We start from the raw sequence: 110,641 nt of genomic DNA, 5'->3' as shown, positions 1-110,641 counted from the left end.
CGTAAACCTGTGTAAAATTACATAAATATCTAATCTTATTTATATAATTAGCCCAAACAAATATAATTTATTAAGTACTGAATTAAAATATTCATCATTCCTCAAGTGGGTTAAAAATGTCTAATAATTTTATTATTATACAGTAGCTGTGCCCACGACTTTGTCTGCCTTGAATAGTGATATTGGCCAAATAAGGAAAATATATTTAGATAGATTATAACCCAAAACAGTTTCACCGTTCTATTTATAAAATGACAATACTTTCATACAACCTTTGATCTTTGATCTTTGATTTGATTTCAATCCCTTACAACTTTTTTTTCGCACTTAAAAGTAGACTATGCAATTTCTCAGGGTCTAGTCTATTTGTGTAACAAATTAAATTTAAATCTGTTCAGTAGTTTTGACGTAAAACCGCGACAGAGAGACAATCAGAATTATTTTTGCATTTATAACATTACTATAGTAAGGATTTGTATAAATATCTAACATCCTCGGGTACTGTTATATATATTTATAACTTATCAGATAAAACGATTTGCCCCTCTTCAGAATACGTTAATTCGCCAAATTTTAACAATAAATCAGAAATTTCATGTACTTGGTCCAAGCAAATGTAATTTAAGTACTGAAATAAATCATTCATCATTCCTCAAGTGAATTAATAATATCAAATAATTTTATTCATTTATATTGGACAGTATTGTAATACATGTCTATATGTACCTGAGTGTTTACATATTAACCACTGCCAATTTTTAACAATAAATAAGAAAATTCATGTACTTGTATTTTCTGTAATTGGTCCAAACAAATGTAATTTAAGTACTGAAATAAAACATTCATCATTCCTCAGGTGAATTAAAAATAATAATTTTATTCGTTTATATTGGACAGTATTGTAATACATTTCTATACGTACCTGAGTGTCTACATATTAACCACTGCCAATTTTTAACAATAAATAAGAAAATTCATGTAATTGTATTTCCTGTAATTGGTCCAAACAAATGTAATTTAAGTACTGAAATAAAACATTCATCATTCCTCGAGTGAATTAAAAATGTCAAATAATTTTATTCGTTTATATTGGACAGTATTGTAATACATTTCTATACGTACCTGAGTGTCTACATTTTAACCACTTAAACGTTAACTACATACATATGTAAATATCCTTTCAATTTTCACGGCGGAACCAATACACGTCTGTGGAATATTTTTACATTATATCTTACTAATATTATAAACGCGGAAGTTTGTGAGTACCGATGCATTGTTACTCTTTCACGCAATAACTACTCAACGGATTTTGATGAAACTTCACAGTAATATAGTTTATTTATAAGAATAACACATAGGCTATAATTTAATAGATAGATTATATAAATTCGACGAAATTTATATAATCTATACATATAAATAAAATTGGAGTGTCAGTTTGTAACATTGAAATAAAAGTTTTTTACTAGAAGCATATTAATAACGAAATAAATATAAAAAGCATAGTAAATACGGAACATACACCAAAATAATTTTTTTTACAATCTGTCTGTCTGTCTGTTTGTTCCGGCTAATCTCTGAAATAGCTGGTCCGATTTTGACGGGACTTTTATTGGCAGGTAGCTGATGTAATAAGGAGTAAGTTAGGCTACTTTTATTTTAGAAAAATAAAGTTAAATTCCACGCGGACGAAATCGCGGATGCAGCTAGTATTATATATATATATATATATGTCAGGAAACTGTGATGCAGACGACGCTGCACGGGACAGCTAGATCAGTTATTGTTTTGCCAAATGGAACAAATTGTCAAATTGACGTTATTTCTTTTACGTGATATCTCCGCTAAGTGATTATTAATATGATTCTTTTTGACGTTTCTCTTCTTTTATCCATGGTTAACCCATATTGTTAAGAGTCCCATTCTGTACTAAGGTAGACTTTATGAGAAATCATCTATTAGCTTTAACACAGTGTCACCAATTAACTAAGCTACTAAGACACAAGCCTGCGCGTTCACCGCGAAGAAAACTCCTTTTGCTGTGGCTCCTCAATTTCAGAACACGTCCGTTACCATCTCTAAGAGTATTGGGATTCTCGTTGTCGACATCTCTAGTACTGTTGAGTTCCGCAGTCATCTGGAAGAAAAGGTAAAGCTGGCGTCCAAGAAGCTCGGTGTGCTCAATAGAGCGAGCCGGTACTTCACTGCGGACCAGAGACTTCTCTTATATAAGTCACAGGTTCCGCCGCACATGGAGTACTGCTCTCATCTTTGGGCGGGAGCACCTGGATACCAACTCGGTCCTTTTGACTCGGTTCAGAGACGTGCTATGAAAATTGTCGATGATCCCAATCTCTCTGGCGGTATCGAGCCACTTAGCTTGAGGCGAGACCTCGCCTCGCTTTGTGTGTTCTACCGATTATACAACGGACTGTGTTCTGAGGAATTTTTCGACATGATGCCAACAGCCACCTTTTACCACCGCACCGCTCGCCATCGACAGGGAGTTCATTCCCACTCACTGGAACCAAGTAGTCCCGAACAGTGCGGTTTCAGAGGAGTTTCCTCCCGCGTACACTTAGATTGTGGAATGAACTTCCTGCCGAGGTTATCCCACGAGACTACAGCATGGGGTTTTTCAAGAAGGGTATATTAAGGTTTCTTAAGGGTCGGCAACGCGAAAGTGATACCCTGGTGTTTCAGGCGTTCATAGGCTACGGTAACCATTTACCATCAGATGGGCCGTATGCTTGATTGCCACTACCGTAGTATAAAAAAAAATTCAGTCAAGCAATCTGCTTTGTAGGCTGTGTTTATAGACAAGGGCATATTAAATTGATTTATGAGTAATAGTAAAGGAAGGGGATTTTTAGTTATGGGGACTGATGACCGACCGATCGCGGTACCAATTTAAGTTGACCTCTACGCGGTTCCCTCTGGAAATTATCGTCGTTAATTTCTCACAATAAAATAAATACCTGACCGGCTAAATGACCTAACCTCACACTTATCTTATCATCCTCCAAAGGTGTCCCGTCAGCGTATATCCTTAGCGCTGACGGGTGCACCATTCCATTATCATCTATTAAAAAAATCTCTTACTAGTTTCCAACGCTGACGAGCTTGTTTCCCACCTACTCAATACGCTCACAGGATTTCATGAGAATCGGTCAAGCCGTTTCGGAGGAGCATGGGAACGAAAACTGTGACACGAGAATTTTATATATAAGATAAGACTATCAATTTTAAAAAAAATTGTATTAGTTGTTAAGTATCCATAACACGCTTTGCTTAGATTGAGACTAAATGAAGTTGTGTGAATTATCCTGAAATATTATTATTATTATTTTGACTCGACTGCTTTTCTGTACATCTTCTATTTAATACTATTAGTATAGTACTATTAGATCCCAGGTCTCCAGTGTAATCTTCAATAATTAAAAAAAAATCCTATATCTATATATATATACATTTATCTCTTCTATAGTTCTCATATCCACGGTACGGGAAGTCCTTTCTTTCACATTGTAGGTACGTCAGTTTGAATTTGATCCGTATGATGTCACAATAATACAATTTATGTACGTACAGTCGATTGCATATTTAATTACCTTATGTAGCACTTTTATATTTAATGCTACTTTTTTCTGTTGTGATTTCGATTCCCACACAATATATTTGTATTCATGAGTAGGTATGTGTGTGTCTAGGTATTCTCATAGAGAGGAAAGTGTTAGTGAAGTACTGGATGCCTTATCAGTCAAATCGGAATTAACAAACTTTGACCATTTTATAACATTGTCAATAAATATCGATGACCTCGGTGGTCTAGCAGTTTAGCACACCACCATTCTACCAAGGTTCGATTCTTCACACGGTAAAATTCAAATTGTTTAAGAGTTTAAGCTGTACATTCCCACAACAGACATCAAAATAGAAGTACCTATTATTTTTGAATACATTTATTATTCAACTATATAACTATGTAGCTGACTGTACAACATCAATCATAGATACAGGACGGGTTGGTACCTAATACGACGTCAATAGTATGACAAGTCAATTTATCACATACATCTTCAGACTTCGGTCCTATTGTGTTCCAATATACACATTACGAAACAGACCCGCTAAGATTGGCTCAATTTTTATCAAATCAAAATATATTTATTCATGTAGCTCTATTACAGACTCTTAGAATATGTCTAATTTACCACCAGTTGGGAGTGCTTTCGAGCTAAGAAGAACTGACAAGAAACTCAGCTCATATTAAATTATAATATATTATTAATAAATTTATAATAAGTTTCTCTAATATTAAACATTGATAAGTTTGTCAATAGGAAAAATCTATACCTCATAATAAAAGTCAAAATTGTAATTAAGTCCATGCATTGTAGTCATTCAAACAGTATATTACTTAATAAGCTTTTTCGTAGTGTCTTTTCCACATGTACCTAATTTAAATTTCCCTTCATTTAAATTAAAAATCTGTGCAATAAAGATTATTTATTTATTGCACAGATAATACTTGTTACATACATTACACAATACAGAGCAATATTGCACAACATTCTGCATTCAAATATTTATACACGGCCTTATTACTAGACCTTATAACTTTTTATTTTTAAAACAATCAGAAAATAAAATTATATGTGAAGTAATAAATGAAAATTGTACCCAAATGTAACAACCACTGTTTTGGGTTCTATTAATTTATATATAACTAACTGTGCCCGCTTTATATTTTTAGCCTTTGTGTTAATCTGATGTACAAGTTATATTACTGTAAAGTATTAAAAAATCCATTCAGTACTTTATGCGTGAAAGAGTAACAAATACCCATCTATACTCACAAACTATCGCGTTTATAACATTAGCACAGAAATAGAAATAGAATAGAAAATAGAAACATAATATTACATATATTAGCTTACCCGCAACTTAGCCCGCGTTGAAAAGGGACCTTGGCCAAATAAAGCCAATGAAAAAATTTCATCGATCTAGCTTCAAAAATGATGAATTGCCATACAAAATTTCATCCCTTACTTTATTTTACCCACTTAAGAGTACAATTTTTAGTTTACTTGCTTTATTTAATCAACAGCCTACAAAATAAATTTCAAGCTTCTAGCTTAAAAATGACGATATACTATTTTCGATTTCCAACTTTTGATTTACCCTTTCAACCCCTTACAATCCCCATTTCGCATTAAAAAGTATTCTATGTCGTTTCTCAAGTTACTATTTGTGTACCAAATTTCGTGTAGTTTTGGCGTGAAAGCGCAACAGACAGTTAATTCGCATTTATAATATTAGTAAGGTATATTAAGATAGGTATCAAATAAAATAAAATAAAATACGAAGTTTAACAATTGTGTGCCAGATACACGTATGGATTTCAGAACATTTCGCTTTTATGTCCGCGCAATAAAATAAATCTCGTATCAGAATTACAACTTTTGCATCTGTTTCCATCAAAATAAATTCGCTATTACAGTTTTAAGCGTTTTATATAATGCATATATGGATGAATGGATGTGGCATATCGAATTTATTGCATTATTTTTAATTTATTATCCATAAAGTTCATGGGTTACAGCTTAATGACATTTTATCTCGTATACTTACATAGTTAGGATTTTACAGTAACTACCAAAACGCATTGATAACTTATTCAGTGAGTACAGTCTCAATTTTGTTTTTATTAATAACTAACTGTGCCACAATTTGTATCAGTCTGGGTGTTCTCTATGTATATTATATATGTATTTACAAAAAAAGAGTCTATGTATTTATATCAGTTGTCTAGTAACCATAACAAAAGCTTTAGCTAGCTTAACTTGTGTCTAGATGGCGTTGTGTGAATTGTCCAGATATTATTATTATTATGACAAGAAGCGTCTGGGAATTGTCTAGAGATATTATTGTACAATTACAGATAAGATAATATTACGTGTCGACTAACTACTACTTAAATAACTATGTACAGTATGATACTTAAGTATTTTCTTCATCATGCAGGAGGTCGTACTGGTCACATTATTAGATTAACGCTTCCTTTACGTGATGAGTAGTGATGATATCAGATACATTATCACATCACACCTTTATGCCCTAGGGATTCAGTTACCTACACTATAATTTAAAAATTAACGCTTCGGATGGACAAATCCTCTCATAAATGATACTTGTGATACTGTATTGTGTTTGGGGAGAAGATTTTTATTCATAGAATTCATGAAATAATTTAATATGCTATTGTCGTTGATCTTTTATTGTATAAATTTTATTCTACATATTAAAAAAGGACACTTGCAAAGCGCCTACTAAAAACTGCACACAATAATCTGCGCTGAATGTAGTCACGTATGGGCACAGTAGAATTTTTTTACACACAGATTTTTTCTATTGATATATCTAGGACTTTTTTGGATGATAATGTAATGATGTCCCAGTATAACGGTATAAGCAGGAGGAGCACCAGCTGCGGAGGATAAGATGAGCTTAAGGTCAAGTTAGTTAGCCCATTGTGACAAATTGCAGGATGGTTTCCAGGAAGAAAATCTGTGAAGGTCAACCTGACATGGTACATTGCTAGTAATGGGGTCATCAGTCCACATTACTAAAAATACCCTTCTCCCCAGAATTCAGGACTATGGCAGGTGATTGTCATCGAATAGCTTACCAAAAGGACCTTCTGCCCTCATACCGCGATTAAATTTTTAAATTTGTATGGTATATGGAAACAGGAAGAAAATAATAAAATTTGATGACACGAGGTTGAGATGAGATAATAATTGTCTCATCTACTACAATGAACAGCATTATAATGAGTCAGAAACACCAGACCCTTAGGTCACTTTAGAAGATTGCTATAAGTAATAACGGCGCCATATTGTATTTATACAAGTGTGACTTTATAAAATGGTCATGTTTTTTCTTTCTTATAAATTAAGTATTGTTCCATGTATTTATATATCAACTAAGATAGCAGTTGCCGCTATCTTAGTATTGATATATAAATACATATTAGTCACTAGATCTTTCTTTGACTTTTTCGGCTATAAAATCGGTAATCCAAATTTTTTAATACACGTACCCATATTACTACACTTATCGATAAATAATGAGATTGTTATATAATAAATAATACAAAATCTATTTTAATTAATTACTAATTTTCATACATAATTAAATTGTATTAAAACACTATTTTTTAATTTTTTAATTAATATTTTTTCCTTGCGGTCAGTTAAAATTAAAACGAAGTGATTAATTGCTTACTATGACTATCATATTGGACACATAGATAAGTTGGTTTTCTTTTGACAATCATCAAATAACGGCCTAAAGAAAACTAAGTGATTAACTTGAGTCACAACCATTTATTGAAACAGATGAACATTTCAGATAATTAAATGTAACTACAATACAAATACTAAGTAGGTAGATATTGTAGAAACGAAATAAACAATAATGCAGGTGTCTTTACTTACAACGTGCCTTTTCAATTGACAAGGTTGTGTAGCGTCGCTACAAGAAATTTTGTTATTAAAATTACATGAAATAGTGTTGGTGTGTTATTACCGCCATAGATTCATTTCGCGCCAACTGAACTCGACGCTTCTGTTTATTTTTATTTCTTTTTTTTTATAAAGTATTAGTATCGTGCATAAAAAATTAAATCTCATGTTAAAATACTAGTGGTTTTAAACAGTGTTTGTGGTTTTTTTATTGTTTCAAATTTGGAATCGTTTTGCTCAAGTGACGGTAAGTACTGTATTTATATGATTTCTTTATTTTGGATTAATAGATTTATAAAAAAATATTTGTTGAATGTCAATAGTATAAGATTGTGCTAATAAAATTATTATTTTTGTACCTTTGTTCAAAATAATGAATTAATGGCATTGAAAATATATTTATGTAAAAATATAACTATTATGTGTATCTACGTAAAGTACCCGCCTATTAATAGGTGATTCAATTTATATTCGTCATTTATTGTATGCAGATAATGAAGATAGGTAAGTACCGCCGTGTACCAATGCCTGGACATATTATTTTAGTTGCACAAATAATTATTTTAAATATACTTCAATTGTTATAAAAAATATAATCCGTCCGAAAGAAATTCTGCTTAGTTTCTTGCCAGTTCTTTTTAAATCTGTATACTAAACTGGACGGTAGGGAATAAATATTAATACACCAAATTTGACGTTCATAAGCTGCTAAAATGAATACATGTTTTTTTATTTGATTAGTGTCGACTTTGCATTATAGGGTGAAAATCTGTGGACCCATTTCAAATTTAGAATCAATATTTTGGGAATCAAAAATACCCTACACATATATATACATATATTTATAATATGAATGTAAATTTATACGCAAGTAGGTAAGCATTATAAAAAATATAACGAAATAAGATTCAATTTACAGTAATGTACAACTACATATTGACGCATCAGCAGTTTTACAATAAAATCTACCATATTACATTAGTATCAGTTCACACAAAGTAATGGCGCATCGCAACCGCTTATTTACCTGCCATCAGCATTAATAATTATTAAACATACACACTGTTCTCACAACCATTATACCATATGGGTGCCTATCCCATATGGTATAAATTGTTTTTGAGAACAGAGTGTGGGATAAGTAGAAGCTTTGACAATTATTAACTTTGCAGTGAAAGAAAGAGACAAACTTCTTATCATTCCATGGATGCACCGTTTCTTTTTCGGACTACTCTAATGCTGTTGGCCGCAGCTCGCCTTTACAGCTGCACTCCAAACTCACGGAAGTGAGTCCTTACGTGAGTTCCGTGGAGCGACTGAAGATTAACTCCTGCCTGATAAACAGGACTTTAATCTGAGGACACCGCTAGGAGTTCGAACCTCAACTCAGGCCGTCGTAATTTCGATCCCCGTTTGAATTGGACGGGGGATCGAAATTACGACGGCCTAAGTTGAGGTTCGAACTCCTAGCGGTGCCCTTTTAGGATTAAGGTTTAGGTTTAGTTAAGGTTTCTTTTTCGGACTACTCTAATGCTGTTGGCCGCAGCTGGCCTTTACAGCTGCACTCCAAACTCACGGAAGTGAGTCCTACCGTGAGTTCCGTAGAGCGGCTGAAGGCTAACTCCTGATAGACACAGCTTTAATCTGAGGGCACCGCTAGGAGTTCGAACCTCAATTAAGGCCGTCGTAATTTCGATCCCCGTTTGAATTGGACGGGAGATCGATCATGAGAATTATTAGCAATAGAAATAGATAATAAAGCGCAATAATTGTGTTGACATAACTGGCCTTCTTTTGGCTTCTTAACTTCCTATTTTAATTCAAATCAGTTCGACTATTTTATAACCAAGCAGCTTACTTTGTAAGTTGTTTCGGTTGAAGGGTTAGAATATAGCAATGAAATTTCAGGATACAGAAGCATAGTATCTTAGTTGCTTTGCCTTCATCACTATAATTACATAATGATGTGAGGTCTGTGGTACTATTCATGTGATTTAGCGGTTTAGTACATACGCATTACTCCCGATGTTCGGGGGTTCGATTCCTCGCATACAAATATTTGTATTCATCAGTATGGTTGTTAGTGTCTATCTAGGTGTTTCCTATCTATAGTATGTAAGTATTTACAAAAAAATGTATATATGTATTTGTATAAATTGACTACCACCCATAACACAATCTCTGCTTAGCTTGGGACTAGATGGAGCTGAGCATATTGTCCACGCATATTATTATCATATATTTACTAGATATGTGTGTGTTTTACTACAGCGATTATCTTTGGAAGCCCTCAAATATGAATAATTTTCCCCGTTTTTGAAACATTTTTCACCGACGATTCGCTTCTATTAGCCGTAGCGTAATGTTATATAACTTAAAGCCTTCCTCGACAAATGGACTATCCAAAAAGAATTTTTCAATTCGACCCAGTAGTTCCTGAGAATACCGCGTTCAAACAAACTCTTCAGCTTTATAATATTACCAGCTACTCGCCCTGGCTTCGCCCGCGTGTACATGTATTATACATATAAACCTTCCTTCTGAATCTATCTATTAAAAAACCGCTTCAAAATCCGTTGCGTAGATTTAAGCATACATATCAGTGACAGCGACTTTGTTTGATATAATGATATTAAGTATAGCTTATATTATATAGTTGCCATTAACCTTCAAATAAGCCATCAGATTATTTGACATGTATGACAAAAAATATGAGCAAGGCCCTGAAATGCCATCATTATCATCCCATACTTATAGCACAGGCAATATAATATTACATACTTATAGGATGTTAACGAATTGTTATTCAGGTACTGGTGATATTTAACTATGACTGATTTAATCTTATTGTGTACTAGGTGTACACGTGACTTCGTCCGCATGAAATTAACTTTATTTTTCTAAAATAAAAGTAGCCTAGTTACGCATTATTACATCAGCTACCTGCCAAAAAAAGTCCCCTCAAAATCGGTCCAGCCATTTCAGAGATTAGCCGGAACAAACAGACAGACATACAAAAATTGTAAAAAAATGATATTTTGGTGTATGTATTTATATGTACCGTATTTATATTCATATGAATGTTGTAAAAAACGATTATTTTAATATTACAAACAGACACTCCAATTTTATTTAAATGTATAGATTTATATTTGATCCTAATAAATTAGTGCTAGTTGGAAGTTTGTATTCACACGTTTCGACTTGAAAGTGTAAACTTGCAACGATTATTTAAAAGAGCAACACACAAGTTTCATGCTCATTCTTCTTGTCATGAGATAACATTCCGAAAGAGCGGTAGATTAAAAAAAATATGATGTCTATTCAAAAGTGCTTAAATTAAATTTTATTTATAACGTTTATTCAAATAAAGTTATTTGAATAAACGATTTTCTATTCTAATCTATTCTTAATCTCATTTCCATGCATTCTCGTAATTCTAAATCATCTCAATCAATCACAATATATGAAAATTGTGTTAGTTCATACGGAATAATGTTTCTTATCGCGTTCAAGCGCACGCGTGTTGGTCACGGTAGGTGGTAACGATAACATTAGGCCGCCGGCGATTTAACGACAATCACGAAATTCTCGTACGACATATTTTAAGATTCTATAGTCATATATTTTTCTCGTGAACGGATCCTACTTTTAGGTAATCGTCTGCCCTAATAACTGTGACTGATTTATTTTGTTACACACGTGACTATTTTTATTCATATCGAAGAATTAAGTTGTTCAGAATTATATTTTTGTGTGAATTTAAACTGCTATATAGCAAATATGGCAGTTTGTGTTCACACAAAATTCTCAAAAACATCATTCTGAACAACTTTATTTTTTTCTTAAAAATATAATTGGACCATAATTAATTTAGATTATAAGTTTGAACATTATTTGGTTCTATTGTCAAAGACTATACTTTTATGCGTCTGTGTCAGATACATGGTAGTATGCGTAACGTTATATGTCCTAGTTTATACAGAGGGAGGGAGGGACCTCCCTCTGTATAAACTATAAGCACAGATAACATAATATTACATCTATAAGTGTGCGAAATTTCATTCTGTTCCATTCGCGCAATTTTCAGAAAAAAGGTTTTTGCTTCATTGTATTAATATATTGATTATATGTCTTACAACATGTTATTATACATTAACTTTTGATAAAATGTATATATTCTTCTTCTATTAAGTATCTTCGGACCTCTAGAGCTATCAAAACCACGCAAGTAACAACTATGTAAAGTAAAGAATAAAATTCTAAAATAGTCGTTGGTTTTTTTTTTCGAACTAAATGCTGTTGGCCGCAACTTTACAGCTTCACAGCTTCACCGGACGATTTCGTTAGACTGCGTTCACCCTTATTCATAGTTTTAAATCAAGTGTAGCCGCGAGACGCAGTATATCGATTTCGTTCTACCATACCATAAAAGTAGCGTGAGCGTATCAATTGATCGATTGCCTTACAGGATATCTCGACATCTGTTAGTTATAGTTATATTATAATAATGTACCACAATAATATCATAATAATACATCGTCATCATCATTTCTTTTATAGTTGTTATTGTTTGGTGATTTTCATCCTCAATGACTAATATATATTTATATAAAGAACAATAATAATAATCTATAATCACAGGAGAATACACAGAGCGCCATCAGACCCAAGTTAAGCTAGCTAAAGCTTCTGTTATAGGTACTAGATAACTGATAGAAATACATTGATGTATTTTTTTTTCGTAAATACATACATATTATACATAGAAAACACCCAGATCGATATAAACAATCATGCGCATAAATATAAATATTTGTGCCGTGCGAGGAATCGATCCCGCGACCATCGGAAGTAACCACTAGAACACCGAGGCCGTCAAAAATATAAAATAAAAAATGCAAAACTTAAAAATAGGTATAAATATAATCTGAATAAAAAATATTATTATTACCTACTTCCCAAAATAATTCTTCACAAGCATTTCATTAATTATTTATACATACATATTATTATTTCACTTTTATATATTCTAACTAACCCGCACAACTTCGCAAAATTTACATACTATAAGTTTTTTTTATGTAATTGGAATGAGAAACAATCTGGGTATCAGAAAATAAAATTGCTACCGCATAGTACTTATGTCGCCATTCTCAAGGACTATGTCATTCCGGTACGCTGCCTGCAATAATGAATGGGACAAATCTTTAAATACCTATCATCTACTCCTCTTCAACGTCTTATTTATTATTACTTTTTAATGAATGATTTCATTAATGGACGATAATGAAACGGTGTTACCTCCTGCGCTAGCGATATACGCAGCCGGGGCACCAGTGGAGGGTGACAATATGAGCATAATTTTAGGTTATAGTTAGCCCATCGTGACAAATTCACAAGCAATTTATCACGATGGTTTTTGGGGGGAATGTTTACGAAAATACGAAATTTTCGTTAAAATTACAAAGTTTGCTTCACGAATTATCACGTACGTAATATAATATATAAACAAAAAAGACGAGTTGAAAACTGTCTGTTTATCTGTTTGTATGTTAAGATTTAACGTAAAAGTACGACAAAATTTTCATGGAATATATTGTTTATCTTGGTCAACATATTTACTTTTTAACTTATAGCAGGATTAACTTAAAAATTTCAAATTTTTAAAATTACGTTTTAAAACGCATACTTTAGAGTTGGTTTTCCAAAGATTATAAAATTGGAGTTAATCCAATTTTATACTAGGTGCGCAATATATGTTAAAGAAAGATGAATAACAGCCCCCAAATGGGCAATAATAAATTTTGTGAAAATGTTCAATATGCCATCTACAATTTTATTTTATTTATTAAATTAATACATTATAAACTTCAGCTAACTACAAACATGTTTATAAAGACATGTACCTACCTACATTCAAATTTTATTTTTTAGAGAAAGCAAGGCTTCTGATGTTAACATCATAACTTAGATATACTTATCATATGGAACCTTCAATTGTGCATACATTCCAAAGATATTTTTATTAATTAACTTAGAATTACTTATCACTTATGCTGTGAATACTATAAATGACGTAATGGAGTAACTTGAAGCAGTCATGCTCACTATAAGGTTCAAACTTGTGACTGCGTAATGATGTTTTTATCTTTTACCATCTCCAAAAATAAGACTTGAAGCTCTCAATGCGATAGTGTGTTTTTGATGGCATATTTTACGCTCTGTAAATTCAAATAGACTGCTGACTTCCTACAAAACTACTTACATAAAGTTTACGTCAAATAATTTACAATTCATAAAAACAGTGTTACATACATTGTATTCTTATTGTTGTACAACGTAATAAACACATACAAATAAACATTTAAATATACGTTTAAATACTAGGTAATGACCGCGCAGGTAGGTGAATCATTTTGAAGCAATACAATTACGTGACTAGTTGTCCATAGTATATAGTATTAGTAACGTGACCAGACGTCCCGTTTTGAACGGGACTGTCCCTTTTTATAAATACAAGTCCCCGTGTCCCCGGAAAGAACTTTGGGACGCAAATTGTACCGTTTTCGAAAACCGCGCGAATAGGTAGTCCTGACCTAGCGAATAGTTGTCTAGGACCATTTGGAAATTGATAACGTAATATAAAAAAATGTGTGAAGAGTTTCATTCTTATTAAAATCTTCACCAGTAGGTAGTATGAAAGCAAATTTGTTAAAACTTTATCTGAATAACTTTGAAAAAGCGTTTTTTATTGACTTATTGTTAATTGACCTAAATAAATCAATGTCCCGTTTTGAGACAGAATAAATGGTCACGTAGTAAGTATTAGTGACGTTTATCAGGATATAAAATAAATAATACACGTGTGAGAGTGACGTTGGGGAAAATACTGTGATAAGGAAGTCCAAGAGGTAAACTGCAATCAATGGCTTGATCCTGCTTCGTGTTCGAAGAAGTGATGACGAACAAACATATTGAATTTTTTTGTATACCTATCATAAAAGCGTGTTAACAATCAACTATTATAAGTCAATATATGTTTAAAGTTCAACTAACTTATCGACCTCATTTTTATTTTATACTAGCTGTTCCCGCGACTTCGACTGCATGGAATTTAACTTTATTTTTCTATAATAAAAGTAACCTAAGTTACTCCTTATTGCATCAGCTAGCTGCCAAAAAGGTCCTGTCAAAATCGGTCCAGCCATTTCAGAGATTAGTCGAAACAAACCGACAAACAGACAATTTGTAAAAAATTGTAAAAAATGTTATTTTACTGGATGTACCGTATATAAATACGCCAACAATTATTTAAAATAACAGTTTTTTACTACATGCATATGTATGCATGTAGTAAAAAACTGTTAATTCAATATTACGAACAGACACTCCAATTTTATTTATATGTATAGATAGATACATATATTTTTTAATTGTTTATTTTATTTTTGTCTTTTCTTACCTTTATGATTTGAATTTCTGTGACACACACACCACTTCCTGTATCACGCTGTTTTGGGTTGACTACAAGACTCCTTTTAAAGATAACATTTGAGAACAAATGTTCTAACATGTATTTGAAATGTTATTCTTGTATTAAAAAGCACAATAATGAATATATTTTACCTATACTACGAGGAAGGGAATTATTAATGATGTGGATTAATGACCCTATTGCTAGTAATTACCAAGTCAGGTTGACTTCCATGCGGTATCCCCTGGAAACCTGTTTAATTCTTAGCGAACCTGCCACGATGGACTAACTAACCTCATGTTCGTTCTATCGTCTTCCACCGTGGCCTACCAGTGTAAATCGTTAGCGCAGACTGGTGCGCCATTCCATAATCATCCATTAAAAAAAATACCCAGGCACAGTAAGGTTGACCATACTATATTAATGAAGATATACTGTAATAATGTAATAAAAATAAACAGACTTCAAAATATATATACATTCATCATAAGTACTGGAGACGTATTTATTTTAAATAAATAAGTAAATACAATTGACTGAATAATTTACGAGGAAATTTACATACATACCTACATTCTATTATTCAATAACAACATAGCAATACTATTTTAAGCATGCATATATGACTAGTCACACCTACATATTTAAGATTCTATGGCTTTGTTTATGTAAGTTGAAATTACAGAATAAGAGATTTTCTCGTATGATATCTCGGTCCTCCAGAATAGCAACTCTTGAGTGGTAATACCACCGTATTACCACTCAAGCGTTGCTATTCTAAATATATATGACTCAAAGGTATAGTGAAAAAATATTTCTGTATTTAACAATCTAAATATATATATCTTAAAGGTGACTGACGTAGTAATTTATCAACGCACAGCCCAAACCACTGGACGGATCGGGCTGAAAATTGGCATGCAGGTAGATGGTATGACGTCGGCATCCCCTAAAAAGGATTTTGATAAATTTCACCCCTAAGGGGATAAATAAACGCGAGCGAAGCCGCGGGCAAAAGCTAGTATAAAATAAAACTACAATAATAATTCACTAAAACCGTAAGTTCTGTATTTATAACACAAGTTGTGGTCAATATAATCAATACACCGGTTTTACTATTGACGCAAAGTGTCTGACACACATACTACGTTATTACAATAATATTGTTAACTTTATATGCTCTGCTCTCATTCTTTCAGTGTTTAAGTGAATTTAGAGAATATTACACATTAATATAAATACATTTATACTATATAAAATAGCTATTTATTGAGTCAATATTGAATTTAATATAATGATAAATTAGTTACATTATTTAAAAACACTCTTTTATATTGTGGTAAGATTTTTTAATATTTATAGCTATTATACGCTTTGTTCTCGTTCAACCACTTGCTGTTTATTGCTGTTAACACTCGATTTGCTGTAATGAACTGATCGATCCCCCCGTCCAATATAAAACGGGGATCGAAATTAAGACAGCCTGAGCCGGGGTTCGAACACCTAACGGTGCCCACAGACTAAGGTCGTATCCGTCAGGCAGAAGTTAGCCCTCAGCCGCTCCATAAGTCCTTCCGCGGGGTTTTGGAGTGCCATCTGCACTCGCCCTCTATCGGCGGTGAAGCTGATACGGCGGCCGTTAGAGATAGTGCAATTTGAATATTTTGAAAAAAAAAATATTCGATAGTTCTATGTTAAATATTCGATCATTACTGTTCTCATAAAATCAATATAAATTGTTTAAAAAATATAGGTATGCAATTACTTATTACCCACGGCTTCGTCCGTTATTTTAGAAAAGATAACTTTAATAAGATTAGTTTTTTATCGTGAGCAGATATTAAATAGACTGACAAACAGATAAATTTTAGAATATTTGACTATATAGGTATAGTATGGCTGTCAGTAAAACCACAGTATACCTAATGCTACTAGTGAAACCGCAAAGATTTTTTACAATACTCAATAATACAATTTGCGGTTTCTATAATAGTGTTATTATTTAATTTTGTTTTTTTTATTATAATAGTGCTATTATTTAATTTTGTTTTTTTTTATTATAAAGTGGTGGATTTGTCATGAAACCGAGAATAAGACCTAATTCTGGCTTCGAGCAAAATACCTTTAAGTAACCAAGCGCAATCTAGTCAAGTAAGCAGACCTTGTGTTATCTGTACTAGACAACTGATATAAATACTTAGATATTTTTTTATAAATACATACATAAAACAACCGACCGATACAAACAATCACACTTATGAATACAAATGTTTGCACCGTATGCGGAATCGTACCCGCGACCATCGGAAGTAAAGCGGTGTGCTATACTACTAGACCGCCGAGACCGTCAAACCTTTAGTAGCATTATCAAGATCTATTTATTTAAAACAACATTTATTTAAAAAAGCAGCAAGCTTATTTTTCTTTCATTTTTTTGTTATGAGAAAATGGTACATTATTTTTAAGTATATATACAACTATATCCAACCTTTCACTATTTAAGTAAGCTGTCATAAGGCCCAAAGAAATCGGCTTAAACCTTCATCAAAGCAACATCAAAGAATTGATTGTGGAAACACGGACACAAAAACCACGTATTTTTATAACAAACAACTCCCAATATATGTCAGAGGACGCAGGCTTTCACAATGGTACCTGTGTGAATAGATTTCATACATCTTCATCATTCTTTCACCACTGTGTGGAGTCTACGTCTACCTGATTTATGATGAATCTCAGTCATTTTGATTTGTATACTCGCGTGAACGTTGGTGATAACGAGTGCAACAAAACGAGCTTCAACAACCGTTATCAAGTTCTTTAAATTAGAAATAGAAATTATTTATTCAAATAAACTAAATATAAGCGCTTTTGAATAGTTCTATTTTCATAATTCTACCGCTAATACGGAACGCAGAATGAATCACAAAATGAATGAGTAAGAAACTTGCGTGTTGCTCTTTTAAATAAATGTTGTTAAGAATTACATTTTTAAGAATAATGTATGAAAACAATCTGCTAAGTAACAAAGTTGATATAAATAAATAAATAATTGTATAACTAAATAAATCATAGTTATCAGAGCAGACCAGAAGCACCTTTATTTAGGTTTATTTAATTCTACGCAGACTCAACACAAGAAGAATGAGATAGAAACTTGCGTGTTGCTCTTTTAAATAAATATTGTTCAGAATTACATTTTTAAGAATTTTGTGTGATAACAATCAGCAAAGTAACAAAATTGAAATAAATAAATAGTTATTTAACTAATCAGTCAGTCATAATTATTTGAAGTGTACCTGAATACAAAAATAAAGAGTGTAGCTATGATTTTGCCCTTATTCTTTTATTTCAAATATGGTTTTTTTTTTCAACTAACATACCTATTTTGTAGTTCTTCTCCACTGGGGCCCCACCATCTTAATCCGATAACGCAGGCGGCTGCCCATGCATCCATTAAAAAAACGGTTACTAAAGTCCAGCCGCTCAGGTCGCTTTGGTCACATCACTACAAAAACAAACAGTTGACATAACCTTGAAACAGCGCAGTTTGATGTGATTTTAAAAATGTCAAATTACATCAAACTGTTTATATTTGTTAAGTAGGTAATAATTCGAGCCCAAAATTAATACGTTTCTTGTAAGTTGTAACAATTATTAAATTTTTAACGTTATCACTCGTTAATAAACCAAATAGAAGATATTTCAAATTTTACCGAAAATTGTACGTCAGTTCAAAGTTACATCACCCATTCGATCCCGATGAAACGACAGACGAAAGTCTAATTTACAATACTTATAGGTATATCTATTATTATTGCTCATTCCCTGAACTCTAAACTGTGAGTAACGTGATGCAGTACACTGCTCACTTTGCTCATTCCCTGAAGTTTGAGCTATCGGTGACGTGTTTACTTAATCCAACCGTCCTCCGTGACCACTACACCGTATAGTGGATTATATTCATGTACGGCCAGCAACATACGAAATTTACAGTTTTTTTTCTTGAAGCAATATTCTTGTTCCAGCCCTTTATGTATGGGAGTTAACTATTTTTTTTATTTAATAACAACCAAAAAACATACGACTTCTGGACTACAACAATATACATATTAAACTTTACATATTTATTATAAGGAGGGAGAAATACTTTATTATTTGTTTGTATTGAATAGGCTTCGAAACTATAAGACCGATTTGAAAAATTCTTTTTTTACCAATACGTACATTATCATATAACTTAATGAATATAATGATAAAAAAAATCATTAAAATAATAATATCTGAACTTTCTTCATAATCGTTTTACTGAACCCGACGCAAAAAAAGGTGTATATTATGAGTGTGTCATAAAATTTATAAAAGTACATTTTTTTTTATTTAAACATAAATAGGTAAATATTTGAGAAATATGGACTGTAGATAATACTATCGCATTATTATTTACTAGCTGTGCTTGCGGTTTCACTCGCGTGAAATTTATAGCCTATGTGTTATTCTGTAGTTTTTGCGTAAAAGAGTAACAAACATCCATCCACACTCACAAACTTCCGCAATTATAATAGTTTTAAGATGTAACACAAAATAACTTGTCACTTCAAATAAAAAGCTGTAATAGAATAACAAAACGACAACAATTCTCAAATGCAGCAGATTAATCAATTTAACAGATGAAAGATTCAAACCATTACCCACCTATTAACCCAAAGTAATAACTCAACTACGACGGCCACTACGGCTATGTAGCCATTTTGTAAGTAATATTTGACGACCTGGATGGTCTAGCGGATTAATACACCGCTTTACGTCCGATGGTCGCGGGTTCGATTCTTAGCACAAACAATTGTATTCATGAACATTGTTGTTTGTATCGGTCTGGGTGTTTTTTATCTATAATATGTATGTATAATATTTGCAAAAAAAATCTGTGTATTTGTATCAGTTGTCTAGTGCCCATAACACAAGTTTTAGCTAGCTTAACATGGGCCTAGATGGCGCTGTTTGAATTGTCCCGAGATTACTATTATCCTTATAATATCATTAAAGTCTATATCTAATATTATTAAGCCACAAAAAGACTTACATCCAGAGCCGTAATACACCACTGGCCTCTGGAAACCGCTTGTTTAATTTCGGGTCAATTCGACTTTCGCGCAAGCGGGAGCAACATTTCATCATCAATAATATAATAAATACTAGAACTTAGACAGATAATATTATCGTTATCAAAGAAATCGCTTGTTCCACGTCTATTCTTCGTGGTAGTAACATTGCTGTCAATGTACCACTTCAGGTTGAACTCCACTGTCTTCCCGGAAACCTTCGTGATTAATGCCTGAAGAAAAATTGGTCATAATAGACTAACTGGTCTGACCTCGTGTATATGTTATTCTTTACTGGTGCCCCGCCAACGTATATCATTATCCAAGGCGGGTACACCATACAATCCTTACTAATATTATAAAAGCTAAAATAACCCTGTCTATCTGTCTGTCTGTCTCGCTTTAACGCCAAAACTACTGAGCCGATTTAAATGAAATTTGGTAGGTACACAAATAGTCTCGACCCTGAGAAATACTAAGTAATACTAATATAAGGACATAAGCTATTTTTAATACGAAAAAAGGGTTGAAAATGATATGCAACCTTGATAATTCTTCCATACGGAAGAATCATCATTTTTAAAGTTAATTAAATATAAATAAATATCACATTCAAAGTCTATAAAAACTTTACCCTCAGGGAGTAAAATAAAATAGGGGATGAAAGTATGGCAAATTGGCATTCGTCGTCTATTCAACGCGGACGAAGTCGCGGGCACAGATCAAATCAATAAAAAAAAATACTGCAGCTTAATAAATCGTTTTAAATACTGACATAACTTTTTTTTACAGAATGATATGCCAAGATGACGCTGTCCAACAGCCGTCAGCAATTCTTGGCGTACGAGTCGCACGGCGCTGATGACATCCAATATGGAAGAAAGGGCGGAATGTTCGTTTCTACATGCGTATGCGTCAGTTTGGTGATCTTATCAGTCATCGTAGCTGCCCTAGTTGGCGTTTTAGTATACTTCATAACTTATTTTAAGGTTGGTAAATGTATAATTAAGTATCGTATATACTTCTGCTTACCGAATGAGTGGTAGAATAAAAAAATATGACTATTCAAAAGTTTTTATATTGAGTTTATTTGAATAAAGCCGAATGAGCAATAAAATAAAATATATGACTGATCAAAAAATTGCTTGTATTGAATTTATTAGAAAAAAAACTATTTCTGTCTATCTACCTACTTACATAATTATCTAGTGTATATATATATATATATATATATATATATATATATATATATATTCTTTAAAGGATGAATATAAGTTAAAGTTTTTTATACTAGTGACAAGATGCCTATCAGACCTGAATGATACGAGCGTGAGTTGGAGACGACTTCAGACTTGTTGCTCGCAAATAAATTCACACATATTACTACTATTACAATGTAATTAATTTTTCTGCGACCAAATAATATCTAATTTTTCCTCTAATGGGTAACTAGACGCCTAACTATTGGGATAATACTTAGGTGTCTACAATAACAAGGGAGATAGGAGGGCTTACTCACTTATTAAATGGATACTCGGGTGATCATTGGTCATATTTGATATTTTATTAAAATATATATCTATAGGTATTCCAATTTTCATATATTCTGCTTAATGTTAACGTAGGTAATAGTGAAATTGCAAATCTTTTTTGTTCAATTAATAATTCTTTTTTCTGTTATATTATAAAAATAACGTAATAGCGTCAATATTATAAAAATAATGTATATAATAGCAATTTAACTGTATACAGAATAGGTACCGGAATGACCAATAGGTACCGCTAGTCGCATAGAGAGCACTTATGGCCCAAAAGTCTTTCATAAAATGAGTCATAGTGTTTTTGCAAACGTTAGTAGACATTAAATATCTCAGCACGTAGCAATGATCACCATTATTTTATAGAACTTTGCGAAGTCGGTGACGTACGGTTAAATATCATCGCTTAATTTTAGTATTATTAAACAAAACGATATCTAGTGACCTAAAAGTCAAGATCAATTTCATTGAAATAGACAATCATACATAAAAAACGAATTTAAAACCGCCTATCTGTATCATAGTGCCCTTTTATCTCTACGTTCAGGGACGGAAGTAACGAAATATCAAATTCACGAGACCCGTCTCAAGCGATCTTTTGACTTTTGCTATTTAAAAAAAGTAAAACGTCAAAATGACAACCCATTGCTAAAGAAAACGCTGAATTTTAATTCGATATAAATAATGAAATAATATGAATATTGTGTAATAAACGCAATTATTACCAAAATGTGAGATAGAATTATTAATTTAAAATATTTCTGTGACAAGTTTCATTCATTACCTGTGATATTTTCGTTGTTATAATTTGAAGATGTGTGTGAGATTATTTATCGCTTTAATTATATTTAATTCGACGATTGTTAATGGTATTAATAAAACTGTAAGTAATAATAATAATAGATAATGTTTTCTCTCTAATACATTTAGAATTATGATATTAATTTCATTAATTATCTATAAATAACTATCCTAAACTTTTAGCCGTTATTGCGCTGAAATATTTGTATTCAAGTTTTCACATCAAGAAATATATACGTAATAATATATACTCGGTACAAAAATATATTTTATATGCTTTATCTAATATACAATTTATAATTAATCTATTTTATACAGATAATTTCTGTCATAAATTATTTATTTACTCTATCGAAAAATTGTATGATACAAAAATTAATTTATTATCTGAAATTATTAAAGTTCCCTATATTATGTCTCGTTTATCAGGTACCTATAATATTTGTACAACCAATAATCAGTGCAAACTAGTCAGTTTAAAATGTAATAAAATTTGAACTTAATCTATAATATTATACACTTTTCAGATCTCTCATGGCCAAACAACAGAATTCTGGGATGAAACAGAGCCCTTTGGCCTGGCGAACTCACCATCTCCAGACCTTAGGCTCCCTTCCAGTGTGGTACCGAGTTTCTATAGATTAAAACTTACCACAGACTTGGAGAATTCAAATTTCTCGGGTGAAGTGTATATAACGATCAGGGCCAATCAGAGAGTTAAGGAGATAATATTGCACTCCAAAAACCTCAGTATTAATGCAGACGCTAAACTCACAGAGCAAATATATGAGAAATTTGATGTATTACTTGGTAGATCAAAACGAGATATCAGTGAGAATATTACTGTTCCATTAGTAGATAATGTTACTAGTACAGTTGTAGAGAATATTACAGAATCTAGTACGAGAAATGAAACTACTGAAAATGGAACAATTGTTACTGAAACACCTATATCTATAGAGCCTGACACTACTCATGTAACAGAGACAACTCCAATGACACCTATAGACACCCAAATAACTCATAGTACGGTCCGGAATATTAAAATCCTGTCAATAACAGAAAGTACTGGAGACAGGCTAATTCTGACATTAGCTTCATCTCTCACACCTAATGTGGATTATACACTGCAGTTATCATTTAAAGGAGATATTTCGAATTCATTAACTGGTTTCTACAAAAGCACATACACAAACAGTCAACAGGAAGTCAAGTATGTATTTAAATTAATGTTTCCTTTAATTAGTATTTAATCCAATCAATTATATTATTAAAGGTGTTGGAATTTATTGTTACCATGCTGAATATTAAACATTTCCATTGACATCAGAGGATATTTAGTCATAAACAATCTTGAGTAATGTAAAATAAAATCACATTTGTTGACTGAAATATAATTTAAATTCATGTTTTGTGTAGCAAATGTATTCTTAAATAAACTAATTCTTAATACTAACTACAAATTGTTTCAGAATACTGAAAGGAATAATTTTCATTGTGTCATTTTTTCTGTATTCTTATAACAACTAAATATATTTAAAACATTTAATTATTAAAATATTAAATTTATTTAATCCACTACTAGTCTATAAATTACTATTTTAATTTCTGTCTTTCTGTCTGGCAATAGTAAACACTGGTAACAAATCTAATTTGAAAATCAATGAAAGAATTATTCTCTGTCTGTTGAGTTACTGATATATATTTTCAGAGAAATGTGGAAAAATTGATTGTTTAATTCACCATAACAGTAACTTTAAAAACAAATAAAAACAAAATTACTACATATGTATGTCTAAAATGAGAGTAAGGGCATTTGTTATCTATACATATAAATAAAATTAGAATGTCTGTTTGTAATATTGAAATAACAGTTTTTTACTACATGCATATGAATATAAATATGGTACATACACCAAAATAACATATTTTACGATTTTTGTCTGTCTGTTTGTTCTGGATCTCTGAAATGGCTGGACCGAATTTAACGGGACTCTTTTTGGCAGATAGTTGATGTAATAAGGAGTAACTTAAGCTACTTTCATTTTAGAAAAATAAAGTTAAATTTCACGCGGACGAAGTCGCGGGTACAGCTTGTTATTAATAAAAACAATATCATAATGCCTCTTTCCTATTCTTGTGATATTGAAACCACAGGTTCTAATAATAGGGACTAGTATTGAAATTGCGAGTTCTGACATGTTTTTCTTATCATCTTCCACTGGTGCCCGCCAGCTTAAACTGTTAGCGCAGACAGGTGCACCATTCCATTATGACCCATTAAAAAATCATGTGATTTGTTAAAATATTTCAATGATGTTTTAAAAAATATTATTCTATGTGCAAGGTAGAGGCGCCATATCGTATGATCTGCCGCAACTCGTGTCTTGCATCATTCTCTCTTAATCATTTTGCTTGTGATGAGTCAGCACTCTGAATGAGACATAGAATAAACAAAATATGATTATTCAGTGCTATTAGTGTATTAAGTTTATTCAAATTCAAATTATCTTTATTCGTGTAGGTCTATTACAGTTTCTTATGATATGTCAAATCTACTTTCAGTTCGGAATGATATCGAGATGAGAAGAAACTCAGCTCGTATTTCTTTCAAATAATAGTGGAACATGTTTATAATAATACCCAGTCATTAAAATTCAAAATTGGGAGAATAGAGTGACCACCAGCACATGCTATCGCAAAGAACAAAAAATTTAATCAGTGTTCGCAACCTGAACAGACCAGTTCCCCACATGCCACACCCGTTCACGAGTATGACGGACGAGCCAGCCATCTTTGCACTTAACCATAGTTGAGGGGAACCTTATTTGAATAAAGATTATTACTATTTCAGAAAATTAGGTGCTACCCAGTTTGAACCAACTTCAGCCAGAGCTGCGTTCCCATGTTTCGACGAGCCGGCATTCAAAGCGAAATTCGAAATAAGCATTGCACATCCAACAAATATTACAGCTCTGTCCAACATGAAAGTTATCAATGAAGAACCAATGTAAGTCACATTTTTACTTAATTATAATAATAATAATATCCCTGGACAATACACACAGCGCCATCTAGTCTCAAGCTAAGCAGAGCATCACTGATAGGGACTAGAAAACTTATATATATATATACCTTTTTTTATGGAAAATACATACATAATATTAGTGAAACAATGTTTGTACCATGCGAGGAATCGAACCCGCGACCATCGAAAATAATGCGGCATCAATTAGCGAGCTAATTACTAATTCAATTTACAAATTTTGATATCAGTAAAAAAATATTATTATCTTATTTTGTCCAGGAATATTACCGTAAGAATTTTTTTATCATATGGAAAAATTTTCAAAAGGTCGCCCGCCCGCTTGAAGGCGACAGGCGGGTGTATGGGATGTGCTTGTTTGATTATAATTACATATTTTTTCATTATCATAATGTATGGTTGGTTGAAATACAATGATTCTTTATGTTCCTTCTTCTTTTACGCAATCTTCTTGCTCATTCTTCCCGTGATGAGTGGGTTCCGAATGCTGGTAAAATAATGCTATTTAAAAATGCACTTATTAAATTTATTCGTATAAATATTATCTCAATTACTTTCCAATTATTTCTTATTCTTCTTCACACATTTACAGTATTTGCGTTCCGAATGAGTGGTAGAATAAAATAATATAACTATAGTGTTTATTTTAAGTTTATTAGAATAAATATTATTTCTATTTCTTTCCAATTGATTCTTATTCTTCTTCACACATTCACTGCACTGAGAGACCAGAATGGTAATGAACACAATTTGTGTTCCGAATGAATGGTAGACTAAAATAATATGTCTATGAAGTGTTTATTTTAAGTTTATTAGAATAAATATTATTTCTATTTCTATTACTATTTCTTTACATTTAATTCTTATTCTTTCTTCACACATTTACAGCACTGAGAGACCAGGGTGGCAATGGACACACTTCGACAGGTCCGTCAACATGTCCACATACCTTGTTGCTTACATATTATCAGACTTCAAATCACTGAATACCACTTACCTAAGTAAAGACAACATAACCAAACCAATCAGGGTATGGACCAGACCAGAACTGATAGATAAAGCTAAATACGCTATTAGCATTACGCCCAAACTGTTGGATTATTATGAAGACCTCTTCGGAGTTCCATATGCATTAGATAAGCTAGATCTAATAGCGATACCGGATTTCTCGAGTGGTGCCATGGAAAATTGGGGCCTAATCACTTTTAGGTAAGTACAATTTTATTTGACACGTAAAATTGGTAATATCTGGTTTTCTACCGATATGATTAAAAGTCGCTAAAGAGATCATAGAGTAATGCTTTAAAATTAGTTACATTTAATTACTTTGGATTAAGTAAAGAACACAAGGCAAATAAAATTTCATAAGGTTGTATTATTATTGTAAAAGCATTTATGCTTTGAAAGTCCGCAAGTACAAAGGCCCTAACAAGAGGCCTATTGTTAAAGATCAGTTACCATCGAATGGGGATATCAGCTTCTTTGTAATTTCTGTAATCTATCTTTTTCTAATCAAATCAAACATAATTTTTTCTTTATTTAATTCTTTAATTAATATTTATAATTCTTTATTTACATTGTATGCACGCTTGTTGGTTAGCAAGTAATAAGCTTTGCTCAAGAAATATAATTTTTACAGATAAATTTATATAAAGGTAATTCCAGTATATACTTAGGAATTGTATTGTAATATTTTATACCTATTCCCATAGAAGACCCGTAGACTTTTTCTAAACGATACTTAGCAGCATCAGAGAGACAAGTCTCCTCTTAGCTGTTATAAATGGATGAACAGTTACTTTCCATCAGATAATTCTTCACGTCATTCACTTGGTCATCAGCTTATTTGTAATTTCTATAACAATTATCATCCTTTTCTTACATCAGGGAAACAACACTCCTCTTCGACGAGAAGGAAGGTGTACCTCGCGACAAGCAGAATGTGGCCATTGATATCGCCCATGAACTGGCTCACCAGTGGTTCGGAAATCTGGTCACCATGCGGTGGTGGACCGATCTGTGGCTCAACGAGGGCTTCGCCACATATGTGGAGTACGTCGGGGTTGATCGCGTGAGTTTTATGTATATACTACAATATATATATATATATATATATGTATGTATATATATATATCTCTTATTCTTTTTTACACTAAATACAAATGTCTTTACTTTGCCTAAAAAGTAGTTTATAAGATGGAATAAATTGTGATTTATGAATCACACTCTTCATCAGAATTTGGCATGCATAATTAAGTTTTTTTTTTGGACGTTAATGTTGTTGGCCAGCGAGTGCAGATGGCACTCCAAACCAAAGAAGGACTTATGGAGCGGCTGAAGGCCAACTCCTGCCTGACGGATACGACTTTAGTCTAAGGGCACCACTAGAGGTTCGAACCTCGGCTCAGGCCGTCGTAATTGCGATCCCCGTTTGAATTGGACGGGGGATCGATTGGAGTGGACTGCATAATTAAGTGTCCACACTACGTACTATCCCACTTTATATGTGATCAGCATATCCATTTATAAAATTATATTGAAATCTTATAAATATTATATATTTTTATTGATGATAATGGAATGGCGCTCACGCAAGCACTAACGGTTTAGGCTGTTGGGGCACCAGTGGATGATAAAAAGAACAGCATGAGGTCAGGTCAATTACCCATTGTGGCATTGACTAAGAATTTATCACGATGTTTTCCAGGAGGACCATTGCTTTAAACTGTGGAAGTAAACTTGACATGGTTTGCTTACCACATTACTAACAATCCCACTCCTCCCAAATTGTATATATTATCCGATTGCAAACGCCAACTGTTTGTACAATATATATAACTACTATTCTTTGACTTACTCATGAATATCATACTTATAAATACAAATATTTGAGGAAATTCTGTGAGGAATCGAACCTGCGACCATCGGAACTAAACCACTAGACCACCGAGGTCGTCAAATATAACAGAAATTAAATTAAAATTAATATTTCATCGGAATTACAGATTGAACCAAGTTGGAATATGCTAGAGTCATTGACTCGAGACAAAATGGACCTGCTAAGGTCTGACGCACTGAAGAACACATCACCTGTATCCAGGAAAGTCATTGATGCATCGGAAATATCGCAGAAGTTCGACGAGATATCGTACACTAAAGGGAGCAACTTGATTCGTATGCTGAACCACACAATCACCGAAGACCTGTTCCATAAAGGACTAGTTATTTACCTTAATGATTGGTAAGTTTTATTTGTCCCTACCTTAGTAGGGTTGTCATCTCTGAAATTTTAAAACTAAGATGTGAAAACCCCGGTGTATAGACTCCAGAACTCAGACATGACAACAGGTTTTTTTAAACATAGTCCGTGTAATAAAATACAGTTGAAAATGTCAGAAATCATCATTTTAAATGTATCTTAACAAAACAGAATCTTATTACAGTTTGTTACAAATTATTTTAATAATCAGTTTTTATTGATATACTATTTATTAAATTAATTACTATTATATTAAATCTAAAATAATTACATTACCCTGAACGCTCCCCATATGCCCTCAACTAGGACAAATACTGGGATACCCTACTCTAACACCCAGTCCTGGCTTCACACGGATGCATTATTTGAATTTCTCAACTTATTCTATACTATAACAAGCAAGTATTATACATATAAACTCTTGAATTCCTCTTGAATCACTCTGTCTATTATTGAATACTACATTACAATTAATTTTTAATCCCATTAATGTGAACCCAGGAAATACACGAACGCCGAAGAAAATGACCTATGGGCCGCTATGTCAAAAGCTACCGCCGCCCTCCCGGATTTCAAGGAGTTGTCTCTGGTAAAGTTCATGAACAGCTGGACTCGCCAAGCCGGGTATCCGGTCGTCAACGTCATACGGAACTACGAGACTGGGGAAGTGGAATTTCAACAGGTCAGTAATATCTGTTGTAGGCGGTACACTCCACGAGTATACCGGAATGGCAGCCAGGAAGGAGGAATGGCGAGCTGTCATGAGGCGGATAACATCTGCCTCTCATTCCACTTCTTCTTTTTTTTTTTATAATACTATGCTGGCAAATAAGCAAACCTACTATGGTGGCAAAAAACCACTACATAATGTCCACGTCCGATCTATCAAGAGCGAATCAAATGAGAAGAATAAGAAGTAAGATCCTGTTAATGCCGATGTTTTCTTTTTATATGTATACAATGTTGTCTGTTTAGAGTGTTAAACCTCAGATTTACAGCAAAAATTATTTATCACTAACTAGCGACTTTGTACGCCGAATTTAACATTTTTTTTATTAATATGTATAAATTTTCTAAAATTAGAGCTACTCTAATTTTCGAAAATTTATTAATTTTTTTATTATTTAAATTTATTTAAGTAGTAACTTAGCCTACGCTAAGTTACTACTTAAAATATTAACAATCTGCGAGTCACAGTCCCGTTGAAATCGGTCCAGACGTATCATATATTAGCAAGACAGAATTTTTTATATGCATTTAGTGTAAAACTGTTGATTTGAAATTACAAACAGACGCTTCAATTATATTTATTTGTATACATTGACGTTTTTATATAGTCTTTTTTTTGTTAGACCTACAATGAGAATCACTGTCACAATTGTATATTCATTTGTCCATATTTAAAATATGTGATTTTTTTATACAATAGTTTTATATACACTTCTGTCACTCCACTCTATAATAAACGTCTATAAGCATATTTCTTTATTTTCACTAATTATATCTGGTTATGGGACCAGTTTTTTACCTAACAAACTTTATATTTATGTTAGACTTCTCAGCAATTATCTTCAGATATTCTTTTCAGAGGCTATTCACAAGTACCAAAGAACCGTACCAAAACATGGTGGATCAGTTATGGCATATCCCCATCAGCTATACCGCGCTCACTACAGCTGCTCGCAATGAATGGAGCGCCCAGCCCAAGTTATGGCTCAGCGAGCGTGCTAAAACTGTCATCCTACCTGTTAACCAAAGTCAAGCTTTATATATCAACGTAGACGCTGTTGGTTAGTATCATTACTAGTATAAAACAAAGTCGCAGTCGCTGTCTGTATTGAAAAAACCGCTTCAAAATCCGTTTAATAGATAAGAGTGATTTTTTAATAGATATAGTGATTCAAGAGAAAGGTTTATATGTATAATACATGTACACCCGTGCGAAGCCGGGGCGAGTAGCTAGTTATAATAATAACCGGAGGGAAGAGGATTGTCAATAATGTGAACTGATGACTCATTGTTAGCCATGTATACATGTCAAGTTGACCTCCACGCAGTTCCTCCTGGAAGCCGTCGTGATAAATCCCGGTCAATTTTATGATGGACTAACTGAAGATGAATAGTCAGTATTCATCTTATCATCCTCCCCTGGTGCCCCGTTAGCGTAAACCGTTAGTGCAAGCGGGTGCACTAACGGTTACTAGCTCTGTCCGTATCATCCGCGTTAGATTTATAACTTTATTACCTATACATCAGTATAGGTTATAAAAACTATATTACTGTAAAGTTTCATCAATATTCGTTCAGTAGTTTTTGCGTGAAAGAGTAAAAAGCATACATAGATCCATCCACACTCACAAACTTCCACGTTTATACTGCTAAGACAATGATGATAAAGATGATGTAGTAATTGTTGCGTGAAAGAGTAACAACCATTCATTTTTCCCTCCATACTGACAAACTTACACGTTTATACTATTAGTACAAGATATTGATGATGAAGATGATGATGGTGATGTAGTAGTTGTTACGTGAAAGAGTAACAAACATCCATCCATACTCACAAACGTTCGTATTAATAATTTATTTTTAAATAAAGGGTAAATTCTGCCGCTTCCTTTATGTCGACATTCTTTTGGCCTATTTTTTTTTTATTACTCTGTACACGTATTCCTAAGATTTTCGTGTTTATAACTTTAGTAAGATTACGTTCTTTAACAGGTTATTACCGTGTGAATTACGACAAAAAGAATTGGGAGTTACTCAGCAAAGCGCTGAAGTCTGGGCACGTGAACTCGCCGATAACAAAGGCACAACTCATTGATGATGCCTTCAATTTGGCTAAAGCCGCTCAACTGAACTATAGCTACGCGTTGGGTCTCACCACCTGTGTCATAGATGGAGAGGATGCCAAGATTGTTTGGGACCTACTCTTGAATAATATGGGATTTTTGAGACACAACTTGAAGGCCACTTCAGGATTTATTTACTTTCAGGTATGTATGTAGTAAAATTGTACTTTACAGTCTGTTCCCAGTTAGAAGAGGATAGTATGAGAAATCTATATCTATAGGTAAATAATAATAATAATCTCAAGACATTTCACAGAGCGCCATCTAGTCCCAAGTTAAGATAGCTAAAACTTATATGGTTACTAAATAACGAATACAAATACATAGATATATTTTCTTTTCGTAAATACATACATATTATATATAGAAAACACCCAGACCGATACAAACGATCATACTCAAGAATACAAATGTAGTTTAATCTAGAATCATTTCAAGTTTCTACCATAATAGCACATTGTGGAAAGGGCACAGATTAAAGAGAGTTTTTTTATAAATTAGGCTACATTACATTACATAATATTATTATTATATCACCCTTTAACCTGTTAACCGAGCCGGACGTATAAATACGTCAAACGTCAAACTTTTGTGCACGTGTAGGACCTATGTATACATATTAGAAGTTTTCGTATTAAAATTTCTTCCATATCTAACATGACCGTTGAGAATGCTCACGGATAATACGTTATGACCATATCAAAAATAATTTTACTTTAGACTCGATTCGTTAAATTGTAATATTCTAAGTACATGATGTATTTCGGTCAGAGGTAAATTCTGCTCTAGCGGTTTTTGCTTGAGTAAGAACATCGGATACGCGACCCTGACATCCCCAACTGCTGCAATTATTTGTTTAAATACTGTGGAATTGAAACATATAACTGCAGTATCCCTCGTTCGTCTCTTCCTTCGCCTTTCACCCCATAAACTTCCCGCTATTCTCTCGTCTCTCTCGACCATCCCACACACCTCATAAACTTCCCACATTTTTTAAATTTCTGCTGCGCCCTAGAACCCGGAGCGGGTGGAATATTTCATATCAAAAATATATACATAACATTATATTGTGCAGACGTACTGACACGTTCTTGTGAGAGACAGCGCCCGTTATACGCTGCGTAATTATAAAAGGAATTCCTCGGTTAACATATGTTATACTAATAATAATAAATTCATTGACATAGATGTTTTACAAAATTTTTACATATCAACAATCACATATTCTTATTTCTTATTTCTATGTATATGTTATATATGAGTTAACATTTATTTCTATACTGGTTACAGGATTACATGAGGCTAATATTGAAGACTCAGCTAGAAAGACTAAATTATGGACTAGAGAAACCAAAGAACGATAATGAGGCATTCCTTATTGAGAATTTGGTGATGTGGGAGTGCTTCGTCGAATCACCTAGGTGTTTGCGGTGGGCGAGGGATGAGTTTAATAAATGGGCAAATCAAACAGACATTAATAATAATCCGTAAGTTTTAGTACAATAATATGTAACTATTCACACAGCGCCATCTAGTTCCAGTGTGGTATAGATACTAGACAACTGATATAATTACTTAGATAATTTTCTTTTTGTAAATACATATATAATAATAGCTACTCGCTACATGTATTATGCATATAAACCTTCATCTTGAATCACTCTATCTTCAAAATCCGTAGTTTTAAAGATTTAAGCATACATAGGACAGACAGAGAGACAGCGACTTTATTATATACTATGTAATGATTAAGACAACCGCATTAAATTACAACAGTAATTTTAATTATAAATTATGCCCACAGTATACCAAGCTACCTTCGTTCGCTAGTGTACAACATTGTACTAAAACATGGTGGTCGCGAGGAGTTCGAATTCCTCTGGAACGTGTTCCTGAACTCCACCGATCCCACTGTCAAGAGTATCGTCATCAACAACCTGCCGAGTACCAGCAGGGAGGGGCTCATCACTATGTAAGTAACGCTGTCATAGTACAAATTAGGGGGAAAGGGATTGTTAGAAATGTGGACTAATAACCCTATTATGTATTATATTGGCTTCACATCCTTGCAGTTCCCCTAAGAAACTATCGTCGTCATCATCAAATCATTAATCATCATCATCTAACCATTCACCATTATCTATTCATTCATCATCATTAAATAATTAATCATCACCAAATCATTCATCGTCATCAAATCATTCTTGACTATCAAATCATTCATCATAATAAATCATTAATCATCATCATCTAACCATTCACCATTATCTATTCATTCATCATCATTAAATAATTAATCATCACCAAATCATTAATCATAATAGAATCATAAATCATCATCATCTAATCATTCATCATCATTAAATCCTTCATCATCATCAAATCAATAATCATCAAACCATCAACCAAATTTCATGGTAATTTATCACTAAATGCTAACTGGCATACCTCATTTTCATCTTATCATCCTCCACTGGTGGGGCACTAGCTTAAACCGTTGTCGCATGCCAAAAGAACAGCTTAGTTTTACTGGTATTTTTTATTAATTAAAAATAATAATTAAAAGCATTGTCAGTAAATTCTGAAGGTTTGTTCTATGAGATAATGAAAAAAATGTACCAGTTTCTATCCATTTCTCGTTATCTCAAGTAGCTATCGGCTAGCGACAATAGATGCATAGACATATATATGTAGATATGTGTGGCTAGGAAAATATGTGTATCATATGAATAAATTACCTTTCGCGCCAACTAAAGTTTTTGTAGTATATATCTTACTAAAAATACATAGGGCAATCATAAATTATCTGATTGCACAAAAATTATGTACGTAGCGGTTTCTATGTTTATTGTCGCACGCCTAATCCTTGTTATTGTATATTTACTTAGAATAGCATTTATACAAAAGAGCAACACGCAAGTATCTTGCTTATTCTTCTTGTGATGAGTCTGCGTTCCGAATGAGTGGTAAAATAAAAATATGTCTATTCAAAAGAGCTTATATTAAGGATATTTTAATAGAAATTAATTCTATTTCTATTATTATTATTGATATTCTATAATTCCACAATATATAGTTGTTAATTTTATAGTGATGACTAGGACAGACATATCAACAAGTTGCTTGTTTTCACAATTGTATTTTATTATTTCATTTTCACAGCTCGTTGGTAGTTTTTTAATATTATTATTAATTCTTGTCCATCAGGTTGCTGGAGAAGAGTATAACGGAGATCCCGAAGCAGTACGCCATCGCGGCGTGGACCGTAGAAGCTCCACTGGGTACCAGACTGGCGCAGGACTTCCTCATCAACAACTTCCGGCGCGTCTACGACAGATTCACAGCAATGGATCCCTTCATGTTCCCCACGGTGCTCAGCGGAGCCTTCGGGTTCATATCCAATATTGATGAACTCAATAAGGTAACAAAACTTTAGTATACAAGTGTATAAAAAAAACTTAATATCAAAGGAATCTTGGTTCTTGTTAATTTATTTTGTGATAAGGAAGAGTGTGATAAATCAAACTTGTGACCTCTTCTCATGAAGCGTTTATAGCAACAACTTTTTTTTTATAGGGTTGTTTGGGCTATTGTCAGATACCTGCACCTGTAGCACTGAGACCTACATAGATCTATTGTGCCCGCCCGCTCAAAGTTCGCTACCTATACCTTGCAACAACTTAAAACAAATAAAAATTACATAGGGATGGAGTATCCACGTTTTGATTGGTGCTCACATATATCGCGTAATGAGCGGAGCTTCCTACTGGTTATTGGTGTGATGCCGTCATCATCGCGACGTTTTACCTCAACCAGTGGTTGTTGCGGATGGCGCCTGTGATATTCACCATTATACTGCTCACAGCAGATTTGCTATTACTGTTTTAACAGTTCTTGATTACTTAATATAAAAAGTCGTGCACTCAATGAACTGCAGACTTGCATCGTCATTTACTAATAGGATTATACTATAATCGCATTAGGTCATATATACTAATACTTACTGATTGTAGATATACAAAGAACAAAAAATCAAAGGAAGAGAGAGAATTTTTAATAATAGTAGACCAGTACAATCAGTTATAATAAAAGTATCAAATGTATTTATTTCGAGATATAGAATAAGGTTATGTATAGTCTGTTTTTTAATCCCGAACACTAAATTGACAGATGTAAATGTCAAATTTTCAAATAATGTTGCCAGCTGTAGCGAGATCCGCTGGACCGACGAGGCCGTTATTTACTAACCTTAATTAATTGCAGTATCTTACCTATACATATCAAGACAGCCGCCAACTTGTTTTCCATTCAATTTTTTTTTTTATTTTAGCTGAAATCATTCGCAATGCAACACAAAGAAGAGTTGTTGCCGATGTCGCAGACCTTACAGAAGTTGATCGACGCGGCGACGCTACGCATTGAGTGGATCAAGCGCTACTCCGCTGACATCAATCGCTGGTTCCAAGATTATGTTACTAGTAAGTATAATAATAAATGATAATAATATTATGATATATTTTTGTTGACAATTCACACAGCGTCAAATTTAGTCCCAAGTTAAATGCAGAGCTTGTGTTATAGGTTCTCACTTAGACAACTGATATAAAATACGTTGCGATACATATTTTTTTAATTTTAAATATACATAGAAAACACCCCTGACCGATACAAACAATCATACTCATGAATACCACTGCTTGCACCGTGCGAGGAATCGAACACGTGATCAACGGAAGTTATGCAGTGTGCTAACACGCTGGATCACCAAACCCATAATAGATGTGTTAATTTCAATGATCAATTTAGGTTACTTTTTTATGTGACTGGCCTAGTCTCTACCTACTCTGAATACATTCCAACAATACTCGTGAAGTTGTATCAATATGGAACGCTTATCAAGGAAACTTACACTTTATAACTAGATAACAATAAGGACAAATTTGCTTCGCAGGCAAATCATCACCAGTCCCCGTTACAAACGTCACAACGCCAGTTCCATACAGTCCTAACAACGCAACAGGAGGGTTGAACATCACAGAAGTAATCACCACGAATATTCCAGAAGATACGCCTCAAAATACTACTAGTCTATAATTAAAATCTTTCCAGTATGGTCAACAGCGAAAATCGTATCCCAGTGAACCGTATCACCATGTAATAAGGTTCGTATGTCGACCGCGCATCATTCGTTTAACTCGCTGCTGACTGTACGTATCTTTCGTTACTTGTACAAGACAAAACTTAGTGAAATGTGTAAATGATTCTACTTATTTTTTTAAATTTTGAATAATTGTAAATAATATTTGTTGTAATTTTGTATAATGGAAATTCGTTGTGTTCTATTAATAATGTATAAAAGTCTATGTGTAATCGGTGTCGCGAATTTTCGACGTACGATTTTTTACGCGCGTTTTTTTAATCAGGCATTTCATTTGATTTCTACGTATCGAATCGTACGATCAAAATTGGCAACGCTAGTACATTAAAAATTAAAAAGACCATAGACAACTTTGGTATAATATTAATCAGTGTTGCCAGATATACTGATTTTGTTACTACATCACAATATGTTAAAATATTTACGTATTTACACAGTAATCTGGCCATTGCAATAATCAAGCAATAATTCTAATTCCGTTCTATGTACAGTCACCACCAAAATATTATTAACACACACAAATTAACAAATTGTTTATACACTGTTACAGATGTAAATCGTTGACCAAATTGAACTAATTTTGATACATTGATCTCATACAATGTTCTTTCAATAGAAATAGAAATAGAAATAGAAATAATCTTTATTCAAATAAACTCATTACAAGCACTTTTGAATAGTCATATTTTGATTCTACCACTCATTCGGAATGCAGATTCATCACAAGAAGAATGAGCAAGAAACTTGTGTGTTGCTCTTTTTAATAGATGTTTTTTTTATATAAATAATTACAGTGTAACAAGTAAGAGGCATGCGACAACCAACATAGAAATCGCTACGCACTCATTATTAGTGTAATCAGATAATATTGTCAGTGCTATGTATTTAAAATTTTTCTACAAAAACATTATTATCGTTAACGAATTCTTCAATTTTATAGTAAGCTTTTTTTAAAGGAACTGTTTTATTTGACATTTAAATCTTTTTTCTGGCAGATTTATAACAGACTCTGGTATTTTATTGTGAAACCTTACGCAATTGCCATAAAACGAATTACTAACTTTAGCCAAACAACATTAGGTAAAATCAGTTTTTTCAATTGTGTTAGTAATTTATATCTTATTAATGTAATAAATGCGAAAATTTCTAAGTATAGATGTTTGTTACTCTTTCACGGAAAAACTACTGAACGGCTTTTGATGAAACTACATTAATATAGCTTATGCATCAGAATAACACAGGCTATTTTTTTTATTGAAATTTAAGGCGGGCGAAACCGCGGGCACAGCTAGTATTTTATAAACTGTATGGTGCTTTATAAATTTGAAAATATGTTAATTTACTTTTGGTGCTAACCGTACATTGCCATTGTTATTGAAGTGGCTGTTTAAGTCAAATTCTCATATTGTTGATATTATTTATTACTACATGGTAAGAAGAGAGACAATATGGTTGATATTTGACTTGCAAATGAAGTTTTACACTGTCAATGAGTTTTTAGTGTAATATCTCTTATTCTTCGTTACCTAGAGCTTAATTTATTAATATTAGGTTCCGATCTTCTCTATAAACATTATATGTATAGTATACAGTATTCATTATTAGTGTTTCAGATGTTATAAAGAAGAAAATTAGACCTTATGTAACTGTAATTTTTGATTCATAGTACAAAAAATCTCTATATAAGAGTGTAGTTTTAAGAAAAATAATTATGATTGGTGTTTTGCTAAGATTTTTTTCTTTTTAAGTGAAATATATAATTTTAGTAGATTTTTTAAAATTTCTAATACAACAAATACCGTTTACATATTTTCAATAATTGAGTTTTTATGTCACCAGTGCTTAACACCAAGTCAAATAAAACCAAAATATATGTGTAATGCAGGGTGCTTAAGAATAATGAGTTTTATTTTATTAGATAATAAAGTCTTAAATGATATGTATTGTAAAGTAATCAAAATATTTTCTACAATGGTCGATATTGATCCAAAAGAATTGGACTAATAAGAAATATTGTTACAATAACTTATAAGATTTCAATGAATAGTAAATAAGCAAAGTTTCTAAACAAAACCAAAACATTAAAATTTTGTTTATGGTACCAAAAACTTTATCTACACTATCTGGTCTGGAGTTACATACTTTTTTTTATTTGCCAATTGAGGATAGGTAAAGCGAATATCAGACTACAGTTTTGAGACGATGTAGAATTCTAGAGTCTAAAATAATCAGTAGCTATACTTCAATGAGCAATATGTTACATTAGTCTTCTTTAGTTATGCTAATGCCACTCTGGTTGCCCACCAGAGTGGCCAATTATAAAAGATCATACTCAAATGAAGAAGTCAAAAATCTTTTATATATAATGGCTTAATTGAACTCTCTAGTCTTGTATATGTAATCTCTTATTTAGATCGATATGCTTATAAACTTGTACGAGGATGAAGATGTTTTTGTACTGAAGACCAAAAACTTCGTTCCTGCATGAAGGTCCTCATACGGTTGGCAACCCTGCTAGCAACAGTGAATTTGTGCTAGCAACAGAGTATTTATTTACTGCTAATATGACAAATTAGTGGCCTAAGATCAGAAAATCATGACATTTTTGTTTGCTTTGGAAAACCAAAAAATTCGTTCCAGTACAAAATTCATCGTACGATTGGCAACCCTGATAGCAACAGTGAAATTGTCATTTATTAACTGCTGATATGACAAATTAGTATCCTAAGATCTGAAAATAATGACATTTTTCAATTGCTTTGTTAAGTTACATTTTTAATAATAAATAATTCCAACATCAATAAACAATTTTATATAACAGGGTTCTCTATTCTGTAACTTATAATAATTATGGTAACTTTTATACTAAATTTATAGGCGAGAAGACTAGTCATCAGGCACTCACCAGCCACTACTATTCTAAATTGCACCTAATATTCAAGTTCATACGTCTTTAAATTCTCCAGCTACCTAAACCAGGCAACCGGGACCTAGAGAGCCCATATAGTGTGATGTACAAAATTCTGTAATTATATTCTTTGTAACTTTGTATGTGATTCCAATTTTAAAAAGGAAGTTCCTAGTTATTTTAACAAAAACGAATCTGCAGATTCGTCTTTATTAATATACTATGTTGATTTATTTGCATGTGATTACAATAAGAAAGATTTTTAAATAAAAAGTATTTCCAAAGACAGTGGTTTTTAATTCTGCTACTATAGCTTAGCATATATTAAGAATAAATAAAATAACCTGTTTTAAAATGGACGGACTATGGACACCTCAGGCACCAGGGGTGTCACGTGCGTAAAGAAATAAATTTACTATATATGAAATAAATTTTAAATACATCCTCCATATTATACTTTCTATATTAATCGCTCAGTCTGTTTTCTTTTTATTTTTACTTTACAAGAGAGGTTTATAAGTTTGACGTGTCTGCATCTAGTAGCTTGACAGCTAGCTGCTTAGTAGCAGACAAAAATTGTAAAAAATGTTATTTTGATTATGTACCATATTTATTTATTTAAAGTAAAGTAAGAAACGAAGAAGTACTACACAGGGTAAAAGAAAAAAGGCATATATTGAACACAATAGAAAATAGACGAGGAAAAATGTTAGGACACTTGATACGGCACGATGATTTCATGAAAATTATTATTGAGGGGAAAATAGAAGGAAAGAGGGGGAGGGGAAGACCAAGGAATAGCTACATCAAACAAATTGAGGACAAAATGGGAGCCGTGTCGTATCAAGAATTATCATGATGGAAGATCGCGGAAAGTGGCGAGAGCTCCACCGACAAGAGCGTAGCTCTTAAATTATGAATGAAATGAACCATATTTATATTCATTTTATATTCGTATGCATGTAGTAATAAACGGTTATTTCAATATTACAAACAGACACTCCAATTTTATATTAATGTACCTATAGACACTATAGATTATCACTATAATCTATTATGATAATACATAATAATAACACAACAATATTACATGATAAGTACCCAGAATACCTACATGATAACTATTGTGCTTAGCTACTTTAAGTAATACTTATAGTCGCTAAGCACAATAGTTGAGAATAAAAAATGTGATTAGCGTAAATATAGCACCTTAGAAGTAGGTTATTATAGATAAATACAATTAGAACATTCTCTTAAGAGAGAGAAAATATACGTATATTACGAATACTTGGAGTAAAATTAAAATTTATTCGACACCAATCTTCAAATCGTAATTTAAATTATTTGATTTCATACGCTACCCATAATAAAAGAAACTACACTACTTATTTTACCAACTGGCAACTCATTTTGGCCTACCTTTTCGCTGTATTGTGCTCTCACTTATTCGATTTATAAATTCAGTAAGTGTGAAAGAGAAATTTGACTGCGACTCTTTCGTCTCACTGAGCAATAATCTTTCAAAATGGCGTATGGATGGCGCGAAAAACAAAAATACAAACATTTATTACTGTAATTTGTCATTCGCTAACATAATATTTGATTAATATGATGTATTAATATATTTAGAAGTATACATTTTTATTATTCAAGTATTTTAACGAGTTTCTATGACATTCGCTGACTATATTTTCTACTCGATAACCCTCAAAGTTTTGCCTCGCACTAAAATCAATAATCCACTTGTAAACAAGCCCTCCATGTGGGGCAAACAATTCCTATAACAAAATCTTTATTTATACACAATAATTAAGGTTTTGTGTGTTTATTTCGTAGTATTATATTTTTCGTTGTTGTTTTAAATATTAGTGGTATAAATACGAGGCACAGGGAACCATGGAATCTGCCAATGTAGGATATTCGTATCATTTGCCGTCTGGCGGGTGGAATTATAAGATTCGCAACACATTGTCGCAGTTTAGTGATCTGTTTAGCGAATTTAATAAATACATCGCGCCAGCATATCACCACGACCGATGTGAACGGTATATTTTAAATTAATAAATATGTTTTACTATGTGCGTAATTTCTTAAAATATTGGTGCCAAGTGAATACTTACTATATTATTATTATTATTTATATTTCTTTCTTTTTGCTGGAATTCTGTTGGGAAAACTCAACAGTACCGTGAGTGTCAGCGTATAATATTCATATTTTTCAGGTCAGTCCAAATGAGAATATATTCGATGCACAAAGGGGAGTTTGTGATGGTTTTTATAGCATTTTTTGCTTGCTTCGGGTTAGGTGTGTTCATAGGATTAGCAGGTAAGATATTTTTTTATATTTACCTATTAAAAATATTAGCTAGAACCCATGTCGCAGTTAGACTATGAACAGGTGTTTAAAGGGTTTATTACATTATCAAATATAACCATTAGCGCTTTAAATATGCATAATATCTTCAGTGCGCAACATTAATGAAAATTAGTAAAGTATGGAGATTAATTTTTATTGGATATCTTATACTAGTATATGGTACACTCATAGTAGAATAATTATCTTAGCTTTAACGTGTAATTTATGCAAGTACTTCAATCTCTGACATTTTTTTTAAATTCCCCAGCCGTAGGGCTAACCCTTACCCTAACCTACGTCCTAACGTGTCATACAGGTGGGAAAGAGGATTGTTAGTAATGTGGACTCAACCCTATTACTAGCAATATACCATTTGTCCAGGTTGACCTCCACGCGGTTCCCCTTGGTAACCGTCGTGAGAAATTCCTGGTGAATTTGTCACGATGTGCTAATTGACCTGACCTCATGTTCATCTTATCATCCTCCACTGGTGCCTCGCCAGCGTAAACCGTTAGCGCAGGCGGGTGCGCTACTCCATTATCATCCATAAAAACATCTCATACATTCACATAGCACTATATTATACCAAGTGGTTTTATTAAACATATAATTAGGTAAATATTCTGCGCTTCTCCTGTGGTTCTTCCCAATAAGTGATATTTGATTGGCACTATTAACAAAATCTTCCACAAATATCAGTGTCTCGTCGAATAGAGAGGATGGGATGCCTAATGTCCCTCCCTCCTAAAACCTATCTTAGCTACGTCTTGCCAAATTGAACACAGCAGGCTGACTGATCAAATTTCATATCCCCTGGTGCCCGCCAGCGAATGCATTTAGAGCAGATGGATTACTGTTCCATCATCATTTATACCCTTTAGATTACAACAACTTACCTTAACAAGAAATACACAACACTCTCAGTAAGTATGTGCCTAAAATTGGCTCCCCCTCCGATCGATCCCCTGTCCCCTTCGATTCATCACCCGTCCAATTCAAACGGGGATTGAAATTACGACGCCCTAACGGAGTTGCCTCAGATTTGAGTCGTATCCGTCATGAGGTGACCTTTAGCAACTCCATAAGTTCTTCCGTGGGTTTGGAGTGCCATCTGCACTTGCCCCTTATTGTTTGGTGAAGCTGTAAAGGCCATCTGCGGCCTGCATTACAATAGTTCGAAAAAATAACCTAAAATTAAACCAGGAAACCAAGGTTAGAGGTGCGAACTTCACATTGACCTTGACAATGGTGAATAAGTTTTGGATCTAATAGAGAAGGCACATACATATTAGAAAACCAAATATATATCGTATATATAAAATTCTCGCACAATTTTAGTTACCAGACTCCTCCTCTCCTCCGAAACGGCTCGACCGATTTTTATGAAATTTTAGTATGCATATTCAGTACATCTGAGAATCGGCTACTATCTATTTTTCATATCCCTAGTATCCAAAGGCTTGTCCACCCCTGATATATACATATATATTTTAATTTTGATGTTGTCATGATTTAGCTTTGAAAAATACATACACTCCTTCACTCTTCCACCACTAATCCCCATTTTTAATAGCGATATTAATATATAAGGCAATACAACGTTTCTTGGGTCAGCCAGTTAATATTATAAAGACAGAGAGCGGATATTATTTTTAAAAGATTCTGTGGAACTCTAGATTGGCATCACCAAATTCAGAAATTCAATGTTTGAATTGTACATAATTATTCTTGCCAAAACACGCAAAGTTATGAGCACCGGGGCGGGGCAGTTGTTGGCAACTGTATGTGGAGCAAAAGTTTTCAAGTACCAATTTCTTTGCGTGCGACCTTGAATATTTGTTCTAATTAGTTTTGTGAGTATAATAAGACTTGCTCCCAAGGTCGACCCTAAAATACTAGAACTAATTAATATTCAAAGGTATAAACTCATTTCTAATTTAGTCATAAAGATTATAAAAAAGAAAGTTTAAAAATTTTTGACGATTGTTTAACAGAGCAATACGCCAGTTTCATGTTCATTCTTCTTGTGATGAGACAGTTTTCCGAATGAAGAAGGATAACTGTGACCACAGATAAGATTATATTACATACTGTGACAATTCAAAAGTGCTTAAATTAAGTTCAATTGTATAAAGGATTTTCTATTCTTAATATGTATACAATACTTCACATAGATTTTTTTTTAAATAACATCTTCATTTCTGTTCTTAAAAAGTTCCTGGTCTTTTGGAGAAACAATTTAAAAAAAATACGCGCCTTTAATTATGATTATTTTTAATTTATATTTAATACAATGATAGGCTATTCGCAACAACGTCATTAAACGAGTCTCGACATAGAGTAATAATCTTATTTTTAACTATCTGCACCCGCGACTTGTTTGCGTGGAATTTAACTTTATTTTTTTTAAATAAAAGAATTTTTACATCAGCTACCCGCCAATAAAAGTCCCGTCAAAATCGGTCCAGCCATTTCAAAGATTAGCCGGAACAAATAGAGAGACGGGCAAAAATTGTAAAAACTCTTATTTTGGTGTATGTACCTTACTTATATTCATATGCATGTAGTAAAAAACTGTTACTTCAATATTACAAACAGACACTCCAATTTTATTTATACGTATAGATTCACAATAATAGATGTGAGTGTGTCAAAACTGACATTGACACTAGAGTGTAAATGTGTTTTTTATATTCCAGGGCCGTTTCAATAAAGGATTTTCCATTCTTTCTATTCTTAATATGTACATACTATACTTTATATCTATATTTTTTTTATTACATCTTCATATCAATGTTCTGTTATTTAAATTCCAGGGCCGTCACCAACGTCCACCACGTCGGTAGCCGCTTCCACGCTACTGACAAACGCCAGCAATATACACCAGGGCCCGTTCCATTTGCACAGTCCCGCGCTTGGCACGCGCGTGCAGCAACTGTGGCTGTTGGCAGAAATACTAACCAATAACAATGACGGTACGTTCCATTTTTAAAATTATAAAAGCCCTTGACAAGATCCAATAACATCTGTAGTGTGTAAGGTCGCTACTGCTATTGCGTTGAAGATACGAGAAATGGAATACACGAGAGTAAATTAATTAGTTTTAAATTCTCTTTCACAGTCATTATATAAATAATGGCAAAAGAAACCACCAATTTCGAATAATACTTTTTAACCAATAGATACGAATTAAAAAAAACATAATCGTTTAAAAATATTACAGTTGCTGGTTCGATTCCTCAACGGTGCAAACATTTGTATTTATAAGTATGATTGTTTCTATCGGTCTGGGCGTTTTCTATATATTTACAAAAAATATATATACCTAAGTATTTAATATCAGTTGTCTAGTACCCATAACACAAGCTCTGCGCTACCTTGGGATTAGATGGCCCAGTGTTAATTGTCCTGGGTTATTTATTTATACAAATCCATTAAGTAATAAAACGCTTTTAGATTCACTTTGATGAATTATTTTATACTGAACTTAATATTTTAAATATTAAAGTATTATAGGTAATTTTGTTTTCAGAGGAGATATTTGATAAGAGTTTTCAAATAAGTATATCAATAGATGGAATACTAAGTGATCATACAGCCGTTAATCTCATACCAGAGAGTTCCGCAACAAATCGGTAAGTCACTAAGAAATAAAAGAAAACATTGAAAGTCACAAAATAATTGGATTTTTCTGACTTTCATTGTTTTCATATTATATTATTATTATTGTATATTAATATGATTATTACTTTGACGACCTCAGTGGACTATTGGTCTACCACGCTCACCTTCCGATGTTTCCGGATTCGATTCCCGCACAATTATTTCATGTTGTACTGAGAGTTCTGTAGGTACGTAGGGTAATAACAGAAATAGAAATAACCTTTATGCAAATAAACTTAATACTTTTGAATAGTTATATTTTTTTATTCTACCACTCATTCGGAACCTAGTCTCATTACAAGAAGAATGTGTAAGAATCTTGCGTGTTGCTCTTTGATAGAGTTGTTCAGAATTACAGTGTATATAGACAACCAAAAAGCAAAGTTCACATAAATAAATTACTAGTAAAATAAATTAACAATTAACAAAAAATATATAGCTATCGAAAGGTAACAAAATGCATTTATAAAAATTAATACTGGAAATACGATTTAAAGTTAAAATTTAACGCCGATTTTGCTGGTTTGCATCAAGAATACGCTAAAAAACAAATTATAAATAAGTCAGTATTTAGCAAGACGCGATAAATATTAACAGAACCTCTTCTATTACTATTGGTCGAAATCCGACCATAAATAATTTAAATTATAAGGAACATTATTAAAGTTCTGTTATCAAAGACAATACTTCTATAATTATAGGCACTAGGCATAGACAATAAAGAAAAGAGAAGGTAATAGATAAATGTTAACAGCATCGTTTTCTATTACAGAACTCAACACCTAAAGTGTAAAGAGCAAGTGTGCGACGAAGTGATGATCCTGCACTTAGGTTCCCTCGTGTATACACACTACGTACTGAATATAAGATTTTATGGACTCAAGGAGTTCCACAAACGATATTATATAAAAGAAATTATATTCTATGTTAGTATTTATATCTCTTTTTTATATAAATGAAACAAACAAGCTAATATAGATGAACAGCACCACAGACATTTATTTTATACTACGATGGCGGTAAACAAGCATACGGCCCATCTGATTGTAAATAGTTACCGTAGCCTATGGACGCCGTACGTACCGTAGCCCCTGGTGTTTCTACCAGGGGTGTCACGTGCGCGTTGCTGACCCTTAAGAAACCTTAATATACCTAACCCTTCTTGAAAAACCCCATGATGTAGTCTTTCAAGAACTCGGCAGGTAGTGCATTCCACAATGTAACTGTACGCGGGAGAAAGTTCCTCTGAAACCACACTGGCCGAGACCACTTAGGTTCCAGCTTCTGGGGATGAATTTCTTGTTGATGGCGCACATCCGTGATATCTCTCTGGCGTTACCATTCTAGAAGACTAAGATTTTATCCTGATGCCGGCCTCGGTGGTCTAGAGGTTTAAAAATCATTTATTCATGCATTTTACCGTTTATTATAATTTTATTTTTTCCCTACCGTATTTATATAGATCCAATAAAACTTTGTATTTTTTTTTTTTAAAGTCAGTTTATTTTTATATAACATTATAATCCAGGTTTCACACAAATGGAAACTTGGTTCAGATTTATTTTTCTACTGACGACCTTCACAATTGCTGTATTTTAGTAATATAACATACATTAATATCACACAAATGGAAACATTACTCTGGGGCTGTAAGGAATACATTTACCCATTTGTATGGGGCGAGGGAAAGTTAGTTAAGTGACCTCATGACCCCATTTTTTAAATGGATTATGGAATTGTGCATCTGCCTACGCTAATGGGTTTCGCTGACGGAGCTCCAGCGGAGGATGATAAGATGAGCATAAGGTCAGGTCAGTTAGGTAATCGTGGTAAATACATCAGGAATTTTCACGATGGTTTCCGGGAGAACTGCGGGGAGTTCAATCTCACATGGTATATTCGTGGCAAATTGTTAGCAATGTGGACTGTTGACCCTATTGATAGCAATCTACCATGTCAGGTTGACCTCCACGCAGTTCGCCCTGTAAACCATCGTGATAAATTCTTGGTGAAGTTGTCACTGTGGGCCAAATGACCTGACCTCATGCTCTTCCTATCAAACTCCACAGGTGCCCCGCCAGCGTATACAAGTCCACCATTCCATTATCAACCAATAAAAAAAAATTGTTTGCCATTCTAAGAACTTTACAGCCTCAAATGGTAGGCACTTACTATTTTTTTTTGTTGCAGTGTTGGTTCGCACATTCATTAAGAAAATACTCTACCCACGACTGGGCGATAGAACAAAAGTGGCTTTCTATATTGTTGCCGCTACTTTTATTATATAACGGTGAGTCATTTTAATGATAAATAAGTAATGGTCGAAATTAGACCTTAATGTAATGTAGGTTGAACACCATTTTCCGCAATCAGTCCCTCATCAGGGCCGATGTAGGTGTAGAACCGAGAGTACTAATGGCTACTTTAGACCCTTAGGCCAAGTTCCTCCCAAAAGCTCAGAAGTCTCCTAGTGTCTTCACAGACTTCGCGAGCAACTTCACCGTTCCGAGGATTTGTTTACGTTGTGTGGCCACTACTATGCACCATAGCCATATAGACGCGTATAGACCATAATTAATTTCTATTATAGATTTCAACATTATTTTATTTTATTTATTAAATTCAGGCTACTAATGGTCCATGTTATAAATACCTTGCAGACTAACATACCTATGAATGATATAATTATTAGAAAAAATAAATATAAATTGTCTGTGTGGTCACGGCACTGAATAAGGCAGTCTGTCAAAGTAGCGCCAATACACCACACCCTTCAGTCAATAGTCCTCTTTCACTAAGGTGGGCAGCATCTTGGTGAGAACTCAGGCCACAAACGCTTTGAAATGCTGGAAAAACTCTTACTGGGCCCAACTTTCTGTTACGTGCTACACCGACCATGGTTATATACATACCTGTCTCGCCTACACTACACCACCACGAAGCAGGCCATTGTCGACTACATAAGCACCAAAAGTAACCTGACTTTGAGGATGATGCAGGTGGGGTTAGTTCACAAAGCCAGTTTCAAAGCGTTTGTGGCTCGGGTCCCCACCAACATGCTGACAAGGTAGTCAGGATGTTGGTGGGGACTTAAAGGACATAAAGGAGGACTACTAGCCGAAGGGTGTGGTGTATCGGCGCTTCCATTGACGTCATTAGTGCCGTGACCAGACGTTTTATATTTATATATAATTACGATTTTATATGAATGTTAGTCTATAAGATATTTGCAAAATGGCATGTAGCCTGAATGAAATAAATAAAAATTGAGGTTCTAGTTTAAAAAATATATAATTATCTTTTTTTTTTGACTACTCTAATGCTGTTGGCCGCAGCCGATCTTTACAGCTTCACCGGACGATAGGAGAGTGTAGATGGCACTCCAAACCCGCGGCAGGACTTATGGAGCGGATGAAAGCCAACTCCGTCCTGACGGATACGATTTTAGTCTGAGGGCACCGTTAGGGGTTCGAACCTCGGCTCAGGGCATCATAATTTCGATCCCTGTCTGAATTGGATTTTCAGAAAGGCGGAAAAAAAAACTATATGAATCTGTATCTAACAGAGAATTACATAATCCTGCGTCCGCGCAATTTTCATAAAAGCAAAGTTTTTTCTAATAATAATAATAAAAACTCTTTATTAAACTCGCGCATAATAAAAACAAATAATTACAAAAATAAAGAAAGAACAAAAGGCGGCCTTATCGCTCAAAGCGATCTCTTACAACAACCTGGGAGATAAAAGTATTGGGTGAGGGAAAGGTAGGTGGCGCACTACAAAAGAGAGTTAAATATTATATGAATTCTAAATACATATACGATGTATGACGAAACAAATCTAAATCGAAGATATCGTATAGATAATCGTGATTATTTTCTGATGAACACGACTATTACTCTGGGCTACTCACCATACCTGATTTCACCGACATTCATAATCCTGTTAATACAAATAAACTTGAAATTGTATTTACAGATCCTATATTTCCTTTACGGCTGGTTTCCGGGAGCTGCTTCGCACCACTCATGGACACTGTCTTCCAGACTCTGTTCTTGGCGTGCGTGATGCTGTCTTGGCTGGCACAGTACCATGGTCTGAGACAGGTATATTGATGTCTTTTTGTTGTACTCTTAATTAGTAGGTACCCAGCGCACTTATCAATGATTAAATTATATCAAGGCAAGATAATATTGTAGGTTTACAGAAATACACTTTCAGATACAACGAACTGGTTTTACCTAAATGCCGTTTAACTTATTTTTCTAATTCGTTTTATGGGTTTTGCGTAAGGTTTTACAACAAACTGCCAGGACTAGAAAAAGGATTCAAATGTCTTATAAAACACTTCCTTTGTAAAAAAAAAGGTTACTATAAAATTTAAGAGCTTATGAATAATGTTCTTGTAGAAAAATATAACTTAAAATTTACAGAGCTGACAATGTTATCAGACTGCAGAAAGATTGAGTGCATAGTGGTTTCTATGTTGATTGAAGCATGCCTATTCCTTGTTAATGCGTATTTACTTAAAACAACATTTATGTAAAAGAGCAAGTTTCTTCTTGTTCATTCTTGTGATTAGTCTGCGTGTCGAATGAGTAGAATATAAAAATTGGACTATTCAAAAGCGCTTATATTAAGTTTATTTGAATAATGATTATATCTATTTTTAAACTTTTCCGGGGTTTTTTTCGGACTACTCTAATACTGTAGGCCGTAGCTGGCCTTTACAGCTTCACTGGACGGTAGGGGGCGAGTGCAAATGGCACTCCAAATCAAAAGCTCCCGCCTGACGGATATGACTTTAGTTTGGGGGTACCGCTAGGGGTTCGAAACTCGGCTCAGGCCGTCCTAATTTCAACCCCCGTTTGAATTGGACGGGGAATCGCTCGGAGGGAGACTTTTCCGGTGCGACAACAGGGCTTATTTATCACTTAGGTTAAAAAATAATATCTTCTAGCTATTGTTTTTAACCTATTTTTTTTATACTACTATGGTGGCAAACAAGCATACGGCCCATCTGATGATAAATGGTTACCGTAGCCTATGGACGACTGAAGCACCAGGGGTGCCACGTGCGCGTTGCCGACCCTTAAGAAACCTTAATATACCCTTCTTGAAAAACCCCATGCTGTAGTCTCGTGAGAAAACCTCGGCAGGAAGTTCATTCCACAATCTAAGTGTACGTTGGAAGAAGCTCCTCTGAAACCGCACTGTCCGAGACCACTTAGGTTCCAGCGTGTGGGAATGAATTCCCTGTCGATGGCGAGCGGTGCGATGGTGAAAGGTGGCCGTAGGCATCATGTGGAACAATTCCTCAGAATACAGACTATTTGCCTGAAATGTGAAGCGGCGTCCCACTATTAATTTAACATTGTTTTATTTCAGAATGAAAGAGGTTTTCTATCGTTTTATTTATCAAAACTAATAGTCGTTGGCATGGTGTGGATGCCCGCCATGGTTGTCACAGTATGGCAAAAGTATTACGCATTCGATGACCCAACGTTCAACTACAACATGAATCCCAACTATCCTGTGAGTTATATAATCTTAATCATTACATAGTATAAAACAAAGTCGCTGTTGCTGTCTGTCCGTCCCTATGTATGCTTAAATCTTTAAAACTACGCAACGGATTTTGAAGCGGTTTTTTTAAAGAGGAAGGTTTATATGTATAATGTAATACATGTACACCCGTGCGAAGACGGAGTAGGTAGCTAGTTATATTATAAACGCGAAAGTTTCTGAGTATAGGTATAGATGAATGATGTTTGTTACTCTTTCACGCAAAAACTACCGAACGGACTTTGATGAAACTTTATATTAATACTGCTATCAGAACGATACATAGGCTATAAATTACACTCTGGAAACCGCGGGCGCAGCTAGTATTATAATATCTCAGGGCAATTCACATAGCACCATCTAGTTCCAAGCTAAGCAGAGCTTGCGTTGTGGGTACTAGACAACTGGTATACCTAAGTGTATACATTTTTTTATTGAATAAATGCATATGCTTAGGAAAAACGTCCAAATTGATACAAACAATCATACCTATGAATAAAAATGTTTGTACCGTGAGAGAAATCGAAGCCGCGACTATCGGAAGTATAGCTGTGTGCTAAACCGCTAGACCACAGACGCTGTCAATATAAACTAAGTACATGTCATGTCAGATGTTTTTTTAATGGATAACAATGGAATGGTGCTCCCGCTTCTAACGGTATGCGTAAGATGAGCATGAGGTCAGGTCAAGTCAGCCCATCGTGACAAATTCAACAGGAATGAACCAAAATGTCTTCCATGGGACCTGGAGACAGTGGCGTAACTACCTAGGGGTTAGGCGGGGCAGTGCCCCAGGACGCTCAAGCTCAGGAGGCCTTCGAACCCTTACCAGAAAACCTCGATCGAACTGAACTTCTCAAGATTAATACCATTTTCAAAAACATATGACAGGTTGCAACCCGATTTTAATCATGCCACTCAGTTGAGAGAAATTCGAAAGTTATACCTTCGGAATTCCCCTAAATTCTTTCTGTGGGTTGGCAGTGTTCTCAATCTAACGGATAGTGATATGTGCGTTTTAATAAACCTGTAATATAGGGCCCCACTGGTGAGAAGAGGGCCCCATTTTTTTATTTGCCCCAAGGCCCTTGGTTACCTAACTACGCCACTGCCTGGAGTACGTCCTCCTAGTCCCCATTGCTAACAATCCTCTTGCGCTTTTCTTTTAATATATAGATAATTAAAGTAAGATAATGTATATACATCTCAATGCCAAGTATTGTTTAATATTATAAAATAGATTGGATTGTTTTCGGCATAATAAATCAGCTAACAGCGTTCGTTAATGATACACTTAGATAATTCCTTTGTTTTTAAAAGATAAGAATTCGTTTGTTCTCACTTGCCAACGAGCAGTCGTAAAGTTAGTTTTAGACGTAAATTTAGATTATAGATAGATAGAATAGACTTCATTCCTAAGATACAGTAAAAACACAAATAATTTAAAGAACACATGTATAGTTACAATAAGGCGATCTTATTGCTGAAAGCAATCTTTTCAAGGTAACTTTAGGGGAAACAGATTTAAATATCGAAAAGATAGGTCATATGCGAACAGGAGAAAAGTAAAAAATAATAAACATTTAATGATGAAGGAAAATAAAATTATAAAATGGAGTTTTATTAAAGGTGGATGAAGAAGCACAACATTAACACATCCATTTCATTAACACAGGGCCATCTAGTGCGACGGAGTCGCTCCAGAAGTCCTTCCCTTGATTTGGAGTGCCATCTGCACCCGACTCTGTCGCCCGGTGAAACTGTATAAAATGAATATAAGGAGGTCAACACGAAATGTTAACTATTCAAATGTGCCCAACTATGAGGGGTATCCGAAATAGCTGCTTTAAAATTGATATAAGCAATCGGCCTTACAATGTCCCCCCACCTGAAGACACTGATTCAGTCGCGTAACTTGCGTTCTTTTATAATACAAAATGTTGTAACATTAAAATTTATGTATATGCATTAGCATATCAATTATAATTTAATTATTTCAATGGATATGTTGCAAATAATCTGGTATTAATAAAAAGTGATAATCATCACCTATTGGCCTAATAATCACATCACTTCATTTCAACATCAGGCTTTCGATCGAAACAGGTTGGAAACCAAGCTGTGTTAGCTAGCAGAACTACCTCTAATTTTGGGAATAACTTTTGCAATTTTAATATGTCCATCTACCTCAATCAGGGGCGAACTAAGGCCTAGCCAACTCTAGGGCCCACAATTTTTAAAACTATAAAGTATGTGTTTTTAATGAAAAATAGGCCCGGAATTACAATGTAGCTTAAAGGCCCGCTTTAGCCTTAATCCAACACTGGTATCATTAAATGTAGTTTTCAAAGGTAGCCCGTTAACTTTGATGCCATATATTCAGAGAAAAGGATTGTTAGACCTCCAAGTAGTTCTCGTGGAAAGCACAATTATTAATTCCTACTGAATCCGGCACGATGGACCAACTGACTCCATCATTATTTCATCCTTCACTGATGCCCTTGCTGCGTATACCATTATGCGCAGGATATCACCATTTCAGGAGAAACAAAAATGTATAAATTCTCATTTCGTTTCAGTTTGTGAAAATCATGTTCTTCAGTGCAATTACGCTTTACTTTTTATATTTATTGATCCTCATTATCAAAGCCTACAGTGACTTGAGGAATATGCCGTTTTTTGGTAAGTCTACATTTCTATCTTAATTGTCTCTGATAATTTGTGTAATCTCTCCTAATTTAATAAGTATAAAAATATGGTCAAACCCTAATTAACTACCTACAGTAGTAATAATATTAAAAGGATCATTCATTCAGCGCCATCTGGTGCCAAATCAAAGAGATTGTGGAAACACTTCATACATTTATTTGTAAATACATACATAATGTATATAGAAACGGACAGACCTAAACAAACGATCATACAGATGAATACAAACTTTTGTATCATGCGATGATGACTGATTGATGTTATCACTTTTGTATCATGAGAATCGAACTCGTGACTATCGGAATAGAAGCGGCAGGATAAACATCTCGGAGGCGGTCACTTTAACTCATATTACGAAACTAAAATTTATTATACATACTCACTGATATACTGTAACACTGTATGTTACAGTTTAAAAAACAAAACAAAAAAAAATACAAGTTAATCCATATATTTATGTAAAATTACGATTATAATTTAAATTTCATGTAACATGAAAATATTTAAGATATGAGAAAAATGATACAGTCTTAACAGCCAGTCTTAAATATAAAATATTTTATACTAAGAAATATGTAATACTGTTACAAAACTAAAATATTGATAAATAATAATAAGACTACAATAGCCAACCATAGGAGTCCAAACAAATGAGCAAGTAGTATATATTCTTTTTTCAAAACGCTTTATTTCTGCACCTTTACAAGATGGATACAGAGTTACTGGCAGACAATAAAATTATCTGGCCTAGAGATCATGAGGTATTTAAAAATATTTTGCGTTGTAAAAAATATTTTATTTCTCTAAAGATTTATAAAAGATACGCTTTTGCCATTTGTCTAGACCCTAAAGTTAAAATAAAAAGTATAACAATTTCATCCAATATGGCATTTAAATGTTATAACATTTTATAATGATAGTTTATGCATAATCAATTCGTTTTCTCTAAGATGTCCACATTGTAATATCCCAAATAAGATCATCCCCATCCAAGTTTATTTGTTGCCGTAATAAAACGTCATATTTATTAATTAAATGTGCTTTAAAATTCATAAGAAAATGAAAGATCCGTTGGATATTACAGAAATATCAACTGCCATATAAATTAACATTTACAACATTTAGCTGTTAAAAAAGAGTTGGTAGAAGGGGGAATGCCAAATCATAACAATAAGAAATATTTTCCAAAACATTTTTAATAATATTTAGGAGTGGCCCTTATCATTGAAGGGTATTAAAAATAGATGTTGGCCAATTCTGAAACCTACCCGATATGCACACAATATTTCATAAAAATAGTAAAGCCGTTCGGAGGAGTTTCGTGACACGAGAATTTTATATCTTAAGATAATATAAATTAGAACTTCAATAACAGAATTGTATAAGAAAAATAATGTTTTGTTTTGTTAATAGATATAAGACTTCGCTGTCTATCGATCGTAGTGGGCACTGTTACGCTTATAACGATGCTATTGGCCATACAAGGCTGGGGTCCCGCAGCGCTACAGGACCACTGGGCTTCGCAACCAAAGGTCCACTACGACACGTCCGCTCCGTTCATGGCCCTTTATGGCCTGTTCAACTTTAAGATGTACATACTGGCCTATCTATTCTCTCCTGGCGGGGGTTCTATACATGGTAAGAATTTACACCTCCAGTTCATTAGCTTTAAAAATATTTCTGTATATAAGGTACGTGTAGATAATGTTTCAATAAAAACAGTCGATAATCGGTGAAAATATAACAAATTTTCCGAGATTTGGAGAAAACGTATATTATTACTACATTTAAAGAACACAATATATGAGGAACACCTTAACAGTTGCATTACCTACTAAAGTTCTAAGAATGAAAAAGAACGAAACAATGAAGACCCAATGTAAAATAATCTCTGATGCGACGAATTCGATCTGCACCGATCGTTCTCCCATTACACTAGTGGCGGACTGAGTAATTCGTCCGTATCATCTACACCGTATTTGATACGAGTCGCTCGTTGGAATTCATGGCCGATTAATCTAGAAATCTTCCGATCTTTTCCGGCAATACGCTCAGTTCAACGCAGATTATTGAGTTCAAACTTAATATTAAAGATACCATAAATTACCAAATTTACTTTAAAAACCTCCTTTTAAAAAATTTATCCTTTTTTTGTATCATTCATTAAACAACTATTGCGACTATTTTCTGTCAAATATCTATTACAACCATGATGATATAATAGCATCTGTAGCCCCTATATAAGAAATAGTTTATTGAATAAGCCATATGTTTCCTTCTAATTTCAGAAACAGCCATAACCAAAGACAATCCCGCGTTTTCCATGATCAATGATTCGGATGAGGAAGTTATTTATGGTTCCGATGAGGAAAGTCGCCGCCCCCTCAACTCTCACCACAGAATGAACAATGAAGACATATGATTCACTTGGCATACTTATATTTTCAGTCATTGTATGTTTTTTCTTATTACGAAATTATAAAAGTAATTAAGATAATAATTGTTTCATTATAAATAAATCACAGAACAATGACGTCGCCTCTATTAGTAAGCCATTTAGTGTTATTTACTGACTCATGTTCTAACTAATGTTTCTATTACCAATAATATGCATAGCATTTTCATTAATAATCATTGTGTATTCTCAAAATGGCGCCTGCGAATTTCACACAGCTTTCGTTGTAAATATAATAAACCTAGAGGATTAAAATACGTTGCACTCTACATAAGTGTATAGGTGATTATGTAGAGTTTTGATATTAAATTGCCATTGTATTTTAATGTAAGACATATTCCGTTTTCAAATCATTAGTGGTTGACCCTATGAACAATAAACAAAATGGTGGCTTGGCCAAATAACGATACCATAATTAGAACCCAATAAAGGCGATATTATTCAGAATCGAAGCCCGTGTTAATATTATTTTACAAATATGAGTTAAAGATAATGTTTCTTGGGGCAATTACTAGATAAACTAAAGAAATGATTTACTGTATTACAAATAATACTAGCAATTATATTGAATATCTCAGTGACGGCAAGCGAGAACTTTCTGAACTCAAGGCGCCATTTTGTCGTGCCAATGCTCATGGCGCGATATAAATACACAATAGAGCAACAAAAATAGGTACCATACCTCATTGTCCTATAAGTAATATTATAAACAATAAAATATACAACAAGGGAAAAGAAAATATATCTAGTCTAGCAATAATATAAAATACATCATAGATATTTTTTTTCATAGATTTAGAAGAATCATCTAAAAGTACCGTGTAGCAACTTATTCTACCTCCCCGTATACGTCTATCGGCTTCAGCGATATTTTTAAATTATTCACTTTCATGGTACGACGCACTCGTCACAAGCAGCTCGATCGAACAATCGAGAAGTTCAGCGGCGAGCCGAACTAGTCGAAGATCAAAGCGGAAAACGTAACATCGAAACTAAACGAACACTAACATAACGGAGCGTACGCCTGAAATGAAAGATGTCCGATGAACATTAATTCTTTTATTGATGAAGGATAATAAATAATGGATAACTCACTAAAGTCAAGTCAATACATGGAATCAATCTAGGGAAATAGTCTGTAGGTTGGTGAGCGTGTGCGCGATGAGGATGACGGGGTGCGGGCGCGGCGGGTGCGGGTGTTGGTGTTGGTGTTGGTGTTGGTGTTGGTGGGGGCGCGGGTGCAGCACGGCGGGCGGCAGCGGGCGCTGGCGGGCGCCGCAGGGCTGCGCGGGCTGCGCCGTGGCGAGCGGCGTGGCGGCCGTGCGCCGCAGCACCGCGCCGCCGCGCATCACGCACGCCACGCCCGCCACGCCCGTCACGCCCGTCACGCCCGTCACGCTCGTCACGCGCGCCACGCTCGCCACGCTCGTCACCGCCGCGCGCGGATCGCAGTTCTCGTTGGCGGCCGGACCCTCGTCGTCGGAGCACAGATCTATCACTTCGCAGTCGCCGTCGGGCCTCTTGAGCGGGTCCGTGGTCCGCATCTCTACGTCGGCGGTCTCGCACTCGAGTCTGTCCACGAATATTATGTCCTCGTCTCGGGCGTACCGGGCCTCCGCCTCCCTCTTCAAGTTTTCTATATATTCATTTATTTTCCTCATCGACATTCTCTCCACGTCGACCCTGACAGGCTTGCACTTCAACAGCAACAGTTGACCGTTCAAGTCTAGTATTTTCTTATTTCTCTGATTTGGAAATATATGTTTGCGTTGCCAGTAATCGATGGGCCGCCTGTATCTGATCGGATACTGTTGTGTTCTACTTTTACTACCTACATTTTTACTAATCACTGCTGGACCGCAGCAGTACCGTTCTATTCTTTCACGAGAATAGGTCATATCCCTCTGTGTGTTTGATTTTACATTACGCAAATATGCTAACGATGAAAAGGGATATGGAGGCCCTCTATCAATGTTTGATGTGCTCCTACCATTTCTTGAACGTGATTCATTGACATTAACCTTAATATGTACATTGTCTATTTTTTGTCCGACCGGGTGCAACTTAAGGGCGGACAAAAACTCTGGCATACCACCACTGCATGTGCTTGTTGGCAAAATTTCATTATTACACAGCCTTTCATGTGCTCTCAGTACATCTAAATTATCAAAATGACTGTCACAATTGTCACAAAGATATATGTCTGCCGATTTCAGCTGGGGTATGTCTAGTTCTTTTGGTGCATGTTTGTCATAGAATAGATTCTCATTTCTAAATGTTACTAAAAGTCGGTCATTCGGCCTGTAATAGAGAGACGTGGTGTGATCACGGTTGTCGACATACCTGAGCCTCTTGCGCGGGTATCGAGACAGCTGAGCGGAGAATACCAGCAGGAACGTGCTCTTGTGGTAATCATAGCATTTTCTCACTAAATTCTTCAGTCGCGCTTCCCAATCTGCAGGCACATCGTACGGCCTGACAAAAGGATACGTGAACGCGACATCTTTAGGCCACCACGGCGGCTGTCGGATGTCTTTGACAGTGTCGTGACCCCAGGAACAGGTCACCATGAAAGTTATGAACTTCTCAAGCTCTGCAGCTGTGATCTTGCTCAGGGCCGTTGGATTGCCGTTGGCTAAAAGAAGCGGTAAATTTGCGATCATGGTTCCCGCTGTCACTTATGGTCATCGAAGTCGGAAGGCAGTCAGTGCTTGCGATGTCGACCCGCGTATTATTACCATAACGGTTAATAGCGTAGAGTCCATTGTAACAGCCGTAAATGAAAACATTTGGTACACATATGGGTAAACACTTTAAGTTCAAACTGATTAGAGAGATACAACTCAAAATAATGCTTCGCAGACAAATTTACAATATCTACGAAGTAACAACGATCGTTTAGTAAAAAGAGAAAGATCCATAGATCCACAGAGTACAATAATTCTCGACTCTTTGTTACGCAGCTCTAGGAACGTAGATACAGTACTAATAGGGTGTGCGCATACAGATAAAAATAAATTTGCTCTGAGTTGTGGTGGCGCTGTAATCGCGCTTACGTTAGACATATCAGACGGACGGAGCAATTTGAAACTTGTTAAAATTCTTAATATTTTAATAGTAAGAGTGTTTTTTAATATTATTATAATTAAAATAATTAGTTTGTTCATTTAATCTTTAGAATTTATAATTTTAGATTGCAATTGAGAAACATCTGTCTGACAGATTATTCCGTTAGAGGACAATCTTGTATTATAATCCTTAAAAATTTCATCGCATGCTATATAAATGTTAAAAGTAAAAAAAAATATAAATACATATAGTTATTTGATAACGACTAGTTATTTTTCAAAAAAAGATAAAAACTATAAAATATATGTACTTTAGTAAGAACAAGCTGCTGATAATATTGTTTTTAGATCTTGCACTAAGAACAATATTTGTTCTTGGCTCTGTATAATCTGAATGACATTTTTTGATATTGAACAGAATAGAGATTATCCAAATTATCCAATTACTTAATACGGTACTCTGTGACTTTATTTAAAAACAATATTTGTCTCATTTTATTTATAAAGAATTAAACATTTTCATATTCAGACGAGTTATAAATATTGAAGTAAATTATTGTTATGAATTTTTTTAGCGCATGTGAGAAGTGGTTTAATTGAATTCGTAGAAAATTAGAAATGCACATATTATATCCTAATTATCCTATAATATGGTAAGAAAATTAGGTTGTAATTACTACATTTGTTTGTCTGCTTTGTAGCATTTATAATAGTTTTTTTAATAACAGGAACAGAATAATATTGACTGCTCGCCGACCTCTCCAACAATAGATAGAATAGAAATTACAGAATATGAGTGAGTACCACAAAGCCTTTTGTTTATACTCATAGAAACTTCAATAAAATATTCGTAATACCGTACAGATATAATAAAAATATAACTGATTACTATCTGTACATAAAAGCTGTATGAGAAACAATTATTAGGATACTATATAAAAATTGATAACATAATAGTGTCTCTTAAACTTAGACACTATTATGTTATCAATTTTTACACACTAATTTAGCTTAACTAATTTATTTGCAATTTTTACAAATATAATGGAATAACCTCTTCTTAAAATTTTATATTTTTTTACGATTGACTGTACATACATTGTGCTGGTAAATATAATTATAGAAAGACAGTTTTTAGGATGGTATTGTATAGTTGTGAATATCTAAAGTAAAATGGATACTAGAAGGATTGTTATGTCAATATAACATTTTTCTGTATCTAATAATAGACAAAAATTAAATAATATATGAAGAGATGTATCATGCAGTTTTATTTCAGTAAGTTTACAAACAAAAATCATTTGCACTAATATTGTTTATACAGTATTTGGTTATTAAGCAGTGGACTCATTTAATAATCTTATATATATAGTATAATAAATGTGAAAATTTGTTAATATGGATGGATGTCTGTTACTCTTTCATGCAAAAACTACTGAACAGAATCTGATGAAACTTTACAGTAATGTAGCTTATACATCAAAAGAACATACAGGCTATAATGTTCATGCGGGTGAAACCGTGCTCATAGCTAGTATAATATTAATAAACTTTCTATTTTAATAAACTTTCATTAGTATTAAAATAGTATTAAATACCTATTTAGGTGGTAAAATATTAATCTCATGTATGCCACTTATTATGCAAGGTCTAAATTTTTACTATTAGAAAGTGAGGAAGTGATAAATTGCTTCATGACCAAGGTTGTTACATAATTGAATATAACGTAGTTATTTTAAACAATTCGACTTAAAGAAAAATTAAGATATATTTCAAATAATGGGGAGTTTCAATGACAAATATTAAATACTCATTATATTTGTCATTGAAACTCCCCATTATTTGAATCTAGATTCACCTTCCACTGAAATATATCTTAATTTTTCTTTTATCTTGTTACATTATCTTATTGATATTATAAATGCAAAAGATTGTGAGTAAGGATGGATGTTCGTTACTCTTTCACACAAAAATTACTAAACAGATTTTTATGAAACTTTACAATAATATAATTTGTACATACATAATTTATATAGGCTATAAATTTCACTTGGGTGGAACCACAGGCACAGCTTATATAGTTATACATATTTGTCTCTTGAGAGTTTTTTTTTATAATAGGCTAAGGTTACCAGCATGGAGCCTGGAATGTTTAAAGTCAGCAGCAATACAGCAGAGGCTAGGTCGTCCCCACAGTCTAGCATGGGCTATCTTGCTGAATGCTCTCCCGCCGCCTAGTGGAGATATCATATCTAGGTACATATACTTATTAAATCTTCTATTCTAACACTTACAACACAAATAATAATAATATTATACGCTTAGTGAGAATTTTATATAAGAAACATTTACATTTTATTTTTATATAGTACAACAAACTAGTTTTTTTTATGTGAGGGATGTCCATAATTTATGTCATACAAATTTTATTATTTCTGACTATCTTTGTCACAGTGATGTGACTAGTCACATCTGTGACATGTGATGTATTAACAAACAAGTTTTGTAATTAATTTTATTTCCATTTAAAATATTTATTAGTAGTATGTAGACTTCGCCTTCTATTGTCACACAATGTCACATTTCGAAATGATGTGTAACGTTTTATAGATGACCAACAAAATAAATTGAATTATTTGCTTTAGCTGAATTTAATGATTTAAAAAAGTTTAGTTTTTTTAATTTAAACTATGTTCCATTTTTCTGAAAATATTTATCACATACATGACCCCTCCGCATCTAGAAATGATGTATTAACCAACAAAGAAGATTTAAATGAATTTTATTTCCATTTAAAATATTTATTAGTAATATGTAGACTATGAAATGTTATTATGTATAATTCCTTCTACCCCTTGTCACACAATGTCACACTTCGCCTACAACCTCTTCCTTTATGTTTAACGACCCATTACACAAAAAAAATCTTATTATATGCTTAAGTATTTATGTAAGTTTAATAAAGTTTAATTTTTTTAAATAAGAAACTATGTCATACAAATTTCTTTATTTCTGACTAACCTTTATCCTTGTCACAGTTAGTCACAATTGTGACACATCTCTTCCGCATCTATAAATGGTACAGCACTAATATAGATTTTAAAATGTCATGTTAGAAAATGTGACACCACTGATGTTTCAGGCATAGTGATGTAAAAAAAATGCATAGGTTCTTCCACCTTGTCACACTTTGTCAGACTTCATTCACAACCTCCCCACCCTTTAAAGTGTAACATAATTCATAGACGACCCTTAAGTGGAATGGCAATCAATTTTATTGTCCAATTTATGGTATTGGCAACTGTTGCTATATACAACATATAGACATCATGACGTCATGATGATGATTAGCATACCCCTTATACATTGCCATTTCCAATATTAAATTATTATCCATCCCCATCATGTAACTTCAGTTATGAGACATAAAAATAGTCTATAAATAAATTGTCATTGTCTCTTGTTACAGTTTAGAAGCTCATAGAAATTTCTACAACGATCTTAAATCTAAATTGTCTATGGATCCTAGAACTGTGATTGGAGATGATCCATTATCACAAAATGACGAGGTAAATATATTATAATAGCTTTTTGATTTTCTGATTTTTGTTTTCGAATTTAATTTGAACAATAACTATCAATAGGTATATTTATTTATTTAATACCACTCAAAACATCTTACAATCACGACAAGAAGTTGATTAAGAGTTATCAAACAAATTACTATTATATTTATTCTATAGTTATCAGAGTTAAAATAAATAATGGACCATGTACCATACGCCAACTATAAATATAAACCATTAACAAATTTATGTGAAATCCTTATATATTCTCTTTTGCCAGAGTGCATGGAAACAACACTTCTGTGATAACGAGCTCAAAGCACTTATATTGCAAGATGTGGTACGTACATACCCTGATGAGGTGTACTTCCGTGAGAAGGAGGTACAAGAGTTAATGGTGAGTTGATTGGTCAAATATTTTATATGTATTGTTATTTCTACATTTCATAATTTACTTATTCAATTAATACAATATAAAATTTCAGCTAATTGCAAACTCGTTTATATTTTAAAACTATTCTATTTACACTTAATAATATTCTCTACCTCATAAAATAAAGCCATCCATACATTACAGAACAGAATTTTTATTATTTAAATGTGAGATGAACTGGCACGTTTTACAAGATATATATCTTGCAAAACAAACAAAACTTAAGAATTTATTATTTTATAGAAATTATTATTATTATTATTTTAAAGATTTTTGTTAATTGTTAAATTAATAATAAAAAAATAGATTTTAATATGTGAAGTCATGATACTTACGACTCGTCCCACCCTTTGTCACATAATGTCACACTTCATCCTCGTCCCCGTTTTTAACATGTGACTATACGCATGTAACTATACGCATGTGACTAAACGCATGTGAATATACGCGTGACAACATTCATAGGCTCATTTAAGGCTTATTTTCATTTCAGGTTAACGTGTTATTCTTCTGGGCACGATGCCATTCACATGTGGGATACAGACAGGGAATGCACGAAATACTTGCCCCACTATTATTTGAATTGTATTTAGATAGGAAATTTGCACCTGACAACTTAGGGTAAAGTACTTGGTTTATATTATGCTATTATATTATTATAATCAGAAATCCGCTGTTGTTTAGCAGTTTCTACCCTAAGTTACATATACAAAAGGTCGTAAATAGAATGTCAAATCTGGCAGACTCCGAACAAAAAGTTTTTTAATATATATTATACTTAAAAGGGTGTTAACACGAATGATTTTATGGTAAATAATTAATTAACTATATTAATAATGAGTACTAAATGCGATGTTTATTTTTTTTTATTAAATACATATATTTATGACTGATTCACTGGTGATAGCCATATCGATACGAACCTAATTAATCCGTAGGACGGTAACGACGGCCGTAGGTTTACTATTATATTAATTTATTGTGTTACATTTGAATCCAACATGCCTTTTTTGGATTCAAATATATCCAGCAAATTATATGCATTACAAGTGCTACATTCCTCATGACATCTACAGTTGATAGTGTATCTGAACACCTTATATGTAATTATAGTCGTGATAGTACATTACAGTTGTTACTTAATCCAGATACTTCTTCCTTTATTTTATACTAGCTAACCACCCCGGCTTCGCACGGATGAAATCTCTCTTGAATCACTCTATCTATTAAAAAACCTATTAAAAATTCGTTGCGTACTTTTAAAGATTTAAGCATACATGGGGACGGACAGACAGCGACAGCGACTTTGTTTTATACTATGTAATGATATTTTAAAATGACATTAAATGTGATATGAGTTGAGTTATTGCACCTTTTTAGATGGGTGAACTATTAATAATAAATGTGCTCCACCGACAAGATCTCGGTATCTAAATTGTGAATGAATGAAAATATATTTAATACTAGCTGTTCCTGCGACTTCGTCCGCGTTGAATTTAACATTATTTTTCTAAAATAATAGCAGCCTAAGTTACTCCTAATTACATCAGCTCCCTGACAAAAAAAAGACCCGTCAAAATCGGTCCAGCCATTTCAGAGATTCGGAACAAACAGACAGACATACAAAAATTGTAAATAATGTTATTTTGGTGTATGTACCATATTTATGTTCATATGCATGTAGCAAAAAACGTTTTTTAATATTACAAACAGACACTGCAATTTTATTTATATGTATAGATAATATCCTGCCTCCAAGATACAGGTCCGAAATACAGTTATTCTCAATTTTTCTATTTATAATCAATAAAAAAACTCTTTTTATTTATATGTATAGATAAGTTTATCTGAAAAAAAAAACAAATATAACCGTTACTCAAAAATTTGTGTAGCTTTTTTATGACTGAATGGAAATGTATTAAGTATAAGTTTTATTAAAAAGTATATAACATAAATAATTGTTACTTAGAAATTTGTGTAACTTTTTTGTTTATTTATAATAATCTTTTTTTTTTTGCAGTGACGCGTTAAAATATTATCTTGACGAAAATTATTTAGAACATCATTGTTAGTAAGTATTAAATTGTAATAATTAACTTAAATACCTGTATTATTTCATTTCCAAGCCATTATTTGCTAAATTGTGTAACACATTTATTTAGTAGAGTAACACTACTTGTACTTAAAGCAACATTTAATTCTACTAAGCCTATGATATATTATTCTTCCCCTTTACATATCTTATTTTGAAAAGGTTTCTAGTACTAAATTTATTTCTTACTAGTTGCCCCCGCGACTTCGTCCGCGTAGAATTTAACTTTATATTTCTAAAATAAAAGTAGCCAAGTTACTTATTCCATCAGCTACCTGCCAAAAAAAGTCCCGTCAAAATCGGTCCAGCCATTTCAGAGATTAGCCGGAACAAACAGACAGACATACAAAATTGTAAAAAATGTTATTTTGGTCTATGTACCGTATATATATTCATATGCATGTAGTAAAACGGTTATTTCGATTTTACGAACAGACACTCCAATTTTATTTATATGTATAGATTTAATTGCAAAGGCAAACTACATAACACACTACTTAATGGAAATGCAACAGTTATCCATAACATATGTGCCATGAACTTGCCATATGGCATTTAACCCTGTACAATTCACATACCGCCATCTAGTCCCAAACTAAGTAGAGCTTGTGTTATAACTGATAAGAATACTTTTTTTTTGTAAATACATAATATATATAAGATATATAAAACACCCAGACCGATACAAGCAATCATATTCATGGATACAAATATTTCTTCGTCCGAGGAATCGAACCCGCGACCATCGGAACTAAAGCGGTGTGCTAAACCGCTAGACCACCGAGCCCGTTGGTTTTGTACAAAATCTATCTCAGTGATATTAGGCCTGTTTTTAGCAATATGGTATAAATATTGATTTCATGCTCATCTTTTCATCCTCCACTGGTGCTCCGCCCGCATAAACAGTAAGTGCAGGCGAGGGCACCGTTCCATTAATACTCATAAAAAAAAAATATGTTTTAAAAAATATATTACGTCTGTACTATTGGACCAGAGACTATGAATTCTACATATATAGTCTCTGATTAGAATAATTGTTTTTCACAGCATGCTCTTCAACACCCTTATGAAGGGTTTAGAAAAGTTTTATACGACAGGTGATGTGGTGCCCACAGCTTGTGGTCGGCTGCCGTCGTCCAAAGTAGTTCACGTATGTAAGAAACATATAACAATACTGTTTGCTTTTTATGTATCTACTAACTAATATGTGCGAAAGTTTGTTTGTAATGTTGTCACGGATTAGTACTTGACCGAGACTAGTCATAATTTAAATGTATTGTACAAGAATCGATCCCAACTTTGTCAGGTGTAGTACTATATTAAAGCTGGACCATTATAACATATAATTATAAAAATGCCGCATGCTGTTAAGTCCGTCAAATGTACTAAAATCTGTCTTCTGAATTATCTTCGGATTAATAAATATATATCTGGTATTTGTGTGTTGTATGAAGGTTAGTTTTGGCAGAAAATTATTTTTACACGGTCTTAAAATAAAGAAAACAATAAAAATAAAACAGTTGTGAATACATAAACATGAAATATAAATAATTTATTACTTACCTATTATTTCAGAATCGACACTTTTATAATCCATTGCAAGAATTTTCAGAAAACAATATTCATTTAAAATATGTTCCTCGATTGTATATATGTATCTTTTGAACTGTGTGTATTAAAAAATAAAAATATATATAATATAGAAAAAATAATTAATTAAATTAATAATAGATATTTATAATAACTTTGTTTTATTACAGAATCCTAATGAAGTAGTCAGATATTTGGAAAAAGTGAAAGAGGAATATTTGGCGCCGTTTGACGCAGAGTTAGCGGCGCGCCTCGCTGAATATAATATCTCTATGGAGCTTTTTGGAATGTGAGTTGTATATAAGAGTTCAAAAATATCTACATATATGCAAATAGATTTCATAACAGCACGTTTTGTATAAATATTTATATTGAGACTAATTGATATAATGTAGACTCATACATTATACTGCTTATTGCATCCATTAATAAATAAATATAACACATAAAAATATATTATTGTTTTTTATAAAAAAATAATTGTTGTTTTTGTAATAAAAAGTATCCCCAAATGTGTGCAAATGAGATAATGAAGAACACACATGATGATTTATAATATTAGTAAGTGTGATTGTGAGATTAACATTTGTGCAATAAAAATAAAACATAAAAATAATGTATACTTTTATTTATCTATTTGTGCGCCTGATATATTTTAATAGCAAAAAGATAATAACTTGTTTTTTGTATAAAATTTTTATTTTTTTTCTTATATAGACATTCGTCAATTACTTTTATTTAATTTGCAAAACGTTATCGAAATTTTTTAAATATATAAATCTGGCATCGAAACTAATTTAAATAGCTCAATCTATAAATATGACACACATGTTAGGAAGAGAGGAGGGATGAAGTGTGACAAAGGGTGGAGGTATTCATATTTTTATTATTTTATTCACAAATATAACACATCTCATTATACAATTCATATTTAAAATATCTTTATTCATGTAGGTCTATTACAGAATACGAGCTCTTATGATATGTCAAATCAAATCTACCGTCAGTTCGGATTGATTTCGAGATGAGAAGAACTCACAAGATACTCAGCTCGTATTCTTTTCAAATAAATGTTGTACATGTTTACAATAATACAGAGCATGTCAATCGCAATTACAAAATTATGTCCACAGATAATTATATCAGAATTACAGTTTTAATTATTTTAAATGATAAATTAAGGATATTAGTAGTCTATAAATATTATAGTCCATAGTTTGTTAGAAAAATCATGAAATGTGTCCATTAAAAAAAATTGTTTGCTAAACGAAAACAAAACAAATTTAGAGTCTGCCTGTTTGTTTCCTAATTTAATAGTTATTTCATGTGTAAATGTATAATATGGTAAGTGACACTAAAGAGGGAAAGTCTCATTGTAAGGAACCGTGGGTCTGAATTCTTTTACAATATGTTTATTATGCTGAATAAATGATTATTATTATTTTTTTTATTTATATTATTTTTTCTCGACTTTCGCCGGTAATGTTGGTATGTACGGGCCTAAGCCAAGTACATAACAATGTTCTATTTCAGGTGGATATACCATAACACAAATGTAGGCCTAATTATTATCATTCTTTATTTTTTCTCAGCTTTTGCTGGTTTTCTCCACACTTACGGGCCGAAACCGTTACTTATTATTATTATTATTATTATTACAGCCGATGGTTACGATTACTATTCGGGCGTGAGTTCCCGCGCGCTGATATACCACATCTGTGGGGGTTCCTGTTCGCCGACGGTCCAATGCTGCCTTATTTACACTACGTCATAGTCGCGATGCTCGTTTCAATTCGAAATATATGTGAGTATAATCCAGGTGATTGTTCGATACTATTTTATGTACATTATATTGTGTATGTTTTATGTAATAATTGTTTTGTTTTAAATATGACTTACTCAGTAAAGAACTTGCGACTACTCGAATTTATACAGGCTCGTACAATAGTCATTGTTGTTGTCTGTCACAATATTTATTAGGCACTAAAATGTTCTGTATATAAAAAAATATATATATAATAAAATTCTTAATAGAAAATAATAAAATATGAAACATAAAACTATACGGCCAGTACGTCAGCAAGCCATAAAATAATTAATGAATTAGTAATAAGATAATTTTATTATGTGTATTTTAAAAGAAATATTAACGTAATTTGGAAAATTTAGGGACCACATTATTGTTTCTTGTTATTTATGTTGATTCTCGTTATTTATGTAACACGTTAATGAGGGATGGGGGTGTGGAGGATTCAACAGAGTGTGATATAAAAGTTGGAATAGTCTATAAATGGTTCGTGCATCATTGTTACATCGAGGTCCCTCCCCACCCTCTAGGAAGAGGAACACATAAATATTCAAATTTTAGTTGTCATATACTTGTATATTGACTATTATAGTGTGAGATTTTTAATAAATAATTTTATAATCTTCGAAAATTCCTTTCTGACAATGTGTGAGTATTAATACGTAGTGTTACCTACATCAAAATTTTTCCCTGATTTTAGGCAAATTCTCAAAAAAGGCATATGTTAAAATTATAACTAATTATGTTCGATGTCGGTCGACAATCACGTCTTATAAGGATTTTAGGTGAAATAGAATTTGATACCGTACTGCTGCCAGACGAAAATCTGAATTGATTTTTTAGTGATATTTTAATGCGGAAAGTACTTTATAACCTCTTCTGATTGAGATTATTTTTATCTAACTTGCTGAAGTCTCTTTCAATTTTTATATACTAGAAGATAGATAACAGGCAAGATTATTTAATTTTTTAGAGATTGCAATATCAAATCTTAATAGGGTCATTTAATGATAGAGCAATTGGCTGTAAGATTGATGTATTTGTACATATATGTTATAAAATATAAGAGATGGGAACGTGCGGTGCTCAATACACGGAACGACCGAGCGAGGCGCCGCGGCGGACCTGGCTCGATGCCGGGGACGGTCCGCAGACATACACTTCGGCCAACACCGATTTATTACTCGAATGTTCCGACCGGTGATTTGTTCCCAGTGTTGGAGGCGGAAGCCGGCGGCGCGCTGGCGGCGCTGATGAGGCCGAGCCCCGCCGCCGCCGCGCACGTCACCGCGCTCGCACTGCACCTGCGGCGCCCGCGCACGCACCCGCGCCCGCCGCCGCCGCCGCCGCACAGGTACACGCGCCTGCCGCTTTATGCGTTTGTTTATATATCGTAAGTCATCTAGGGTTATATCGAGCTAGTGTAACCTAATATTATTATTGCCAGAAAGCTGACGGAACCATTTGATCGTAGCAACGAGAGCGACGAGCCGCCGAAGTGGGAGCTGGAGCAGCCGGGAGCGGAGCACACGGGCGGCGCGGCCTCGTGGTGCGCGGACGGCGCGGCGGAGGGCGGCGACGTCGCGCGCGAGCTCGCCGCCCTCGCGCTCGTGCGCGCCCGCCTGCCGCGCGCCGCCGCCGCACTCGCGCGCGCCCTGCCGCGCCCGCCCGCCCGCGCCCGGGCCGCCCTGCGCGACCTACTGCAGGTACTGCCGCCCTGCGCGACCTACTGCAGGTACTGCCGCCCTGCGACCTACTGCAGGTACTGCCGCCCTGCGCGACCTACTGCAGGTACTGCCCGCCTGCCGCGCGCCGCCGCCGCACTCGCGCGCGCCCTGCCGCGCCCGCCCGCCCGCGCCCGGGCCGCCCTGCGCGACCTACTGCAGGTACTGCCGCCCTGCGCGACCTACTGCAGGTACTGCCGCCCTGCGCGACCTACTGCAGGTACTGCCGCCCTGCGCGACCTACTGCAGGTACTGCCGCCCTGCGACCTACTGCAGGTACTGCCCGCCTGCCGCGCGCCGCCGCCGCACTCGCGCGCGCCCTGCCGCGCCCGCCCGCCCGCGCCCGGGCCGCCCTGCGCGACCTACTGCAGGTACTGCCGCCCTGCGCGACCTACTGCAGGTACTGCCGCCCTGCGCGACCTACTGCAGGTACTGCCGCCCTGCGCGACCTACTGCAGGTACTGCCGCCCTGCGCGACCTACTGCAGGTACTGCCGCCCTGCGCGACCTACTGCAGGTACTGCCGCCCTGCGCGACCTACTGCAGGTACTGCCGCCCTGCGCGACCTACTGCAGGTACTGCCGCCCTGCGCGACCTACTGCAGGTACTGCCGCCCTGCGCGACCTACTGCAGGTACTGCCGCCCTGCGCGACCTACTGCAGGTACTGCCGCCCTGCGCGACCTACTGCAGGTACTGCCGCCCTGCGCGACCTACTGCAGGTACTGCCGCCCTGCGCGACCTACTGCAGGTACTGCCGCCCTGCGCGACCTACTGCAGGTACTGCCGCCCTGCGCGACCTACTGCAGGTACTACCGCCCTGCGCGACCTACTGGAGGTACTGCCGCCCTGAGCGACCTATTGCAGGTACTGCCGCCCTGCGACCTACTGCAGGTACTACCGCCCTGCGCGACCTACTGCAGGTACTGCCGCCCTGCGCGACCTACTGCAGGTACTGCCTGTTAAGAACCTCTTTGGTTCAATGGCAGGCGATATGCTTTCTAGCAGCGCTTGTCAATGTATGTAAAATAATAAAATAAAAAATAATATTTTTTTATGACAGATTACCTTTTTTGTCTTATATACTATGAACATTGACTGAACTTGCTAACTGACTAATATTAACTAGTGTAGGTATACAAAATCCTAGTCCTGGTTTTCCTTAACACTGATCCTGATCCCGGCGTTGCTTAATACTGGTGAGTGCTACTACCAATTTCCTATATTAGGTTATGGGCTAATACCAAACTTAAAAATGGATTTGTCGAAATTTCAAATTAATAAATTAGAAGGTGAAAATTGGATACATTGGAAGTATCGCATGTCAGCACTATTAAGGGGAATAGACGGTATAACGGATGTAATAAATGGATCAATTAAAAAACCGGAAGTGCCAGATAGTAGTGCTGGGGATTCAGCAGCTATGGCTAAGTACGAAGAGGACTTACGAAGCTACACTAAGTTGGATAGTATAGCTGTACTTGTAATAACTAATAATATCTCTGATAATATCCTGGATAAAATTCTAAGGTTAACGACCGCAAAGGAAATATGGGATGAATTACATCGCCTGTACGAAGGTGTATGTGAGGACCGCCTGTATGATTTGTGTTTAGAATTTTTCAGATATAAGAAAAATCCTGTTGACGACATGGCTTCACATATCTCGAAGTTGAAAAATCTGTGGTATAAGCTCAAGCAAGAATTAATGAAAGAAGAGGAAGGTAAGGATTTACCTGAAGTTCTATTAATTTGTAAAATCTTGGATACTTTACCTGAAACATATTTTTCATTCAAGTCAAGTTGGTTGTTAATGTCTAAGAAGGATAGGAATATAGAGAATATCACAAGTCAGCTGTGTGCGCATGAAAAGGCACTCGGTAACAATGTAGACAGTGAATCTAGTTGTGAGGCCTTTGCTGTCAAAGGAGTCAAGAAGAAACCTAGTAAGTGTGAAGACAAAGGCAGTAATAACAAGGACAGTAGCAAAAAGTTTAAATGCTTTGGTTGTAAAGAGGTTGGTCACCTTAAGAAAGACTGTCCTAAGAAAGTAGTTTCTCGAAAAGATGGCAGTAGTAAGGGAATTAACATGATGTTACTGACTGTGAATTCGGCTGAAAGTAGTATTGCAGATCGTGACCATTGGAATGTAGATAATGGGGCTACGAATCATGTTACAATGCGGAATGATATCTTTCAAGATTTCGAATACTTCAGTGAAGGTCACACTGTAACTACGGCGGACAAAAATGTGATCAAGGCAGTAGGCAAAGGATCAGTTTGTATTGAGGCCGATGTTAATGGACATACTGTGAGATCGACTTTGAGAGATGTTTGGTATGTTCCTCAGATAAGTAGAAATCTGTTTTCTGTATTATCGACGCAAGATAGGAATCCAGGTAGCGTGTTTGAATCACGGGTCACTACTTGTACTATGAAAATAGGAGGAATGATTACTGTGACAGGAAATAGGGAGAGGTATGGAGGATTATACAAGCTGAATTGTAGAGTCGTACCGCCTATGAATATGTTAGTAAATTTGGTACAGAAAGTTGATATATTGCAACTTTATCACGAACGTTTTGGTCATCAAAATAAAAGACATATAAGAAGTCTGATAGATAGAGAGTTGGGAATAAAAACAAAAGATAGTGAAGAATTATGCGAAGGTTGTATCTTTGGAAAATCTCACAGACAAAAGTTTGGTGTACGAGATAAAGCTACGAAACCTGGAGAACGCATACATTCGGATGTTTGTGGACCCTTTCCATCTAGTTATTCCAAATTACGATATTTTGTACTTTTCAAAGACGAATATACACGTCATCGTTTTGTGTATTTTCTTCGGAATAAGTCGGAAGTACACGAGAAATTGAAACAGTTTCTAGTTGAAGCTAAAGTAGCTGGTCATGTTGTTAAGGAACTATTGAGTGACAATGGTGGTGAATTCGACAATGCACAAGTACGGAAAATATTGGTGGAAAATGGAATAAAGCAAAGACTGACGATGCCGTATACACCGGAACAAAACGGAAATAGCGAAAGAGATAACAGAACGATCGTGGAATGTGCTAGAGCTATGATGCATGCACATGAAAGGTTACCTGAAACTTTGTGGGCTGAATTGGTGAATACTGCCGTATATTTTATATTTTAAACAGGACAGGGCCAACGTCAGTGGAACACAAGTCACCCTCAGAACTTTGGACTGGTATAAAGCCAAGGATTAAACACATGAGGATCATTGGGTCATCATGTTATGCTCACGTACCTAAACAGACTCGGAAAAAATTACATAAGAAAGCTATGAAATGTATTCTAATAGGATATGATAATGATGATGGATATCGTCTTTGGAATGGTTCTACTGGTTTAGTAAGGTCAAGAGATGTGACATTTGATGATATGTCTCTGCTTAGAGGTGAATCACTGAAGGTGTCTGAACCCATGCAAGCAGAATTTCCTAGCAATGTAATTGAGTTGCAACCTTTGGCATTACAAAAGATAACTCAACAGAGGAATGTTGAAAAATTACCTCATGTAGAATCTTCTGATGCTCAGAATATTGTAATTGATAATGATGAAGTTGAAGGTCTTGTAAACAATGATGAGTTTATTGATAGAGAACTTCACAGAGACACTTCTGTTATTAATGAAGATATATTTGATGATGCTAGAAGTAATACGCTAGAACAAAATATTGAATGTGGGGGGGGTATTAGAAGGAAATGACGAAGCCGAGCTTCACGAAACTATGGATGAACATGAGATTATAGAGGAAAGTAGTCGTATTCTTAGAGATAGGTCATCGCTTCGTCTACCACAGAAATTCAATGATTTTATTCTATATAATATAAATGGAGAGAGCACTGGTAATCAACTGGAACCTAATAGCTACAAGGAAGCTGTGAGAAGTGCTGAAAGTAAACTTTGGAGAATGGCAATGGATAAGGAAATTAATTCTCTGAAGGAAAATAAAACTTGGGTGTTGGTAGATCTCCCGAAAGGTCGGAAAGTCATACCCTGCAAGTGGGTTTTCAAGGTCAAATTAAATGCTGACGGGAATGTCGACAAATACAAGGCTAGGCTTGTTATTAAGGGATATAGTCAGAAGAAAGGCGTGGACTATTATCAAACATTCAGTCCTGTAGCAAGAATGGCGACCATTAGAAGTGTATTAGCTGTTGCCGCTAATGAACAGATGCATATGGCGCAATTTGATGTATCTACTGCTTTTCTGTATGGCGATCTTGATGAAGAAATCTACATGCGACAGCCGGAAGGTTATGAAGATAACTCTGGTAAAGTTTGTTTACTGAAGAAAAGTCTTTACGGTTTGAAGCAGGCACCTCGGTGCTGGAACAGGCGTATATTAGATTTTTTCAAGGAAATCGGTTTGAAAGTATCTGATGCTGATCCATGCCTTTTCACAAGAAAGGAGTCTAGCGAGAAGCTCATTGTGGCTCTTTATGTGGATGATGGTTTGGTAGCTGCGTCTAATCAGAAACTGATCGAAAGTTTCCTAAAAGATTTAATGGGAAAATTTAAAATCACAACGAAGTCTGTATCCTACTTTCTCGGTATAGAGATAATAACCAGAGAAGACGGCATAAAAATTCATCAGAAGTGTTATGTGAACAAAGTTCTTCGACGGTTTGGGATGGACAGCTGCAGACCGGTGCATACACCAATTGTTAGAGACATGTCTCAAAACCGGGATAAGGTCGACATGAGTAATATGTTGTTGAACTGTAGACATATTGTTGGAGCCTTAGCATATCTCATGGTTGGAACGAGACCTGACATTGCATTTGCTGTTAGTGTCGTCTCAAGAAATTTGGAAAATCCAACTGAAGACGACTGTGTAAAGCTGAAACGGATTCTGCGTTATCTACAACATACGCAAGATATGGGTATTTTGTATCAAAAGAACTATAAAAAGGGCATCATAGAGTGTTATAGTGATGCTGACCATGGAGGAGACGTTGGTACTGGAAGGTCAACTTCTGGAGTACTGTGCATGTTTGCTGGTGGTGCTGTATCTTGGATGAGTCAAAGACAAGCAAGTGTTGCAATTTCAACCACTGAAGCAGAAATAGTTGCGGCCAGTGAAGCAGCTCGAGAATGCATTTGGCTAACTAGGATACTAAGCGAACTTACTGAAATACAGTATCCTCCTGTATTACAAGTGGACAATGAAGCCGCGGTGAGACTAGCGGAAAATCCTGAGTTTCACAAGAGAACAAAACATATTCTCATCAGGCACTTCTTTGTTCGAGAACTTGTGACAAAAGGTGATCTCATGGTTCAGAAAATTAGCAGTGAGTGGCAGTTTGCGGATATTTTTACTAAAGCTTTACCAAAGCCAAGGTTAGAGAAGATTAGTAAGCTGCTAGGATTACACATCGAGAGAAGATGTTAAGAACCTCTTTGGTTCAATGGCAGGCGATATGCTTTCTAGCAGCGCTTGTCAATGTATGTAAAATAATAAAATAAAAAATAATATTTTTTTATGACAGATTACCTTTTTTGTCTTATATACTATGAACATTGACTGAACTTGCTAACTGACTAATATTAACTAGTGTAGGTATACAAAATCCTAGTCCTGGTTTTCCTTAACACTGATCCTGATCCCGGCGTTGCTTAATACTGGTGAGTGCTACTACCAATTTCCTATATTACTGCCGGCCTGCGACCTACTGCAGGTACTGCCGCCCTGCGCGACCTACTGCAGGTACTGCCGCCCTGCGCGACCTACTGCAGGTACTGCCGCCCTGTGCGACCTACTGCAGGTACTGCCGCCCTGCGCGACCTACTGCAGTTACTGCCGCCCTGCGCGACCTACTGCAGGTACTGCCGCCCTGCGCGACCTACTGCAGGTACTGCCGCCCTGCGCGACCTACTGCAGGTACTGCCGCCCTGCGCGACCTACTGCAGGTACTACCGCCCTGCGCGACCTACTGGAGGTACTGCCGCCCTGAGCGACCTATTGCAGGTACTGCCGCCCTGCGACCTACTGCAGGTACTACCGCCCTGCGCGACCTACTGGAGGTACTGCCGCCCTGAGCGACCTATTGCAGGTACTGCCGCCCTGCGACCTACTGCAGGTACTACCGCCCTGCGCGACCTACTGGAGGTACTGCCGCCCTGAGCGACCTACTGCAGTTACTGCCGCCCTGCGACCTTCTGCAGGTACTGCCACCCTGGGCGACCTGCAGATACTGTCACTCTGTTGCTCATCCCACGTTATGCAGATACGCCGCCCCTGCTCCCCGCACTGGATATGTACCATCGTTCTTGAACCTGAACCCGACCAGTGATCACTGATCACCATAGACTCATACAACACCAATACAACTACATAACAATCTTACCCATTTTTGTAAATACTACAGTTAAATACAGTTTAATTAAATTTAATTATAATTCTCTTAATCTGTACTGTAATAACACTTAATTAAGATAACTGTGATTATTAAACTCAACAGCTAGCAGCACTCCTGGAATGTCGCAACCACGCCCTCATAGATGTAGAGACAGCATTGGAAGCAGCAGAAGGTGAGGTAACCGATGAAATTGGTAAACGGAAGATAGTACCAGTCACGGTAGTCCCAAAACCTAAACCTGCCCATAGCAAACAGCCCAACAAAGTGAGAGAAGTACAACTGAAAGTGTTTCACCAAACGGAGTGCAAAAGTACCAGTGATTTTCCGTTTTTAGACCCGCTCAGATCAAGGACAGATTGACTAAGACGCAAGTTTTTACTCTATAGTTACTATCGTTAAGGTACTTAACTATGTTATAGGTCGGCCAACGGAAGTTGTCCGAAAAAACAGAGATACTTTTAAAAATTTATATTCTGAATTAATTATTAGAGATGATTCAACAGTTTTGTTTGACACCAGTTTTATCAGTCCTAAAGATTACTATTATTTTTGTCGAAATTCGCGGACAATTTTCGTTGTATAGAATATAGGTAACTATTTTTGTGATGTTTATTGTAATACAATATGAATTATATAAGTCTGTATAAATAAAGTAAATTTGAATAGAAACTAAAATAAATTCAATCAAATTTTTTAATATAATGTTTACAGGAATTTTAGTTATTAAGTTAGCTCACAAGTAAGTAAAAATGTGTATACTTTAACTTTAGTTTTTATAAATGGCACATATGTAGTAACAATAGACATGTTTATTTATTGCCACATAAAATGGACTAGTTTCTAATAACCATTTATATCGTCATTTATTTGTGTATAGTTTTTAATTTTATGCGCCGTTTTTGCGTGACCATATTTAAAATAAAAATACGTAATGCTATGATTGACTTAAATGTGTATGTTTATTAAAAACACATTGTATAAATATTTTGAACTATTTAGCTTCCTGTAATGTGCCCTACCGTTAAATAAAACAGTGATAATACTGTGTTAACTATAGCATGGTGCGGGTGACAGTTACTAATTTTACATTTAATATTTAAGTTAATACAGTTATTAATAAATAATATATTACGAATATGGTACAGCTGAAATACTAAGTCATAATTTGTAAATCGCGGCAACTATTAAGAGTGAAACGAAATGTTAAGTAAACTGTCACCCACACCATGCTACAGCGCACATGGTATAGATCTAAATAATTATAGATAAATAAGTATATTATAGTGATATTTAGTATTAAATTAGGAACATTCTTCAATTAATATATAAAATTTGTTAGTAGTTGGTTATTTAGTTTAAATATGCATACATATATTTTTGTACCTATATGTGAAAATTATAGTGTATCTACTTCTAAAATAATAATTTGTGAACGTGATTGTCACAAAACAAAATCAAAAAGTGTATTTATTTGGTATTTTTCTGGTACGCGCTATAACAGACTTTTCTAATGAATTTCTTTCTTCCCGCTATAGGTACTTTTTGTATAGAGATATAGAGAATAGGATTGGATTGGATAGAGGTATTTTTGTTGATGAAAGTAAATGGTGTTTTAATAGGAAATTAATTGGCTAAACTTAATACTCAACAGGAACTCCATCAAAAAACATAGCATACAACATAAATACATTAAAATTTTGAGCATAATATGGTCTTTTATCTCATTTTATTTATTTAACAATTTCATAATTGAGACCCAGGAATGGCAGAAAATAAAATACTGTAGTAGTCTGTCCGGCATTATATCTACTAAAAATAGCTTACTTATTGTTTGTATTATAATTATGTAATGTGCTATGTGGATTACCTACATTTTATATTGAAAATAAATAGTATAATTTAGAATCTGTCTACTGAGATAACAAATTATCTGAAAATTTATACTCGGAGCACAAAATTGGCAGTGGAAATTACAAGAAGCCACTTTTCAGAGAACGAACTCTTAGACGAAGTCCTAGACTAATTAGATTACTACTTAACATATTTTTTTTGTGATGACTGAATGAGTTCTTTGATGAAACATCTTGTCTGTGATGAAATTAACAATTATTAATTATTTGTCTTAGTACTTCAGAGTCATTCTAAAACTATAGATAGACATATTGCATTCGAAATATGTTTTTGTTTTGAAAAATGTTGAAGTCGTTTGCTAAAATGAGCATAATTTTCTGTACAGTGTGCGAACTTCTTTGTTTTGTGCATGACTTTACTTCTATGGTGTGTAGTGACTTCATGCTATGAGCACAATAATAATATGTTTTTATGTTGACGGCAAAATGAGTTCCATCAATGTATTGTTATTGAAGTCTGTTATGTATAGTTGTAAAGTAATTAAGGTTTGTATGTATATAACCAAAGAATAAAATATCCTATACCTTAAGATAAGTGGTACTATAATCAATAAAATGCTTCCTTTTATTAATAAATCTTTTATTATTATTCTTATTGATGATCTATGGTATCATAATCGATTATTGATTAATTACAATGTGCATTATGAATACCTCTTAGCAGATATTCTCTATACTAGTTCAAATTCTTCAATTACCAGGCGGAGGTATTTTAGTATATATTTATTAATTAAACGCACTAACCCGACGACCAGATAAACTCAAATTGTATTCTAAACTTTTACGAGTATGTCCGTTAGTAGTGACGTAGAAATACTTTTCTACTTATATTTACAAAATTAATAGTTTTCCTTTCAGATCTACTTCTAAAAATAAATGTCAGTGAAACATGTTTAAAAAACTAATCAAAAATATAAATGTAATGATGCTATTGCGTAATTCTTGTGTGTTTTTGTTGTCATTATCGTACTGACATCAATTTAAATAAGTTTAACTTGGATACAAAACTTTAAGTCGAAGGAAATTGCAGGGGAAAGTTAAACTGGGGAAAATTGAGGACTTGATAAAAGAGGTTCTTGGCAAAATTAGATTTTAGGGAAAATATAAACGATATTATAGCAACATTATTTTGTTGCTGTCACTTGAGTTGTCAATTAATGTAAATTTCAACAGTTTCATTATTATTTTATAGTATAGTCAAATATTATTAGAATATTTTGATCATATTTGTAGATTTTGAAACATTAAATAGAAGAGCTTAAGTAATAAATCCTGTAATTTATGTAACAAAAAGACAGCTATAATACTAATGCTGTAGTAAAAAACCATTTGTGAAAATCCTTTAACATTCTCTACAGAAACATGACGGAGTCTCAAGAAGTAGTCGACAATCCCTTAGACATAGATGGAAGCAATTTCAATGCAGATTCATATTTAGAATATGTAATGAAACGGGCCACCCTCAGGCAGATCATGGACAAGGAAGCAGAAGTTGTCACCCAGAGCCAGTTCCTACAGTCCGAAATGCAGACTCTGGTCTACGAGAACTATAACAAATTTATATCTGCCACCGAAACTGTACGAAAAATGCGTTCAGATTTCAGAATAATGCAAGATGAAATGAATAAACTTAGTGAGAATATTAATAAAATAACTTCATTTAGTGCACAGATATCTGAGTCATTAAAAGAGAGTGGTAATAATGTAAGTAGATTATGTTCCACTAGACAGTTGTTGGATAAACTGCAATTTTTATTCCTACTGCCTACTCAGTTGAATAAAGCTATAACAGAAAGCAGATATGCTGATGCGGTACATGATTATACACACGCCCAGAGAGTGCTACAAAAGTATGGTAACCAGCCCTCATTCCAAAGTATTCAAACAGAATGTTCAGAAATCATTTATGAGTTGAAGAAAACTTTGAGAGACAGATTGCTCAGTCCAGAAACCTCTGCATCTGAGTTAGCTGAGAGTGTTGGTCTGCTGAGACAACTGCAAGAAACTGATTCATCTTTAAAAGATATTTTCTTAAGTTGTGCTGAGAGTAGGTTGGATAAACATCTGCAGACACTGAATGGGATGGTTGAGAGCACAGACATCTTAGAATGGGTAGAAAAATGCAATAATACACTACTTGCTGATCTGGGGATCATAATATCTTGCTATCATGAAATGTTTCAGGATAATGAGGATACAAATGTACCGGAAGTGGCTGACAAAATCATGTTACAGGTCTTCCACTTATTTGAGGAAGTTGTGAAACGTCCAGATAATATTGGTACTGAAATCTTGATAAGAGGATTAGACAAATTTTTCAGGAAATTACAAGCTATGACTGAGATAATTTCAAGTGACACAATGTCCAATAAGGCCATTGATATTGTAATACAATGCATCAATCACAAAGCTACAATCCAACATCAGTCCATTCAAAGTCAATTTAAAGAGAATTTGATGAAAGTAAGACTGTCTCTAGCCAGCAAAAGTACAGAACACACTGATCTCAAAGATATTCTGAATTCCTTACAAATCTATCTTATGCAGAAAGTTCAGGCATCACTTTTAGATTTGATGGCATTTTTGCAAAATAATCTTTCATTTGGACTCAAATCATGGTGTGCTAAAGCAGTTGCTGATGCATGTTGGAATATAATCTCAGAGACAATAGCAAATCTTTCCGAAATGGTAAAAAGTATGGCCTGTTTGCAGACATCAAACAACAATATACCATTTGAACTATTACTAATTCTTGCTAAGCTATGCTTGGAGATGCAAGATAATGGAGTCACCACACTGCATAGCCACCTGCTAAAACTCCTAGAAGAGGCTGCTCCTGGTTTAACTATTGAAAATAGAGACACAAATAGTATAATGGTTCATTTGTCTACAGCTGCACAATCTGCTTTAGATTCTGAAGTAGTATTTATTGGTCAGACAGCGGCACAGATGTTAAGAGTGTCAGTGCTGGCAAGAGACTGGCTACGGGCACCTGAACCAAGAGGACCAAGGGCAGTGTGTCGCAGAGTTGTAGAGACTTTAGCAAGTGCAGACAGTGCTGCTTCTCAACTTTTCCCAACTAGCATGAAGCCATCAAGTGATTCTAGTAGACGCACTATTTGGTCCAGAGCACCATCATCTTTCTCACCTATAAATAGAATTTTCTCTGAAAGAATTGAAGTCTTTAGTCCTGCAGGGGCAGATAGGGCAGCTCTATCTAATGGTGCACTAAAAGTAGCTTTGAAAGCATTAGTAGAGTGTGTTAGAGTTCGAACATTTGGAAGACATGGCTTGCAACAGTTGCAAGTGGATGTCCATTTTCTGCAACAAAGACTGTCCTGTATGGGGAATGATGAGAGACTGTTGAATGCTTTGTTAGAAGATGCCTTAGCATCAGCACAACTGAGATGTGTTGATCCCCAGTTGATGGAACCAAGCATAGTAGATATTATTTGTGAAAGGGGTTAAATAAATAAAAGCCTCATTAATTATATTTTTTGTGAACAATTTTAAGTAATTTATAACAGTCTGATGTTTAAATCCACCCACAAAACAATCAGTTGTATTCATGAGTATGGTTGATTGTATCAGTCTGGGTGTTTTTTATGTATATTATGTTTTTACTATATTTTAAGAAGAAATGTATTGCACAAGCCCAACACTGTATCGTCTAGTCCCAAGCTATGCAGATCTGCTTAGCCTGGAATTAGGTGGCACTGCATGACTTGTGATTGCCTATTATTATTACTTATGTAAATAATTACTTCTGTAAATATAAACAAAATATTTATCCATAATTAAACTGATCTTTTATTATGTCTGATGTTCTATATAGTCATTATAATACATATTAATTAATACGGACTTTTCTACTGTAATAAATTAGGACCTATTACCCAGTAAAGTGTTTAAGGATGGATTCCAATAGATTATCCCTCCTTCGGAATCCAAGTAGGCAAATGGTATTTATTGGGCTAAGGGAACTGTTTGTAATATGGATTAATGGTCTAATTGTAGCAATGTACCATGTCAGTTTGACCTCCACACGGTTCTCTTCATAATTATAAATATGATTAAAAAAGTACTCTGGAAGATACATAGCTAGTTCATGTATATTTACTAAATTCTTTTTGGTAAATGTAGTGCATGTATATCTATACATATAAATAAAATCTTTTGTAATATTGAAATAACCGTTTTTTACTACATGCCTATGAAGATATATACGGTACATACATCAAAATAACATTTCTTATGATATAATCTAAATAATTTATTTTTGAATATATCAGACGATTATGTAAAAAAAATTACAAAGATCGAAATAAAACACAATTTTATTTAGACAATTTATTGATAACCCATTAATCAAAATTGCATCATCATATTAAAAATAATGATATCATCTACATATAAAATTTAATTTGATGTTAAATGCTTCTAAAACATAAATCTCACGAGACGGTCTACTCTTTTAGTCATTAATTACATTTACACTGTTAGTCACGAGAGCATAATAAACATTATTTAAAATTAAAAACAACATAATATATATTATTATTATTACCATTAGAAACAGAGAAATTGTTATACATATTTGGTCCAAGTTTATTTTAACTTGAAAGAGTATTACGCTACGAATACTCGTGTATTAATCAATAACAATTTAGTCTCCGTAGGCAGGTCCAGAGCGAGCATATTTTTGTTAGAAGTCGTCCCTAACACAATAAAATACATCCAGTGCTTGAGACACGTTAGCCTGCAATTGGTTATGGAAAATAAATGGATATGACCATCATCATCATTACATAGTATAAAACAAAGTCGCTGTAGCTGTCATATGTATGCTTAAATCTTTAAAACTGCGCAACGGATTTTGAAGCGGTTTTTTTAATAGATAGTGATTATAGATGAAGGTTTATATATAATACATGTACACCGGGGCGAGTAGCTAGTTATACATATAACTATTAACAATACATAACTATATAACTATTATATATACATAAATTATTTAGACACAAACAAAAGTGGAACATACGGATATATCCAACCTGTTCCTACCCAACAGCCATGATTAACTAAACATTTTTGTTAAAAATGCTCGCTCTGCACTCGCCGTTATAATGCAACATCTAATTATACTATAAGTTCACTAAATAATTAAAAATAATGAGTTTAAACGAAAATTTCTATTAGAAAACTCAGCCATCACCCTAGATTGGAGACATTTTTTGAAAACATATCAAATTGCTTTTTACAGCCGTTTTTTGGTCTAGTTATGTATACTAATTAACCCTTAAGATTTCATCTAAATCGAGTTTTATCAAATTCATTGTGTATCAGAAATATCTGATCTTTTTAAAAATATATCTTTATTTTCTTTCCCCTTATTCATAAAAACATAAGTTTAATAAACATATATTAGCAATTTAACTGTTACAAACTGTTTTATATATCTTTTTTATTGTCTATATATTGTTTTATATATGACATTAGTCGGTAAAAAAAATACTTTTTTGTCGTCATTAATCTTCCGTCCTTTACAGAGATCTCTCTTTTTTTTCCAAGGTCCTTTCTAAATATGATAAATACTTTAATAATTTAAATGAGGTAACAGGTTTTATGAACAAGGGGTTTATCATCAAAACATAAGTATATAGACGCGCCAAACAATTCAAACTCCATTAATTGGGAAGCTCTTATTTCATTTCACTATACGGTAATTATATATTTTTACAATTCCATAGAACGAAATTTTAAACTCACAAAATATATTCTATAGTAATCAAATTAGTCACGAAATGGTATTAAAGATATGTCAGTAATATAATATGTGAAAATTAAAGAGATCTTATAGTTTTGAAGTGAAACTTCCAGACCCTAATACGCCCCATTAAGATTTTCCGGTCACGAAAAAGTGTTACAGTAGGGCTGGTGGCGGCGGAGAGAAGGCAGCAACCGCACAGAGAGCGGGAAGTCCGCTATCACGTGAGACAAAGAGACTTATCCGTTGAAGTTTCACTTCTACTATTTTTGTTATTTAATGTATATTAGAAAACTTAATATCATATATAACTAGGAAATTGATATGGTTGGCTGTAGTCGTAGCCTGGTACAAATGGAAAGTGGGAGGTCTGTCGAGAATCATACTCAAATCGTCGAGGACACAACGCTTATGCAAGCTTAAATGATGTAACAGTGAAACATTTGACAGTTACAATTGCAAACTGTAACACTTAAATCTGCAACTGTCAAGTCCATACATAATCGTAACATTTTCATTTAAATCGATTAGAAACAATAAGCAGTTTCAACGACGTTACACAATTAGACCCCCTTAATGTTTACTGTACTGACAAATGAGCAGATTTTTTTATATAATGTGTCCTTGCGCAGTAGTATATTTTTCTTTCTGTGGCACACAAGCACAAAATACATTCAACAAGTAACAATCTTCATGCAAAATATATACTGCGCATGATTTTTTCTATGGTGCTGTTAAAGTTTGCCGCTAACTGTACACAAATTAATTATAAAAATTGAATTAAAACGTAATTTACTTGCAAATTACAAAACTTATAAATTATTCTTAAAAAAAGATTAATTTTTAAAAAGTATAATAACATAATGATTCTCATTACAATTACGAGAATCAAATAATTATTTTCTTATTCTGTGCTATTTAGTTTTATATGTTCTAATAATAGAAATTATATTCAACACAATATGTAAATACATAAATTAAAATCATCAAGTATAACATATTTATTATAGTTCAATTATGCAAAATTAAACTCGGTAACGTAATATGACATCTTAATCTTAATAATAAATTGAATCAACTCTTAAAATAGCAATTTTGAAAACTGTATCTAATTACCAAAAGGATAAAGACGATTTTCCAAAATATGTTATTATTGAGTTAATACAGTTTATTATTAAGCAATGTGATGTAGGAAGAAACTTTTTGACCTAAACATGTGTTTTAAACATATAAATTATCAAATATAGCAGTTCACTGCAATTGCACAGGTTGCGTACTGTCTATTAACATAGCTGTATAGTTATTTTTTAATCTGGTAAACTTGCTGGCAGTTTGAAGAGTGAACTGAGCCTATCAATATAGAACTTTATTACGAGGGTACTATATAACAAATTGTAACATCAAATCTGAATTATGCAACCATAAATATAAGCTAGAAATGAATTTCATAACCCATTTTTTTACTGAGTTAATCCAAATTTCTAAGACAGTATTTTTTTTAATAAAAAAATATTTATAAATTGACTTTAAACAACCGATAAAATAAATATTTGGTTGGTTGCGAAACAAAATATGGGCTTATAAATAGAGCAAAAACGACATTAAAATTTTTACAAAATATTCACTTTTCATTGTTTTACTTGGTAATAATGTAGCGAACTTATTTTTTTCTATCCTGTATTATAAGGCTTTGATTTATAACTAAAAACAGTGAGTTTACGGAAGATCCTGTGATCATTAAGAATTATATCAATTAATTTAAAAAAAATGGTAGGAAGACATCATAAAATGGCAAATTTTGACACACAATTCTTCATCCAATTTCCAATATCCTCTTACGCATATACATTACCAATAAGAAAGATATTTATGTATAGACCCAGTATATGAATTTGTAGGTTAAAACACATCCAAGAAAATTTTATATATTGGAAATAACAAATATTCCTTAGTTTGTTGTCATATTAGACAGTTGAAAATCATAACGTGAATTATGATAGAAGTATTTATATTCTGATATAATAATTTGGAGATTATATTTCTCAAATTAAATTTAAATAAAATGAATCTATAGAGCATATTAATGGACAGTACAAAAGACAACGAAACGTAATGCCAAAATGGTTACTTCATTTCTTATAACTAACAAAATATAAATAATTATTCTCCTACACATATACTTATACCTAACCTCTAGAACAAATTGACAAAATATAACTATAGGTAATCTTATATTCTCAAATTTACATATAAACAAGATCAACGATTTATTGACGCACGATAAAAATATTTTTTATAGATGTCCCTCTTTATCAACATGTAAAAATATTCCTATGATACATACAATGGTCCGTCTGTTACATTATTGAGAGCGTTGTGATGCGTGACTTTACATATAATTATAACTAGCGATTCGCCTAAATATAAACTAGCCTACCATTTCCAAAAAATATTCTAGGAAATGTAAATTCAGTCCAAACGCTTAACACTCTCGCTTTAGTACAGATGCAACAAACGAGTCCTGCCGCACTTAATGTAAAGTTTATTTTTTAATTCGCTCCATGAGTTTTCTCATTTTTATGGGTACAGGCACTCCAGCATGGGCGGCGTTTCTCCTAGGCTTCATGGAAGACACGCCGCTTTTCAACAACGCTTCACCTGACTTCCGAGCAGGTGTTTTACCATCACTTTTGTCAACAACTGACTTCCTAGTCGTTTTATCTGGTTTGGTAGAAGTATTGCTTGCGTCGCTTTTGACACTAGATTTTCTCAAGTCTACACTTTTTCTTGTCTTACCAATAACGATCGATTTTTGTGCGGAAGATTTCACGACGGTTTTAGTGTCGATTTCTGGGGGAGGTGATCGCCGTCTACGTATCCGTGGTGGCGTGTGAGCTATGGTAGTGTGCCGAGATAGCAGCGCAGCGCTGCTAAATAATTGTCCACAGTCGCATCTGTGCTCAGCTTCAGCTGTCCCTTTAAACACATTTAAAATATTAAAATAAAGACTACTGATATTACATATTATTAATCAATACTTTAAAAAAAATCAGATATACTTACGTCTTTTTATCTGTTTTATAGGAGATGCCTTCATTTTGGGTTTCGCTGCAATGATCTTTCCCAGTGATTTTCGCTTCGCAATACCACTAAGCGATTTCCTTTTTTCTCCCAAAGGCTTTCTTTTTATTTTCTTTTCGTCCTTTGAAGATTCATGTGTCCCTGACTTCTGAGTCTTTTCGGGGATAGTTTTAGGGAAAGAGTATTTAATATCGCTATCGTCGGAATCTATAGAAGGCACTGATTCGAATGCAGGTTTAATTGCACTTTTCGCAAGAGAACTTGTATTAGTAGGCATAGTTTGACTTTCAATAGATTTCGATTTTAATCGGGCAACTTTAGGCGGATGCTGTAATGATATCCGTCTTTTGACTAGATCTTTAGAATTAGGCCGTTCGATCTGAAGTGAATTTCTCTTTTTAGCTCTGACTTTCATAAACGATTTTCCCTCTGATGTGTCCATGTCAACTTTGAAATTAGGGTTAAGCATATATCGAACCTCATCGTCGTCACTAGATTCAATAGATTTGGCATCGCCTATAATGGGAATTGGCGCATTTATAGTTTTATGACGTTTAGTAATATTTGGTTGGATCTTTTCTTTTATCAACTTCTTCTTTGGCGTAATTTTTGTTACTTCCTTTTCTTCAGTTTTTGTATCTCTTGTAAGCGTTTCAGATTGATTTTTCGATGTTTTAGCATCTTTGTCTATGGTTTTTACAATATTTTCTACATTTTTCTCAACTGTAGGTTGTGGAATAATAGCTTTATTTATAGGTTCTATTACTACTTCGTGAGGCGGTTTGTCTGTTGATTTTGGAAGTTCTGCATTGTGCACAGTGTTATCATTATTTGAATTTTGCTTCAGTACAACTTCCTTATCACATGAACTTCTTCCTTCTAGTACAGATTCCGCATCGCTACTTCCTACTATTATAGTTTCTTCTTGTTTAGAATTTTCATCAGAACCATTTTCTTCAATTATATCATTACTCTCTTGTTTCATCTGTTTTGCAGCAGACTGCTTCTTTTTTCTTTGACAAAATATTGTATGCTTATTTAAAGAGTGTTCATTAGGGAAAACCATATAACATAGTGAACATTCATGTATTATATCTCTTGTTGATAGAGAACTTCTTGCATTTTTAATATCAGATTTTTCCGAATTTGTTTCCAAATGTTGCTGTTTGTGTTCAATAAGATGTTGCAATTTCCTGAACGTTTTCTTACAAATTTCACATTGCGATGGGATTATTGATTTTTCGTTATTCACTTGCATAGATGACGTAATTTTTTGTCTGTTTATGCCATCATGAGTTTCTCTATGTTCAACTAGGTGATGGAGTTTTCTAAAAGATTTGTCACAAGGTTCACACCGGAATCCAGCGCTTGGATCTTCTGTACGGTTAGAAGCTTTGTCAATTTTATTTTCGTTACGCTCAACAGAGTTTTTCCTTGATAATCGAGCACTATTATTGCTGTTTGGATTATGAATAATTCTATGTTGAACTAAATGATGTAATTTTCTAAATTCTTTCTTGCAAACTTCACAACTGAATACAGATTTGAAAGTCTGGTGGTCTGTTTCTTTGCATTTCTTTAAATCTTCCTTATTGTGTTGCAATTTATGACTAACTAGATATGACAATTGTCTAAATGTCTTGCCACAAAATTCGCACACAAGGTTATTAACATTATCAAAAGTTTTACTATTAATTATTTTCCTTTCTTGTTTCAGTTCTCGTTTTACAGTCTTTTCCTTAATAGGAGTGTCCTCAATTACAATTATTTCATCTTTATTTGTGGTATGTTTAGGAGACCTATCTTTGGATTTCCGTTTCTTGGGTACATCCTCTTGGAAAGTTTCCATTTCATCATCTCTACTGTCTGTTGTTACAGAATCTTGTGATTGTCTCGATCTTCTTCGATCCGATTCAGATCGATTAGGTGAAGGACCTGTGCAATGTTTCACGTGTTTGAAAACAACATTCTCTGATCTGAATAATTTATTACATATCGGACATACAATATTTTCGTTGATTTTACCCATTGTCCAATTTTCTCTCACTATTCCATCATCACTACTATCGTCTTCCTCTGTAAAGGAGTCATCCACTTTTGTGTCTATTAATCTAGGCTTTTTCTGAATATATTTAATGTTCTTTGTCTTATCAGATTCTAATTCAGGAGGAGGATATTTTCTTGGACGACCTCTTCCTCTTTTAACTGGTATGTTGGATTGAATATCTATCTTATTAACACTGCTAATGTTATTTTTAATATTTTCCGATTGTGTTTCAATTAATGCTGCAGCTAGAACTAAATTGTCTATAGCTGAGACAGTATCTTTATGACTTGGATGAGCTTGGTGTTGTTTAGAATTATCTTTAAGGAGATTCTTTGTCATGTCAAATGGTTTTGTAACATGAATTGCTTTATCTTCTGCTATTGTAATGCTACGTCCTAGCAAATATGATTTCTTAGGAACCATAGCCTTTGTATTTTTTTCAAATTTACATTCATCTGTTTTCCTTTTCTTTTTAGGAGAGTTATCAAATCCTAAATCTTCGGGTTCAATAAGTTCCAATTCAGGTGTTTCAACTGGAGTTAAAACTTGTTTTCTTTGATGTCTGCTTTTAATTTTAATGTCTTCTTGAGATTTTCCCTCCTCATTAGCCTCCATCAGGTCTGAATCTAAAGAATCACAGGAACTGTGAGTATTCATATCAATAATAGGATTTTGTTTCATAGCTGACTTTAATTCCTTACCTTGAACATTTAATTGACTTGGAATGTATTCTACATTGGTATCCATATAAACAACTTTCACTGGTTTGTCTTCAATAAAAGTAAGGGGCTGTTCTAAATGTCGCTTAGCAGTCATTACTGATTGATAAGCCATTTTGACTTTAGAAGGGTAAGTTTTATGAGAAACATCTGAGAATAGTCCAACACTAACTGCTGTAGACATATTTTTAGATTGATTATTATGAATGTGGGTTAGGGAATTTTGAGTTGGTTTTATTTTATTGTCAACATGTCTGGGTTCAATTTTATTTTGTTTAGAATTACATTTAACAGAGACGTCTTTTTCAACGACAGTTTTAATCACATTGTGTGATTCACCACCATCAAAATTAACTTTTAAACAATTTTCATATGTTATAGAATTCCTTCTAGCAAATTTATCAAAATCTTTTTCTGTTATAATGGATTCCTTTTTAGAATCGTCATTGTTTTTTACAGTCAGAGATTCGGGTAATAGAATCTTCTCTTTTGTTGATGTTTTGAGCAAAACATTTTTTTTATTTTGTTCAATATCACCCGTTATTGGCTCGTGTTCTATAATTTCTTCCTCAGAATAAATATCTATAACGTTTTCATTGGCATTATTTTGTGTTTTATTGATAAATGGTAATAAATTTGGCAATTTGTTATGTTTAATTAAAGATTTATCACTTTCTAGTTTTGAATATGTTTTAAAAGTCGGTTTATCGGACGCTGAGGATACTTCATCTTGAGGTTTTCCACCAAATGATATTCCATGTATTTTATTCATTTTTATCTCCAAATCATCTAAATTATCTGTATTATTTTCTGTATGTTCTGGACTACCTTCTTCTGTATTATGTTTATTTGGGACTACTCTGTTAATAATACCCTCAATTGTTTTATCAATTAATTCTTGATTATTAATTTCCTTTCGTTGAGTGCTTTCCTTTTTATCTACTGCTACAAATGTTGTGGTGTCAGGGGTCTCTTTTAGAGATTTCGAGATATTTTCGTGCTTTGTTGTGTTTTTAATTAATATAGGTGTAACTTTTACAATAGACTCAGGTTTTATAACTACCTTCTTATCTTGAAATATTAACGATTTGTTAGTAAAGACATTCAATTCTTTTTTTATTGTCCCTGGTCTGGGAATACCTGAGGGTCCTCCTTCCTGTGTTTTTGCCATACTGGATTGTCTTTGACTATCAATTTTTTTTAAAACATCTCGTCTATTCAAATCATTAGAATTTTTAATCTGTTTTCCATTAGAACTAGTTGTAGGAACTTTGGTTTCTGCCATTTCTTTCATTTTATTAATAAACTCTTGTTTATTTTCTTCTGTCCATAGACCAAACGGAACACCTGTTTGGTTATAATCTGTAGGTTTTGGTATGGTACTGTTAACTTTCTGTATATCATTCTTATCTGTCATAACCGTTTTGGGTTGAGAAGTGGTTGGTATGGCAGATACAGTCACTTTAGAATCACTTTTTTTGTCTTTATTGTCATCATTACAAACTTGCACTTCCGTTTTATTTGGCGTAATTTTACTGTCTGTTATGGAAAGTGTACAATTAATATTAGAAATTTCATTGATAAGAGGTTTTGCAGTTGTATTTAAATGTTCTGTTGTTGTTGTATTCATTTTTAAAGATTCCGTTTTAAATTTTTGATCAATTACGTCGGTAGGGTGTTTACTTTCATTTGATACATTGCTTGCAAATTCTTGATTCTTTTTTTCACTCTTCATCAAAGTATCATGTTTTACATTATCTCTACATTGGTCTTCAATAATACACACTTCTTTAGATACATGTTTCGTTTCAGATATATTCGTGTGTTTTTGTAATAATAGTGTATCTGTAGCCTGTGTAACTGATGGTTTCAAATCAGACCCAGTAACTTTATCATTTTTATTTTGTGTAACTAAAATATGTTGTTTATTATCTTGTATTTTATTGTCCGCTTTATTGTCATAATGCTCTTTATTTTCTTTTGTATCCACAATTTTTCTTTCAAATGGGTTTAATTTAGTTGAAACACTGTTAGTAATAATATTGTTTATATTATCATTACAATTAATAATCGAATCTTCCTTATTTTGTGGTTCATTTGCTTTGTTATGGGTAACTTCTGGTTTTTCTACAGCCTTTTCAATTACTACTAATTTATTTGCATCAATAGATTGTTCTTTCATATCAATAGTCTTATTAGCATTTACACTTTGTTTTTGTTTATTAATTTCACTTTCATTAATACTATTAGGAATAGTAGATATTTCATTAGATTTTTTAGTTGCCTCCTCTGTATATTTATTTTCATTACTTGTATGATTTTGTACGATTTTAACTGGGTCAGCACTGACAGGATTTAAATCTTTGTTACAGTTCTCATTTAAACATTCTGTTTCTTTCGATACGACAGTAAAATCTGGTGATTTATTTTCACCAACAATCCCTTTTAATTTATTTTGCGATTCTAATGTTCTTTGTTTGGAACTATCAGTGTGGACTTCAATAGTTTTCTTTATATTATCTGAATGCCTATTCGGATGTAACTGTTGGTCCACCATGGTTTTTGTAAGAGGAATACCTTCCTTATTTGGAGTTGAGTGGTAAGTCATTGGTGTGAAGCTACCAATTAAGGGAGATTTTCTAGCTTCACTAAACTTCATCATCTTTCCATTAACATTTACTTCAGTTTTAGTTTCTGATTGTAAATCCTTATTTTGCTCATTTTCTATGTCCTTTTTCGTTGAAGTTGGCTCTTCATAAAGAGCCTTATTATCTTTTTCAGCAACTTTGTTGCTTGAATGATCACTCATAACTTTATTTATGTCCTTTATGGGAACATGTGGTACATTCTTATTCACACTCTTTTCTTGTTTGGTAGGCTGTAAAACCAAAACTACTGGTTAAGTTATGTGACAATAAAGTAGTATTTATTTATATATGCAACAAACACTTTAATGAAGTTTTAAATTGTAACACACTGTTTACATTTACTTACCACTTCTTTGGTTACTTCTATTTGTATTTCCTCATAAACTTCTAAGTTTCCCTCAGCATTTTCACTGAAATTTAAAAATTACAATTTCATACATAAGAAATAATCAATTTAAGTAAAATTATTTAATTAATTACTCAATCTTAATTGACACAATAGAATATAATAACTGTATTTGATTATTTTGCTTTAAAAATATAATGAATGATCAAATTTATTATATAAACAGGTTTATGTGGTCTAATGACAATTAAATATTTGCAGCTTTGAAATAAGTTCACTCCTTTATTAGAAAGTAAATACTATTTCTTTTAACGGAATGGTACACCTGTCTCATATCTGTGATATCTCATTAAAATAAATATAAAATACTAGGGAATATCAAGAACTAATTAACACACTAAGCAAAAACGGATGTTGACTGTTCATGGGTACATTCACTATCACTTTTAAATGTTACCATGGAAACAGGAGATAAATGAACTCTGAGATACAGACAATATTTGTATACAATTAATTAATTGTTATTTCCCCTAGGCTTTTGAGTGAGGGGGTTAAATAATAAGAAAAAATAAATAAACCAAAAATATAATAATTATATGTTAGATAAATATGTGTTAAGTGGAAGATTAGAGCTGTAATAAAAAAATCACTCTTATTTTCAAGCATTCATACCATAGGCTATAGTTTACCATCATATGGGGCATATGCTTAATAGCCACTAATTGTGGTATAAAAAATACATTTGGAATATAACTAATGGTATGATTTTAAACATCTCTTAAAGACATTATTATTTATCAAATAAAACATTTATTCACAAATTATATTATATTATTCTTATTCACAAAATATTATTCATGAAAAATGAAATCACTTAAATAATAAAATTAAAAATGTAATGGGCACACACATGGTTTTCTGCCACATTATCTTCAAATTCCAATATTATTATTAAACTGTGGAAATTCATTACAAGACCAATATACAGTCGCTGTCTCTAGTCGAAGTATAGTCACTCTACATTGTGGTAATATTTTGTCTATACTTTTTACTATTAAAATATTTTTTTATGTAATTGGATTAGCAAACAGCTGACTGGTGCCCACTGATGGTATGTTCTATACGGTCCCCTGTATATATTTATATTAAGTCCATTAACAGTGCCATGAATACCATGATATCATATCACACAAATCGAAGAAAAAGATGTTGTGTCCGTAATTTGTAATTTCACTGGCTTCTAGGGAGAACCACATGGAGGTCAACCTAATATGATATATTGCTAGCAATGGGGTCGACAGTCTGCATCACTAATAATTCCCTCCCCACCAATAGTCATGTATTATTTCACTAGTCACAGCAACAAGAAATGAGGGAGATCTCTCCCGTCAATAGGTTTCCACAACAAATCTGCTAAGAGCTTAACAAGATGAGCACAAGAAATAAAAAATTAAGAGAAGTGTTGATGACAAAACTATAACAGGTGGCTCATGGACAAGAGTAAGAGTACATAAAGGACAGTGAGAGATGGAAAATGTTAAAAGAGGTCCTTGCCAATTAGTGGCATACAGACCAGTTGTATATGCATAATTAGATATTTATTTAATTGAGCAAACAACAAGACATACACTATGAGGTTACAATTATTATCCCTTGCAAAAAGTTCAGGTATATAGTATTGACTTAATTACTTACATTGACTTTATTATACATACACACATTTTATAAAGCACTCTGAACTGATGGTACAATTGACATATCATAATAATCTGTAATAGACCTACATGAATAATGATATTTTGATTTCATTTGTAAAAAATATGTAGTCTGAAACTGTAATCTAAACGCTTATATTATTATTATTAGAGCCTATGTGATCCTAGAATAATTTACCTATAAAACAGTGAAAAAAATTCTCCAATTAGTGCAATAGTTGTGGAGTTTACTTTGCTTACAACAAAATCCATTCTCTTTTTAGAATTTGTTCTTTATTGTACACACACACATAGGAAAAAATAACAGCAATAATGTAAATATAATGTACAAGGGCCAGCTTATCTCTGAAAAGATATTTCTTCCAGCAAACCTAGAAAATGTTATAGGATAATGTGTTAACTAGCCATACATACATGTATGAGAAAAGCAAAAAATATGAAAAGGAGATATTGTGATATATATATATTATACTAATAGAATGAACAGACATACATAAATAATAATATATAAGGCTTCAATTACATATAGTAATAATTGTAATTTATATATAAACAAATAAGTATAATAATATTAACATAGATAAGATTAACTTATATCAAAAATAGAAAACTGAAAATATATTTAGTGGATTAAGAAAACTAACAGTTAATATATCTTTTTAATTTTTACCTTATCTAAAAGTATGGTTATTTATAAATACTCTTTGTAACAAACTGTTTAAGTGTAGTCTATGGTAGTTATTGTAAAACCTATTTTTTATATTATTTTAAATTCAGAATTAACATAATCCTATTCCAATTAGAATTCAATTTAAAATATAGATTTTTTTTAAATAAGTAATATTTGATAACAGCTTTAATGTACCATAAAATTATGATAATATACAATCTAATATAGACTTACCGGACTTTGAGAAACTTAAAACTTGGCTGTTGCTGATCATCATCAATTATCTGTACCGCTGCGAGCTCCTCCTGTCCCTCTTTCCTGTACAAATATAGTCCATTCCCAATGTCAATAGCATCCACATTTTTACCATCTATTTGCAATACTACCTCTGTATCCTTGCTTGCAGTCGCAGTTTCTGTGTTCACTGCAGTAACTTCAGTATTATCACCTTGTTTGAATTGAACAGTATCAGAATCCTTTATGTCCGAGTTAGATTTGTCATCAAGATCAACATTGTCATCAATTATGAGCTCATCACCATCATATGAGTTGTCATTGTCATCAAATATGTTTACACCGCCCGAGAGAATGTTAGCGGCCTCAATTTGTTTGCCAATTTTATAGCTATCTAATAGATCATTCTTTTTCACAATTGGCGACAAATTAGATATCAGTTGGTCCGAGTCATTGACGGTGCTATCCGTGCTAATGGTGGTCGACGGCAACGATACATCCTTTATGGGGGAAATGTCGAATGTTGAGTCCACTTCTGAGAGAGAGAAGTACTTGGAGGAGCTCTCGTTAGCGGTCATGAAAGCCTCGCTCGGCGGCGAGGTTGTATCCAGTGTCGAATCCCGAGAACACCCCGCTTCGCCCCGCAACTGATTCAACCTATCCATTTGTACACTGCATCTGTTGAAACAATAGCAAAATAATAATTTACGAAATAATTTCCAAATATTCTATGCAAATACGGCGAAAAATCAAAGTATCGATTAATAGAATTCCATTGTAAACACATGAAGGTTGGTACACCAATTAGCACCTAGGTCAATAGCAAAGAATACGGTGAAACTTTTTGTAGAACAAACGAATAAGTGATACTGTGACACTTTTGATAAGCATCAAACAATCGTGATCGTACCAAGAGGAAATTTGATGAAATAACTTCCGGAATAAAATCTTGAATGAAAAATCTCTGTTATAAAATGAGTAAAAGCTCTTTGAGTATTTTTATATCAATTTTTGTTAACAACACAACACACAGAAGATTAAAAGATGGACGCCAAATATTAATGTTGCCCTTACTTATTAATATTATCAGTCCATCATTTCATTCAATTTAATTAGCCATCAGTGTTGTTGTATTATATTTATAGGATAAAAAAATAATATTATCTAGTACATATTTAGGTATATTAATAAGATTTTACTAGTACGCACATAACGCAGTATTCGGATGAAACAATTGAGATACTTAAAACTGCAAGACAAATGTTTGTATTCTGTATTCTATACAAATCATGTTTTTTTTAATTTATATATGTACTTTTTTTTAATATAAAAGAAATACATATATATATACAGATGGAATTAAAGCAAAATTATTTTGTAATAATTATTCATTATTATATCATCAATTGTCGCTTCCAGTTACGTAAGATATTCACTTCTTGCACTAACTTTGCATTTGACTTTGTCAATGTCAGACGCTTTGGCATATCCTAATTGTGTAAAATACCGTTGCCATAATTAGTTGATGGTTCGTTATTTTGAACGTTATTGCTTCCTTGTAGAATTTGTATTTTATTAGTCTTTCTATTCATTTGTTAGTTAAATTTTGACAGTTCATTCATAAAAAGTGATAGAAAAAGTTTGTAATGGCTCCTCGAGAAACAACCAGATCAACACCAAAAGTACAGCGTGCTATTGTTAAATCCAGCACGAAAAAGTTAAAATCAACTCCGACATCGGCTATAAAAAAGACCATGTCATCCGTGACTGCCAAAAAAGTAACTGAGAAGACTGCTCTTAAAAGTAAGTCCCTTTTGTATATTACAAAAGCTATTTGTACTTTTTTAAAAGTTATACCTTACCATTTGAGACCGCTGCGTAACGTTTGCTATTATTATAACCGTTTATTTACTATGCCTTTGTTTACATTTGCTTAAATTAAAACTATAGTCTTCGGCTAAACATTTATAATTTGTATGTATCTAATATAATTAAATAAATTATATTAAAAAAATAAAAAGCCTTTATTGCTATACTAAGTTTTACATATAGATAGTTATTAAAATATTAGATAAAATTTCACTAATCTATAAATGATACAGCTTGTTCTCTGACATAGGCCTCCACTAAAGATTTTGTCCTGTCCTTTGTTTTGCAAATACATACATGTACTATCCGATAATTAATTTTATGTACAGTCTAGAGACACATCCACAGTGTTATTAGTGTAGGGGTTTCTAATATTTCAACAATAAAATAGATATTAGTCACTGATAACATAGTTTTTATGGGATTACGACATTTTAAATTTATTTAATCTGTTATACTTAAACAAAAAATAGAACATCTTTATTTATCTTTATTTTCAGTTAATAACAAGACAATGGAGATGAGACCACGGACTAGCACAGTCCCTAAAGTCTCCACACCGAAGCCCAAAGAGAATAAATCAGTACCACTCCCAAGCAGTGTCACAAAGAGTGCCAAGAAAACAACTTGGAAACGAAGACCTAAACCTGCACATTCTGGAGTACCCGTGCCTGAAAAGATGAAGAGATTATTTGAGAAACAATTGCAGTCAGCCGATTGCAGTTTCTGATCATCATTACTTATTTTTTAATTATGTAACTGGTGAAGTACATTGACATAAATGATTGTCAAATTATACATAAAATATAAGACAGAATATAGGACACAGTTTTAAAATGAAATGGGATTAGAAATTTCAGTTTAACACTGTTTTCTAATGTTTAGACAACATTAGTTGCAAACAAATGTAGTCATAATGTTCATTAAACATAAGGTCCATAGTATCTATAATGTCAATATATACATCTTTAGAACAATAACTTGTTTTTACATACAAACATACATACATCTTAAGTATCTCACTGCTATCTACACTCATGTAATTTTTTATAGCTTTATGGCTTTGTATTATCCTTGACCAGCCAATCTCATTTACTGTCACTCTTCTGTTTAATAGTTTTAATTCTTAAAATAAATTTATTCAATAGAATAGAATAAATGCTGTGGTATTTCTTACTTATTGTGTAGATTCAGAAAGATATAGTAATAAGACACAAGTTGCTGTATAGCAAAGGCTGGATATTTCACTCCTGTGCTTATAGACAAATGGTACATAGGTACCATTATTTAAAAATAAAAAATATTTGAAAATAGAATTCTTGGAACAGCTATTTTAAAATATTTTTTTATTTTATTCTAATCCCACCTGATTAAATCTAGAATGACTTTAAAGCAAATAGTAATTTGGTTTTTAATTAGGTAAGTAATTATCTTTAATAAGGGCTGTCACATTTTGTTTAAAAATGGAATAATTTGTTCATGCCTTTATGTTCTAGGAATATGACTGAATGATTTCTTTATTGAAATTGTTACTAGTTACTAATGTTGCAATTAAAAAGTAATTTTTAATTTTCGTAATTGTACAAAATACTTAGTAATTTAGTAGAGTGATAAAAGTGACTATTGAAGAAATGAATCAGTGTGAATGATTACTAATATTGTACCATGTGCTACAGCATGTTGCGAGTGACAGTTTCAGTCATGTTTCACTCTTGAAATTTGTCGAGATTTGGAAATTATGACTTAGTATTTCAGCTATACCACATTCATAATATATTAAATCATTAATAACTGTAGTATGTTAAATTTAACCAGAATGTTCTAGTCTACTATACATATAAATGAAATTGGAGTGTCTGTTTGTAAAATTGAAATAGCTGTTTTTTACTATATGCAATATAAATGTGGTACATATACGAAACTAGCATGTTTTTCAATTTTTGTCTGTCTGTCCGCCTAATCTCTGAAATGGCTGGACCGATTTTGACGGGAGTTTTTTTGGCAGGTAGCTGATGTAATAAGAAGTAACTTAGGCTACTTTTATTTTAGAAAAATAAAGTTAAATTCCATGCGGACGAAGTCGCGGGAACAGCTAGTTAGTACATAAGACGTCATACAGGCAACTGTCACCCGCACCATGCGTCAGCGCACATAGTATAGTATATAATACTGAGCATTGCAGGGCAGTTGCATTGGATTAGTAATCTCATGTAGAGTGATATATTGATTGAAATTATAATTTTTTTACTAAATGTAAACCATTTAGTTTTAGCAATATTATATTATCTGTGTTCTTAGTAAAAGTTATGCATCATTTATGCGTTGTTGCATACATTGTAATTACTAATGAACAAACAACAATCGACTTCTTATGTGTGTTTTGTTCTTCGTTAGTTGAGAGTTCAATGCTGCTGTCAGTTAAGAATTCAATGTTGCTATGATGATAATTGGTTATATTTCCGCAATGTCAGCTGGATTTACCGTATTTCTGTTAAAATTGACTTTAATGTGAAATCCAAACAATACATGACTATATATTAATCAAGGAGCAAATAATTTTTATTTAGCAAAAAAATATTTTGGTGTATAACTTTTATGCAATAAATGTACTAGTAGAGTATGTTGAAAGGTAGCTTTTAATTTGTGTCTAAATTATATTTTTAACCCCTGAGGAAATCATGGGTATTATTACTTTTATATTTTCGTGTTTAATATACATTATTTAAATTATTAACCGGGTCTTAACACGAATAATTTTATGCTGATTTATAGCTAACTCAGTCAGCTCGTGACCACGGCTAGTCGAAACGTCAAGAAAGGTAAATACCTTTATTTACCATAAAATTATTCGTGTTAAGACCCGGTTAATAATTTAAATAATGGGTATTATTAGTTTAAAGTGAGGAATCTGACTGTCTGTGACGTCATCATCAGCTATTTTTGTTTTAACCTGATGTGATATGATAATTATCATATCATTTATTAACATTTATTTGGGAATTTCAATCTTGTTATGAAAATGTATTTAAGCATTTGAACACTGTCAACATTTTCTAGCTGATAAAGGAGTTTTATTGTCAGGGGTTATTCATATATTTTATTTAATTGTACTTGTTTATAATTGAACAAATAGATACATAAGGATAAATTTTAAGTAGGATATATAGTTCGAGTCCTTAATGGAATATGGGGCTGATTTTTGTAGGTCTTCACATAGTTTACGATCTCTAAATAATTGTCAGATTTGCGATTATGCATGACCGTTTGACAGTAAAAATTACTAACCCAGTTGTAAGTTTCGTAACTGCGACTGTCAAATGACTCATACATATTCCAAAAAGTTTAATTTTCAGTTTGTATCAAAAAAGAATTTCTTGAATATGTTACAAAATTGGCATCTGGTTTGTAAGGATTGTTTAGTGATAGGTTTGATGTTAGATAAATATATTATACTAGCTTTTGCCCGCGGCTTCGCTCGAGTTAATTCCCTTAGAGGTGGAATTTATCAAAATCCTTTCTTAGCGGATGCCTACGTCATATCTACCTGCATGCTAAATTTCAGCCCGATCCGTTCAGCGATTTGGGCTGTGCGTTGATAGATCACTACGTCAGTCACCTTTGAGTTATATATATTTAGATTTACTTGATTTGACTACCAATTCACATTTCAACCAAAACACATTGATAATTGCCTCGGTGGTCTAGCGATTAAGTATACTGCTTAACAGTCCGACGGTCGCGGGTTCAGTCTTGTGAATTTATTAATAATAATCCCTTCCAATTTATTAGGTACATAATTCTTGTTAGCTAAACTTGATACAAACCTGTATTTTAAATACTAATCGGATGGTACAAATAAAAGTGCCAATATTATATTTAATAATTCATTCTTTACTATAATATTTGTCTATTACTTTTAATAAACGACTTGCCATAATATTTTGTTTTTTTTCCACTTCCCAGTACTGTAAAGCATAGTTGTAAGCATGTTGCATCCCTCCTAAATGTTACTCCTCCAAGCTTAAGTTTCAAGAATGAGTTGAGTCCTAAAAAAGAAGAACCTTTCAAGAAAATCGTGGTGACAGATAAGGGTTTGCGACACCGTCGCAATTGCTTCAACCATTGTTAATGCAGTATTTAATCCCTTTCCCGCCAACCTTTCAGATTCTATACAAGCTGCTCAGCACATTGCATGAGTACGAGCTAACGAGCTAATGAATTGAACATATTATACACATACGAGTGTGATGGTGTACAATGTTAGAAGTATCAGAACGTCGACAAAACAAAGTTGTATTTTAGCCAAAAAATTGCTAAAGGCAAAATTCAAGCATGCGCAACATATTTAGATGTGCTGTTAGAGCAAATAAACCATTACAATCAATTCGATACTATATAAAAACTGTTGCGAATATACCTGATTGTCCGCTCCAGAGGCACTGGATAACGTTGCATTGTGGACCCAGTGCTTCTGGACGTGGACACAGATATATGAATTAAATATATCTACGTATATGTATATTATAAGTTACTAACATAGTTTTATAAGTTTTTTTTACTAACACAATATGGATGTAATCCGAATTAAAATTAAATAAATATAGTATTATCCATGATGGGTTACGTATTTTAAACTCGAAAATGTTAATTTATAACTAGACGATACAGATTGTGGTATATATAAGTACTGTTTACTAAAAAAGGAAATTATGAGTTACTAAATTATTATTAATTTTATTCATCTTTACATGTAATGAAATCATATAATCGTAAAAGGCGATAACTATTTTATCTGTTATTAAGTTTTCACGTAAAAACAAGTGGGCGATTGGAATGAAATCTTCACAGAATAGTGGTCATAGTGGTAAGTTGGGTCGGACCATCTGGTGGGTTTAAACCGTGGTTGTTACGATGCTTAATACCCGTCTTTGAATATTAATGTAATGTAATATTATTACATTACATTATCAATTATTAAACTGATTAAACATATCTATACATCACCAATTATTACACAGATTATATTTATTTGGACTATCTTTTTTAATATTGACGGCCTGGGTGGTCTAGCGGTTAAGCACATCGCTTTACTTCCGATGGTCGCGAGTTCGATTCCTCGCACGGCACAAACATTTATATTCATGAGTATGATTGTTTGAATCGGTCTGTGTGTTTTCTATGTATGTTATGTATTTGAAAAGAACTATGTATTTATATCAGTCTTCTTTATTTTTTCGACAATTGTTTTTTTTATAATGTGACATTAAAATATACATATAACCCTAAATTTTTACACGTCTATAACCAACCCCTAATTTTTAATAGCGATTTTAATCTAAACAACATTTGCGGGGTCATCTAATATACATATTATGACGAAGTTTAATGATGTAAAATATAAAAAGGTACGTCATACGGCCGCGCTTGTCAAGTGAATTTAAGACCTGAGATTTACGATCGCTACATAAAATCCTGGTTAGTTGATGCTGATAACTTTTGTAATGACAAATTTAGTTAATCAATTCTATGTAGATACATCTAAATATGAATGTCATTGTATTAAGGGGCAGGACTATCGGAATATCCAGTGAACCTAATAAATGCTAATATGAGTTTGTTTGTTTGTTATGTTAGTCAAAGATCGGTAGACTAGCGGTGTAGCACCTTACTTCCGACGGTCGTGAGTTCGATTCGTCGCATGATATAAACATTTATAATAATGTCATAAGTATTTACAAACTAAAATAATACTTTTTTTTAATAGTAGTAATTTTCTTTAATTTTTTTTTTTATGTATATTGAGTAATTTACCTAAGTGAGCATATTAGGAAACTACCTTAGTTTTGATAGCAATAAATATATTTAAGGAAGCACCCATATATATGGAACCTGTCCTGGGTTATTATTAATAAATAATATATAATACGTAATATATAATGTGTATATACGAGGAAGTTTGAAAGTTGCGCCGGTTATAGAAAAGTTGCGAGGTAACAAATTGAGCTGGTATGGGCATGTTATGCGGAGGAATGAGGACCATGTCTTATGGAAAGTGTATGTGTATGTGGATGAATGTAAAGGGAGGGGACGCCCTAAGAAAAGATGGATGGATTGTGTGAAAGATGATATGAATAAAAGAAGAGTATGTTTAGATATGACGACCGATAGAGAGCAGTGGAAGAGAATGACATACTGCGCCGACCCCAAATAATGGGATAAAGTCAAGGCAATGATGAATATATAATAATACCCTTAGACAAAAAAGACAACATTATCTAGTCCCAAGCTATGCAAAGCTTGAACTATGGGTAGAAATATGCTAGAGAAATTACAGGTTGTGAAAACAATATCTATAGTAATATCTTAGTAGGTACAAATTTTGATTTTTACTCCATAAACATTAAATTATCATAAATAAATACAATTCTTTTTAACTAGCTACTCGCCCCGGCTTCGCACAGGTGTACATGTATTACATATATAAACCTTCCTCTAGAATAATTCTATTTACTAAAAAAATCGCTTCAAAATCCGTTGCGAAGTTTTAACGATTTAAGCATACATAAGGAAAGGGACAGACAGCGATAGCGACTTTGTGTTATACTATGTTGTAATGATGATGAAGAGAGTTCTCCCCTTAACAAAGTAGGTATATAGTGTAGTATGTTATCGATGCGCCGCGCGAACATTTTCGTTTGAAATTTGTCTGGTGCCTTACGTGTTTCTCATGTCGAATGCTCGACCAATTATTTAAGAGCTTCATTACGTAATCTATTGACAAATCACAAATCTATCTGTCTATGGAAATGATTGAGATGACCTAAAAACCACATGAGTCATTGCATTAAAGTACTGCATTAAAAATGCAACAGTAAACCTCTCTGGGGGGTAATTTTTTGTGTATGTCGAACGGTAGTTAAGCTTTATTTGACGGCCACGGTGATCTAGCGGTTTTTATCAATTTTGTCGTGAAAGAAAGAGACGAATTTCTTAGCATTTCATGGATGCACCGTTTTTTTTTCGGACTACTCTAATGCTGTTGAGACAGCTCCATTGGATGATAGAGGGCGAGTGCAGATGGCGCTCCAAACCTGCGGAAGGACTTCTGGAGCGACTGAAAGCTAACTCCCGCCTGACGGATACGACTTTAGTCTGAGGGCACCGCTAGGGGTTCGAATCTCGGCTCAGACTGTATGTAGTTAATTCGATCCCCGTTTGAATTGGACGGGGGATAGATCGGAGGGATTTGCTCCGCCAGTGTGAGCCGTTAGTGCCAGCGGAAGAAACCAATCCATTAACATTCATTTAAAAAAAAATGGTAGAATACAGAAAGGAATAGAGACGCCTAATACTAGAAATTATTGCATTTTTATTTTTTTTATACTACGATTTTGGCAAACATGCTTCCGACCCATCTCTGATAAACAGTTACCGTAGCCCATAGACGCCTGATATAACAGCATCCAATTACTACATTAAAATTAGATACACTATTATGTCAGAGAGAAATGATCCTTATTAATTTGTTAACTAAAATTGAAATAATTTTGCGGTATTAATTTTTATCGGAAACCACGCCCACTATTAACACGTGTAGGCATAGACAATATCAACTACGGAACGCAAAATAGCCAATATATTAAACAAAACACGTAGACATCGACCATTAACAATTAACTTGGCAGACTACATGATTTACAACCCAGAAGCCCCGCCTGTCCTAGGTGATTGATGTCATTTATTTTGATATGGACATTGAATTGTTATAAGGTGTGTGGTACAATTCACAAGTAGAAGAGTTTAGAATCAAATCAATTCAAATCAAAAATAATTTATTCATGCAGGACATTTTAGCCGCTTATGAATGTATTTTTTTTTGTATTCTATATATTTCACTACAGTCCAGTTCAGTATGCAGTTTCAATTGAGAAGAACTGGTAATAAACTCAACTGATTTTTTTATAGACAAATTTTTACATTGCGTAATTATGAGTATGTAGGTGTCTAATTGTCTATGTCCAATGTTAAGTGAAAATCTAATTTATGCTCGGCATAAACTGCTGTTGCCATGCGCGTTTGTCATTCAAGTAATCGGTTAATGTATAATAGGCATTACTCAATAAATATGATTTACCAGATGTTTTGAATTTATTTGAAGGTAAATATAGAAAATTCCAAAGCTTTATTTTTTATATCTTTATTATTTATGAACATAGATAGTATATAATAATATACTTTTCAAGCTACATATATTATTAATTATTTTCCGTTATTTATGAATCCCAAACCTACAAGCAAGAGTTAAATCAAATACCTTTAGAAGTAAATAGATATTTCAGCTTATTACTTGCACCATACCCGATGATCGGAATACGTTGAGTCGCTACCATAAAATTAAGAAGAGACTACCAACTAACTTTTTATATGTTTTATTAAGTTGTTATTATGAGCTTATTATACTATCTAAATTATCTATCTTGTCTTTGACTGTACAATTATTCAAATATCATATTTCCTTTCATAAAACAATTAGTCTAAATAATTCTTATAAACTTTATTTCTTTAGGTACTTGAATAAGATTAAATACTAGCTGTTACCCGCGGACTTGCATATAGTATAGTTAAGTTAAAATTTTCAAAAATACTTTTATAGCCGATGCTTCAAAAGAAACCTATGATATGTTCAAAATTTTATTTTAAACTATGCAACGGATTTTAATTCAGTTTCAAGTAATAGATAGAGTGATTCAAGAGGAAGGTTTATGTACAATACATGTACACCCGTGCGAAGACGGGGCGGGTAGTTAGTTATTTATAAATTTACTTACTTGCTCATAAAATGGTGTGACTGAAATAATTTCCTTATCACTTAATAATACCTGAAGCCATTTATGCGAGAAATCAATCTAACGTTTTAATAGACTGTTTGATTCAATGTACGCTGACGTTATAGATAGATATAGATAAATAGTTTCAGCTTAATTAGCTAATTAAGCTTTTAATTATAAGTAGTATAAATTGTTTGTATTATAAGTAGTATAAATTGTTTGTATTATAAGTAGTTATAAATTGCTTGAGCGTTGTGTATCAGTGCTTACTGCCCTGCCTTTCGCCTGTAAGGTTGTTGGTTAAAATCTGTCCGACATCAAAAAAACTAAACCAATCTGAGGGACGACAGGCAGACTGCCCATTTAGAGTCAAATATGTTTTTTAATTTATTTTAATTAATTGTCTATTTTAAAAACCCCATTTCTGTAGTCTCTTGAAAATGTCCACAGGAGGAAGTTCCTCTGAAACTACACTGACCGAGACCACTTGGTTTTCAGCGTGTCGGGATCAATTCCCTGTCGATGATAGATGCCTCTGTCTACCCTATTTGAGATATCTGGAATAGGTGGTGAAAGTATATTTATACGAGTATGTTTAAATTATTATTGTGTACACAAATGTTGATTGGTCTTAAATAAATAGGTTTATTACAGATCCTTCTGATATGTCTATTCAACCATAAGTTCAAATAGCTAAGAACTACAAATAAAATAAAATATGAAATTCACGATTTTTTTATTTACTTCTTAGAAACATATAATAAATAGGTTTATTACAGATCCTTCTGATATGTCTATTCAACCATAAGTTCAAAGTGGTCTCGAGCTAAGAACTAGTAATAAAATAAAACATGAAATTCAACGAGATTTTTTTATTTACTTCGACTTAAAACATATAATAAATTAAATAGAGAGATTCAACGAGAAAATATTAAGATATCAATATATCTTAATATTTTCTTAACATGAAAAAACACATATCAGGTTGCATTTTCTCTATGAGTACTATTTTATTACTCGTAGTTATATTTGACAATATTTTTTGCTTCTCTTGTTCTCGGTCTTCTTTGAACCAATTACATCACCTGCAGGACTTTCAATCACAATAAATTAAAGAGATTCTCGATAGTTAAACCTTTTGGAGTTTTTTTTTATGTATGATAGTGGAATAGTATACCCGCGCTAATGGTTTACGCTAGCGGAGCACCAGTGGAGGATGATAAGATGATCATGAGGTTAGGTCAGTTACGCCGGCTCGGTGAGCGAATTAATGATTCCCGTCACACGACGCCCACAGGCGGCTGCTAGGAAGCAGCCGGCCGGTAAAAGAACGACGCTGGGGTGGTTCACCCCAGCAGAATGCCCGGGCAAGGAGCGCAAGCTCGGGGCCCGTACCCAGCGGTCAGACACACGGACCAGCGGACGACCCGAATAATAATAATAATAAGTCAGGACAGTTAGCCCATCGTGACAAATTCACCAAGAATTTATCACAATGGTTTCCAGGGGGAATCACGTGGAGTTCAACCTGACATGGTACATTGCTAGCAATAAGATCTACAGTCCACATTACTAACAATCCCTTCCCCCCAGGGAGTGGAGTTTGCCCGGTCAAATGATGTACAATGAATCCAGTTTTTTTATATTTTTATTCTCTATCCGATTATCTGTATGGGCTAATCTCCGAAACAGTTAGATCGGTTTAAGTGAAATTTTACCCTTAAGGAGGGTAAAATAAAATGGGGGATGAAAGTATGTATGGAAATTCGTCATTTTTGAAGCTAGAACGATGAAATTTTTTTTTTGGTCTATTATTAAACATTTTATGTTATCCAAGGTCGCTTTTCGCCGCTGACGAGGTTGCGGGCACAGCTAGTATTTTAATAAATATATATTGTGCATAACGCATAACCTTTTTTATATGATAATAGTATTTTTTTCTATTTTAAATACATTTTCTCATTTGTTCTTCTATTTACTATCTACATCTGTCATATAGGTATGCAATGAGCAATAATAATAATAATAATAACCCAAGATAATTCACACAGCGCCATCTAGTCCCAAGCTAAGTAGAGCTTGTGTTATGGGTACCAGACAACTTATATAAATACATACATAATGTACATAAGAAATACCAGACCGATACAAACAATCATACTCATGAATACAAACGTTTGTACCGTGCGAAGAATCGAACCCGCGACCATCGGAAGAAAAGCGGTGTGCTAAACCGCTAGACCACCGTGGTCGTCATAAATTCTAATGGTATAAAATATTGTCCTAATCAATGGGTTTTGTTTTGAGTACTAGCCCAATAACTTACATCATCTGAGGGTGAATGTTATTATCTATTGTTCAGGTCTGACTATTGGGAGGTTTGGAGTTAACCCTAGCAATACTCGGTCTTTTTTTTATTTAATATTTTTGTATTTGGATGAAAAGTCCCAATCTTTGATAGTAATGTTTCTTTTTAATGAAATAGCTGTGCCTGCGTATTCACCTGCGTGAATTTTATAGTTATTATAATGTAATAGTAATAATAATTTCAGGACAATTCACACAGCGCCATTTAGACCCAAGTTAAGCTAGCTAAAGCTTATGTTATGGGTACTAGACAACTGATACAAATATATTCATAGATATTTTTTTTCGTAAATACATACATATTATACATAGAAAACACTAGACCGATACAAACAAATGTTTGAATACAAATGTTTGTGTCGTGCGAGGAATCGAACCCGCGACCATCGGACGTAAAGCGGAGTGCTAGACCGCCGAGGCCGTCGATGATGTATAAGCTATATTACAGTAAAGTTTCGTCAAAATCCGTTCAGTAGTCTTTAAGATGATAATGGAATGGTGCACCTGCCTGCGTTAACGTTATACGCTGGTGGGGCACCCGTGGATGATAAGATGAGTATAGGGTCAGGTTAGTTAGCCCATCGTGGCAAGTACATCAGGAATTTAACATAATGGTTTCATGGTTAATCAATGGTGTTATTGAACCACATTACTAAGAATCTCTTTCACCACATCATTACATTTTCACTACTACCAACGGCTTAAAGGATAGCAATGAAAAATGGCATAATGACAGATTGTGTACGGATGCCATTCTTCGTCTACTTTTTTTAAAATAAAAATGCCTATAACTGCCCTCGTAACATCATCTATCCTTACTTCAAATTTAATTAAAAGCTGTTCAGTCGTGAAAATGTAACTAATATACAGACAGACACCCTCTCGCATTTTTACTACGCGTGGGTGTGTAAATTAAATATACTTCGCTAGTTATTCTTTCAACATTGGTACGTTGCTCGATAGCAATAGAAATAATCTTAATTAAATAATTAAATAGTCATATAATATTTTTTTTATTCTATCGGTCATTAGGATAGGTCGTCACAAGAAGAACGAGCAAGAAATTTGGTATTTACGATTTTTTGAATACAAACAGCCAAATATATTAAAGTCGTTAAACATATATTTTCTTCTACCGCTCATTGGTAAAGGAGATTCATCATAAGAAGAACGAAATTTAAAAGAACAAAACTTTGCGTGTTATTCTTTTACCTAAATATTTTTCAGCATTATATATTTATTTATAGTGAATAACTGCAAAAATACAGACCATAATTCTTATTTGACATGCAAATTTTATACCTTATCTATTAAACAGAATCTGATAACAGTTTTTTTTATATTCACACGATT

The 110,641-nt window shown here is 33.6% G+C and overlaps 7 protein-coding genes across 7 annotated transcripts; 5 read left to right on the top strand and 2 right to left on the bottom strand.

Annotated features, from left to right (window-relative positions):
* Nucleotides 1–7,659: 7,659 nt before the first annotated feature.
* On the top strand, nucleotides 7,660–37,364 carry LOC131844740 (aminopeptidase N-like). The gene is made up of 15 exons (XM_059193699.1): nucleotides 7,660–7,779; nucleotides 20,904–21,100; nucleotides 22,978–23,663; nucleotides 25,305–25,460; nucleotides 26,385–26,705; nucleotides 27,384–27,567; nucleotides 28,502–28,737; nucleotides 29,257–29,437; nucleotides 30,344–30,545; nucleotides 31,477–31,751; nucleotides 32,898–33,094; nucleotides 33,412–33,579; nucleotides 34,815–35,028; nucleotides 35,938–36,085; nucleotides 36,559–37,364. The coding sequence occupies exons 2-15, from the start codon at nucleotides 20,918–20,920 to the stop codon at nucleotides 36,699–36,701; spliced, it is 3,294 nt and encodes a 1,097-aa protein (XP_059049682.1). The 5' UTR covers nucleotides 7,660–7,779; nucleotides 20,904–20,917; the 3' UTR covers nucleotides 36,702–37,364.
* A 4,080-nt stretch (nucleotides 37,365–41,444) lies between these two features.
* LOC131844782 (transmembrane protein 181) lies at nucleotides 41,445–56,388 on the top strand. Its single transcript, XM_059193744.1, is given in 12 exon segments — nucleotides 41,445–41,718; nucleotides 41,896–41,999; nucleotides 44,846–45,004; nucleotides 45,562–45,664; nucleotides 46,465–46,618; nucleotides 47,193–47,282; nucleotides 47,883–47,982; nucleotides 49,671–49,798; nucleotides 51,081–51,227; nucleotides 53,837–53,939; nucleotides 55,380–55,604; nucleotides 56,255–56,388. Coding segments are annotated over 12 exon segments (1,596 nt in total). The 5' UTR covers nucleotides 41,445–41,569.
* Nucleotides 56,389–56,392: 4 nt separating this feature from the next.
* Nucleotides 56,393–59,373, bottom strand: LOC131844781 (uncharacterized). The gene has a single exon (XM_059193743.1). The coding sequence runs from the start codon at nucleotides 59,082–59,084 to the stop codon at nucleotides 57,540–57,542; it is 1,545 nt and encodes a 514-aa protein (XP_059049726.1). The 5' UTR covers nucleotides 59,085–59,373; the 3' UTR covers nucleotides 56,393–57,539.
* Nucleotides 59,374–59,950: 577 nt separating this feature from the next.
* On the top strand, nucleotides 59,951–77,498 carry LOC131844775 (TBC1 domain family member 5). The gene is made up of 13 exons (XM_059193736.1): nucleotides 59,951–60,142; nucleotides 60,218–60,285; nucleotides 61,611–61,745; nucleotides 62,959–63,058; nucleotides 63,336–63,452; nucleotides 63,982–64,109; nucleotides 65,509–65,559; nucleotides 66,628–66,730; nucleotides 67,341–67,459; nucleotides 68,832–68,974; nucleotides 70,193–70,331; nucleotides 70,425–70,683; nucleotides 77,190–77,498. Exons 1-13 carry the CDS (start codon nucleotides 60,140–60,142, stop codon nucleotides 77,445–77,447), a joined length of 1,623 nt encoding a protein of 540 aa, XP_059049719.1. The 5' UTR covers nucleotides 59,951–60,139; the 3' UTR covers nucleotides 77,448–77,498.
* A 2,792-nt stretch (nucleotides 77,499–80,290) lies between these two features.
* Nucleotides 80,291–82,784, top strand: LOC131844778 (vacuolar protein sorting-associated protein 51 homolog). The gene has a single exon (XM_059193738.1). The coding sequence runs from the start codon at nucleotides 80,360–80,362 to the stop codon at nucleotides 82,463–82,465; it is 2,106 nt and encodes a 701-aa protein (XP_059049721.1). The 5' UTR covers nucleotides 80,291–80,359; the 3' UTR covers nucleotides 82,466–82,784.
* Nucleotides 82,785–86,887: 4,103 nt separating this feature from the next.
* LOC131844743 (titin-like) lies at nucleotides 86,888–97,223 on the bottom strand. The gene is made up of 5 exons (XM_059193702.1): nucleotides 97,135–97,223; nucleotides 96,225–96,902; nucleotides 93,606–93,669; nucleotides 87,828–93,489; nucleotides 86,888–87,740 (listed from the first exon to the last, which is right to left on the bottom strand). The coding sequence occupies exons 2-5, from the start codon at nucleotides 96,887–96,889 to the stop codon at nucleotides 87,307–87,309; spliced, it is 6,825 nt and encodes a 2,274-aa protein (XP_059049685.1). The 5' UTR covers nucleotides 96,890–96,902; nucleotides 97,135–97,223; the 3' UTR covers nucleotides 86,888–87,306.
* A 483-nt stretch (nucleotides 97,224–97,706) lies between these two features.
* Nucleotides 97,707–99,983, top strand: LOC131844789 (uncharacterized). The gene is made up of 2 exons (XM_059193753.1): nucleotides 97,707–98,027; nucleotides 98,594–99,983. Exons 1-2 carry the CDS (start codon nucleotides 97,871–97,873, stop codon nucleotides 98,821–98,823), a joined length of 387 nt encoding a protein of 128 aa, XP_059049736.1. The 5' UTR covers nucleotides 97,707–97,870; the 3' UTR covers nucleotides 98,824–99,983.
* The last annotated feature ends 10,658 nt before the right edge of the window (nucleotides 99,984–110,641 follow it).

This window comes from Achroia grisella, unplaced genomic scaffold (genome assembly GCF_030625045.1).
Source record: "Achroia grisella isolate CSIRO2021 unplaced genomic scaffold, CSIRO_AGI_Agris_v1 utg413, whole genome shotgun sequence".
NCBI classification, from domain to species: Eukaryota; Metazoa; Arthropoda; class Insecta; order Lepidoptera; family Pyralidae; genus Achroia; species Achroia grisella.
Note: the sequence above shows the minus strand (reverse complement) of the source record. Positions and strands in the feature narration are given on the sequence as shown.

Excerpts from the sequence above, each read along its gene's own strand:
- LOC131844789 (XM_059193753.1), top strand. The coding sequence starts at position 97,871 with ATGGCTCCTCGAGAAACAACCAGATCAACACCAAAAGTACAGCGTGCT. Across the intron at positions 98,028-98,593 it reads TGAGAAGACTGCTCTTAAAA|TTAATAACAAGACAATGGAG; the intron begins GTAAGTCCCTTT and ends CTTTATTTTCAG.
- LOC131844778 (XM_059193738.1), top strand. The coding sequence starts at position 80,360 with ATGACGGAGTCTCAAGAAGTAGTCGACAATCCCTTAGACATAGATGGA.
- LOC131844775 (XM_059193736.1), top strand. Across the intron at positions 63,059-63,335 it reads CATTATCACAAAATGACGAG|AGTGCATGGAAACAACACTT; the intron begins GTAAATATATTA and ends CTCTTTTGCCAG. Across the intron at positions 70,684-77,189 it reads CCCTGCGCGACCTACTGCAG|CTAGCAGCACTCCTGGAATG; the intron begins GTACTGCCGCCC and ends TAAACTCAACAG.
- LOC131844740 (XM_059193699.1), top strand. The coding sequence starts at position 20,918 with ATGACGCTGTCCAACAGCCGTCAGCAATTCTTGGCGTACGAGTCGCAC. Across the intron at positions 26,706-27,383 it reads TGGGGCCTAATCACTTTTAG|GGAAACAACACTCCTCTTCG; the intron begins GTAAGTACAATT and ends TTCTTACATCAG. Across the intron at positions 28,738-29,256 it reads GTTATTTACCTTAATGATTG|GAAATACACGAACGCCGAAG; the intron begins GTAAGTTTTATT and ends ATGTGAACCCAG.
- LOC131844781 (XM_059193743.1), bottom strand. The coding sequence starts at position 59,084 with ATGATCGCAAATTTACCGCTTCTTTTAGCCAACGGCAATCCAACGGCC.
- LOC131844743 (XM_059193702.1), bottom strand. The coding sequence starts at position 96,889 with ATGGATAGGTTGAATCAGTTGCGGGGCGAAGCGGGGTGTTCTCGGGAT. Across the intron at positions 93,670-96,224 it reads TTTAAGTTTCTCAAAGTCCG|TGAAAATGCTGAGGGAAACT; the intron begins GTAAGTCTATAT and ends TTTAAATTTCAG. Across the intron at positions 93,490-93,605 it reads TAGAAGTAACCAAAGAAGTG|CCTACCAAACAAGAAAAGAG; the intron begins GTAAGTAAATGT and ends TTGGTTTTACAG.